A 144,179-nucleotide genomic window follows, 5' to 3' on the forward strand; every position below is an offset into this window, starting at 1 on the left:
CTCAGATTGATGATTTAATGAACCTGGTTTTTCCTGACAGTCTGGAAATGCCAAGAGCTTCCTGTGCAATTGCTCCTTCATTGAGATCTACAACGAGCAGGTTTATGATCTGCTGGACAGCGCTTCAGCCAACCTGTTCCTCAGAGAGAACATCAAGAAGCGGGTGTTTGTGGAAGGGGCTGTAGAACATTTTGTCACTTCAGCTGCTGAAGCTTACCAGGTACTAAATAATTTCAATGACTTGCTTTTGTCATAACGTAAATTATACTCGCTTAATTTATTGTGTAGGATTGATTTGACTGTCGTTGAACTGTTGGCGTTGAATTTGTTTCTCCTGCTTCCCTCTCAGGTGCTATCAATAGGCTGGTGTAATAGGCGTGTGGCTTCTATCTCCATGAACAGGGAGTCATCGCGGTCCTATGCAGGCTTCACCATGACTCTGCAGTCCAAGGAGGCTGCTGGAGGTGGTGAACATCCGCACATCCCAGCTGAACTTGGTGGACCTGGCTGGGTTGGAGAGGCAGAGAGAGAGACACACGCATGCACGCGCACACACACACACACACACACACACACACACACACACACACACACACACACACACACACACACACACACACACACACACACACACACACACACACACACACACACACACACACACACACACACACACACACACACACACACAGTTATGCAGGTGAGTGAGGACCCAAAAGCGACTTAACAGAAACTGAGTTTATTAAAGTCCAAACAGAGAAAACATAATCCTCAATCCTTTACAGGAAATGTCCAAACAGGGAAAACATAAATCCTCTTAGTTGTTGAGGAGAATTGCAGGATAAGTGGCAACAGACTGCAGGTCCCTTCGGGTAGGCGCGGGCCGTAGCGGACAGAGACACCTGCTCACACGCAGCATCTGATGAAAAGGCAAAACACGACAGGACGGAACAAGGACACAGCAAACAGCAAACGAGAATCCGACAAGGACAGAGGCAGAAACCGAGAGAGAAATAGGGACCTAATCAGAGGGCAAAATAGGGGACAGGTGTGAGAGAGTAAACGAGGTCGTTAGGAGAATGAGGAACAGCTGGGAGCAGGAACGGAACGATAGAGAGAGAGAGGATAGAAACCTAATACGACAGCAGGGGGAAACGAAGAGAAGAGAAAGCACAGGGACAAGACATGACAATACATGACAATACATGACACACACACACACACACACACACACACACACACACACACACACACACACACACACACACACACACACACACACACACACACACACACACACACACACACACACACACACACACACACACACACACACACACACACACACAGAGGGTTCCAGACTCAAGGTGATGCAGGAGTACTGTCCGCTGACTGAACATTCACAGCATACAATAAACCCTTTAGAAGGCTAAATTCCACTGTGAATCTGTTATTGTGTACACTCATTTGTTATATTTTTATCACTCCTCTGAGATCAACCCCCTCTTTTCTCCTCTTTCAGGAGGCAAGCAGCATCAACCACTCCCTCGTGATCATGGCACTGGTGGATGAGTCCAATGGGAAGAGCAGGCATATCTGCTACAGGGACTTCAAACTCCCCTTCTTGCTTTGGGTAAATTGATTCTAAAAAGCTCTTGCTTTCTTGGCGTTCCTGTTGTGTGCTAACATAACAACTATTTTCCTGCAGGACTCTCTTGGATGTAATGCTAAGACCTAGATTATAGCCAATGTGCACCCAAGTGCTTTGGGGAAACTGAAATCAAAACAAGGTTAGTATGCAAAGTTGGGTTTATCGCAATAGTTATTAAATATGCTACTAAAACTTTTCTCCATACAGGAGGGGAAAGGGGAAACCTAGTCAGTTGCACAACTGAATGAATTCAACCAAAATGTGTCTTCTGCATATTTAACCCAACCCCTCTGAATCTTAGAGATGCAGGGGGCTGCCTTAATCTACGTAATTGGCACCCATAAGCAGTCATTGTTGGGGGTTAATTGTATTGCTCAAGGGTTAGAAAGACAGATTTCTCCACCTTGCCGTCTCTGGGATTTGAACCAGTGTCCTTTCAGTTACTGTCCCAATGTTCTTAACCACTAGGCTATCTGCCGCCATGATACTGTGATACTGATTGTAATAGATACTGTATCTGTGGTTGTTTAGTGAGCATCTCCTCATGTGATTCATTGTGCTTTATCAGGCCCTGATCAACGGAGACATGCATGGGAACGTGAGGCAGCTACAGGCTGAGGTGAAAAAGCTGAAGGAGCAGCTAGCTCTACCCAGACACAATTTTACTTTCACCATAATAGTTTACAGACTCATCTCACCCCCTCACATTTTCTCTCTCGCTCTCCTTTAGGTGGAAGTGGGAGCAGCCCCTGGAGCTGCAGCGTTCCCTGCAGGATGCCTTTGACCAGATCCATGCCGAGGCCAAGTTTGAGGCAGACCAGTCCAGGCAGCAGCTAGAGGACAACCAGCAGGACATCATAGCTCAGCAGGCCCAAATCACTGTCAGTCAGCTCCTTTTTAAACCAACCAAGCCCGCTTCTCTGTTAAGGGCATTCAGAGCCTACCTGTCTCATTTGTATGACATAACAGTTTAACCCCTATGGAGGATTGAGTGTGATTAGTTTTTATTGATGAATATGTTGGTTGAATTGTAGGAATTGACAAAAGCTCTTCAGTCTGAAAGAACACACAAACCAATATGACCCCCCATTTGAGAGAGGCTAGAGAGAGCACTTTAGAGTGAGCTGTTCCAGACGATGGTGTGACCATGCTCTCCTTAGCCGATGTGAGCAAGACTTTTAAACAGGTGAACATTCACAAGGCCACGGGGCCAGACCAGGACGTGTACTCAGAGCATACGCGGACCACCTGGCAAGTATCTTCACTGACATTTTCAACCTCAACCCCAAGTCATAGACTGGTCTCTCTGCTACCGCATGGCAAGCGGTACCGCGGCGCCAAGTATAGGTCCAAGAGGCTCCTAAACACCTTCTACCCCCAAGCCATAAGACTGCTGAACAATTAATCAAATGGCCACCCAGACTTTTTGTATGACTGAATTCCACCATTATGACAACGTCTGGATGGATGTTTTGTCCTCAGGTGGAGGTGTTACAGGAGGAGTTGGTCTATGCCACTAAGGAGGTGGAGCGACTCACCAAGGTGTTAGATGAGCAGGCAGGTCTTCTCCAAGCTTACATTTACATTTACATTTAAGTCATTTAGCAGACGCTCTTATCCAGAGCGACTTACAAATTGGTGCATTCACCTTATGACATCCAGTGGAACAACCACTTTACAATAGTGCATCTAAATATTTTAAGGGGGGGGGGGGTGAGAAGGATTACTTTACACTATCCTAGGTATTCCTTAAAGAGGTGGGGTTTCAGGTGTCTCCGGAAGGTGGTGATTGACTCCGCTGTCCTGGCGTCATGAGGGAGTTTGTTCCACCATTGGGGAGCCAGAGCAGCGAACAGTTTTGACTGAGCTGAGCGGGAACTGTACTTCCTCAGTGGTAGGGAGGCGAGCAGGCCAGAGGTGGATGAACGCAGTGCCCTTATTTGGGTGTAGGGCCTGATCAGAGCCTGGAGGTACTGAGGTGCCGTTCCCCTCACAGCTCCGTAGGCAAGCACCATGGTCTTGTAGCGGATGCGAGCTTCAACTGGAAGCCAGTGGAGAGAGCGGAGGAGCGGGGTGACGTGAGAGAACTTGGGAAGGTTGAACACTAGACGGGCTGCGGCGTTCTGGATGAGTTGTAGGGGTTTAATGGCACAGGCAGGGAGCCCAGCCAACAGCGAGTTGCAGTAATCCAGACGGGAGATGACAAGTGCCTGGATTAGGACCTGCGCCGCTTCCTGTGTGAGGCAGGGTCGTACTCTGCGGATGTTGTAGAGCATGAACCTACAGGAACGGGCCACCGCCTTGATGTTAGTTGAGAACGACAGTTTGTTGTCCAGGATCACGCCAAGGTTCTTAGCGCTCTGGGAGGAGGACACAATGGAGTTGTCAACCGTGATGGCGAGATCATGGAACGGGCAGTCCTTCCCCGGGAGGAAGAGCAGCTCCGTCTTGCCGAAGTTCAGCTTGAGGTGGTGATCCGTCATCCACACTGATATGTCTGCCAGACATGCAGAGATGCGATTCGCCACCTGGTCATCAGAAGGGGGAAAGGAGAAGATTAATTGTGTGTCGTCTGCATAGCAATGATAGGAGAGACCATGTGAGGTTATGACAGAGCCAAGTGACTTGGTGTATAGCGAGAATAGGAGAGGGCCTAGAACAGAGCCCTGGGGGACACCAGTGGTGAGAGCGCGTGGTGAGGAGACAGATTCTCGCCACGCCACCTGGTAGGAGCGACCTGTCAGGTAGGACGCAATCCAAGCGTGGGCCGCGCCGGAGATGCCCAACTCGGAGAGGGTGGAGAGGAGGATCTGATGGTTCACAGTATCGAAGGCAGCCGATAGGTCTAGAAGGATGAGAGCAGAGGAGAGAGAGTTAGCTTTAGCGGTGCGGAGCGCCTCCGTGATACAGAGAAGAGCAGTCTCAGTTGAATGACTAGTCTTGAAACCTGACTGATTTGGATCAAGAAGGTCATTCTGAGAGAGATAGCGGGAGAGCTGACCAAGGACGGCACGTTCAAGAGTTTTGGAGAGAAAAGAAAGAAGGGATACTGGTCTGTAGTTGTTGACATCGGAGGGATCGAGTGTAGGTTTTTTCAGAAGGGGTGCAACTCTCGCTCTCTTGAAGACGGAAGGGACGTAGCCAGCGGTCAGGGATAAGTTGATGAGCGAGGTGAGGTAAGGGAGAAGGTCTCCGGAAATGGTCTGGAGAAGAGAGGAGGGGATAGGGTCGAGCGGGCAGGTTGTTGGGCGGCCGGCCGTCACAAGACGCAAGATTTCATCTGGAGAGAGAGGGGAGAAAGAGGTCAGAGCACAGGGTAGGGCAGTGTGAGCAGAACCAGCGGTGTTGTTTGACTTAGCAAACGAGGATCGGATGTCGTCGATCTTCTTTTCAAAATGGTTGACGAAGTCATCTGCAGAGAGGGAGGAGGGGGGGGGGGGGGAGGAGGATTCAGGAGGGAGGAGAATGTGGCAAAGAGCTTCCTAGGGTTAGAGGCAGATGCTTGGAATTTAGAGTGGTAGAAAGTGGCTTTAGCAGCAGAGACAGAGGAGGAAAATGTAGAGAGGAGGGAGTGAAAGGATGCCAGGTCCGCAGGGAGGCGAGTTTTCCTCCATTTCCGCTCGGCCTTCCGGAGCCCTGTTCTGTGAGCTCGCATTGAGTCGTCAAGCCACGGAGCGGGAGGGGAGGACCGAGCCGGCCTGGAAGATAGGGGACATAGAGAGTCAAAGGATGCAGAAAGGGAGGAGAGGAGGGTTGAGGAGGCAGAATCAGGAGATAGGTTGGAGAAGGTTTGAGCAGAGGGAAGAGATGATAGGATGGAAGAGGAGAGAGTAGCGGGGGAGAGAGAGCGAAGGTTGGGACGGCGCGATACCATCCGAGTAGGGGCAGTGTGGGAAGTGTTGGATGAGAGCGAGAGGGAAAAGGATACAAGGTAGTGGTCGGAGACTTGGAGGGGAGTTGCAATGAGGTTAGTGGAAGAACAGCATCTAGTAAAGATGAGGTCGAGCGTATTGCCTGCCTTGTGAGTAGGGGGGAAGGTGAGAGGGTGAGGTCAAAAGAGGAGAGGAGTGGAAAGAAGGAGGCAGAGAGGAATGAGTCAAAGGTAGACGTGGGGAGGTTAAAGTCGCCCAGAACTGTGAGAGGTGAGCCGTCCTCAGGAAAGGAGCTTATCAAGGCATCAAGCTCATTGATGAACTCTCCGAGGGGACCTGGAGGGCGATAAATGATAAGGATGTTAAGCTTGAAAGGGCTGGTAACTGTGACAGCATGAAATTCAAAGGAGGCGATAGACAGATGGGTAAGGGGAGAAAGAGAGAATGACCACATGGGAGAGATAAGGATCCCTATGCCACCACCCCGCTGACCAGAAGCTCTCGGGGTGTGCGAGAACACGTGGGCGGACGAAGAGAGAGCAGTAGGAGTAGCAGTGTTATCTGTGGTGATCCATGTTTCTGTCAGTGCCAAGAAGTCGAGGGACTGGAGGGAGGCATAGGCTGAGATGAACTCTGCCTTGTTGGCTGCAGATCGGCAGTTCCAGAGGCTACCGGAGACCTGGAACTCCACGTGGGTCGTGCGCGCTGGGACCACCAGATTAGGGTGGCAGCGGCCACGCGGTGTGGAGCGTTTGTATGGTCTGTGCAGAGAGGAGAGAACAGGGATAGACAGACACATAGTTGACAGGCTACAGAAGAGGCTACGCTAATGCAAGGAGATTGGGATGACAATCACAGTATCAGACTGCCCAGAAGGAAGCTACCACTCTCCAGGGGAAGGTACCAAGCCATTTTTTTCCTATGCACATACAAGAGCCACTGAAAACAAATCAAGGGCTACAGTAGCATGGAAAATGATTTTAGACCAAACAAAATAGATTGTACAATTATCTCTGTTTATGTGATTTCCCTACCTGCTTTTCACCAGTTAAAACAACAGCAAGAGGCAGTTGAGAGGACTGTCAGAGGTTAGAGTGCCAATCATGTTCCACAGTCATCCGTCATCCCTAAAGTGCTTCCACAGTTTATCGAGCTGGAGAGCCGACGATCGTCCATGATGACTATGGAGGTGCCCCTCACTGAGCTTAACTATGAAAGGGCTGCCAAGAATGAGGAGATCCAGAAGCTCAAGGTGTGGTTTGTTTACTGCATGTCATGATGAATGCTAAACATCCAATCTTGAGACACTTAATTAACACATTGATATAACACATATGGTTTTTTAACTAGTCTGTGAAGATTTCCCACAGGGTCAGCTGAATGAGAAGGAAATGGTGCGAATGGAGATTCAAGCTGTTTTTGACGAGCTCTACGCCAAGCAGAACCAACTGGCTCAGAATGGGAACACAAATGGGTTAGTCCATTCAAATCTAATTTTTACCGATGGATTTTTGCAACCCAAGTGTTATCAGGCTGTTGATTTGTGAAGGGTCTGATGTATATATTTTAATTGACAGGGATGTTTTAAATGAGGCCATTCATCAGAACGTCTTGAGAGAGCTGCAGGAGGAGAGGAGTGCAATGGTCTGTGTATCCATCACTCAACTCCCCTGTTCACCTGAAAATGTAGTTTTAGTCATTTGAAAATACCATTATTTGTAATAGGTGCTTTTTCAGATTTCTTCATTTCCTTTAATTTGTAGAGAATAGTCATACAGAGGCTCACTGAGGCTCAGGAATATTTTGCAAATAACACTTTGTTCTCTTATCACACAGATTCTATGTGGAATATACTTGTGTAGTGTGTATGCAAATTCATTTTTTCCCCAGTATTTTTTTGTTTGTTGGTGATAATTAGACTGAAGAGTCAGGAATTGCTGTTGGCCCAGTCTCAGACCAGTGTCCAGGAGCTGAGGAACTGCTGCCTAGAGGTGAGCCGGAAGGAGCGAGACCAGGAGTGACTGCTTCAGGTGAGAAGGGCATCAGGATCTGCTGGGGTTATTGTAATTGTATGTAGTTTTTAATAAATTAAATTATCAAATGGAATGCAGAAAATTGCATCTTGCTCTAGTTGACAGGCTGAATAATTTTATGGGAGGCATCAATCTCCATGCTGCTCCATACGTGGCAATGATATCAGGCGCTGTCTTAGTCCATGATTTGTTTTAAGAGGGTCACTTTGTAGTGAATCTAGATAATGTATGGTGATTTTAGTGAGATGTCTGAATGTCGGCAAACCTGTCCCCTACCTGTCTGAGGAGAACTGCTAGCTTGTGGACCATAAGAACCATAAGCAGAGGATTGAGTACCTGGTCAAGCTCAAAGAACACCAAACTTTAAGTGGTAATAATCATATTTAACATTTCATCACCTGGCTGCATGTTTACTTTTTGTAAGTGTTATAGTTACCATCAAGAGACTTGGCCTCAGTAGTGAAATACTGAGGGGGCATTTCACTGCATTTATAGACTTTTAGTAACAAACACAATTTTTCAAGGTAAATAAAATCCTCAGATCTGAAATGAGTATCTGAGAAAATATTTGGAGAGATTCTATTTGGCTGCGCAACATTTCTTGTTGACTGTGAACATGTCCCCCAAACAGAAAGCCTTTTCACCCTTTTTTAACTTGACCAATAACAGTGTTATTGTATCACATAATAGGATAAACTGGTCAGTACAGTACATTACCTGTTTCAAATACTGTGAATCTCTAAGGAAAATGTCTTTATGTTTTTTCAGATTTCTGTATGAATATATTTCAACTTGGGCTGCGAATCCATTGTGTATATTGTGATATGTCTAACTGTGATATGCATATCATTGGATTTGAGTATTTCACTACCTCTCTGCAGCAACTGTAGCCTCCCTGGGTCATATTCAAAGGGAGGCTGTGCCACAGGCTCAGCTGCGTCTTCATATCAGATGTTCATTTCAGCAATAAGGCCCGAGGTGGTGTGGTATATGGCCAATATACCATGGCTAAACCCCTGAGGTGCCTTATTGCTATTATACATTTTGGTTGCCAACATAATTGAGTAAAAATACATGTTTTGTCATACCTGTGGTTTATGGTCTGATATACCTCAGCCAATCAGCATTCAGGGCTCGAACCACCCAGTTAATAATTATGGTTACATCATCATCCTTCATATTGTATTATATGAATTTTGGTGGTCCATATATCGCCCAGCCCTAGTATTTACCACAGGGGCTATCAATCACAGATACCATATGTAGGGTAGATTGTGACATGATTGAACAACTGTTATGCTGGATGAAATATATTTTATAACTGTAAATTGACTGTGTATACATTTAATCAGATCATCATTCATAGGCAAAGGCAAATTCTGGATGTTTTCCTTGTTGATTCTGCCCTAGCAACAGATCTATTTTGTTTTTGTTAACATCTGTATCTTGTCTATTTGTATAGTTGTGTGACCAATAAAATGTGATTTTAGTTTTAATGTTAATATTTAGTCTCACCTTTGTTCTCTAAATTCGGAGAATAGTATGGGTGGAGATAATTCCCTGTTATTGGGTCTACTACTTTTGTATGGGTTCTGTCTACTCTTCATTACTCTGTCTTGGTAATATGGTTTATGTTAATTATATAATCGAATAAATGAATATATTTTAGTTTCTTGTTTACATTAGGAGTATGAAAGGTCAGTAACCCTAGCTACCAGATGGGATGTTTGATTCATACATGGAGTCAGCAGGTGTACTACTGTCACGTGTCTTTGAACCGATGACAAACTAATTTAGAATTCTACAGCAACATCCACCCTTGAAAACGTATCAGCGGTTTCTGGAGTGAACAACATATGAAACATGAAGAAAGCAATAACTGCAGAACAGATAACAGAATGGTTTACATTAGGGACCCATTTTGCTAACATTCTAATCACGGATGAAGTTCCAAAAGAAGTAAAGTTAGAGGAGTCATCAATACAGAGGTGAGTTCAGTTGGCTAGCTAGCTAACGTTAGCTAGCAAAATGTAGATGGAATTGCTAGCTAACGTTAGCTAGTTTACACATGTTCCCTTGCACCATAGACCGTAAAGTCTGCCTGCCTTTAACCAGGTTTCCCTCCAACCATTTCTATGCTATTAAAGTAGGCCAGATTTAAAAAATGCATTGACAGGCCAGATGGAACAAACATTTTCCGGAAACTTCAAATCTGCTAGACAATGTGGGATATTTTTGTCTGTAACTTGAATTATGATAGAAATGTAGATGGAAACATGTTCTTTTAGCAAATATTTATAACCATATCGAAGTAAATGTGGAGTCACGTGATGACGCGTGGTCCTCTCACTAGATGTATCGGGAAAAGCGTGCCGTTTCAGGCTACATATTAAATACATTTAATTTTACAGGGTGATGAGTTTAATACACATTTTAAAAAATATCGAGGGTCTTGTTCAGGTTGACATGATCATCGATGATTGGCTGCCGCGCTTGTCATAAATGTAGGCTATACATGCGCTCTCGGAGCGTTATCTACTGCTGTTGTATAGAGCACACGTGTTAATACCAGAGTGGGCACACAAGCTACATAACCCAGATTTGTTTGAGAACCATCAGTAGAGTTCAATGCGATGCAAACACATTTCACTTGTATTTTTTATTCGGTACTTGGGAATTGAACCACACAATGTATTTGTATGTGCACTACGTCATTACACACAGGCTTTTGGCGGCAACAATACAATTTACAACTCATAGCTGTCAAAGATTGTGTGACACCTTCATATTATGGTATTCCAGTAAAAGAAGAACTTACATATTTAGGCATAACCATAACAAAGGATCAGAAGTCTAGAGGCTTACTAAATTGTAACCCTCTTATTAAAAACCCCCAGAATAAACTAAATCAATGGCTACAGAGGGACTTATCTTTAAAAGGTAGAGTCCTAATAACCAAGGCTGAAGGTATCTCTAGACTAACATATGGTGCTCTATCTTTATATCTTGACAGTAAAATAAGCAAGGAGATAGACCAGATGCTTTTCAACTTTCTTTGGAGAAACCGTACCCATTACATTTGGAAAACTGTTGTAATGAACACTTATGAGAATGGTGGACTGAATTTTCTGGACTTTACTAAAATTAAATAATACGTTTAAGATCAATTGTATAAAATAATTCCTAAGAAGACCCACTTCTATCTGGAATTTTATTCCTCATCATGTCTTCTCTACTTTTGGTGGCCTTAACCTCATGTTGTTTTGCAATTATAATATTGACAAAGTTCCAGTGAAACGTTCTGCTTTTCATCGGCAGGTTGTCTTGTCATGGTCCTTAATTTATAAACACAAATTTTCTCCACACAGATATTATATATGGAATAATCGGGATATATTGTATAAAAATACCTCTCTGTTTTTAGAATATTGGTTCTGAAATAATATCCTATTGGTGAGCCAACTGGTAAATGCAGAGGGTCTTTTACTCAGTTATAAATTCTTATCACTTTACAAGGTCCCTGTAACACCTAAAGATTTTGCAATTGTTTTAGATGCCATTCCCTCAGGTGTTGCTATGTTATTCAGGAACATGTCAAGACCTGACCCTCAGAGCCTACCTTCTATTGACCCTGTTGACTCATCAGTAGGAAAGATTTGTTTCTCTTTTGGTCCATTCAACAACAGAGCGATACAATCCTTGTTTCAGCAGGATGTTGTATCTATACCTTATGTCATGCCTTATTGGAATGGATTTATCTGGATAATATCTGTTGGGAAAAATGGATGTTGCCACACACATACCTACTTGTTAACAAAATTAAGGAAGTTTCCTTTATAATTATTCATAAATATTATCCTGCCAACCACTATATGAAGAAGTTTAAGGAAAACATCAACTCAAATTGCTCCTTTTGTAATGACCACCCAGAAACAGTTTTGCATCTTTTTTGGCATTGTATGCATGTAAGAAAACTGTGGCAAGACATCAGTATGCTTATAATTGAACACATATATGAAGATTTTACACTATTGTGGAGAGATGTACTGTTTTGATTCTTTACATACAATAGAAATAAGCGGAAACATTTTTATGTAATTAATTTCATTATTCTTTTGGCCAAATTTCATATACACAAATGTAAATTTACAAACAGAAAACCACATTTTCGTACCCTACAAAAAGAAATTGAACTGTATTTTAAGACTGTTAAATGCTCTACAAACAAAAAAGCTGTTAGAATTGTAAGTATATGCATGTCCCTTAAGGTCCTTGTGTAATTGTAATGTGATATTGTACCCCCTAGCTCGATTGTCTATTGTTTGTAATCTATGTATGCTTGTGTTCCCTCATGTGCTTTATGTATTGATTTGTTGTTTACAAATAATAATAATAATAATAATAATAAAAATAAAAAAATAAAAAAACAATACAATTTGGTAGAAAAATCTGGTGGGAATCTTTTGCCAATTGGATGTAACCTAGAAACTTTCACACATGTTCACATTTGTTGGCTGGCTAGCTAACATATGAAAGGAACGTTGCTTTAGTTAGGTACATAGCTAGCTACATACTTTTCAGTAAATATGAGCATTATTTAGCGACTACAGTAATACTAACACAGTAAAGTAGCTAACTAGCCAGGTGCCAAAATTCCTAGGCACGGGTTGATTTATTAAACCAGTGCAATTCAGTAGCTTTCTAAGTTACAGTAAGTAGCTAGAGTAACCGAGTAGTCTATTGAGATGCACCCCCAGTCCAGTTAGCTAGCAGTATCTATTTTTTAAAATTTATTTTACCTTTATTTTACTAGGCAAGTCAGTTAAGAACAAATTCTTATTTTCAATGACGGAGAATGACAGATTTGTTTACCTTATCAGCTCGGGGATTCGAACTTGCAACCTTTCGGTTACTAGTCCAACGCTCTAACCACTAGGCTACCCTGCCGCATGTATGAATCTGCCCCCATGCAAGTGCTGGTCCAGGGCAAGATTTTGTTGCAGTCCCATTAATTAAAATGAATCTGTAACATGTTTTTTTAAGATGACAACTCTTTCAGTCATGACCTAACAAGGATAGAAGCTAGTAAGGTCATGAGTTGGGTACTACTTTACCACCCCACCCGCTCTCACAGTGGGGTGCTGTAGGCTTCTGTGGAGTTGTGTGGCACTGGGTAGTAGTAGGGAAGGTCCCAGACCCTATGGGCAGTGAAAGGATAAGAGCCTCTCATGGTACGGTCCACATAGCCAGAGATGGTTGGGATCTCTTCTCTCTGGGGCTCACCACAGTTGGGCACAGTAGGTGTGACAAATCCCTGCTTCATTTGGTATCTGTTGGTCCAGGCCTCCATTGGCCCAAGCAGTTCTGGCTCCGGCATGTGATCCTCCTCTTCTTCCCCTTCCTCTTTATTGAGGAAGTCTCTCAGCACCTGCTTGAAGACGTACACAAGCTCCCAGGGCAGGATCTTGTTGCTGGCCAGCACGTCACGGAACCTGAGAATGAGATAGTGGGTTAATAAACTATTTAACCCAAACTGCATTATCCATAATAATGAAACTGTTTGGGCTTTCAATTATCCATTAGGTCTAGCTGACCAAATGATGCTGAAACTATTTCATCAAAGTATCATGTATTGTGTGAGGTGATAAGGCTGAGGTCGTGTTAATGCGCCCACTCCAATCTCTAATTTTCAGGAGGACATTTTGCAAAGAAGACAAAATAAATGCAGTAAAAGAGTCACACCAAAAATATTCCCGGAATAATCGGACGATCTTGTTACATTCCACAGGCCACAATCATCAGCCTGATCAACTCTATGTGAAGAAGACGTGTCGCGCTGCATGAGGCGAATGGTGGTCACAACAGATACTGACTGGTTTTCTGATCCACGCCCCCTACCTTTAAAAACAAAGTTATCTGTGAAATCCATAGAGTAGGGCCTAATTAATATATTTCAATTGACTGATTTCCTTATGAACTGTACCCCAGTAAAATCTTTGAAATTGTTGCATGTTGCATTTAACATTTTTGTTCAATATAATTTACATTCATTTTTACTAGACCCATGGTGGGGTTAAAGGTTATTTAAATTATGATTCCTCTGTTAGCCCCTCAGAAATACCAAATTCAAATGTTGGGGTTTGTGTTTTTATTTTAATAGGGATATGATACTGCTAATGGAAAGCTCTTTCCCTGGGGGTTGTTTTTGCTGTGCTCAGCCCCATAGGGTCCCCTTCACCTTTGCATGATCACACCCCATGTAACCTACTTCTGTGACAATAACACAAAGTGGCTTCCCTGGCAGCTTTGCTCTACCCCCCTCTCTTTGAGACTCTTGTCTCTTTTGCCTTTTGTCATCCTGGTGTGGGGGCAGTGGCTATTTTGGACACATTTTGCTAATATGAAAAGGGTACTGAATGAAGAGTGGTGTACGATGTACCTGGAGAGCACTGTAGCGGTGTGCATAGGGTGGATCTGGGCACACAAGAGCTCCAGCTGGCGGCGCTCCGATGCGGGGATTAGTGTGCGTAAACTGGGGTAGCTGTGGAGCCAGTGGGGGTATCCTGTGGTGTTGTGGGTCAGCTTGTGTTCCTGCTCCACCTCCCGCGCCATGCACTCCCTCTCCTCCACGTGCCACAGCAGCTCCCTGATCAGTGTGCAGCTGGGTGATAACCCTGTGGACGCCCCTTCATCCTGCGCCTTTTCTCGTGCACGCAACCATTTCATCCAGCTGAACAGGGGCATGGCGGAGGAGTGCTGTGGCTACTGCAATGAGAAGAGAAAAAAGTGTTTTTACATCTGAAGCAAAAGTATTGTACACTGCTGCCACGAGTGTCTAGGAATACCCCCCGTTCTCCCAAAATCTGTTTTAACAGAACAATTCAAAGGATTGCAATTGTACTATTGACTGATCTGCACTCGTTGAAGACTCAACTTTTTTGAAAGTGAGAAATGGAACACCTCCACACAAGCTGATCCCTGACACTCTGTCATCATCAGTGCTTGATTTGCCTTCAGTGGCATTCTCACTCAGGTGAGGATGCCCAGGTGTGGTTGTGTAGTAATCTCCTCAGACTGATTGTTCTCTCTGTACCTCACAGCTGAGCTACACACAGATTTGACAGCCTGGGGTCACAGGTCATGCTACGTGAACAGAGCATGCAGTGCTGTATACTTGGCAGCAATGTCTTAAAGCACAAGAAAAATAGTTTGTTTTTGTTATTAAACCTGCCTCTCCTAGCTAATTTCTTCAAATAATGCAATTGAGATTCCTGATTCGTGCCTATTGTCTAGATGAGTGCTTTTTTTTATTGTTGGAACTTTCTGATCATTGCAAATAGCCTATGTAGTGAGAAAAGAAAAGAGAAAAAAAGCCATTGCATGGTTGGTACTTACTGTTGAATGCTGCAATGATGAGCCAGATGTAGACAGAGTGATCTAGAGAGATGAAGGCAGGCGTCTCACAGAGTACCATCTCCAGGACTCTGTCTCCATGGGTCTGTCCGTGAGGTCTCCATTCTCTGGTTCTGGCTGGACTCTGCTATCCGTCTGTAAGCAATCAAATGGTCCTCTTTCTCTCCTCTCTATACTGCGTAATTGTCCTCTTCACTTGTTCCTGTTCTCCTGTCCTCTGGATTGTTTCCAGCAGAGTTACTCACTGTTCTCCTCTGACTCAGTGCTGTCTCCTCTCCTTTCACCTCACTCTCCTTTGTGCTGCTTTGTTGTAAGGTCAGCTGCTTTGTGGTTAGATGCTGAAGTGCGTGTGTAAGTCAGTCAATGCGTGTGCATATAAATGTGTGTGTGAGCTGCTCCCAGCTCTGACAGTGTGTCTGCCTGTTGTGTAGATAAAGTCTTCATCTTGCCCAGAGAGAAGCTGAGATGACTGGGACTGCTCTCCCTGCCACATTGCCCCAGGCCTGACTGGCCCAGCCACGGAATGAGAGGAGTGGGAGAGATGAAGGGGAGGGCGAGTAAGAGACAGAGGAATGTTAGAAACCGAGCAAGTAGTGAAAGGGGGATTTCAGTGCAGAGGATGGAGAGGGAGGGTGATGTGCGAAAGTAGTTCAAAAAGAGCAAGGGGGAGAACTATTTGACTTGACGAAGGCTCATTAGCATTACTCACATAACGTTACTTATTCACAGTGACAAAGCCACATTATCACCACTCACTACTAGTGTGCTTGCTGAGGCAAAACACGCACGTTTTTCCCAAGCCATTTTCAGACTGGATTCTTCACATGTCTGTTGCCCTGGAGATGGCTTTGGTTTGTGTATTTGAACATGAAGAGCCTGTTGCTGTTTAATAGTAGATCTGTGGGGGGGCGCTTTGTTTGACCTACCTTTTTTCCCTTTGATGCTTAATTGCTTGTGTGTGTGTTTACACTGAAATGTCAGACTTTTGATTTGACACACATGTTTCTTTATAGCCCTGCAAAAGCTTCCCAACAGCAGGGCAGTCCAAAGAGGTATGACTCGGATGGAGGACTGAGGAACAAGACAGGAAAGCCTGACTTTTTGGCGAGTGAGTTACACATTTATATTTATACAATTAATTTGGCTTCCAATTAGATGTCTTTTGTTCCTCAACGATGAAGAAAGGCATTGAGCAAACCTTTCTGTGTTACCTTATCTCTCCAACTCTAGGTTCACCTCCACCTCCATTGACCACTTATGAGTACCCCAGCTTGCCCATCACAAAGAATAGACAGGAGGTAAAATAGTTTAGTAGCCTCACACACGCATGCTTTTGTTCCTCCTGCCATGTCAGGACTTTTTCAGGTCATAGACTTGGTCATCAGCAACAGTTCCTCAGGTCATAACACCACTCAAGGTTTTACAGTCTGCTTCAGATGAGCTCTGATTCTATCTGATGGAGCCATGAGTGCAACAAGAGGGGGAATTGCCCACTGAATGTCTTCACATGCACACAAGTAGGGCCATTAGTTGGCCATTGGTGAAGAGATGTGTTTTTCAGACTTTCATTTCATACTCAGATTCACGTGTATTGTCCTACAAGAGCAAAAGAGCAAAATTATTGTGAACATAAGAAACAGATTAGAATAATGTATTATATACTATAGTTTAGATTGTTGAATCATATATTGTGTTCATCTTTAAATGGCTGCAATATGTTCTTTCATTCCTTCTACTGAGTTTGATGTGCAGTTCTGTGTTTGTGTATTTCCAGATCATCTCTCTGATTGAAAACAACTCAGTGGTGATCATCCGTGGAGCCACAGGCAGTGGGAAGACTACCCTGCTGCCCCAGTTCATCCTGGACTACTACAGCGAGAAGAATGCCCCTTGTAACCTCGTGGTCACCCAGCCTCGCAAAATAGGCGCCAGCAGCATTGCCCGATGGGTTGCCAGAGAGCGCAAGTGCACCCTGGGTAGTCTGGTGGGATACCAGGTTAGTGACTCAGACACCTTGTTGATGATACCATTTTTATATATATATATATATATATATATATATATATATACTGCTCAAAAAAATAAAGGGAACACTTAAACAACACAATGTAACTCTAAGTCAATCACACTTCTGTGAAATCAAACTGTCCACTTAGGAAGCAACACTGATTGACAATAAATTTCACATGCTGTTGTGCAAATGGAATAGACAACAGGTGGAAATTATAGGCAATCAGCAAGACACCCCCAATAAACGAGTGGTTCTGCAGGTGGGGACCACAGACCACTTCTCAGTTCCTATGCTTCCTGGCTGATGTTTTGGTCACTTTTGAATGCTGGTGGTGCTTTCACTCTAGTGGTAGCATGAGACGGAGTGGAGTCTACAACCCACACAAGTGGCTCAGGTAGTGCAGCTCATCCAGGATGGAACATCAATGCGAGCTGTGGCAAGAAGGTTTGCTGTGTCTGTCAGCGTAGTGTCCAGAGCATGGAGGCGCTACCAGGAGACAGGCCAGTACATCAGGAGACGTGGAGGAGGGTAACAACCCAGCAGCAGGACCGCTACCTCTGCCTTTGCAAGGCGGAGCACTGCCAGAGCCCTGCAAAATGACCTCCAGCAGGCCACAAATGTGCATGTGTTTGCTCAAACGGTCAGAAACAGACTCCATGAGGGCCTGACGTCCACAGGTGGGGGTTGTGCTTACAGCCCAACACCGTGCAGGACGTTTGGCATTTGCCAGAGAACACCAAGATTGGCAAATCCGCCACTGGCGCCCTGTGCTCTTCACAGATGAAAGCAAGTTCACACTGAGCACATGTGACAGATTCTGGAGACACCGTGGAGAACGTTCTGCTGCCTGCAACATCCTCCAGCATGACCGGTTTGGCGGTGGGTCAGTCATGGTGTGGGGTGGCTTTTCTTTGGGGGGGCCGCACAGCTCTCCATGTTCTCGCCAGAGGTAGCCTGACTGCCATAAGGTACCGAGATGAGATCCCCATACCCCTTGTGAGACGATATGCTGGTGCGGTTGGCCTTGGGTTCCTCCTAATGCAAGACAATGCTAGACCTCATGTGGCTGGAGTGTGTCAACAGTTCCTGCAAGAGGAAGGCATTGATGCTATGGACTGGCCCGCCCGATCCCCAGACCTGAATCCAATTGAGCACATCTGGGACATCATGTCTCGCTCCATCCACCAACATCCACCAACTGTGTGTTGCACCACAAACTGTCCAGGAGTTGGCGGATGCTTTAGTTCAGGTCTGGGAGGAGATCCCTCAGGAGACCATCCGCCACCTCATCAGGAGCATGCCCAGGCGTTGTAGGGAGGTCATACAGGCACGTGGAGGCCACACACACTACTGAGCCTAATTTTTGACTTGTTTTAAGGACATTACATCAAAGTTGGATCGGCTTGTAGTGTGGTTTTCCACTTTTATTTTGAGTGTGACTCCAAATCCAGACCTCCATGGGTTGATAATTTGATTTCCATTGATAATTTTTGTGTGATTTTGTTGTCAGCACATTCAACTATGTAAAGAAAAAGTATTTAATAAGAATATTTAATTCATTCAGATCTAGGATGTGTTATTTTAGTGTTCCCTTTATTTTTTTGAGCAGTGTATATATTATATATATCTATCCCAAAAAACACATGACCATGCGTAGTATGTTACAAAGTCTGATTTGCGTACACATCCCTTCGTGGAAAGAAGATGGAGAAAAAGGTGCAAGAAACCAGAATTGTGTGTTCATGTTTCATAACAAGGGGCAGTGTACTGAGTCTTGCATCTCCAGCGATATTATTACCCCTTGATGAATCTCTGTACAAAAAGCCCATTTGAAGTTTCTCTTGCAGAGGGAGGAGTGGGGTGGACACTTCCATGCCGGACTGTTTCCAGGATGCCAAGTTGCTCTGTTTCCAGCTCTGAAACAGGAGACATAGTCTAGTTATAACTCCCTGCTCCTCCTCTGTCTGCTCTGCTGCGGTTTGCAGAAGTGGTGATGTCACTGATAGGCAGACAGTGAGTGAGACAGTGATGGGCTGACCTGATGAACACCTAAGTGCTTGAATCCGGGCCTTGAGGATGTATGGAGAGTAACAGAGCATTATCCACTTTCACAGTGACCTTCCCATGACACTCCTGCCATGAGGGAGGGCTGTTTTTGTACACTCCTCTGAGCATCAGCTTTGTCTGACTGTCCTAAGGGTAGTGTGATGGATGTTTACAGTGCTTTCTATCTCAGTCTTTTGTTTCTTACTGAGAGTTTTGTGAAAGTCTTGCCTGAGTTTGTACTTGGATTTGAGTAGCAGGACATGAGAGCCACTCCTCAGGGAGACGAAATGTTAGGATGGGCAATTTGTCTGATCTCTGAGAGTCATGTTGTGTGCTGAATTTGTTGTGAAGGTGAGTTGTTCAACAGAATGTTTGACACCACATAGCTGGATGGATAGATAAATACCTATAGCTACAGTATATTTTGAATCCTCACGTCTGCCTTTAGGCTTTAATGGTCTGTGTATTTTTGTGTTTATGTGCTTGTGTGTGAAAATGTGTTTCTCTGTTTGTTTCAGGTGGGCCTGGAGAAGATGGTCACTGAACACACAAGACTCATCTACATGACCACTGGGGTGCTGCTGCAGAAACTGGTCGGAGCAAAGAGCCTGACTGAGTACTCCCACATCTTCATAGATGAGGTAACTGACACTGACTGGTCATCATTTCAAAGTAGTCATTTTGACTTTGATACCAGGTTTAGTATCACGATACTAAAATGGTTAAAAAAAAGAAGAAAAAAAAGGTATATTAGCTAAAGTCACAAAATGGGACTCGATCCAGACAGATAAACTAATCTACTGCTCTGTTCAATCATTGGGCATCTTTTGAGTTCAATTTCATCTAAAACAATTGACATTTTTCAGAGATGACCATGTATATGCATTAATTAAACAATCATACAATCAATTTGACTTTGTTTTTACCAATCTAACTACTTAACAACTTAATGGTAATCAGTTATTTCAATGGTAAATCAAGATGTATCCTAGGCCTATTCACAATACAGGTGAATGCATATTCAATAGGACTGTGTGCATGCATTGAGTTTTTGAGCTAGTTTTGGCTGATTTCATGGGAGTGCAGATGACAATTTGTTTCACTTCCATTTGGGACTCATTTTATTGTACTGATCAACAACAAGAACCGTCAGAGCCCTATTCACACACGCTTAGGCAGTAGATCATCTTTGGCTGATGGAGAGATGTGACGGAGAGACCAATTTAAGTGAATTAATATACGTTTTTGGTGGCAATCAGCTTTGAAATCAGCATATTTAGCTTCATGGTTTGCATATTATAAACAAAGTACAAGGGTAATGAATTGATGTTAGCTTCAGCTGTAAGCTAGCAATGAAAGTCTTACCATAGATTTTTAAGACAATTTAAGTAAAAACTGTAACTAGGCCACTTAGGAACATTCAATGTTGTCTTGGTAAACAACTTGGTAAGCAATATATATTTGGCCTTGTTTTAGGCAATTGTCCTGCTGGAATGTGAATTTGTTTCCCAGTGTCTGTTGGAAAGCAGGCTGAACCAAGTTTTCCTCTGGGATTTGCCTGTGCTTAGCTCTATTCCATTTCCTTTTATCCCCCCACAAAACTTCCTTGACGATGACAAGCATACCCATAACATGATGCAGCCACCGTCATGCTTGAAAAAAAGGAAGAGTAATGTGTTGTGTTGGATTTGCCCCAAACATAACGCTTTGTATTCAGGACAAAATGTTGTATTTTCCAAATGTTTTGCAGTATTCCTTCAGTGCCTTATTGTAAACCGGATACAGGTTTTGCAATATTTTTTATTCTGTACTGGCTTCCTTCTTTTCACTCTGTCATTTAGGTTAGTATTGTGAAGTAAGTAAAATGTTGTTGATCCATCCTCAGTTTTCTCCTATCACAGCCTTTCAACTCTAATACTTTTAAAGTCACCATTGGCCTGATGGTGAAACCCTGATCGGTTTCCTTCCTCGCTGGGCAACGGAGTTAGGAATAGCACCTGTATCTTTGTAGAGACTGGGTGTATTGATACGCCATCCAAAGTGTAACTAATAACTTCATCATGCTCAAAGGGATATTCAATGTCTGCTGTTTTGTTTTTACCAATCTACCAATAGGTGCCCTTCTTTGCGAGGCATTGGAAAAGCTCCCTGGTCTTTGTGGTTGAATCCGTGCTTGAAATTCACTCCTCGACTGAGGGACCTTACAGTTATCTGTTATGTGTGGGGTAGTAATTTAAAAATCATGTTAAACACTATTATTGCACACAAGAGTCCATGCAACTTATGTGACTTGTTAAGCATATTTTTACTCTTTCATTTATTTAGGCTTGCCATAAGAGAGGGGTTGAATACGTATTGACTCAACACATTTCAGCTTTTCATCTTTTATTAATATGTAAAATTGTAAAAAATATATAATTCCACTTAGACATTATGGGATATTGTGTGGAGGCCAGTGGCAAACAATCTAAATGTAATCCATTTAAAATTCAGGCTGTAACACAACAAAATGTGGAAAAAGTCAAGGGGTGTGCATATTATCGGCACTGTATAAAGAGAAGAGGAGCTACCGGTATCTTACTGCATTGTAAAGTGTTCTGTGCAGCATGAGTGGGGAGCTAACATGAGGCAAACCCCGACTCCCAGTGCAGGCTACTAGTAATGAGTAAGTGGAGCAGGTATGGTGCACTCCTCTGCTAAAGGGGGATCGGCTGCGCTGATAGACAGAGTTTGTGAGACACATTTGACAGAAGTACCGAAAGTAACAACCATTCTAGACACTATTTCAAAGTATTCTAGAGATATGACTTGACTGGTAATGATGATGTCCTATCTGGCGTACATTGTGTCTCTTAGTAGCCAGTAACATATTTTTACCATGGCAAGGATGAGCCAGTCAGTAAGCAGGGTGGTTCTGTATGTTTCAGGTCCATGAGCGGACAGAGGAGCTGGACTTCCTTCTATTGGTTGTGAGGAAGCTCCTCCATTCCAACTCTCGTTACATCAAGGTGAGCCCACGCTTCTCATCTCAGCATTCACCACCATGTGATCCTAAACAGTACTGACTGAACAGACACACACCGCCTCCCTTCCCCCTTTATGCAGGTCATCCTCATGTCAGCCACCATCAACTGCAGGGAGTTTGCGGAGTACTTTGGCACCCCCATCCGCAGCCAGATGAACCCAGCCTATGTGTTTGAGGTGGAGGGGGCTCCCTACGCCATCGAGGAGTTCTACCTGGAGGACCTCTGCAGCCTGATTCCCTACAGGGTGAGAGGGGGAGCGCCAAGCCGAGTCTGTGGATGTAGCTGGTACTCATGGTTTAGACTAACCTAACACTGTGTCTATTAACTATCAGGTGGATACCCGTCGTCCAGATGACCCTTACATCACTGTGGAGATGTACAACGTGGCTGTCAGCCTTATCCAGAGCTTTGACGAGCTAGAGGCCAAAGATCAGAGGTGAGGGGTCAACAGCTTTACTCTTCATCTTCGCTCGCTTGATAAATAAACCATACTATTTGTTAATTATTTAGATGATTGACTTAGATGTCTTATAGTTGTCCTGGTGTGTTTGTGTATTTCAGCAGTAGGACTGCGAGGGAGGGAGGCCTGTCTCTGCCAGACCGGGGCAGTGTGCTGGTGTTCCTCCCTGGTCTGGGTGAGATCCACTACATGCAGGAGGCTTTGTCCAAGCTGGTGCGCAAGAGGTGGGTGCTGTGTGTGTACATGTGCACTTTCAGTGGTGGCGTCTCTGGAGCATGACTGGTAGTGTCCGGTGCATAGTAGAAACTTGATGGGGCTGTTATGGTGTATGTTTCAGACTGCAGGTGTACCCACTCCACTCCTCTGTCACTCTGGAGGAGCAGAATGGGGTGTTTCTGGTGCCTGTCCCAGGATACAGGAAGGTAACTATCACACCACAACCCAGTCTACTGAATAGGACTTCTATAATGCAAAGGGTTTTTGATGTTTTGTTTCTGTCTCAACAGATCATCCTCTCCACCAACATTGCAGAGAGCTCTGTTACGGTCCCAGATGTCAAATATGGTGTGTTTTCATTTTCACAATGTTTATAGACCTTCCTTGCTATATGTACTGCCGTACTGTATTTACTCCACATGTCTGAGTTTGTGACGTATTCCTGTTGACAGTGATTGATTTCTGTCTGGCACGACACATGGTCTGTGACAAAGAGACCCATTACCAGTCCCTCCGCCTCACCTGGGCCTCCAAGACCAACTGCAACCAGCGTAGAGGTACAGCACAGCAGGGTTTCTGGGCCCCCCCCCTGGGTGCACATTTTGTGTTTTTTGCCCTAGCACTACACAGCTGATTCAAATAATCAAAGCTTGATGATTAATTGGTTATTTGAATCAGCTGTGTAGTGCTAGGGCAAAACCAAAATGTGCACCCAGGGGGAGAATTAGAATGGCCACTGAGGATTTGTGACTCACGTCTCCTCTGTCCCTCTTAGGCAGGGCTGGGCGAGTGTCTATGGGCTACTGTTACCGGCTGGTGACCAAGGAGTTCTGGAGGAATGAGATCCCAGACTATGTGGTTCCTGAGATGGTGGTAAGAGAGTCGAACATTAGGTCAGCCCTGATGGCAAAGAACCAAGCTCATAACTATGATCGACAGCATGATGTTTAACAACTGCAAAGTTGATGGATGTATTTGTTGATGGATTGATGCACTGTGTGTGATTACTGAAAGACAAGACATGCTACTCTACTAGACCTACATTGAGTGTACAAAACATTAGGAACACCTGCTTTTTCCATGACTGACCAGGTGAAAGTTATGATTCCTTATTAATGTCACTTGTTAAATCCACTTCAATCAGTGTAGATGAAGGGGAAGAGACACTTGAGACATGGATTGTGTATATGTGCCATTCAGAGGGTGAATGGGCAAAACAAAATATAAGTGCCTTTGAATGGGGTATGGTAGTAGTTTGTGTCAAGAACTACAATGCTGTTGGGTGTTTCATGCTCAACAGTTTCCAATGTGTGTATCAAGAATTGTCCAACACCCAAAGCACATCCAGCCAACTTGACACAACTGTGGGAAGCATTGGAGTCAACATGGGTCAGCAGCCCTGTGGAACGCTTTCGACACCTTGTAGCGTCCATGCCCTGACAAATTGAGGCTATTCTGAGGGCAAAATGGGGTGCAACTCAATATTAAGGTGTTCCTAAAGTTTTGTACGCTCAGTGTATAAAACTTCTATTTCATTCTGACTATTCCCAGCGTGCCCCCCTGGCTAACATCATGCTGAAGGTGAAGCTTCTCGACATGGGGGACCCCCGCTCCCTCCTCTCCACTGCTCTCTCACCCCCCCAACTCAATGACATTGAGAGGACCATACTCCAGCTCAAAGAGGTACCTCACTGTGGACCTTATCACAAACAACCATTGAAGTCATTGGATTCCTGTATTTGTGGAGAGGTTTCCAATAAGAATCTTAGATACACCGTTGCTGAACACCCAAATCTGTCACTGTGTGTTTGTGATGTTACAGTGGTTTCCTAACATTGGTTCTGCTGTGTCAGGACCTCTGCGTCAGCTAGCATTAGCTCTCTCAGTGGTGTTTGTGTGTGTGTTTGTCAGCTGTGACATAGCGGAGCGTAAAGTGTTTTGATTAAGTCTGTGTATGTGCTGTGGATGGGCTCTTTAGCTGGAAGGATTGATGGACAGAGCCATTTTTGTATTTTTTATTACTATTTTTGACTGTGTGTGTGATGCTTAAGTATTCTTGCAGTTAATTGTTATTATTGAGGTAATGATAATTGTCATGACGTGTGTGTGAGGTGTAGATGGGTGCACTGTCTGTGGGGAACGATGGTCAAGGCCAGAAGCGTTTTGATGGAGAGCTGACGTTTCTGGGTCGGATCCTGGCTCACCTGCCTGTGGACCTGCACCTTGGGAAGATGATTGTGCTCGGCCACGTCTTTGGCTGTCTGGAGGAGTGCCTCATCATAGGTCAGTGGGGTCTGTGGTTTCTGCTTTGTCTGTAGGTGTGTGTTCAGGCCACGACTCCTCAACCTGTCTCTCTCCCTTAGCCGCCTCTCTGTCTCTGAAGAGCTTCTTTGCCATGCCCTCCCTGCAGCAGCTGGCAGGATACAGGTGAGTCAGCACTTGAAAAGGTATTTCCTATCATACAGCAAAAAATATATAATTACACTTCTACCATATCTACGTCGTCACTGCCATTTGAGTTATTGTCTGCTGTAAGATTGTCGTCCCTGTCCCTGTCCCTGTTTGAATATTCAGGAGCAAGCTGTCGTTCGCACACGGTGTGCAGAGTGATTCGATTGCTTTTGTCAACGCATTCAAGGCTTGGCACACGTCCAGAAGCAAAGGAGAGTTCAGGCATCCAAAGGTGAGAGCATTTACAGTTGAAGTCTGAAGTTTACATACACTTAGGTTGGAGTCATTAAAACTCGTTTTTCAACCATTCCCCAAATTTCTTGTTAACAAACTATAGTTTTGGCAAGTCGGTTAGGACATCTACTTTGTGCATGACTTAAGTAATTTTTCTAACAATTGTTTACAGAGATTATTTAACTTATAATTCACTGTATCACAATTCCAGTGGGTTAGAAGTTTACATACATTAAGTTAACTGTGCCTTTAAACAGCTTGGAAAATTCCAGAAAATGATGTCATGGCTTCAGAAGCTTCTGATAGGCTACTTGACATAATTTGAGTCAATTGGAGGATTACATGTGGATGTTTTTCAAGGCCTACCTTGAACTCAGTGACTCTTTGCTTGACATCATGGGAAAATCAAAAGAAATCAGACCCAAAAATGTGTAGACCTCCACAAGTCTGGTTCATCATTGGGAGCAATTTTCAAATGCCTGAAGGTACCATGTTCATCTGTACAAACAATAGTACGCAAGCATAAACATCATGGGACCACACAGCTGTCATACCGCTCAGGAAGGAGATGCGTTCTACCTCTTAGAGATGAATGTACTTTGGTGCGAAAAGTGCAAATCAATAGCAAAGAACCTTGTGAAGATGCTAGAGGAAACGGGTACAAAATTATCTATAGCCACAGTAAAACGAGTCCTATATCAACATAACCTGAAAGGCCGCTCAGCAAGGAAGAAGCCACTGCTCCAAACCCGCCATAGAAAAACCACACTACGGTTTGCAACTGCACATGGGGACAAAGATTGTACTTTTGGAGAAATGTCCTCTGGTCTGATGAAACAAAAATAGAACTGTTTGGCCATAATGACCATCATTATGTTTGGAGGAAAAAGGGGGATGCGTGCAAGCCGAAGAACACCATCCCAACCGTGAAGCACGGGGGTGGCAGCATCATGTTGTGGGGGTGCTTTGCTGCAGGAGAGACTGGTGCACTTCACAAAATAGATGGCATCATGAGGAGGACAATTATGTGGATATATTGAAGCAACATCTCAAGACATCAGTTAAAGCTTGGTCGCAAATGGGTCTTCCAAATGGACAATGACCCCAAGCATATTTCCAAAGTTGTTGCAAAATGGCTTAAGGACAACAAAGTCAAGGTATTGGAGTGGCCATCACAAAGACCTGACCTCAATCCCATAGAAAACGTGTGAGCAGAACTGAAAAGGCGTGTGTGAGCAAGGAGGCCTACAAACCTGACTCAGTTACACCACCTCTGTCAGGAGGAATGGGCCAAAATTCACCCAACTTATTGTGGGAAGCTTGTGGAAGCTTGTGGAAGGCTACCCTAATTGAGTGTGTGTACATTTCTGACCCACTGGGAATGTGATGAAAGAAATAATAGCTAAAATTAATAATTCTCTCTACTATTATTCTGACATTTCACATTCTTAAAATAAAGTGGTGATCCTAACTGACCTAAGACACGGAATTTTTACTAGGATTAAATGTCAAGAATTGTGATAAACCGAGTTTAAATATATTTGGCTAAGGTGTATGTAAAACTTCCGACTTCAACTGTAGATCATTAGGTGACATCAATTAACTTTAAACATGGATAATACATAGACGTGTATGTAATAAAGGAGGTTCCTAAAGACATTAGACAAAGGTCCAGTATCTTGTTGAGATGGTTGCAGTAAGGTTGTGTGTATGTGTGTGTGCGTTCTTCCTCCCAGTCCGAGCTGGAGTGGGGCAAGGAGAACTGCATCCAGATCAAGAGGATCAGAGAGGTATAGAGACCAGCATCTCACGAAACACACACCAGGTGACCCCAAACCCTGACCTGACCCTGCCTCTCTGTGACCCCCAGGTGGCCGAGCTCTATGAGGACCTGAAGGAGAGAACGTCCCAGTTCAACATGCACGTGATTGAGAACCCAGTGCCAATGGACTACGCCAGCCTTCACAAGCAGAGGTTCATCCTGCAGGTGAGACTGAGGCACATGCCAGTATTCTGGAGCTCTACAGCTTACTTCCAACGTAAAGCTATATGGTTATTATTATGACACTATAATATTATCTGTTGTACCTACCCTGCTAATCAGAATATCATTCGGCAGTGCTAACACTGTAGCCAGCCCCTGTCTATTTGATAGAATCTCCTCTTCTCTTTATACAGTGCCTTCAGAAAGTATTTATACTCCTTGACTTATTCCACATTTTGTTGTGTTACAGCCTGAATTGGAAATTGATTAAATGTATATATTTTTTCAGCCATCTACACTTCAATACCCATAATGATAAAATGCTAACATGGTTTTTAGAAATGTTAGCTGATTTATTGAAAATGAAATACAGAAATGTCTCATGTAGGAAAGTATTCACACCCCTTTGCTATGACACTCCAAATTGAGCTCCGGTGCATCCAATTTCCTTTGATCATCCTTGAGATGTCACTACTTGATTTGAGTCCACAGGTGGCCAATTCAATTGTTTGGACATCATTTAGAAAGAAACACATCTGTCTATATGAGGTCCCAAAGTTGACAGTGCATATCAGAGCAGAAACTATACCGTGAAGTCTAAGGAACGGTCTGTAGATCGCTGAGATAGAATTGTGGTAAGGAATACCCTGGGGAAGGGAATAACATTTCTAGAGTGTTGAAAGTTTCCAAGAGCACAGTGTTCTCCATTATCTGCCAAGAGCTGGCCATCAGACCAAACTGGGCAATCGAGCAAGAAAAACCTTGATCAGGGAAGTGACCAAGAATCCAAAGACCACTCTGACAGAACTACAGAGTTCCTTGGCTGAGATGGGAGAACCTGACAGAAGGTCAGCACTTCACCAATCTGAGCTTTATGGGAGAGTGGCCAGACGGAATCCACTCCTGAGAAAAGGCACATGACAGCACACCTGGAGTTTGCAAAACGGCATGTGAAAGACTCTGAAAGCATAAGGCGAAAGATTATGGTCTGATGAAACAAAAATGTAACTCTTTGTCCTGAATGCAAAGCGCTATGTCTGGAGAAAACCAGGCACAGCTCATCACCCGCATAACACCATCTCTACCGTGAAGCATGGTGGTGGCAGCATCATGCTATGGGGATACTTTTCAGGGGCAGGGACTGGGAGATTGGTAAGGATAGAGGGAACAATGAATGGAGCCAAATACAGGCAAATTGTTGATGAGAACCTGCTTCAGAGTGCAAACGACCTTAAACTGGTGCGAAGATTTATGTTCCAACAGGACAATGACCTTAAGCACACAGCCAAAACAACTCTGGAATTGCTTCAGAACAAAAATGTGAAAGTCCTTAAGTGGCCCAGCCGAAGCCCAGACTTGAATCCCATTGAAAAGCTGTGGAAAGACTTGAAGATTGCTGTTCATCCCACTGCTCCCCATCTAACCTAACAGAGCTTGAGAAAATCTGCAGGGGAAAATCACAAAATCCAGATGTGCAAAGCTGATATAGACATACCCAAGACCACTCAAAGCTGATACACATACCCAAGACCACTCAAAGCTGATATACACATACCCAAGACCACTCAAAGCTGATACACATACCCAAGACCACTCAAAGCTGATACACATACCCAAGACCACTCAAAGCTGATACACATACCCAAGACCACTCAAAGCTGATACACATACCCAAGACCACTCAAAGCTGATATACACATACCCAAGACCACTCAAAGCTGATATACACATACCCAAGACCACTCAAAGCTGATATACACATACCCAAGACCACTCAAAGCTGATATACACATACCCAAGACCACTCAAAGCTGATATACACATACCCAAGACCACTCAAAGCTGATATAGACATACCCAAGACCACTCAGAGCTGATATAGACATACCCAAGACCACTCAAAGCTGATACACATACCCAAGACCACTCAAAGCTGATACACATACCCAAGACCACTCAAAGCTGAAATAGACATACCCAAGACCACTCAAAGCTGAAATAGACATACCCAAGACCACTCAAAGCTGAAATAGACATACCCAAGACTACTCAAAGCTGATATACACATACCCAAGACCACTCAAAGCTGATATACACATACCCAAGACCACTCAAAGCTGATATACACATACCCAAGACCACTCAAAGCTGATATACACATACCCAAGACTACTCAAAGCTGATATACACATACCCAAGACTACTCAAAGCTGATATACACATACCCAAGACCACTCAAAGCTGATATACACATACCCAAGACCACTCAAAGCTGATATACACATACCCAAGACCACTCAAAGCTGATATACACATACCCAAGACCACTCAAAGCTGATATACACATACCCAAGACCACTCAAAGCTGATATACACATACCCAAGACCACTCAAAGCTGATACAGACATACCCAAGACCACTCAAAGCTGATACAGACATACCCAAGACCACTCAAAGCTGATACAGACATACCCAAGACCACTCAAAGCTGATACAGACATACCCAAGACCACTCAAAGCTGATACAGACATACCCAAGACCACTCAAAGCTGTAATCACCACCAAAGGTGCCTCTAAAAAGTATTGACTCGGGTGTGAATATTTATTTGAATATGTTATTTAATTTTAAATACATTTGCAAAAATGTAAATACAAAAATAAAATAAAAAAACGTGTTTTCATTTTGTCATTATGGGCTATTGTTTGTAGATTGGGGAAAACGTATATTTGAATCAATTTTGAATTCAGGCTGTAACACAACATAATGTAGAATAAGTTGAGCGGTATGAATACTTTCTGAAGGCACTCCATCTTTCAGGTGGTTATCGCTGGTGCCTACTACCCTAACTACTTCTCTCAAGGGGAAATGGATGAAGAGCTGGCCTCCAAAGACCTGTCAGGCCATGATCCCAAAACAACAGTGCTGGTATGATGCCATTACCCCCTATCCCTGATTCCCTGATTTCAGATTCCTATACATTCATGAACAGTGTTTGTATGTTGTGAATTCTAGACCACTGCCATGCTCTTTGATTTTCTCGTCTCAGGTGAGAAACCTGCCTCCCTACAGTTTCCTGTACTACAAGCAACTGCAGTCCCTGTTCCGCCAGTGTGGCCAGGTCAAGTCCATAGCCTTCGATGGAGCCAGGTAACAAACGGATCAAACCTCCACTGGACTTAGAATAACTCATTATGTTACCTGTTTCATAGATAGATACTTCATAGATGTTTTGACCTAAATGGTCTTACATAGCTTATAGAATGCCCATAGTCCATTGGTAAGACAGATAAACATTTGTTGTGTGTTCCTTCAGAGGGCATGTAGAGTTCTACCGGACGACTACTCGAGGGTCGGGGGTGCTCCCTGAGGTGTCACTGGCCCTCCTCTTGGCCCACCAGAGGCATCCTCTGGACATTTTTGTGCATCCCAGTGACGAGGTGGAGACCTTTGCGGGAAGCAGGACCATCTGCCACATGAGATACGCTCGGTAGGGAGCCTATACATCCTTCTCACACTACTAATCCACTCAGCTGGGTTTTTAATCCTCGTTTCCTACAAAATACAGTTTGCTGCATGGGTGTAACATCGTCTAACCCCAACTTCTCAAGAGGAATGCATTTAGCGGAGTGAAAGTCAGTCAAGACAGTTGATGTATAGGTAATGCCAGCTCTGGCTCAGGGCCAAATACCTCTTCAGGAAGGTGGAGGTGTCCTGTTAGTGGGGGGGTTTGGGGGGAGTGGGCTTTGCCCGTAACCCTGCAGGCCTGCACCCCTCCACACTGGGCCTTGATGTAACCTGACATGCTTGCACTCTGGCTGACCCTCTACAGCCATCACACAGCCTCTGAGAGGGTAGATTTAGGCCGAGTCAGACTCTCTCCCTCCTCCTCACACACATTTACAGACAGTGCTGTCATGAGTGAGTTACAGTCAGTTAGGTCAGTCCCATAGACTCCCTAATACAATGATGCAGCTCAGTGACTTTGACTGTTACACTAGCACTGTGTTCCCCCTTTGAGGGATCCTCCAGGCTTTTTAAGCATAATTCATTCTGTCCTGTGGTTTTCAGTGTGAATGTGGACTTCCAGAACAACTCGGTCTACCCAGTGGGGTTGCTGAGCAGCACCATCGACCCAGACAAGCTGCCCTCTAATCCCATCTTCGTGGTCAACATCACAGATGTTAGTCAGGCTGAGACTCCTCTTTCAGTCAAATTTCTGGGACTTGTTTTTGTGTAAATAAGTAATCTGGTGACGATTCTATCTAGAGGAACTGAATTTAGGTGATCACATACCCTCCATTTTGGCTATGCACAGTCTGTAGTGGATGTGGTGGCCAAACATGCCTCCTTCATCTTGGCTCCCTAGGTGGTGGAGGTGGGCCACTTCTGGGGCTTCCAGGCGGATGATGCCAGCATGGAGAAGCAGCGCCATCTGACAGCGGAGATTAATTCTCATGAGCTGTGTCCAGTTCCTGTCTCCCTCTACCCAAACCTGCTGTGCCTGGCACCTTTCTCTGAGGGCGACGAGCAGGGCCTCTACTACCGTGCCAAGATCCTGCATGTCTGCGGCAGCTCTGTGGAGGTACAAGCACATGCTCACTGAGCTCACTAGTACACACAATCACTCCCAGGTTGATTGCAGTTTTAGTGGATGAACCATGTGTTCTGAATGTTCAAGGTTTTCTTTCTGGACTTTGGAAACACCAGTCTGGTGTCGTGTAGCTGCCTGAGGAAGCTACCTGCTGATATCATGGCCCACCCATTCCAGGTACAGCTACAGCGTTTTATTTAGCCAAAATGGTAAACATCTTTGGGCCACATCCTAATCAAGAGAGTTGATCTAGTATCCCTATATTCTGCTATGACTTTGTCCTGTATTCTGTTAGGATTGTGTTCTGCCCTGTCTCCTCAGGCCCAGGAGTTCCAGATCTCTGGGATGCGTCCATCGGCCCAGTCCATGATCCTGGGGGACCAGTGGAGCAGCCGTGCCCGCAACCGCTTTATCACGTTGGTGAATGGCCACCCACTCATAGTCTCCCTGTTCTCCATCCTGCACGGCATCATGCGTGTGGAGCTGCTCATCAACACTGACACGGTCACCTCCAGCGTGGCTGACATCATGATGCAGGAGGGACACGCCATCAAGGCCGAGGAGAGCTTTGAGTCCAAGGTACCTCAAACACAAGCCAGCTTCTAGGATGTTGTGCTCATGGGGAATTGTTCAGTTATAGTTTTCCTGTTAGGCTTTGCTATAAACATAAATCATTTAGTGTTTCCTTGCTGTCCAGCAGTAGAAACAAAGGCTGTGACCCTGACAGTGCTGTGTGGTTGTGTGTCTTGCAGCAGATCCACGACGTGCTGGTGTCTCTGTACAAAGACCTGCAGGACGGCACGTTCACTCCCAACGCTACCAGCAGCTCCTGGAAGACTAGCAAGGAGGAAGAGAAGCAGCTAATTGACAGCCTGCTCCAGTCCTTTGCCAAGACCAGCCAGTCCTCTCTGAAGAGCAAGGCGAGAACACTGGCCAAATGGCTGACTCACATTTCATAGACTGCTACTGTGTTCAATAGACTGCCTGTTTGGTTCAACCAGGAAGTGTTGTTAGTTGTTCACCACAAGAGGGTGTCATTGTCTTTCTGCCTTTTGCCTGCCTCCTGTCCAGAGGGTGGAGACATTTTGGTAGTACGTGAGCTGGTGTACATTTTGTTCTACGGTGTATTAGTGGCTGTGGGCCAGGGCCACACATTCCTCTCAGGAATTCGTGGAACACAATTTGTTTCTGGGGGATGTTTTTACTGTTAACATGTATTGAATAATTGTGGATGAATGTTAGTGGCTACAGGATGCCCATTGTGTCTTAATGCTCACTGTAAGTAAAGTGTTGCTGATGCTGTTTGCCACAGGTTCGTGTGCATGGCCCATCCAGTCCTCATAAAGTCAACTTCCACAGCTTTAGCAATGTCACCAACTACAGGTTAGTCAGTGTCACCTAGATCAGGTTAGAGTTTGGCCCAGTGCTGGTGACACTATATACCAGTGCTAATGAATGTGTTAACTCCTTACAGGTCGGTGCTCATAGAGAAGGACAGCATCAACTCCGTTGCGTTGAATGACAGTCCTCAGGACAGCCATCAGCGGATGCTGGTGGCTGGCTCCGTGTCTGTCAGTGCGACAGGTACAGTACTGGGAATTGGGATATGATCTGGGACATAATAAGCACATTAGAATAAGGGTTAGACCATGGGTGTCCAACTCATTTTGCCCTACGGACTGCATTCAGTCTTCACCGAGGTCTGGAGGGCCGCACTCACCTTCAACATTTTCAAAAAATAGTCCTCTATCCAGCACTTTTGGAATTTTCAATGCTCCCGGACTGTCTAGGTTTCGATAACTGTTGGCAAGCTGGACAGAGTGAAATACACTTGAGTATAGAAAACATTAGGAACACCTTCCTAATATTGAGTTGCAGATCCCCCCCCTTTGCCCTACGAACAGGATCAATTCGTCAGGGCATGGACTCTACAAGGTGTTGAAAGCATTCCACAGGGATGCTGGCCCATGTTGACTTCAACGCTTCCCACAGTTGTCAAGTTGTCTGGATGTCCTTTTGGTGGTGGATAAGTCTTGCCACACAGGGAGACTGTTGAGTGTGAAAAACCCAGCAGCGTTGCAGTTCTTGACAAACCGGTGCACCTGGCACCTACTACCGTACCCCATTCAAAGGCACCCTCTTAATGGTACACATACACAATCCATGTCTCAATCGAGGCTTAAAAATAAATATTTAACCTGTCTCCTCCCCTTCATCTATACCAGTATTTAACCTGTCTCCTCCCCTTCATCTATTCCCAAACAACACCAGCAATACCCCCAGGGGTACACCAAATATATGTGATTCACATGTAAAAAAATATTTTTATTTAACTTATTTTACTAACTTTTTCACATTTTCAAACAGTCCATTTATATTTTCCAACAGGGCTATACATTTTAGGCTCTTTTTCTCACCTGAGTAGCCTGTTTGTGAAAAAAATGTTTTAACCATCTAGTGTTCAGCAAAATAACACAATGTCAAATACAGGTAGCCTAGACAAATAATTAACATCCAATCATATTAACCGTTACTCTCTTGCGGGAATTCCACAAGTAGCCAAACGTAGCTGCTGCTCATGTTGGTATCTGTACTGATGGCGCAGAAGCCATAGTGGCATAGACATAGTGGAGTGGTAACGTGCATGCAAGCAATTGCTCCCAATGACACTTGGTACACTGCAGCATCCACCGAGAGGCTCTTTCTGCTAAGGGAATGCCTGTCAGCTTGAAAGACATTTTGGACACTACAGTGAAAATGGTTCGCTTTGTTAAAGCAAGGCTCCTGAACTCTTGTGTATTTTCTGCACTATGCAATGATATGTGCAGTGACCATGTAACACTTTTACAACATACAGGAGTGCGCTGGTTATCAAGGGACACTTTTTTTGAGAGAATGGGACACTTTTATTGAGAGATGAGAGATGAGCTTAACGTTTTCTTTACTCACCATTTTCACTTCTCTGACCGCTTGCATGATGATGAGTTTCTCACACGACTGGCCTATTTGGGTGATGTTTTTTCTGGCCTGAATGATATGAATCTAGGATTACAGGGACTCTCCGCAACTATATTCAATGTGCTGGACAAAATTGAGGCTATGATTTAAGAAGTTGGAGCTCTTCTCTGTCTGCATTAACAAGGACAAATCACAGGTCTTTCCATCATTGTATGATTTTTTTTCGTGTGCAAATTAACTCAAGCTTACGGACAATGTCAAATGTGATATAGCGAAGCACGTGTATGAGTTGGGTGCGCAATTATGCAGGTACTTAACGAAATGGACGACACAAACAACTGGATTCGTTATCTCTTTCATTCCCTGCTTCCAGTCCACTTACTGATATCTGAACAAGAGAGCCTCATCGAAATTGCAACAAACAGTTCTGTGAAAATTGAATTTAATCAGTAGCCACTTCCAGATTTCTGGATTGGGCTACGCTCAGAGTATCCTGCCTTGGCAAATAATGATGCCCTTTGCAACCACGTAACTATGTGAGAGTGGATTCTTGGTCCTCGCTAACATGAAAACTAAATACAGGCACAGACTGTGTGTGAAAAATGATTTAAGATTGAGACTCTCCAATACAACCCAAAACTGCAGAGTTATGTGCATCCTTTCAAGCACACCCTTCTCATTAACCTGTGGTGAGTTATTCACAATCTAATGAACAAATAAGGTTTTATATGTATATGGTTAAATAAAGAGCTAAATTATTATTTGTGCCCTGGTTCAATAAGAGCTCTGTCACTTCCCACTCACATTTATTAAATATATCGTACAGTGTGTGTGTGGCAGCTGGGGGTTGAATGTTTTGAAGGGGCACGAGACTATAAAAAGTTTGGGAACCACTGATCTACACTGATTGAAGTGGATTTAAAAAGTGACATCAATAAGGGATCTAGGGCTGTCCCCAACGGATAAACAATCTTAGTCGACAAAGTTGTCTGTTCTTTTGACCAATCATTTGCTCAACATTTTTAAACGTGTATTTTACCATAAATAGACACACTGTTTTAATAAAACCAACTATATGCAATGACCTTGTCTGATGCTTTAAGCTTACGGTTTGATGCCTCAAGATGTCGCCAGAGATTGAGATAACCAGAAGGGGAAAAAAATGTAACCTGATCTAGCTATTCTCCTCCCGCTCCTGCTGGCTTTAACAGATTCTACCATCATGCTCCTGAAGTTTCCGGTAATAGGCTACATGAGGAGTGGGCAACCTTTCTCATGTGCAATGCCAATTTATCTAACCTTTTCTACCGATCTGCGTGCCAGTTATGGTTTTCATATGCACATTTTCGTGAGACCGTTTCATTTTATAATAACGTCTATCTCAAAATCATTGTAATTTGGTAAATCAAATGCCTATCCAAAATCAAAAAAAATACTAACCTAAAAAGTAACTTTATTGCCAACAAATAAAAACATTGCAGCCTGCATGTAATATCCTAATTAAAAAATATATATATCCAAATGACCGGCCATGACTGGGAGTCCAGTAGGGCGGGACACAATAGGCCCAGCGTAGTACGTGTTAGGGAAGGGTTTGGCCAGGGTGGCTTTATTTGGCTCATCGCACTCTAGCAACTCATTGTGGCGGGCCAGGCACCTGCAGGCTGACATCGGTCGTCAGTTTCCTCAGAAACATTGGTGCAGCTGGCTTCCGGGTTAAGAAGCTCTGTTTGGCGGGTCATGTTTCGGAGGACACATGACTCAACCTTCGCCTCTCTCAAGCCCATTGGGGAGTTGCAGCGATGAGACAAGATCGTAATCACAAAATTGGGGTGAAAATTTGGGTACAAATTAAAATACAATTACAAAAAAACTTTGCTCGGTACTTTGTTGAAGCACCTTAGGCAGCGATTATAGCCTAAAGTCTTCAAGCTTCGCACACCTGTATTTGGGGAGCTTCTCCCATTCTTTCCTGCAGATCCAATCAAGCTCTGTCAGGTTGGATGGGTAGCGTTGCTGTACAGCTATTTTCAGGTCTCTCCAGAGATGTTCTGATTCAAGTCCGGGCTCTGGCTCGTCCACTCACGGTCCCGATGCCACTCCTGCGTTGTCCTGTTGGAAGGTGAACCGTCGCCCCAGTCGGAGGTCCTGAGCGCTCTGGAAAAGATTTTCATAGAGGATCTCTGTACTTTGCTCCGTTCATCTTTGCTTCGATCCTGACTAGTCACCCAGTCTCCGTCGCTGAAAAACATCCCCACAGCATGATGCTTCCACCACGATGCTTCACCGAACGGATGGTGCCAGGTTTCCTCCGGATGTGACGCTTGGCATTCAGTCCAAAGAGTTCAATCTTGGTTTCATCAGACTAGATAATCTTGTTTCTCATCTGGTCTGGAAGTCTTTAGGTGCCTTTTGGCAAACTCCAAGCGGGCTGTCATGTGCCTTTTACTGAGTGGCTTCCATCTGGCAACTCTACCAGAGTTGGTTGTCCTTCTGGAAGGTTCTCCCATCTCCAAAGAGGAGCTTTGTCAGAGTGAACCTGACCAAGGGCCCTTCTCCCCCGATTGCTCAGTTTGGCCAGGCGGCCAGCTCTAGGAAGAGTCTTGTTGGTACCAAACTTCTCCCATTTAAGATTGATGGAGGCCACTGTGTTCTTGGACATTCAATGCTGCAGAAATGTTTTGGTACCCTTCCCCAGATCTGTGCCTCGACATAATCCTGTCTCGTAGCTCTACGAACAATTCCTTTGACCTCATGGCTTGATTTTTGCTCTGGCATGCACTGTCAACTGTGGGACCTTTTTATATAGTCAGGTGTGTGCCTTTCCAAATCATGTCCAATCAATTGAATTTACCACAGGTAGACTCTAATCAAGTTGTAGAAACATTTCAAGGATAATCAATGGAAACAGGATGCACCTGAGCTCAATTTCGAGTCTCATAGTAAAGGGTCTGAATACTTATGGAAATAAGATATTTCTGTTTTTTTTAGTTTAATACATTTGCAAAAATGTCTTAACCTGTCATTATGGGGTATTATGTGTAGATTGCTGAGAAATGTGTTTTATATAATCCATTATAGAGTAAGGCTGTAATGTTACAAAATGAGGAGAAAGTCAAGGGGTCTGAATACTCTCTGAAGGCACTGTATATGTATATATCAGTGGCGGCTCCTCAGGGGAGGACCAACCTCAGTGAATTTCATTAAAAATAGAATAATACAAAAGTTGTCGTTTTGAGATAAAAACTAAATATATTCACGTCACCAAATTGATTAAAACACACTGTTTTGCAATGGTCTATAGTATCCTCAACAGCACTCCGTAGGGTAGCACCATAGCGTAGCTGAAGGACAGCTGGCTTCCGTCCTCATTGACTTCAATGCAATACTTAGGAGGCTCTTCCATAGACTTACACAGTAATTATGACAACTTCAGAGGACGTCCTCCATCCTATCAGAGCTCTTGCAGCATGAACTGACATGTTGTTCACCCAATCGAAGGATCAAAGAATGAATCTAGTACTGAAAGCATAAGCTACACCTAGCTAGCACTGTAGTGCATAAAATGTGGTGAGATGTTGACTCATGCCAAGACTCATGCAAAGCTGCCATCAAGGCAAAGGGTTGCTACTTTGAAGAATCTCAAATATAACATATATTTAGATTTGTTTGACACTTTTTTGGTTACTACATGATTCCATATGTTATTTCATTTTTGATGTCTTCACTATTATTCTACAATGTAGAAAATTAGTAAAAATAAAGAAAAACCCTTGAATGAGTAGGTGTGTCCAAACTTTTCACTAGTTGTCTAGTTGTGTATGTGTTAGTCGAGCAATAACACAATCTCGGTCAACCAACAGCCTAACGACCAAACAATCGACCAGTCGACTAATTGGGGTCAGGCCTAAAGGGATCATAGCTGTCACCTGGATTCACCTGGTCACTCTGTCATGGAAAGAGCAGGTGTTAATGTTTTGCTCTGGATAAGAGCGTCTGCTAAATGACTTAAATGTAAATGTAAATATAATTTCTACACTTTCGATTTTGAGTAATTTCCATGTTCGATTGCGATTGTTTTCCCATCAAAAGTCTTTAAATTTTTTTTTAAATGACTCAAACCACCAATGGGCTTGCTGTTAGTTTAGACCCTACCAGAAATGTACATTTGTCTTTGTCGTAACAGTAAGATGTGTATATGTGTGTGCTGATATAGGCACACAGATTCTACTGAAGGAGACCACACTGATGCCTCACATCCACGGCCTGCCTGCACTCATCACCATGCTCTTCACCCCTGCCACAGAGCTACGGTAGGTCTGCTTGGAGATGGTATACTCATCACATGTAATCAAATTACCTACCGTACCTTTTATAGGGAATGTGAGATCTTATAGGGAATGTACAATTATGGGCAGGTTTTTATTAAATGTTAACATAAATAATTTGTCATATTCGCGTCAAATCATGCATTTAGTCATAAAGGTCTGTTAATGTAACTTTGCCTGTTCTCTGCAGCACCAACGACGAGAGGACCAGCTACACTGGTGCCCTCTGTGGTCTGGGGTGGAACGTCCAGTCTCAGGCAGCTGCCCTGCCTGAACATGACATGGAGCTCGCCTTTGATGTCAAATTCGATGTAGAGGACATCACTGAGGTAGCTAACATCCATGTAGTTCCTCATAGACCCTTCATATCCATATGTATCGTGTTTTAAAACTTCAACTTTCCACATATAATCAGTGTGTTTTATCAGATCAATGCGTTGCGTGGTGCCATTAACCGTCTGGTGTGTGAGGGGCCCAACGGTCCTCTGCACCTGGGGCCTGACAGGATCAACACCCTGCAGGAGGACTGCCGCGAACGACTCGTCAGTCTGTTTACAAAGTCACCCCCTCGAGAAGACCTTGCTCCTGTGTACCATGAGGAACCAAAGCAATGGAACCAGGTATGGCTTGAATTCATGGTGTAATGTTAGTTTTCCCCATTTCAATCAATTCTGTCCTGAGCTTTTATAGAGCGTAAGGTCCATACTTAATCATATAATTTCTAGTGTTAAAACAATTCATGTTGAGCTTGTCTGGTGTGGCCATGTTGTGTACAGGTGGATCCCAGTCAGAAGATGGAGATTGTCCAAAAGGAAGATGGAAAGAGCAAAGGGGTCCTGTTCCAGCTACACCCGGTCACACTGCTCAACATATGAGCCCATTCTAAAGCAGCAACCAGAAGCACAGCATGCTGTCCTGTTTTCACCCCCACTACTCTTATGTTTTACAAGATTCTTGCTTATGGTAACCCTCAGGAGGGACAATCTCTTTTGATCATTATTTCAACAACAAAAAAATTGTGCAATTGTTATGACTTATTTTACTTAAGGTCCTGCCATGCTTCTCTGTCCTGTGTTATGTTGTTCAGCTTTTCTATTACTGTGCTGGTGTAATTATACTTTCTAAACACCTATACTTTTCTATTTTGATAATTAGTGATATATTTAAAACAATAAATGGCATTACCATTTTTCTTTTTATAAATGAATCTGACTTAGTCTGAAGGTATGGTGCTGGTTTCAGTTCGGTACTGTACTTACACAAATACACATTTGAGTGCTTACAACAGATGAGACTTGTCTGTCACTGTCGGTCTCCATTCAAACTCAGGAATAGTCCGTCAGAGTAACCTAACAGCCAAGTTAAATTTGTCACCTCAGCATACTGATATGCGCATGCAGGCATGAAAGTGTCTTCTGTGCCAGAAGGAATCAACGTGTATTTATAGAATGTAATTTCAAATCCCTTTTGGAGATTTTCCAAGTGTTGTATGCACCGTGTACCCTACGAAACATGAACACCTCATATGTCCTCTTATTTATAACACAGGACTAGACTGCCCTAGTCAAATGAAACAGTTTTGTCTTGGACCCCGTTTTCAGTAAAGCGTCTGAAAAACTATAACATAATACATCAAGGAACATTTATTTTTCTTATTCTGTAATGAAATACATACTGTAAGTGCAAATAGTTAGTCCAGGGTCTAAGAACTACATTGAGTATAGTTGGACAGTTAATTCAAACAAATGAAATATCATCAGATATTCCTTGTCTTCATGGTAGTCAAACAACGGTACCTAAAACACCAGCTTGTGTATAGTTCCTTATAGTTATACAAAAGCAAAAACCCTACAATTACCACATCTAAAACACATTGTCAAATTATTTTGTGCTTGAAAACACCAAAAGGAAATCATTTTATATATATTGTCATATACTGAGAGAAGCCCCACCAGCAAACTCGAACATGAAGCGGTATTTAACATTGGCAGCAGAGCATTTCTGTAGGCATATCTCTTTTTTTGTGCCAAATCTTAGTTTGTTGTAAGCACAGCAAAAAAATGTAGCATGAAAAACTGCACAAAATATATCAAATATTTACTCAAGGCTTGACGTCATGCACTTAATAACAAGCAACACAAAAGAAAAAAAGGCTGGTTCTTTTTGTTGTTCAGAATTGTGTACTTGTCTACCTAGACATAAGATCTTGAACACGAGTGATTTACTTTGTGTTAACAGTTCTAGACAGTTTTGGGGTCAGGGCTTCTTCAGTGGTTGGTTTTAGAGAACACCTAGATGAAATAGTACTACTACCCCACAGATCATGACAAGGCTCTCCAACAATGATCAAGCTGTCTGAGTCTGAGCTGGACCTCGCTGTTAGCTAGACTCGCGTCTACTCTTCCTTTCGCTTGGCCCCGGGGATCTTCGCCTGGATCCTGTTGCGACAAAACACGAGGTCAACTCAGATACAGTACTGATTTATGTCAGTGTAGTCATGAACCTTTTCGAGTTTATATCAAGATGATCATTACAATCTTTCTTAGGTGGATGTTCCAGAAACTACCATGTTCATTCTTGAGTAGAAAAGGTCATAACCACTTACTTCCCCACTACGGAGTTCACTTGGGTCCGTATTAGTCCAACATATTGGTCAATCTGTGCCTGAGACAGAAAACAATTTAGATTCAAGAAAAAAATATTGTGAGTTAATAACAAAAATGTATTTTAGAGAGTGAGGGTAAATTCTTACCTGGTGTTTCTCATAGACAATGGGCATGCTAAACATGGACACCACGGCTGTAGGGGACGAGCGAGGGAGAGACTCATGTTAAAGCAGTTTGACCTCGTCACCCCCTGGGAATATACTCAAATATGCACACATTGTGTCCACAGAGCCCCACTCCAGCTCAGAGACTTATCTACACTAGGTTGATAGAAAAATAACACAAATATGAGATACTTTGTCTTCAGTTGTGAATGAAACCTTTGAACAAAGACCTTCATAAATAACCTTTTGGAATTTCGTCAGATGGATCTTTTTGGGAAGTGAAGCGACTGAACTTTAATCTAAGATTAAAATCAATTGTTTTTGCTGAAAAAGGGCAGAAGGGAATAATCCACTTTGATACAGAACCTAATTGATACAGATTGCAGTAAAACTCTGGTTCCATGAAGAACCATATGTTGTGATCTTGTCAGGAGGTCATGTGCTCCACAGCGTGTTCTCTCTGTGTTGGGTTAATCATTTACTGACAATGGGGTACTGTGATGCGTGCTTATTACAGCCCACTGATTATAGTAAAAACTCATACAGACTGGCTTTGTGATCTTGTAGATTGAGAGGTTCCAATATGATGCATTATATTCCGTTTTGTTATAAAATGATGTTAGAAGAGATCAAATATGAGCTGTATGTCAGGCTCAACATGGTGGGAAGGCAGTAAAGGGGTGCAGAGCTGAGTAGAACAGTAGCTAGTCATTGGAGGATCCTCACCTAGAATAAGCAGAGTCAGGCCATTGAAGAGGGCGCCCACATAGGTCAGCAGCCACATCAGCACAGCAAACTGCAACACAATGTGAAAACACTTGGCACTGCTTCACCAAACAAGCCCACCCCCACAATATATGGTATGTTTATTTGATGATTGACAGAAGGTATAAAATACAAAAATAATTAAGATATTTTAGGTTTTAACATGTCCATTGATGACATTTGACAGAAATAGTAGTGAGATTACAGACATTAAAAAGCGGAGTGTTGGTAAGGTGTTAAGTGTCCATGTCATTCTTGTAAAAGCCGAGAGATGAGACAGAGGCTGACCTTCAGTGAGTCGATGAGGTCCTGGACCAGGAAAAGCCTACGGAGCTCCTTCATACAGGTGTTGGCGTAGAGCAAAGCCTTGTCAGCATAATTACCAATCTGATCCTGGGACAGGGAGATCTCCACTTCCAGATAGGATCTGTTTGGGGGGAAAAGTACAAAGAGACTGTTTGTGTCGAGGCTAAAGTGTCTTTGTAAAACTGATTTGTGAATGTAAATGGCAGATTTTTTAATGTGCTGAGAAAACCTCTTATCATCTTTCACTCACTTGAACGGGTGTCCTTCATCGGTCTTCTGCACAGCCTGAAGCACAGACTTGTAGATCCTGAAGCTGATGCTGGCAGAGAGGGCGGCCAGGGTTAAGTAGGCTCCCACACTGACCACACTGAACTGGGTCAGAGAGAAGAGCAGCAGGAGCACGCTGCCAAACACAGCTCCAGACTGCTTCACGTTCCTCCAGTAGAGCAGGTCAATGGCTGGGGGGAGGACAGAGACAGGAGAGCAGGATTAGGATCCAGAGTTAGGCCCAGTATTACACAGTGACAGTGTGATGACCTAACCGTAAGGTCACCCCGGCATGACACAGTATGACCCAACCATCGGTCACCTCAGCATTACAGTGATAGAATGACTTCACAGTGCTCAATTTACAGTGTTCCTGTCTACGCTGTGATATCACTTACAGTGCCGTAATCCCGTGTGTCCCAGGCATTTAGGTCAAATAACTGGAATCCCATAGCAATCAGAAGTCCTCAGAGACCCCTGACGAGTGGGATTTTGCTCTAACCTATATTTTTATTGCGTTTGATTCAGCTGTGGATTCATAAACGTAGGTGTGAATGTGTCTTAAGTGAAAACTTTTCTATCCGGCTTCTTTTCCCCTATATATAGAGTGACCTTTGCCAACGATAATAGCGAGCTGACTACTACTTGTTGAACAAGTGTCACTCAATTTATGTTGCCACACACCGGTGGTGGCACACTTTCTGCCAGTGACGTGTCATTATCAGTAGTAGTGGTCAGCACTCGGCCTGGTCACACACACAAGCGACCCTGCAGTACCCTAACACAACCTGGTTCCCCAGTAGTACAACTGTACTAGCCATTCACAGAGCTGGGTTAATAATTGGCCTGTGGAGCCAGTGGCATAAATAGATCCAGATAGTGTCCAGAGATAACAGCTTAAAGTGACCTGGTCATTCTACAGCTCTACGGCCAGAGGAATTAGAGCACAGTAACAGATGAGAGGCCCATTTGGGATCATAAGAATGAACAAACTAGGCTACATCATAAGCCACACTAGTAAACACCCAAAGGAGATACAGCCTAGTTAAATGAGGGGATACAGCCTAGTTAAATAAGGGGATACAGCCTAGTTAAATAAGGGGATACAGCCTAGTTAAATAAGGGGATACAGACTAGTTAAATGAGGGGATACAGCCTAGTTAAATAAGGGGATACAGCCTAGTTAAATAAGGGGATACAGCCTAGTTAAATAAGGGGATACAGCCTAGTTAAATAAGGGGATACAGCCTAGTTAAATAAGGGGATACAGACTAGTTAAATGAGGGGATACAGCCTAGTTAAATAAGGGGATACAGCCTACTTAAATAAGGGGATACAGCCTAGTTAAATAAGGGGATACAGCCTAGTTAAATAAGGGGATACAGCCTAGTTAAATAAGGGGATACAGCCTAGTTAAATAAGGGGATACAGCCTAGTTAAACAAGGGGATACAGCCTAGTTAAATAAGGGGATACAGCCTAGTTAAATAAGGGGATACAGCCTAGTTAAATACGGGGATACAGCCTAGTTAAATAAGGGGATACAGCCTAGTTAAATAAGGGGATACAGCCTAGTTAAATAAGGGGATACAGCCTAGTTAAATAAGGGGATACAGCCTAGTTAAATAAGGGGATACAGCCTAGTTAAATAAGGGGATACAGTCTACTTAAATAAGGGGATACAGCCTAGTTAAATGAGGGGATACAGTCTACGTAAATGAGGGGATACAGCCTAGTTAAATGAGGGGATACAGCCTAGTTAAATGAGGGGATACAGTCTACGTAAATGAGGGGATACAGCCTAGTTAAATGAGGGGATACAGCCTAGTTAAATAAGGGGATACAGCCTAGTTAAATAAGGGGATACAGTCTACTTAAATAAGGGGATACAGCCTAGTTAAATAAGGGGATACAGCCTAGTTAAATGAGGGGATACAGCCTACTTAAATAAGGGGATACAGCCTAGTTAAATGAGGGGATACAGCCTAGTTGGTAACCTAAATAAGCTTTCTTTAAATATATACTATTTCATACATCCAATTGAATTATGTCTTAAAAGACTGGTGCCATGTCCTGCGATCTCTGTTTTAGAGCATCCGTTTTCAGCCCCCAACAAAGATGACACAGGTTTATCACCCCTGGATCAGGCCTAGTCAGTGCACCATTCCAGCTCAACTCAGGTGACCCATACAGCCCTCTCCTATGTTGGCTGTTAACACAGGCCTGTTTCCATGAGAACAGTGGCTGGTTCACCCACATCCAGTGACTATGGCTCAGTGTAAATCCAGCAGCCAGCTGTTGATGTGACACCTGCAAGCCCTCTGTTTTACGAGGAGAAAGTCAGTTCCAGAGAGTTTGTGCTCCTGTTCTAGAGAGGAGTAAAACACTGCTGGGTCCCCTGGGTGTCTTCCTCCCTAAGCCCTCCTGCCTACTTGCCCGCATGCACTAATTTTAGCCGTAGAGCTGTGAACACCACAGAAATGACAGCCATCTTTATTTTCTACCATAGGCATCTGTGGATGAAAAAAAGGCGTTCTAAAACAGGGTGCTGAAAGACACTCGTTTTACCTCCTCTCTGTGGGTGACAGGTGCAATGCCAGGCACGTTCTGCCATTTCCCCATAATCATCTGCCCAAGTCAGCAAGTCAGTTGAGCTGCCCTCAATAACCAATACTGACTGACCTCTGTCCTTGTAATCAATAACTCTAATCAATCAGGCTGGATTACCTCTATATATCTGACTGAGTGCCACTCCCTTAAAACCAAGTACCAATATCACTAGTCACTAACCCACTCTCTATGATTTTCCATTTATCTACAGTATTGCTTGTAATGGAGATGCTCAACAACAAAAACACACACACATTCACACACGCACCAAGCAAAGCAGCTGTAAGACAGACAGGCAAGGACAGCAACGCCGGAGATACTTGACAAACAGCAGCAAATGTGCCTCATGTGCCTTGTGATCTGATCTACAGATTGCACAAAGAGAGAAAAGCTTTAGCTAGTGCGGTAGAAGTGTGTGTACTGACCTGCGGCTCCCATGGCTGAACAGGGAAAGAGGCAGCTGCTTTATCCACAGACAAAAGGAGAGCACTGAAGGGGGACTACCCCCCCTCCTCTCAGCCGGGGAGGGGAGGGGCCACAAGCACGCAGGCTAATCATCCTTGGTCTAGGCAGGAGGACTGGAGGGTGGGCGTTAAGGGGAGCGGTTGCCAGAGAGCCGAGCTGCGATCCAGCGCACACACTCTCTCTCTCTCTCTCTCTCTCTCTCTCTCTCTCTCTCTCTCTCTCTCTCTCTCTCTCTCTCTCTCTCTCTCTCTCTCTCTCTCTCTCTCTCTCTCTCTCTCTCTCTCTCTCTCTCTCTCTCTCTCTCTCTCTCTCTCTCTCTCTCTCTCTCTCTCTCTCTCTCTCTCTCTCTCTCTCTCTCTCTCTCTCTCTCTCTGGTTTTAAAGCACAGCCCCTCTCACCCTGGTTTTAAAGCACAGCCCCACTGACAAATGACAAAGACTGCCAAGCAAGGACCAAAATAAGGAGACTGTATCCGATTTAAAATGGTGGATGGGTATCTCCTTCCACCAGGCAAGAAGATGGAGTTCTTTCCGATCAATTACTTATTAGCTTATCAATAGCCCGCAGCATGTGACTTCATTGGCAGTATAGCATCTTGTGAGTGGGCATCGCAGCAGATCTGCAATGTCTGTGAAGGTGTTATAGGACTGTATACTGAGGATGAAAGATGCTACCTGAAATATACTGCTCTATTAAAATGCTTCAGCTCTGTGAGGATCTGGTGAGCCCCTGCCTGATGCAGTTACCATAGCTACGGTGCTCCATTTTCTCCCTCTTCACTCACAGAGAGAGAGAGGTTGGGGGAAGCAAGGAAAGAAAGAGATGGAGAGAAGGCGGGCGGGAGTGAAAGCACTTCCTGGAAAACAGAATCAGATTCACTTTATTTGTCTGAATCTGGGGAATGAGGGACACGAACTTTGTCTTCACCAACACACACCCAGCCACTCCCTTTATAGTTCAACACAAAAGGACAAAGGGCCGTTTAAACATGGAGTCAGGCATTAGTCAAAACAACAGACTGTACGTCATGGTGTGAATGGGTTTCTAAACGTAGCTGATAGAATATGGCAAGGTTTAAATCCCACTATAAAAAGGGTAAATGGAGTCTGATGGCTGAATTAGGTTTAAAAATGTCAGATCACGACTCAATTTAGGAATCATGCAAAAAGTCTGGAACAAGCGACAATGTGGGTTTTTTACTCACTGAAAAAATACCTCCATCCGAGAAATGATCTGCTTATCAACATTTATTTTTAAACAAAACCTAACGTACCGAGACCCCTTCAAATCATTTGTTAAATACCCTTTTATTAACCCATTCATGTCCATAGCGGAGCATTTCCTTTAGTAAATACAATCTCTGAGCTTACTAATGGACAAATCTGAAAAACATAATAATAAATCGGCCAAAGTGTTTGTCTACAATGTGAGTTTTTGATATTGTACTACATTGTCTTAGGACACATGGGGTGAGTGTTTTTACGCATTTCATGAACCAAGTCCAGTGAATACGTGTTAAAGTGATCAGATCAGAATAATATACATATATAATCCACACACACCACTAGAGTACATGCAGTGTAAGCAAATCCAACGCAAGTCAATGGAGACTGAAGAGGGAGTCATTTTACAGTATGTTCCCTATTTCTCAGATCTTTAAACATGTTCAGATCTTAATGTTTGGTATATAGATAGTCAGGACCAATATATAAATACATCCACACACACACACACACACACACACACACACACACACACACACACACACACACACACACACACACTCACTCCTAGAGTATATTATACAGCATAAGCAAATTGAATGCAAGTCAATGGCAAGTGAGGCCTGCTACAGCATTCTCCCTCTTTCTCTCCCTCTCTCACAAGCACACCCGTGTACCCACATACCACAGACATCAATGCATCAATGCAGATATTGTTTTTATATACACTGAGTGTACAAAACATTATGAATACGTGCTCTTTCCATGACAGACTGACCAGGTGAATCCAGGTGAAAGCTATGATCCCTTATTGATGTCGCCTGTTAAATCCACTTCAAATCAGGGTAGATGATTGGGAGGAGACGGGTTAAAGAAGGATTTTTAAGCCTTGAAACATGGATTGTGTATGTGTGCAATTCAGAGGGTGAATGGGCAAGACAAAATATTTAAGTGCCTTTGAACGGGGTATTGTAGTAGGTGACAGGCGCACCGGATGTGTCAAGAACTGCAACGATGCTGGGTTTTTCCACACTTAACAGTATCAAGAATGGTCCACCACCCAAAGCACATCCAGCCAATTTGACACAACTATGGGAAGCATTGGAGTCAACATGGGCCAGCATCCCTGTGGAATGTTTGACACCTTGTAGAGTCCATGGCCCGATGAATTGAGGCTATTCTGAGGGCAAAAGAGGGTGCAACTTAATATTAGGAAGGTGTTCCTAATGTTTTGTACACTTAGCGGTCCAGATGTTTAAGATCTGACAGAGAAACAAACTCTGATAATATGGCTCCATAAACTGCCGATATACTCTGGGGGTGTGTGTGAGAGAGAGGAGGGGAGTGTGTGGATTTTTATATATTGGTTCAGACAATCTATATGCCAAACATTATTAAGATCTGAACATGTTTAAGTTCTGAGGAGAGAAAATGTCAAATGCTTAACGCTCCAGTCTCTATGGATTTGCAAATACTGCATGGACTTTAGGGGTGTATGTGTGAGAGAGAGTGTGGATTTCATTCAATATTGTTTTCATATACCGTACCAGACAAAGGTTTGGACACACCTACTCATTTGTGGGTTTTTCTTTATTTGTACTATTTTCTACAATGTAGAATAATAATGAAGACATCAAAACTATGAAATAACATATGGAATCATGTAGTAACCAAAAAAGTTAGTAGCCAAAGGTTGATGACAACTTTGCACACTCTTGGCATTCACTCAACCAGCTTCTTGAGGTAGTCACCTGGAATGCATTTCAATTAACAGGTGTGCCTTGTTTTTTAAATTGAACCTTTATTTAACTCGGCAAGTCAGTTAAGAACAAATTCTTATTTGACAATGACGGCCTACCCCGGCCAAACCCTCCCCTAACCCGGATCACGGCCGGTTGTGACACAGCCCAGGATCGAACCAGGGTCTGTAGTGATGGCTCTTGTACTGTGATGCAGTGCCTTAGACCGCTGCGCCACTCAGGAGCCCCAACTTTAGTTAAAAGTTCATTTGTGGAATTTCTTTCCTTCTTAATGCGTTTGAGCCAATCAGTTGTGTTGTGACAAGGTAGGGGTGGTATGCAGAAGATAGTCCTATTTGGTAAAAGACCAAGTCCATATTATGGCAAGAACAGCTCAAATAAGCAAAGAGAAACGACAGTCCATCATTATTTCGAGACCTGAAGGTCAGTCAATAGGGAACATTTCAAGAACTTTGAAAGTTTCTTCAATTGCAGTTGCAAAAACTATCAAGCGCTATGATGAAACTGGCTCTCATGAGGACCGCCACAGGAAAGGAAGACCCAAAGTTCTGCTGCAGAGGATAGGTTCATTAGAGTTAACTGCACCTCAGATCAAGTAACAGACACATCTCAACATCAACTGTTCAGAGGAAACTGCGTGAATCAGGTCTTCATGGTCGAATTGCTGCAAAGAAACCACTTACTTGGGCCAAGAAACACGAGCAATAGACATCTGTGCTTCAGACCAAAGACCTCAGTGTCTTTGTGAGACGTAGAGTAGGTGAACGGATGATCTCTGCATGTGTGGTTCCCAACGTGAAGCATGGAGGAGGTGTGATGGTGCTTTTCTGGTGATACTGTCAGTGATTTATTTAGAATTCAAGGCACACTTAACCAGAATGACTACCACAGCATTCTGCAGCGATGCGCCATTCCATCTGCTTTGCGTTTAGTGGAACTATAATTTGTTTTTCAACAGAACAATGACCCAAAACACACCTCAAAGCTGTGTAAGGGCTATTTGACCAAGGAGAGTGATGGAGTGCTGCATCAGATGACCTGGCCTCCACAATCACCCGACCACAACCAAATTGAGATGGTTTGGGATGAGTTGGACCACAGAGTGAAGGAAAATCAGCCAACAACTGCTCAGCATATGTGGGAACTCCTTCAAGACTGTTGGAAAAGCAATCGTCATGAAGGTGGTTGAGAGAATGCCAAGAGGGTGCAAAGCTGTCATCAAGGGAAAAAAAAGGGTGGCTACTTTGAATAATCTCAAATATATTTAGATTTGTTTAACACTTTTTTGGTTACTACATGATTCCATGTGTTATTTCATAGTTGCGATGTCTTCACTATTAGTAAAAATAAAGAAAAACCCTTGAATGAGTAGGTGTGTATATATATCTCAACAAGTATTTACATAACTTGGTTCGTGAAATGTGTAAAAAAAAACAGTAACCCCATGTGTCCAAAGACTAAAATATATAGTATGGTACAGAAACAGCTGTAGTTCACAAACCATATATTTGGCCTTATTTGGGCTTAGAACAGGTCCAATAACAATATTATACGCTTCTAAACAATTTCATTCTGAAATCTTGACACGTATTATGTCATTATCTATCCATCTTAAAACGTCAATGTGGCCTGTCTAGACACTATGTTGACACCAAATCTCATGCATTAACACCAAACATAATGTGTTCAGTGGCGCATTTTGATATAGTACAAGGACGTGAAGGATGTGGATGGTACTCTGCACAGTAAATCATTAGTAATGGTAGTAGGCCTAGGTTATATCTCACTTAGGTACTGACTTGAGTGTACAGTCATGGGTGAGTCTTGCTGCCAAGCTCTTTGGTCTGTAGAGACCCTGGGGATTATTACTGTCCCTCCCAGCCAGCATGAACACCTGAAGTGGAACCAGAACGTACAGGAAGTACCGTGGCACGCAGCCACACACTGATCACTGATACAGGCCTGTATGATTTCTGGTTCTGGTAGTCAAAATCAACAAACTGATGCAATATTTCTTACTCTACGGGTTTGTCAATGATGTTCTAGGCTACATTTTTGGGTAGAACAAGAGTGAACCGGTTTGAGCCTGACCCGAAGTTATCGAAAGTGCCTTAATCCATGCCCCAAGCTAGCATGTGTAAACATGTAGACATGCCTGTATGTACACTACTTTGCTTTAACAGCTTATTCAAACTAAATACCACCCAAATGGTCAATTTCACCCTTGGTTGTGTTGACTGTACCAACTTTTATTGGTAAGAGGGAAAGAAAGTGAATGTTTTAAACAAACCCAGTCAGACAGATGATGACATATGCCTGTTCATAAAACCTTATTTCAGGCCATAGTGAAAGCACAGTGAACACAAGCTATTCTGCTCACAACTCTCAGTAATGGAATAAAAAAATACCTACTTATTGTATCCCCAGGTCTATGTGTGGCTCCTTCTGTGTATTTTATTGAAGATAATGTAGGCTATAGTCTTACATTTTCATTTGGTAGATTCTATTCTATTTTCCATTCTAAATACACGCTTAAAATCACCCACTGTCAGGTAAGGAAAAGGCAGACCAACCAACTCCCTCTCCATCTTACACACAATACAGTATAATAAACATGGCTGCCATAGAAAATTACAGCCAGTTGGAAAGGCAGGGAGGAGGAAGGGAAACCATTCTCTCCTCCCATCTCTCTTCCTAACCCAGAGGTGAGACTCATGCACACCATGATGGAGAAAGAGACAGACGGAGGCTGTGCCTTTCTCTCCCAGTAGCTGCAAAGTGCCTTGGCAGCCGATGGATGAGACTGATGTAATCAGGATGGGTGCGCCTTGGTTGCCATGGAGACAGTATGTCAGTGCTGTCCGGATGCTCCGACAGCCTCGCACACAAAATACTCAGACTCTGAAAACAGCTTCCCCGCAGAGCCCTCAGACCGGGAGAGTGATAACAATGACACACCCTTCACATTAACACACATAGAAAAACACACACAGAACAGAGACACACAACACAGATGGCTCACAGCACGTGTGTGTACATTCATCACTACGTCTCACACCTACCTTTGCCCTTTGTCTCACACGGCAGAGAGAGAGAGAGCGTGATCAGGGTGTGTCTGCTGTCACCCCCCTGGTGAAGGTAAACAGCTCAGCCTGATCACCCAGGCCTCGACTAACACACACCATGGATACCCCCCACAACCATACATGCAACATCCTCCTTTCATACACACACACACACAAACTACAGCTGCACTAGAAGCATAAATACACATGCCCCTCATACATACATCATTTCACCACTCACAGCCTAGATACACACTCCTAACACACAGACAGAGATACACACAATAAACACAGCAAACGCATCAGTACCCTGGCCTTTCCAGCTGCTCCAGGAGCACTCCTTCTTGGTACCGTCTGCAGTGGACTGCATGCTGATGATCAGTTATCTCCCGGATTTCCCTTTCTTTCAGTTCTCTGTTTTCTTCTAGCTCTTCCTCTTCTTGTGCCACTGACTCACTCAGTCATCCCACAATGGCATGAATGGTTGGAAGGATGAGATGAGATGAGGGAGAGATGCGGAGACGAGAGGGAGGGAGGCAAGGTTTTCAAGGTACTGGTTGGCTCGCAGAGCACACAGACTGATGCTGTGGAGCAGTGTTGGCGAGAACAGAAGGAGGAGAGGGAGTGATCGAATTGTAAATACAACACCACAGTTGCTACTGCAGCAAATCATCCATGCAATGATTTAGTGCCTGGGGAGGGGAGGGGAGGGGGGGGGGGTAGTCTTTTTCTTGAAAGGGGAGGCAAGCACTATTTCACAATAAAAGTTCCCGTGCTGATCCTGATTCTCAAAGCAGACTAGGGCGTTGGGCATGGGGAATTGGCAGTGAAAGAGTTAACCAACATGCCCTTTGATGAAGCTCAGTCGGAAATAGGCATATATCCTATCCCACCCCCAGGCTAGTTTAATCATGATCCATATTGTATATAAGATCATTTACAGATAAAGTGCCAGGTTGAAATTACAATGTAAAAAAATCTGACGTCATCTTCTACTAGCATTGAGACTAACGACTCTCCGCCATGAAAACAGCTCTCCCACAGAGCCCACAGACTGGGAGAGTGATAACAATGACACACCCTGGTCAACCTCCCGTTCCACATGTAACACACCTATGAAACACACACAGAACCCAGACTCACAACCGACGGCTCACAGCATGTGTGTACATTCATCATTATAAACAGAGTTTCGTGTTAGGAACTGAGGATTCTATAGGCTACTGCTGGGGTATGGACCTAGCGTTGCCAATGAATAATCTGGCAAATAATCAACTCCTCTGCCCTTTGTATGATTGGTACAAAGAATGTTTACGTTTGCAGTCAATATCACGCAAATACTGGAGTTATTTTCAATACGTCTCACTACATTTACATTTACATTTAAGTCATTTAGCAGACGCTCTTATCCAGAGCGACTTACAAATTACTAAATATTGAACAGCCTAAGTGCTGGTATTTTCAATAATTCATAACCATCACACTGTAGCCTACAGTACAGCCCTCAATGTTCTTTTAGGTTTACTGCATTCAGGCTGTGGTTCAGCTTGTGCTTTAGGTTTTTCCACCAGGATGCATTATCAGGGCAAATAGCCTGACAAACAGCTATGGACTCACAGTGATGCATGGAGGCATGTAACGAGCTGTGTGCAACGGACAGTATCATGTCTAAACAGTGTCTGTGGGCTTGGATAGAGAATAAACATATCCTCATGATTTATAATGTTATAAACATTGACCCCCTCTATTTCAGTGACATTGGTACAGTCAGTCTGTGTCCAGACAGCCCTGTCGACGTCCCTGTTACACCTTCTGCTCACTGCAACCGTAAAAAATATATGAGCCTGTGCTGTGTGCTCCCCCTTAGGAAGGTGTTGCCACGGCAACTGCTGTGGAGCTGCACAGGCTGTGGTACATGATGTCTGCTCTGCTTGTCTTCTCTCCAGCATACACACGGACCTCTGTTATAGTCTATGGTGCCCTGCACCACCTAGTGGTGGAGGAATATAAACCGCATCAAATGGGTTGACCTGCTTTTAGGAATTCGAGAACCTTCTGTGTGTGTCTGTTTGTAAACACCAGGAGAGGAGGGGAGCTTGGGGCTTTTAACTCAAGCACATCCTCAGTTACATACCACAGGTGGATGTTGTGCCGCGACAGCGACAGAACCATAGAACAACTGAAATGTGATATTTCCATCACTGCATCTAGCCATACATGAAGGGAATCCTCCTAAGCTTAAGTCGACGCTTGTGTTCCAGATTTGACACCGCAGGGTTACAAAAACCCACCGTTTACAAGAAGGATGAAGAAAGAAGCAAACAGAAGAAAGACAAAATAATAAGAGCCAAAAACAAAATGTCCGGCTTAACACACACAAAGAACTCTGGCTCGATGTGGTGCAAATTGGCTGGCGTGATCTCTGGCGTGATCTGTGATGATACGTCTGTCTGAGTTACTTCCTGACATGATGATGGTACTGGGTGTTGGGAGACAGATGGCCTGTTCGCGATTTGGAAGAGAGAGTCAAGGCTGTGTCTTAAAATCCTATATGAGAGTGAGGGATTAGTTATGATACCTTCAATGACGTAGAATGGAGAGAGAGGCTCATCCTTTGTTGATTATCATCGTAAAAAAGGCTGTTCTCAGACCTGTTTTGTAACTGAAGCCAACCACCAGAGGGAAGCAGATCTTGAAATCATGCAGCAGCTCATGATCCACGATGCTCACACCCACCACGGAATCAGCCGTCTCACAGCAACACTTTCATTTCCTGACCTTGTCAACAAAGGCACCATAACAACACACCATGACCCTCCATGTTATCTCTTCTGGTGCGTCACACACTCAGGGCAGTAAAAACAGTACGTGAACAACCTGCTTGCTGTATGAGAGGGATTCCATAGTCATACCAACAGCCTGGTTAAAAAACGTGCAGTTACTGGTGTTAAAACACGGCAACCGAACAGCCACTGGATCCCCCACTGACAAACAAATGCACCAACAGATACCATACTACCTGTTCCATAAGCTGCTTGAGCAATTTCTGTAGTGTTGTGATGATATAATGCAGATGCAACACAACTGCAACAAGGAAAGATAAGTTATGAAGACAACATGGCTTCAAGGAGGGATAATAGTGTGACTACAGTAGGTAGGTTTATCACTACAGATTGTATGTTGAAATGCAGGGTTCATCATGGGCAGCACGATTCCAGAAATAACATACAAATTATGAATCAACAGACAAGTGGATTAATGAATTACAGGGCTTACTTTTCTGTTTGTCAAAGCCCTCCATAAAGACAGGCGCAGCAGGTGTAGCCAGGTCTCCTTTCCCCTCAGTGACGTGCTTGTCGTCCAGGAGGGGCTTTTCGGACCTCACCTCCGGGGGCACGGTGGCCATGGGGGGCTTGGGCTTAGTTGGGCGATCCTCCTCCATCTTCATGGGGCTCTTGCTCTTTTCATTGGATGATTTAATGGTGGAGCTCGTCACAGGCTCTGCTGGGACCAGTTCTGGGGCAGAGCGGGCGGGGGACGCGGCGGTGAGGATCAGAGGTGAAGGGGTGTTGACCCCCTGTTTGGGGCCGGACCCCTCTCTCTTGGGGCTCTCCTCATTGGCAGACTCAATGAAGAGCTCACTGTCCAGCTCAGCCTCCCTCTCCTCCCTCAGGATGCTGTAGGATGTGGGTCCCTTGGCACTGGGGGGGTTGTCGAAGGGGTTGCCAGCCTGGCTGAAACCTCCCTTGCTGCTGGGAGACTGCTCAAAAGGGTTGTTACTGGACTTGGTGCTGAGGGGGCTCCGCAGGGGGGGCTCCTCAGAGACCAGCTCTATCTCAGAGTCCCCAGACTCTGCACTGCTGACGTCCTGCTCACTGGCCTTGGTGGACCCCGGGGTCGGCTTGCTGCTGGGGACAGACGTAAACAGGTCTTGGGAAGGGGATTCTTTTTCTGCAGAGATAGAGAGAAAAACAAAAGAGAGCCGAATTATAGTACTAATATGAGACATTGAATGCATCATGAACATGTTTTTATGTCCTTTTATGATTAAACAAAGCCTGTGTGTTTATATACGCTGATGATTCAACCTTATACATGTTAGCAACCACAGCTAGTGAAATCACTGCAACCCTAAACACAGCTTGCATTCCGTTTTGGAATGTTTGTATAGTCAAAAACTAAAAGCATTGTATTTGGTACAAACCATTCCCTAAGTTCAAGATCTCAGCTGAATCTGGTAATGAATGATGTGGCTCTTGAGCAAGTTGAGGAGACTAAACTTCTTGGTGTCACCTTAGACTGTAAATTGTCAAGGCATGTTGATTAAATTGTTGTAAAGATGAGAGGGCTGTCTGTGATAAAGAGATTCTCAGCATTTTTAACACCACCGTTGACCAAATAAGTCCTGCAGGCTTTAGTTTGATCTAATCTTGACTATTGCAATGTGGGGGCTGCAAAGAAGGACCTAGAAAAGCTGCAACTGGCCCAGAACACAGTAGCACATTTTTCCCTTCAATATACACAGAGGTTTAATCTCAAGAGTCTTGGCTCAAAGTAGAGGAGATACTGACTGCATCAATTCTTGTTTTTGTGAGAAATATTAGTGTTAAAATTTCTAAATTGTCTGTATAATCAACTTACATATAACTCTGACAGACATGCCACCAGGGGTCTCTTCACAGTCCCCAAATACAGAATGAATTCAAGGCAATGCAGAGTATTAATAAAGCCATGATCTCAAATGACTCAATCAAACAGCAAAAGTTGCTTAAAAACATAAATAAAAACATAACGTCTCTTCCCTATCTCACCTAAATAACTCGAACATGTTGCCAAACCGGCACTGCCTATGCATCTCCGTGTGCCATCGTTTAAGTGTTGCTTTTGTCTGTCCCCACCAGACACACTCATGATGCGCAGGTTAAAATATCAAAACCAACTGTGAACCAACTATATTCATTTGTGGACAGGTCGAAACACACATGAAACATTCATGGACATTTAGCTAGCTTACTGTTGCTAGCTAATTTGTCCAGGAAAATAAACATTGGTGCGTAACACACATGGGTACAGTTGAAGTCAGAAGTTTACATACACCTTAGCCAAATATATTTTCACAATTCCTGACATTTTCTCAGAGTAAATATTCCCTGTCTTAGGTCAGTTAGGATCACCACTTTATTTTAAGAATGTGAAATGTCAGAATAATAGTGCAGCAAAGCACCCCCACAACATGATGCTGCCACCCCTGTGCTTCACGGTTGGGATGGTGTTCTTCGGCATACAAGCCTCCCCCTTTTCCTTCAAACATAACAATAGTCATTATGGCCAAACAGTTCTATTTTTGTTACATCAGACCAGAGGACATTTCTCCAAAAAGTATGATATTTGTCTTCATGTGCACTTGCAAACCGTAGTCTGTCTTTTTTTATGACGGGTTTGGAGCAGTGGCTTCTTCCTTGCTGAGCGGCCTTTCAGGTTATGTTGATATAGGACTCATTTTACTGTGGATATAGATACTTTTGTAGCTGTTTTCTCCAGCATTTTCACCAGGTCCTTTGCTGTTGTTCTGGGATTGATTTGCACTTTTCGCAACAAAGTACGTTCATCTTTAGGAGACAGAACACGTCTCCTTCGTGAGTGGTATGACGGCTGCGTGGTCCCATCGTGTTTATGCTTGCGTACTATAGTTTGTACAGATGAATGTGGTACCTTCAGGAGTTTGGAAATTGCTCCCAGGGATGAACCAGACCTTTTCTTCTGAGGTCTTGGCTGATTTATTTTGATTTTCCCATGATGTCAAGCAAAGAGGCACTGAGTTTGAAGGTAGGTCTTGAAATACATCGAAGGGTACACCTCCAATTGACTCAAATGATGTCAATTAGCCTATCAGAAGCTTCTAGAGCCATGACATCATTTTCTGAAAATTTCCAGGCTGTTTAAAGGCACAGTCAACTTAGTGTATGTAAACCTCTGACCCACTGGAATTGTGATACAGTGAATTATAAGTGAAATAATCTGTCTGTAAACAATTGTTGGAAAAATGACTTGTGTCATGCACAAAGTAGATGTCCTAACCGACTTGCCAAAACTAAAGTTTGTTAACAAGACATTTGTGGAGTGTTTGAAAAACGAGTTTTAATGACTCCCTTTACTGCCTATGTAAACTTCCGACTTCAACTGTATATGCTCCTAAAAAAACAACGAGGAGATGGGAGAGGCTGGACTTGCAGTGCGTCGAGCATACAAAATAAAACCAAGTTATATTTCAGCCCCTGCCAACGAAGACACTCATTGACCTGCGCGAGCAGTTTAGATGAGATGATTGAATAACATGCACATGTACATTTACTATGCAACGCAAACGGTGTTGTCAGCATGTTTGGCATATGTATATGTACTGATGTGTTGGTAGCTGTCAGCAATGTGTGCAGCTGTCAATCTAACTTTTTGGGGTTCTTATTTTAAACGTATGTAGTTTAGTCCTTCAGCTGTTCTTGTCTATTGATGTTCTGTATTATGTCATGTTTTATGTGGACACCAGGAAGAGTAGCTGCTGCTTCAGAAAGAGCTAATGGGGATCTGAATACTCTAAATGTGTTTTTTTTACCAACTTGAAATACTGTACATAAATTGTCATTAAACCATAGTCCAAGACCACAGACCATGGTTATGGTGAACTCTAACTTACAAGGACACAGTGGGAGTGCGTGGGCGATAGGTACCTGTTGGGGATGCATTGGGGGATGAGTCGGGGCTGTCGTCCTCTGGCTCAGAGAGCGTAACCGTGGGGACGCCCTGCAAGCCCAGGCTGAGGATGTTGTCAGACACGTTTGCCTGTGGGAGGATAGGTTTGGGGGCAGCAGGTGGGTGGGACTCGGTCAGGATGATCTTCACAGGGCTAGCGGTCTGAGGGGTGCCCAGGTTGCGGTAGGAGCGGTAGTCAGACAGCTCCTCATCCTCAGAAGGCTCCTCAACGTAAGGGAAGGAGTGGGAGTCCAGCGCCGGTCCCAGGTTCTCCTCCTCTTCCTCCTCGTGTCCTGCAGGGCTCTTATCCATGTAGTCTCCCAGGGAGTCCAGGCCAGACAGCCCGGTGTCCACCAGACTATGCAGGGGTGCTGGTTGTGGACAGCTCAGGTTGTGGACGTCATCACCATGACTGATATCCATGTAGTTGTAGGCCTCCGTCTTCAACTCAGAGCCCCCCAGCAGGGACTTGGGCATCACATCAACCAGGTCAGTGGTCGTCTTGGTGTGGGGGGAACCAAAGATGCCGTAGGAGTCGAAGGTGTCCTGGGAGGAGTGGTCAGAGGAACGCTTCAGGTCATCAGACAGGTAAGAGGCATCCTGGCCTGAGGGGTAGCTCTGATTGGACAGGAGTGAGGTGTACAGTTCACCATCATCACTCATGGGCTTCCTGAAAAGGTCAGACATGGCATCACCTAGAAGCAGAAAAAGAGAAGATGGACATTGGATTTAAATCACAGACCTTAGAGACAATTGGATTAGGCAAACTTAAAAGTATAGAAAAGTGGATAGATGAAATAGGCAGAAGATAGCATCACAGGCAACATAACATGTCATTGATAATTCTGTCAACAGTGAACTGGTGCAAATATGCTGCTGCTGTGTCAGAGGTGAAATTATTAAAAACAAGTTCTACAATCAACTGTTGAACAGTTCCAATAAACTGTTAAATTGGCAATAACAATATTGTTACATTTGTGTACGCCAGGCCTGATAGTGGAGACGTGTGGGATTGTGGGGAGAGTATGGGAATCAGTTGGGAGATGGTGGTGCAGATCAGTGATGCAGAACTAACAGAGGGCACTTGTGCCCTGAGCAGGACAAAGGCGGATTGTTCAAACCCCAAAACTCATCCTGCCAGCTCTTAATCCTCAGACAGTGAGGTGCGGGGGAAGGGCTCTGTATTCATTCACATCTCTCGTTTGTTTTCGTAAATCTCCTCTGACAAGATGGCCGATTGTGTCACTGAGGCGCACGCACGCACGCACACACACACACACACACACACACACACACACACACACACACACACACACACACACACACACACACACACACACACACACACACACACACACACACACACACACTACTGTACCCTGTCCTTTTCTGTGTGACTTGCCACCTAGAGTAAAGCATGTCCAGTACGGCATGTAATGTAGGCTACCAGAGCATGAGAGCATTGCAAAGGTATCCCAACAATACGGTGCAATTTCACATTAATTGAATTTACGCTGACTCAGTTTTTTCACTTTAAAATGTATGCCAAACAAAAAACATTGATTTCAAGTTTAACAAACCATACAATTATGCACAATGACGACTTAACAATTTCCACTGAAAAATTTACAAAAACTAATTTAGTGGAAGAACTGTACAGATGCCAATTTTGGTAACGGAATTAAGGTAAAATCTCCCTCAGGTTTTTATGCAACCACATTTCCCAAAAACTCTTAAATATCTGCTCCGTTTTAAGATTCAAAGATGTGCGCAGAAAGACTGGGGTGTAAAGCTATGACATGGCACCTTGAGTTTGTAAAAATAAATATACTGGTTATTGAACTACAGTTAGTGAAGTGGATTTACACCTGGTAACGGCATTATGGTAACGGAATTACATCATGGGTCCTTGATCTGAACAACACAGAAATGAATAATTATGGATATGAATGTCATTCTCATCATGTTTCACAAGTTTGGACGTCACAGTGTAGCAGAGCACAGTGCAGTGCAATACACTACAGCGCAGCACAGCTGAGCAGAGTAGAGTTCAGAACAGTACAATATACAGTTGAAGTCAGACGTTTACATACACCGTAGCCAAATACATTTCATAATTCCTGAAAATTTAAAGTAAAAGTAAAAATTAAAAGTAAAAGTTCCCTGTCTTAGGTCAGAGTTAGGATCACCACTTTATTTTAAGAATGTGAAATGTCAGAATAATAGCAGAACAATTTATTTCAGATTTTATTTCTTTCATCACATTCCCAGTGGGTCAGAAGTTTACATACACTCAATTAGTATTTGGTAGCATTGGCTTTGAATTGAGTAACTTGGGTCAAACGTTTAGTGTAGCCTTCCACAAGCTTCCCACAATAAGTTGGGTGAATTTTGGCCCATTCCTCCTGACAGAGCTGGTGTAACCTAGTCAGGTTTGTAGGCCTCCTTGCTCGCACACGCTTTTTCAGTTCTGCTCACAAATTTTCTATGGGGTTGAGGTCAGGTCTTCGTGATGGCCACTCCAATACCTTGACTTTGCTGTCCTTAAGCCATTCTGCAACAACTTTGGAAGTATGCTTGGGGTTATTGTCCATTTGGAAGACCCATTTGTGACCAAGCTTTAACTTCCTGACTGATGTCTTGAGATGTTGCTTCAATATATCCACATAATTTTTCCCCCTTCTGATGACCAGGTGGCGAATCGCATCTCTGCATGTCTGGCAGACATATCAGTGTGGATGACGGATCACCACCTCAAGCTGAACCTCGGCAAGACGGAGCTGCTCTTCCTCCCGGGGAAGGACTGCCCGTTCCATGATCTCGCCATCACGGTTGACAACTCCATTGTGTCCTCCTCCCAGAGCGCTAAGAACCTTGGCGTGATCCTGGACAACACCCTGTCGTTCTCAACTAACATCAAGGCGGTGGCCCGTTCCTGTAGGTTCATGCTCTACAACATCCGCAGAGTACGACCCTGCCTCACACAGGAAGCGGCGCAGGTCCTAATCCAGGCACTTGTCATCTCTCGTCTGGATTACTGCAACTCGCTGTTGGCTGGGCTCCCTGCCTGTGCCATTAAACCCCTACAACTCATCCAGAACGCCGCAGCCCGTCTAGTGTTCAACCTTCCCAAGTTCTCTCACGTCACCCCGCTCCTGCGTTCTCTCCACTGGCTTCCAGTTGAAGCTCGCATCCGCTACAAGACCATGGTGCTTGCCTACGGAGCTGTGAGGGGAACGGCACCTCAGTACCTCCAGGCTCTGATCAGGCCCTACACCCAAATAAGGGCACTGCGTTCATCCACCTCTGGCCTGCTCGCCTCCCTACCACTGAGGAAGTACAGTTCCCGCTCAGCCCAGTCAAAACTGTTCGCTGCTCTGGCTCCCCAATGGTGGAACAAACTCCCTCACGACGCCAGGACAGCGGAGTCAATCACCACCTTCCGGAGACACCTGAAACCCCACCTCTTTAAGGAATACCTAGGATAGGATAAAGTAATCCTTCTCACCCCCCCCCCTTAAAATATTTAGATGCACTATTGTAAAGTGGTTGTTCCACTGGATGTCATAAGGTGAATGCACCAATTTGTAAGTCGCTCTGGATAAGAGCGTCTGCTAAATGACTTAAATGTAAATGTAATGTAAATGTAATAATTTTCCTCCTCATGATGCCATCTATTTTGTGAAGTGCACAAGTCCCTCCTGCAGTAAAGCACCGACCACAACATGATGCTGCCACCCCCGTGCTTCACAGTTGGTATGGTGTTCTTTGGCTTGCAAGCCTCCCCCCTTCTTCGTCCAAACATAACGATGGTAATTTTTTATTTCATCTTTATTTAACTAGGCAAGTCAGTTAAGAACAAATTCTTATTTTCAATGACGGCCTAGGAACAGTGGATTAACTGCCTTGTTCAGGGGCAGAACGACAGATTTGAACCTTGTCAGCTCGGGGATTCAAACTTGCAACCTTTCGGTTACTAGTCCAACGCTCTAACCACTAGGCTACCTGCCGCCCAATTATGGCCAAACAGTTCTATTTTTGTTTCATCAGACCAGAGGACATTTCTCAAAAAAGTACGATGTTTGTCTCCATGTGCAGTTGCAAACCGTAGTCTGGCTTTTTTATGGTGGTTTTGGAGCAGTGGCTTCTTTCTTGCTGAGCGGCCTTTCAGGTTACGTTGACATAGGACTCGTTTTACAGTACTGTAGATATAGATACTTCTGTACCTGATGGGTGGAGTGCTACAGAGATGGTTGTCCTTCTGGAAGGTTCTCCCATCTCCACAGAGGAACTCTGGAGCTCTGTCAGAGTGACCATTGGGTTCTTGGTCACCTCCCTGACCAAGGGCCCTTCTCCCCCCCGATTGCTGTTTCGCCGGGCGGCCAGCTCTAGGAAGAGTCTTGGTAGTTCCAAACTTCTTCCATTTAAGAATGATGGAGGCCACTGTGTTCTTGGGGACCTTCAATGCTGCAGGCATTTTTTGGTACCCTTCCCCAGATTTGTGCCTCAACATAATCCTGTCTTTGAGAATTCCTTCGCCCTTATGGCTAAGTTTTTCCTCTGACATGCACTGTCAACTGTGGGACCAGACAGGTGTGTGCCTTTTCAAATCATGTCCAACCAATCCAATCAAGTTGTAGAAACATCTCAAGGATGATCAATGGAAACAAGATGCATCTGAATTTGAACGCATTTGAATGCATCTGAACAGGATGCATCTGAATCATCTCAATTTCGAGTCATAGCAAAGGGGCTGAATACTTATGTAAATAAGGTATTTCTGTGTTTTATTTGTAATAAATTTGCAAACATGTTTTAATTTTTTATTCTGAATGCACTGTATATGATAGGTTCAGATTTGGTCCAGTCTGGTCAATCTGTGGAGGTTAACAGGCATGGGTGGACTGACCAAATGTAAACTTTTCAACGTCCATGGACATCCGCTGTTGGTCGGTTGGTCAGCGGGCGAGGATGCTGGATACAGTAAATGGAAAGAGAGGGGGCTCATGGGAGAGGTGTCAGTAAGAACTGGGAGAAGTGACATTAACTGGTGAGTGAGTTTGCCCAGACAGACTATTTTAACACTCTTGGTTTGACCCCTAGACAACAGAAAGACAAAGGAAACAGTTATGAGCAGAACATAACAGAATGCAGGTGGAAGGGAGGACAGTAGCAGGTGAAAGGGAGGACAGTAGCAGGTGAAAGGGAGGACAGTAGCAGGTGGAAGGGAGGACAGTAGCAGGTGGAAGGGAGGACAGTAGCAGGTGGAAGGGAGGACAGTAGCAGGTGGAAGGGAGGACAGTAGCAGGTGGAAGGGAGGACAGTAGCAGGTGGAAGGGAGGACAGTAGCAGGTGGAAGGGAGGACAGTAGCAGGTGGAAGGGAGGACAGTAGCAGGTGGAAGGGAGGACAGTAGCAGGTGGAAGGGAGGACAGTAGCAGGTGGAAGGGAGGACAGTAAGCAGGTGGAAGGGAGGACAGTAGCAGGTGGAAGGGAGGACAGTAGCAGGTGGAAGGAAGGACAGTAGCAGGTGGAAGGGAGGACAGTAGCAGGTGGAAGGGAGGACAGTAAACAGGTGGCCCAACTAGTTTGGTACTATTAAGATTTCCCATTATAGCCAATTCATTTGCAGTAATAACGTTACTGATTTTTGGGTAATTCCGTTACCAATCACTTCATAATTGATAAACAACATTGATATCAGTTAAATCACTATAACTAAATTGGTAGATTTACAATTACTTTATACGTCTGTGAACTTTCAGTATACTCCCTCCTCATGAGGGAGAGAAATGAGAAAATATCTTAAAGACATCTGGGTTTTTGGTAAAGGAATTACAAAGCACAAGGCAATATTTCCTAAACTTACAGAAGGTAAACAATTTCTCCAAAACGAAATATACGTGTTGATATTAGTTGGCAGGGGTCTTAAAACGCCAACATTATTATGTTTAAATGTATTTCTGATACCTTTTAAAACTTTCTGGTAGATGTTTTCTAAGACCACTTTTCTATCTGTTTATCAAGAAATCAGATGGAAAATAGTTTAAAAAAAAGTTTTATCAATACCTTCATTTCAGATTTCACTTGACATCCAATTAGATATGCTCCTATGACTTCATATGTTGGTGCTCATGGGTCTTTTTCGATGGAAATGACTGTAATCTTTTGTTAACATCCATGTGTCGTCTACTGCCAAAAATACTAAGCTTAACTTGAAAATAAATATTTGGTTTCTGTGAACTTGATAGATCAGACTTACAGTGCAGCAAGCCAACATTTTTCTGCAAAGTGATTGGACACAAGTTGCACAAACAGTGAGGCCCATGGCTAGAATGTGTGCCATGTTGCACAGCTGAGTGCAAAGCGTAGTTTACTCCCCCACTAACTGTGCTGGGAGCGCCTCCCCTCTCTCCCCAGAGCTGCTCTACAGTCTTCAACTCTCACTGGGCAGCTGTGCCTCTATAAATAGGCAGAGTCCAGCTGCTGGGGTGGGTGAGGATGAGGGGGTGGGATAAGGATAAGGGATTTAAATAGGAACTTTCAGGCTCTCACAGAGAATGTAGACCGAGTACCCTACCGTTCAGAACGTCCCTTCCTACCCCCCCCCCCCCCCCCGTTCTGTTCTCCCTGCAGGTCCTGCTCCCTTTCCTCATGGTATTGTACAACGTCTACAATGTCCCTGTCAATAAATCATACAAAACACAATGTCCTAAACACTAGGCTACACCCACGATAACATGGTGAGATCCTAAGCAGAGCAACATGGCAGCAGGCTATTCTCTGTTAGGTAGAATGTAGTCAGGGCAGCATATGAAATGTCTGAGCATCATCAGGCTGTTCCTAAAGCAGATGGGAACAGCTGTGGCTGTGGTGTCTGGAGTTCAGTGGGGTTCATGAAGCCATAGATCTACTGACAGCCAGCCTACTACTGTATAATCCTCTTATGGCTCTCCTTTCTCCATATTCTGCCATCCCCCTGACAATACCAGAAGCATAATCTACCATTGACTGAGTCACATTAACTACACAGAAGAGGGCGTGACTCTGGACTCATAAATACAACATACTGTGAAGAGAGGTGACCTCTGGAACTGGTTGCAGTTGATTCCTGGCAGTGGGTCACACGCACCCCCCATATTCTCTCTCCACACCGCTGGCTGCTTTAGAGAATGACAGTGACGTAGCGCTGAGCGGTTGCTTGCTAACTACTCCTGGAGGCATCGAAGCAGCAGAATGATGGGAATAGACAGGATAAGTGTTCAGCAGACAGACAACAGGGCAGCAGTGGCTGTAAGGGGCTGCGCAGACAGACAGGAGAGCTGTCTACTGATCCACATCAACATACAGCAGCGGCCATTGTGGCGCAGCAGCTGTACCTAGACAGTCAGACACTGGGAAAAAAAACACACAAGGCCAAGCAAGCGCTTCAGCTCATTCAGACAGGATCCGACGTGACAGCACAGAAACTATTGTTTCAGAATTTGCCACAACGTAATCATGCTTCTGAGTGGATAACACAGTTAAATAAATCATTTCTGGTGGATGTGTTGTGAAGGGGCAGTCACATTGTTAATCCTACACACAAGCAACACAGCCATTAACCTAATGCACCCTGACAATTGTTGCTACGCTAAGCCCAGGCATCTCTAAATATATGGCTGGAGACAAAAACGTGATAACAGATGACATCAAAAGTATTGGCTATTATGTAAAGGCCTGGAAGCAGAGGTTCAATGAACTGCATGTCGGCGGCTGCGGCCTGATGCATTCACTCCACAAGACTATGCCATTGAATTCATGACAATGACAGTAATCTTCAATGTCAACAATCTTTTTCTCTATTGTGTTTGGCTGCTCGCTAATTTGATATTTATATAAAATTAAAGGCAAACCTGAACAACAATCAAGTTGATTTTAAATCCAAGAGGGTCATGTAGTATTGGTTTGTTTTCCTAATGCCTTGCAGATGCATACAAAACTGTCAGTACTCCTCTAGCTTTCGAGAGCCCCACTCCCTCAACCTCTCCACTCCCTCAACCTCTCCACTCCCTCAACCTCTCCACTCCCTCAACCTCTACACTCCCTCAACCTCTACACTCCCTCAACCTCTACACTCCCTCAACCTCTACACTCCCTCAACCTCTACACTCCCTCAACCTCTACACTCCCTCAACCTCTACACTCCCTCAACCTCTACACTCCCTCAACCTCTACACTCCCTCAACCTCTACACTCCCTCAACCTCTACACTCCCTCAACCTCTACACTCCCTCAACCTCTACACTCCCTCAACCTCTACACTCCCTCAACCTCTACACTCCCTCAACCTCTACACTCCCTCAACCTCTACACTCCCTCAACCTCTACACTCCCTCAACCTCTACACTCCCTAAACCTCTACACTCCCTAAACCTCTACACTCCCTAAACCTCTACACTCCCTAAACCTCTACACTCCCACCTCCATGCAGCCTTCTGGCCCTGAGGGGGACATAGGAGATGCCGTGCTGTATCAGCAGAGCTCTGGAGCACGAAAGCCTTTAATAAACCTCCACTACTTCCAATCTAGCCTCTTCCGATGAGAAGAGAGACAGCCTATAGGGAGGTCTGTGACCTGGCAGTGTGTTACCAGGACAACAACCTCTCCCTCAACATCAGCAAGACAAAGGAGCTGATCGTGGACTACAGGAAGCTGAGGGCCGAGCACACCGACATCGATGGGGCTGTAGTGGAGCGGGTTGAGAGATTCAAGTTTCTCTGTGTCCACATCACTAAGAAATTAACATGGTCCACACACACACACCACCACACCACGATAACAATTATTCTCCCTCAGGAGACTGAAAAGATTCAGCATGGGCCCTTAGATTCTCAAAATGTTCTACAGCTGCACCACTGAGAGCATCCTGACTGGCTGCATCACCGCTTGGTATCAGACCACTTGGCATCAGACTGCAAGGGGCTACAGAGGGTAGTGCGTACGGGCCAGTACATCACTGGGGCCAAGCTCCCTGCCATCCAGGACCTCTATACCTGGCGGTGTCAGGGGAAGGCCCTAAAGATTGTCAGAAAATCCTGCCACCCAACTCATGGACTGTTCTCTCTGCTACCGCACAGCAAGCACTACCGATGCACCAAGTTGGGAATCAACAGGGCCCTGAACAGCTTCCACCCCCAAGCCATAAGACTGCCAAATAGTTCATAAAATAGCTGCCTGGACTATCTGCATTAGGGCTGTCCCAGACTAAAAAAAAAAATTATTGGTTGACCAAAAGTAGTCTGTTCTTTCGACCAATTGATAGCTAGAAAATTTTAAACGTGTATTCTTCCATCTACAGACATGGTTTTTATTTCTTATTTAACACATACTTTTATATAAATCAATGACATAACAATAATACATTACCAAACATAAACTCTTTAATCCAACCCCTCAGCCCATCACAGCACCCTGCATACCACTGCTGGCTTGCTTCTGAAGCTAAGCAGGGTTGGTCCTGGTCAGTTCCTGGATGGGAGACCAGATGCTGCTGGAAGTGGTGTTGGAGGGCACCTCAGTACCTCCAGGCTCTGATCAGGCCCTACACCCAAACAAGGGCACTGCGTTCATCCACCTCAGGCCTGCTCGCCTCCCTACCACTGAGGAAGTACAGTTCCCGCTCAGCCCAGTCAAAACTGTTCGCTGCTCTGACCCCCCAATGGTGGAACAAACTCCCTCACGACGCCAGGACAGCGGAGTCAATCACCACCTTCCGGAGACACCTGAAACCCCACCTCTTTAAGGAATACCTAGGATAGGATCAAGTATCCTTCTCACCCCCCCTTAAAAGATTTAGTTGCAAAGTGGCTGTTCCACTGGATGTCATAAGGTGAATCCACCAATTTGTAAGTTGCTCTGGATAAGAGCGTCTGCTAAATGACTTAAATGTAAATGTAATGTAAATGGAGGGCCAGTAGGAGGCACTCTTTCCTCTGGTCTAAAAAAATATCCCAATACCCCAGGGCAGTGATTGGGGACACTGCCCTGTGTAGGGTGCTTTCTATCGGATGGGACGTTAAACAGTTGTCCTGACTCTCTGAGGTCATTAAAGATCCCATGGCACTTATTGTAAGAGTAGGTGTGTTAACCCTGGTGTCCTGGCTAAATTCCCAATCTGGCCCTCAAACCATCACGGTCACCTAATAATCCCCAGTTTTCAATTGGCTCATTCATCCTGTAACTATTCACCAGGTTGTTGCTGCAAATGAGAATGTGTTCTCAGTCAACTTACCTGGTAAAATAATGGATTAAAATCACAATATACCACCCTTGTTTGGTTTCCATGTGCCATATATTTTAATTGCGCTGTGATGTTTTACATAAATGTTGAACCCTTCTCATCGTATACTATCCACAGATTGTGAGCTAAAGTTGAAAACCTTTCCTAGGTATGATTATATTATTTATTGACTGACTATGGTTTTCCAAATCGCCCAACACTGCTATTTGTTTATTTAAGTGAATGTTGTGATTTTTATACATTCCTGAACCTGTGACCAGAAACAAGCTACCAGAATAAGGGTCCTAGTGATTCTGTCTCTTCGCTGCTGAGATTGTCAAAATTGTCGTATTCCCCATATATATAGCATTTTATTGGTGGCAAGAACTTTATATAATAAATTAAATTGAATTGAAGCGCTAAATCAAGTGTTGTTTTTTTGTTCCAGTTCATAAACCATGTGCCATGTGTTTTAATAAAATCAACTATATCCATTGAGCTTGTCTGATGCTTTAAGCTTACGGTTTGATGCATGAAGATGGGCCAGAGATCTAGATAACCAGAAGGAGAAAAATAAATGTAACCTGACCCAACTATTCTCCTCCCGCTCCTGCTGGCTTTTGCAGATTCTAACATCACTCTCCTGAAGTTGCCCATAATAACTACACGAGGAGCCAGCAACCTTTCTCACGTGGAATACCAAATTGTCTTACCTTTTCTATTGATCTGCGTGCCTGTTTTGGTTTTCATATGCACATTTTCGTGAAACAGTTTAATTTAATTTACAATAACGTCTTCATATGTCAAAATCATTGTCATGTGGTTAATCAACATTCTATCCAAATCTAAATGAAAAGTGACACAAACCTAAAAAGTAACTTCTATTGCCAACTATGTAAAAATAGCCTACATAAAGCCAACAAATGAAAACATTGCAACCTGCAGGTAGAAAATATCCTGATAAAAATAAATATCCTATAAAAATCACATTGGCTACACATGGCCTGTCTGCAACTAACTTGAAACATTGTATCAACTATTAACTTGGGTCTCCCCCCTGACAGAATCCCCCCCCCCCTTCTGGTTCTTCATTGCTGCGATTTGCTTGCTCGTCTCTGCTCTTCACTCTTCACCCTTCAATCCCCCCCCTCGCGGGCGCCTCGTGTCGCCCCCGGCAAGATGCAGCCCTGGGCGGCTGCCCATGTTACCCGTACCTAAATCCGCTACTGATTTGTATTGGTCTATAAATAAATCTCTTTTCCAAAATTCGTCATCTCTCCTATGTCTTATTCGACTAATATTTTGTAAAGTGTAAGGATAATAATTAAGCCATAGTTGTTCTGAAATGTTTATTGCTTGCCAACATTTTACTCCCTCCTCTATGTTTAATATAAAACACATACATTCATTTCGCTTGACTATCCTGACATTCATTTTGATCTATAGAAAGAATTTGCCTCTGATGTATGCCACATAAAGTATTTGCCTCTGATGTATGCCACATAAAGTATTTGCCTCTGATGTATGCCACATAAAGTATTTGCCTCTGATGTATGCCACATAAAGTATTTGCCTCTGATGTATGCCACATAAAGTATTTGCCTCTGATGTATGCCACATAAAGTATTTGCCTCTGATGTATGCCACATAAAGTATTTGCCTCTGATGTATGCCACATAAAGTATTTGCCTCTGATGTATGCCACATAAAGTATTTGCCTCTGATGTATGCCACATAAAGTATTTGCCTCTGATGTATGCCACATAAAGTATTTGCCTCTGATGTATGCCACATAAAGTATTTGCCTCTGATGTATGCCACATAAAGTATTTGCCTCTGATGTATGCCACATAAAGTATTTGCCTCTGATGTATGCCACATAAAGTATTTGCCTCTGATGTATGCCACATAAAGTATTTGCCTCTGATGTATGCCACATAAAGTATTTGCCTCTGATGTATGCCACATAAAGAATTTGCCTCTGATGTATGCCACATAAAGTATTTGCCTCTGATGTATGCCACATAAAGAATTTGCCTCTGATGTATGCCACATAAAGTATTTGCCTCTGATGTATGCCACATAAAGTATTTGCCTCTGATGTATGCCACATAAAGAATTTGCCTCTGATGTATGCCACATAAAGTATTTGCCTCTGATGTATGCCACTGATGTATAAAGTATTTGCCTCTGATGTATGCCACATAAAGTATTTGCCTCTGATGTATGCCACATAAAGAATTTGCCTCTGATGTATGCCACATAAAGTATTTGCCTCTGATGTATGCCACATAAAGTATTTGCCTCTGATGTATGCCACATAAAGAATTTGCCTCTGATGTATGCCACATAAAGAATTTGCCTCTGATGTATGCCACATAAAGTATTTGCCTCTGATGTATGCCACATAAAAATTTGTGATTTGCCACATAAAGTATTTGCCTCTGATGTATGCCACATAAAGAATTTGCCTCTGATGTATGCCACATAAAGAATTTGCCTCTGATGTATGCCACATAAAGTATTTGCCTCTGATGTATGCCACATAAAGTATTTGCCTCTGATGTATGCCACATAAAGTATTTGCCTCTGATGTATGCCACATAAAGTATTTGCCTCTGATGTATGCCACAAAGTATTTGCCTCTGATGTATGCCACATAAAGTATTTGCCTCTGATGTATGCCACAAAGTATTTGCCTCTGATGTATGCCACATAAAGTATTTGCCTCTGATGTATGCCACATAAAGTATTTGCCTCTGATGTATGCCACATAAAGTGCCACATAAATTTGCCTCTGATGTATGCCACAAAGTATTTGCCTCTGATGTATGCCACATAAAGTATTTGCCTCTGATGTATGCCACATAAAGTATTTGCCTCTGATGTATGCCACATAAAGTATTTGCCTCTGATGTATGCCACATAAAGTATTTGCCTCTGATGTATGCCACATAAAGAATTTGACTCTCGCCACAAAATTAAGGAAATTAGAAGGGGGGAGAATTCTGGCAGGGGGGGAGATTTTCGGCACAACACCGGAACCCATTTCAGTCCAAGTCAAGCACTGACAAGAAGCCTTTATGACATTTCACTGGATCAGAGCATGCCATTTTTCCCTTTCACGCTGAGTGGTTATCGAAAGGAAGAGAGCTGGAAAATATTTTTCAAATACATTGAGAAACTATTGTAATTCTCAATGGATGTAAATACAGACTTCTGTTTGCTTTCTGTTTGAGGTGAAGAAAACATCACTTTGACAAGCTCCACAGGTTGTGTGTTAAGCCAATCAGAAATACTATCAGATCCCAAAATGGGCACATTTATATGCCTACATTTGCTCGCAGGCCAGGTAGCCTATAGTCCTACTTCTATGTGTGCACGTCCTTACTCAACATTGACAGGAGCGCTCCAAACAAAAAACAATGACTAAATTGACAGAACTCATAAATGGAATTAAAGAAACCAAAACATGTTTCTCACAAGTGTAGCATAGGTTGTGCACTCTGCAAACAATGTGTCCACTCAGACAAGGATAACAGGAAGACTGGAATAATTGTAGATTAGAAATGATAGTAATTAACGTTAAATATACTACTGGTGATATATGTAATGGGGAATTGATATACACTAACAATCAAATGCAAACAATTCACACAATGAAGTTATGAAACAATGAATATGCACTAATTGTCGGGAAAAGGCGAGAAAGAAGTGCATTGTGCATCTGGGCGCAGGGTCAATCCGATGTCTGCATTGGCCATGCAGCATTTATGGTGATATGGCCTCAGCAGAAGTCAAGGCATTCATACTTCTTGCTCTTTACGGAGCAGTGCAGCACTGTTGTCAAGGAAGTGAGTTTGTGTTTATACAGGATGTACCACCCCACCTACTGTCGACTAATCATGTCAATTCTGAGCTAAACATAGCCTTCCGCAAATTTGGGAGACGCCTGGCGATGCGGTACAGAGATATTTGTTACAGCTCGACTAAAACAGTCTTGGTCGACCAACAGCCTAACAACCAAACAATTGACTAATTGGGTTCAGCCCTAATCTGCATTGACCCTTTTTGCACTAACTTTTTTAACTCATCACATACACTGCTGCTACTGTTGATGATCTATCCTGTTGCCTAGTCACTTTATCCCTACCTATATGTACATAATGCATCTACCTCCATTACCTCGTACCTCTGCACATCGACTCAGTACTGGTACCCTGTGTACAGTGGCTAGAAAAAGTATTAAAACCCTTTGGAATTACCTGGATTTCTGCATAAATTGGTCATCAAATTTGATCTGATCTTCATCTTCATTCTAATGAAACCAGTGTTGAAATGGCTGTAGTGATGCATCTGCAAAAATCAACAATCATTCTGAGGACTAAGATTTTGCCCCCTTTTTCGTGGTATCCAATTGTTAGTAGTTACTATCTTGTCTCATCGCTACAACTCCCGTACGGGCTCGAGAGAGACGATGGCTGAGAGCCATGCGTCCTCCGAAACACAACCCAACCAAGCCGCACTGCTTCTTAACACAGTGCGCATCCAAGCTTGAAGCCAGCCGCACCAATGTGTCAGAGGAAACACCGTGCACCTGGCGACCTGGTCAGCGTGCACTGCGACCGGCCCACCACAGGAGTCGCTAGTGCCCGATGAGACAAGGATATCCCTACCGGCCAAACCCTCCCTAACCCGGACGACGCTTGGCAAATTGTGCGTTGCCCCATGGGCCTCCCGGTCGCGGTCGGCTGCAACAGAGCCTGGGCTCGAACCACTCGGGAGTTGAGCCGGGTGAAATTCTCAGGTCATTTTTTTTTTTTAAATCTTTAGAAAAACCTAAAACTTATTTGTATAAAAAACAAAATCTGTTGCTGTAGTTTGACCATAAATAATTAAAATGGTATACTAGTTGAAGTTTACTTTAAACTATAATATTTATTAAACATTGTCTGAAACACTTTTTCAAGTTCCTGTAAAAAATCCAAGCAGTTTTAAAAATAAATGTTTTATTCACCCTTGATGCATCATCTCGAGCAGGGGTACTCAACTCTTACGCTATGAGGTCCAGAGCCTGCTGGTTTTCTGTTCTACCTGATAATTAATTGCACACACCTGTTGTCCCAGGTCTAAATCAGTCCCCGAATATGAAGAAATGCAGTGGAACTCGCCTCAAGGTTCAGAGTTGAGTTTGAGGGGTCTAGAGCATTGGTCGCCAACCGGTCGATCATGATTGACTGGTCAATCTTCCAGGCATTCCTAGTCAATCACCAAACACTTCTGTAGAAAAATAAAGGCTTGCGCTCTTTTGTTTTTTATTTGTGTTGCGCTGTTGGCGGTAGGTGCATTTGAGCCTTGGTAAGCAAAGTGGACCTGGAGAGATGTGACTATATCAAGTGCGCCTACTAAACTCGCTAATCGGATAGCTCAAATCACCATGCCTACAGAGATTCCACAACCCCAGCCACAGCAAAGTTTGATACCAGCCTACGTAAGATTGAATAACTTTTAAAACCATAACCACAGAGAGACTGTCATAGAACACAGCATAGAGCTGTTTTTATGAGTGAGTTCATTTTAAAGTTTTTATTCATCACTGTCAGCACTGTTTTTATTAAACACTATTACAAAACATAAAATATGCTTCCCAGTACTTCCACTCGCACTGCAGCTGCAATGGGCTCCCGAGTGGTGCAGCGTTCTGCATTTCAGTGCTAGAGGCATCACTACAAACCCTGGTCCGATTTCAGGCTGTATCACAACTGGCCGTGATTGGGAGTCCCATGGGGGCTGCGCACAATTGGCCCAGCGTCGTCCGGGTTAGGGTTTGGCCACGGTAGGCCGTCATTGTAAATAAGAATTTGTTCTTAACTGACTTGCCTAGTTAAATAACGGTAAAAGAAAATGAGTAGCCAAGTGTACCGATAGCCCTGAGTTTGAATTATTATTAGCAGCTCCTGGTGTCTATTTCAATAGCGAGGAATATTTCACTATCTCTGGTTATAGGAACAACAGGAATGTGTGCATGAGGCAGATGGGGTGTGACTCCAGCTTCCCCATCAGGTAGAAGACTGTGTCCCCTTTCTCTGGTCAGTCTCACCGGAGGAAAGGAAGGAGAAAGGCAGATACTGTGGTGCTCTTCCCCTCCCTCCACTGAGACTAATTCTGTGATCAAAACAACTGGGAACTTGGAAATGTCTGACTTCCGACTTCAGTGCATTCAGGACAACTGAGAACTCTGGGGGGAAAAACGAGAGACCGACTGGGGAAAATAGTTTTGAACGGTCATCCAACTCGGAATTCCAAGAACTCCGATTTCCCGACGTCATGATTTCACAGAGCTATCCCCCCCGAGCACCCAGTTGTCTTGAAAGCACCATGACCATCAGATGCAGGTACCATCAGTTCAGTAAAATTTTAAAAAGCTAATTATTTCAATTTGTTCTACACCAACTGATTAATTTTGTTATCGTAACTGGAGTTTTAAAATATAATATGGTCTGAGAATAACAATATTGGCAGGCCAGGCATATAGCCAATATGCTATGATAATCTATTAGGCCTATGGCCCAAACCTCATTCCAACAGAATCATTTTAACTAGGTTAATGTAAAAAAAATAATGTATGGTTAATGTAAGGTTGGTGACCACTGATCTAGAGGAGTAGTCCTTAGATGGGCACAAGTTAATTTATAGCTCAGGTTGGTAGAGCCAAGGTAGTGGATTGCCTTCAGAATCAGGTTCTTATTCTCAAACACCCCCTTTACCCCACTTGGCCATCTCATTTCCGAAATGGCTAAAGAGCTCAAATTGGGGAAAAGTCTGATTTAATTGAATAACAGTTGTATATTTTCATTTTGAAATATTTTTATTTTCAGTGTTATGTTTTTACTCAGGCTTTTTCATTAGGGGAGCATGCATAAAATATTACAAATATTGATTTGATTTACTTTTTTGGACTTCAAAAACTATTACTGTAATGAACATTGTGAAAATGTTGGTCAAATGCATATCTGATAGGAAAAAAAAGAATAATTATGAAATAGATAAGTACAGATCCTAATATGAGGAATTCAAGAAGAAACTGTGAAAAATGACTCATGAGATTTTTTTTAACAGTTTTGTGAGAATGATTTGCCTCTACACTGTAGTGTATATAGTGTTAATCTATGTTCGACCTGTGTGATGTCTCCTTTCAAGAGTCCTCTCCCATTTCTGCTGCATGCTACAGCAAATCAGCCACACAGAGTGTGAGAGGGCCCTTACAAGAACATAGACCTGGGACAACAGGTGTGTGCTCTCGTTGGCTGGCCCTCGCTTCATACTCGTCGCCAAACCCACTGGCTCCATGTCATCTACAAGACCCTGCTAGGTAAAGTCCCCCCTTATCTCAGCTCGCTGGTCACCATAGCATCTCCCACCTGTAGCACATGCTCCAGCAGGTATATCTCTCTAGTCAGCCCCAAAACCAATTTCTTTCTTTGGCCGCCTCTCCTTCCAGTTCTCTGCTGCCAATGACTGGAACGAACTACAAAAATCTCTGAAATTGGAAACACTTATCTCCCTCACTAGCTTTAAGCACCAACTGTCAGAGCAGCTCACAGATTACTGCACCTGTACATAGCCCACCTATAATTTAGCCCAAACAACTCTTTCCCTATTGTATTTATTTTTATTTATTTTGCTCCTTTGCACCCCATTATTTTTATTTCTACTTTTCACATTCTTCCACTGCAAATCTACCATTCCAGTGTTTTACTTGCTATATTGTATTTACTTTGCCACCATGGCCTTTTTTGCCTTTACCTCCCTTATCTCACCTCATTTGCTCACATCGTATGTAGACTTGTTTATACTGTATGATTGACTGTATGTTTATTTTACTCCATGTGTAACTCTGTGTCGTTGTATGTGTCGGACTGCTTTGCTTTATCTTGGCCAGGTCGCAATTGTAAATGAGAACTTGTTCTCAACTTGCCTACCTGGTTAAATAAAAACATAGGCTACGGTGTTGTTACCTCTTCAAATTGAAACTTAAGAGAAGGGGGTAGGCTTTAGGCAGCAAACTAGGGGTGACAATGAGATGGGGGAAGAAAGAAAACAAAAAGGTGTTGAATTGAGGGAAGTAAGCAAGCGGCTATCACGAACACATAAATATAAGTGTCTCAAAAATGACAACGGGGATATGAATACAGGAGGTGGTCGATAGGTAGGTAGGCAGCTGAGAGGTCAGAGGATACAGTTGCTCATGAGCTATTGTTATCCACCATCATCTTAAACTCCCATGATGGCTGGACATTGTTATTGTCAACTAGGATGAGAAAATGCTATAAAAACAGTCAGCCTACACACAAGCAGTCTTATTGCATTGAAGTTGTGAAGTCAGTGGAAGCTTTGGTTGCCACCTGTCATTTATCGATCCCAGCAAAGTCTTTGCCTGAGTGGAATGGTGAGGATAGATTATCTGAAGATCCAGACTGAGTGTCTACAAGCTGTCAGCTTTGGAGCCCAGCTGTCAATGAACTGTCTCTGTTGTCTTACTTCACTTCCATTGTTAGCTTTAGCCAAGACACACACACGCACTCAAGGACACACATGAGCACACACACAAAGGACACACATGAGCACACACACAAAGGACACACACGAGCACACACACAAAGGACACACACGAGCACACACACAAAGGACACACACAACGGACACGTAGGATAGAATGCCTTTCTTTTGCCTACAGTATTTGGACCAAATGCTGAGGACAGTGGCAACTGACTGCCAACAGCCCTCTGCATCAAACTACCAAGAGATGTGGACAGAGTTTTTAGAGAAGCCTACCTAGCACTATTTAGCAATTCAGCAAGTAAAATTCTAGCCTATCTGCATAGCTTTTTATTTATAAAGCCATTCAAACAAACTGACAGGTGGAAGGTTGGAGAAGCATTAGGCTAGATTCAAAGATGGTGCAGAGTTGTCTGTCGGGGGATTGAAAAAGATTTGGAGAATAATCTATTTAGGCCCACAGTTCACGACAGCTGACATACTGTGTTGTCCCCTGGGGTGGAGCTTTCCTGACCCTGTCCTTCGTTGCTTTATCTGTGTCCTTCCCACAGCATTAGCTAATTGGCTCTGGAAGTTGAAGAAGACGAATGAGATTTGAAGGCAGGCTGGCAAGAAACAAGACAAGCAGAGGGGCCCAAGTAATTATGTGAGGCAGCACAGACAGAGACACTAGCAGCACAGTCTCCATCTTCCTCATCCTTCCTCCTAGCAACAGCCCAGGACTGCTGGGGCAGCAGAGCAGAGATCTCCCAGGTTGATGAACATGTACTGGAACTGTAGACCTAAGTAAGGCAGTGGCGGTCATGAAACTTTGTCCTGCAAAAGACCGCCGGTCTGTATGTTATCTGGCAATGCTTCATGGCAGAGGCTGTAGGCTTGTTTGTTGAGCTGACAATATCTGCTTATCGTCCAACAGCATTATTTTATATGATATGATTTTATAGTAAGAAGAATATAATTTCACTTAGCTGAATAAAATATAAAAGGATATCTTTCCCATTCCTGAGCGAGTGTGCATATGAAGTGGCTATGTTGAGCATAAAAGTGATAATTTGAAACAGGTTGTATATGCTAGATTTAGAGTAATTTGGCAATGTTAGTTGTGAATGATACAGCCCTTAGAATGTCTTAGAAATCCAAACATATACGGGCTGCATGATGCGAGTATAGGCCATTGATGATTTGAGAAAGTATCAAAAAAGATGGCGCTCTGTGCCTTGCCTCAGGCTGCACAGCTGTTCTCTCATCAAGTAATCATATTTTCACCCATCAGACAATTCTCAATTTATTATTGTCATTACTAATATTAAAAAATGGTTTCGATTTAGATTGGCACATTATCAAATGGGCAGGAACTGGGCATTATCAAAAGGGCAGGGTAATAAAAAAATATGTAATCTGTATACACTTGAATAGCAAATGGAGGCCGCGCGATTTCCTGCCGGTCAGTTTTTCAATGATGACAGGGAAGCCACTTTGGTTGTATATCGGAGCATGCTCGTAACATGAGCAGCTGAGAAATAAATATAACACTTATTTCACCCATTAAAACCTCTTGGCACACCGATCCCTTTAGCGGGATCATTTTCGTCAACATCAACTGAATTGCAGAGCGCCAAATTCAAATTAAATTAGTAAAAATATTTAATTTTCATGAAATCACAAGTGCAATATACCAAAACACAGCTTAGCTTGCGTGTCAGATTTCAAAAAGCAGCAGACAAAACAGTACAAACAGCTAGCAGCAAAGTAGATTGCTTTTCTGACTTTCATGACCAATCAAATTAATTGCTTACCTTCGATGATCTTCGGATGTTTGCACTCACGAGACTCCCAGTTCCACAATAAATGTTTGTTTTGTTCAATAAAGATTATTTTTCAATCCAAAAACCTCAATTTGGTTGGCGCGTTTTGTTGAATAATCCACAGGCTCGTGCAGGTCACGACGGGCAGACGAAAATTCCAAATAGTATCCGTAAAATTCGTAGAAACATGTCAAACGTTACGTTTACAATAAATAATTGATAATATTTCAACCGTACGGTAGCTTTAACAATAAGAGAGAGAGAGAAAAGGTCTGCTCCAAGCTGCTCGCGCATGCAAAACTCTGGGGACACACAGCTATCCACTGACGCGATGTGATCATTCTCGCTCATTTTTCAGAATAAAAGCCTGAAACTATGTCTAAAGACTGTTCACACCATGTGGAAGCCATTGGGAAAGGAATCGGATTGATATCTCTTTAAATGGAGGGTAGGCATGCAAAGGAACAGAGAGGTTTCAAAATAACAGCACTTCCTGGTTGGATTTTCCTCAGGTTTTCGCCTGCAATATCAGTTGTTATACTCACTGTTACGTTCCCCAGTTTATGTGTTGTAGTTTGTGTATTTGCATGTGTTTATTTCAGGAAATGGCTTCCTGAAATCCCTCAAGCAGCTGATTGGTTGACTCCATGGCTAATTGCGGAGAGCTGACCCCGCCCACTCGTCAAGACACAGCTGTCTCCGATTACCCATTCCTTCTGAAGCTATATAAAAGCCAGTGTTCTGTTCAGGAGAGAGGTTCATTGCTGGGAGGTCATTGCAGAGAGATTGAATGTGAGGGAGATCATTGCTGAGAGAGAGGAGGCTGATGGCTGTGGATAATTTACTATGTTAGTTGTTGGTAGCAGTTGGTATGTTCTGTGAGTTTGTTGCTCAGATAGAGCTTATTTGATGTCCTTTGTTTCTTAGTTTGTTTGAGAAATTATTTGTTCTCCTGTTTCATTTGTTCCCAGGGGGGGAAGGGGAAGGCACCTAGGGAGTGCTTAGGCAAGAGGCCCGCGGGCATACATATACCCGTAGTATGTTCATTGTCTAGGCACAATAGGTAAGACCTGGGCGGACCACCCCCTGTATTTTGGTTAGGGCACCAGGTTGTGCTCAATTAGGTAAGTATTGGTTAGACAGATAAGATAGGAAAGGGGGCTTTGAGATTTACTTTCTTTGCTTTGGTTCCGTCCAGCCCCTTTTCCCCATATTACTGTGTAAAGGAATAAAGTCCTTGTAAACGGTACCACATTCTGCTTGTCATTCTTACTCACACCTACGGTCCATACCTTTTTCACTTCACGGAGAGTTGAGTTGTAGCAGGGTGTTTGCGTTCCCTCTTCATAGAGGCGTGCGTAACACTCACAGACAATATTTGGACAGTTTTGGTGTTTTCTATCCTAATCTGCCAATTATATGCATATTCTAGTTTCTGGGCCTGAGAAATAGGCAGTTTCATTTGGGCACGTTTTTCATCCCAACATCAAAATACTGCCCCCTAGTCTCAAGAGGTTAACCACTGTTTGAGGAGCATGCTCTTTCTCCGCGACAGGTGATATTCTGCCCAAACTTTGTATGCCATGGGCTCTCCAACCTTGTTCCTGCAGCTACCCGGTGCTTAACCAACATCGATTGTAACATGTTTTCACAACAAAACATATGTAATGTAACTGTTGACAGCCCCTCTGCACGCTCAAGTAAGAAGATGGAAACGCATGGTGGTGAGATATTCTGTATAGCTAAAGATAATGTGTCACCCAATTATTACTAGGCTATTCAAAATCGCCCTGCACAACCAATTAACCAACTGCATCGGCTAGGGCTATTTTTTTATTTATCCGTTATTTTACCAGGTAAGTTGACTGAGAACACGTTCTCATTTACAGCAACGACCTGGGGAATAGTTACAGGGGAGAGGAGGGGGATGAATGAGCCAATTGAAAATTGGGGATTATTAGGTGCCCGTGATGGTTTGAGGGCTAGATTGGAAATTTAGCCAGGACACCGGGGTTAACACCCCTACTCTTAGGATAAGTGCCATGGGATCTTTAATGACCTCAAAGTCAGGACACCCGTTTAACATCCCATCCGAAAGACTGCACCCTACACAGGGCAGTGTCCCCAATCACTGCCCTGGGGCACTGGGATATATTTTAGACCAGAAAAGAGTGCCTCCTACTGGAGGCCCTCCAACACCACTTCCAGCAGCATCTGGTCTCCCATCCAGTGACTAACCCTGCTTAGCTTCAGAAGCAAGCCAGCAGTGGTTTGCAGGGTGGTATGCTGCTGGCAAGTTTACTATACAGTATGTTATTTCCCAGACTAGTGGATATACATTTTAGAGCATACCATAAGGTATCTAGTATGCATAATAATACAGTCCACACTCAAAGGAAATTACTCAAATGTGTTTCATTTTGGAGTATAGGATAGACCAGTTATGTACCATCTTAAATCAGTTGTTTGTTTTTCTACCATATGTAATATCTGCAGAAGGCTATGTATTTTATAATGGCACAATCATACTTTCAATTCTGTTTTTTTGGGGGGGGGGGTGCTTGGGGTCATAAGCCTATGCATAAACTCTAATATTGGTGTGGTTAGAGTGACAATAGAGCCCTGAGTACCAAGCCATTAGGACCATGGTTTTAGTAAATTGGGTACTACCGAAACATGTCCAGAGAGCATAGCCGGAGGTCATCACATGGTCACATGGAATTTTACTGAGGTCATGACTCATGACTGGCGGTAATATGGTCACCTTATGAGCCCTTGGCCTAAGTGCCTCTCTCTCCTAGTTATGGAAAGGTCCCAGACAGTAGACACCCTCTCTCATGCTTTATGCTGAGATGCAGAAGAAGCACAAGTAACCCATTAGTCACTGTGTCAAAATTAGGCTAGTGTGTAAAGATGGTTGTACTTGAGGTGTCTGGATGGGAGATGTATAGAAGGAATGTACTAGTAGCCTAATATTTTATCTTCAGAGAGTAAAATGTGTATTTCACAGACAAATCAGGAGCATTACATAGGAAGGTGGGAACACTACAGAAGCTCTACAACAGGGACTCTTGATGTGAAATATGCACACCGTGAAACAGTCCTATTGCCTTAAATCCATTGGCTCTCGGAATATCAAACATGGACTTCAAAAAATAAAATATTCACAAAAATAGAAGAAATGCCCAAGTTCTCTAACTTTCGGCATGGGGAACCCATTAGATGCACCATCTACTGTGAATATAATGAACAAGTGAAGCGATGTCCTCATGTGCATTTCACAGCGTGGTCAGATCTGGTCAGAACTCTGGATGTCCTGCTCATCATTAACACATTGTTTTGTCATCTTTCTAAGACATCGTTGTGTGCAACATCTTTATGTGCGGAGGATGGGGATGATTGGGCATCACTTAGCCTTAGAAAGAACAGGCATGCTGTATGGCTAAAGATATTTCTCCACTTGTCCTTCTGCTGTAATTGAATATGTGCAGCTGAGACCAGCACTATATATGGCCTGAATGGGAGAGGACTAATGTAGCCTTACTCTGAGGTTCTGTGAGTTACAGGAAATGATGTTGTCCAATAAGTATGCAGTTTAATTTCCTGGAGCATGATATCCACAGGCGAGAGTGAGATTGTGTGAGTACATTGTTGTATGGAGAGGGTCAGGCGCAAGGTCCTAGACAGGACAGAACCGGCTAGGGCTTTTCTGCTCCAAAAACTATCCTAGATCTGGCTGGTCAGTGTCTGGTTAGTTGAAAGCAGTCTAGCTCTGTAAAGATCCACATTGTGCCCACCAAGACCACAAGTGTCACAACAGATTTCTTCTATACTGTAGACAGGGCCCAGCAAACATGGCTAAAAGGCAGTTATGTTTGCCTTTTGATGATTTTCTGAAATGGCTGCTGTGTGTGTGTGTGTGTGTGTGTGTGTGTGTGTGTGTGTGTGTGTGTGTGTGTGTGTGTGTGTGTGTGTGTGTGTGTGTGTTTGGGAACAGGTCAATCCTCGGTCTCGAGCTGTGAAGCCACAGTCAGTAAACTATGAACACGCACCTTTTATCTTGCTGTAAGGGAAATCATCTGGCAGGCTGTCTGAACGGTAGCCATGTTTAGAAGACAACTTCAGTTTCTGAACAACAAAAACACCACAATGTTTTTGTAAACACTGATATTCAATACCACACTTACTAACAGACTGCATTAAAATCATATTACAGGCTTAAAAATAGCCTAGATGCCTCTGTTAATGTAGCAAAAAAACATTCATCTTAAAAGACTGACAGGGCTGAAAGAGCTAAAGAAAAGGCCTGGGTTAAGAAGAGAGCAAGCTAGTCATGGATTTTAAACACCATCTTATGAATATTTCAGAGGGACGGTGAATGAAAATGCAAGTGCAGGACTCCAGTTCCCTCCTCTACAAGCGGATGGTGAGCCCTGTTTTTCCAGGATTAAAAATAGCAGTATGAGCTGAGCTCTGCTGAAGAGGGTGACGGACTTAGAGATGAAGCGTGAATGATGCTCCCACAAAAAGACTGCTTTGAGGTTCTAAAGCACTCTGCTTAATCAGTGCTAGCAAACCTTACTAAATTCATTGGCTTACATGTGAGATTCCATGGCTACAAATAGCCTCAACTTTAAATAAACTCACAACTAAGTTTATGTTTAGGGACTAGGCTAGGGGTCGACCGATTATGATTGTTCAACGCCGATACCGATTATTGGAGGGCCAAAAAAGCCGATACCGATTAATTAATTTTATTTGTAATAATGACAATTACAACAATACTGAATGAACACTTATTTTAATTTAATATAATACAACAATAAAATAATTTAGCCTCAAATAAATAATGAAACATGTTCAATTTGGTTTAAATAATGCAAAAACAAAGTGTTGGAGAAGTAAGTAAATGTACAATATTTGCCATGTAAGAAAGCTAACGTTTAAGTTCCTTGCTCAGAACACGAGAACATATGAAAGCTGGTGCTTCCTTTTAACGTGAGTCTTCAATATTCCCAGGTAAGAAGTTTTAGGTTGTAGTTATTATAGGGCTATTTCTCTCTATACCATTTGTATTTAATTAACCTTTGACTATTGGATGTTCTTATAGGCACTTTAGTATTGCCAGTGTAACAGTATAGCTTCCGACCATCTTCTTGCTCCTCCCTGGGCTCGAACCAGGAACACAACGACAAAACAGCCACCCTCGAAGCAGCGTTACCCATGCAGAGCAAGGGAAACAATCACTCCAAGACTCAGAGCGAGCGAGTGACGTTTGAAACGCTATTAGCGCGTGCTAACTAGCTAGCCATTTCACTTCGGTTAAACCAGCCTCATCTCGGGAGTTGATAGGCTTGAAGTCATAAACAGCGCAATGCTTGACGCACAACGAAGAGCTGCTGGCAAAATGCACGAAAGTGATTTTTGAATGAATGTTTATGCGCCTGCTTCTGCCTACCACCGCTCAGTCAGATACTTAGATACTTGTATACTCAGTCAGATTATATGCAACGCATGACACGCTAGATAATATCAAGGAATATCATCAACCATGTGAAGTTAACTAGTGATTATGATTGATTGATAGTTTTTTTATAACAAATTTAATGCTCGCTAGCAATTTACTCTGGCTTACTGCATTCGCGTAACAGGCAGTCTCCTTGTGGAGTGCACACAGCCGACAAGGTGAAAATCTATCGTTCTGCTCCTGAAAGAGGCAGTTAACCCACCGTTCCTAGGCCGTCATTGTAAATAAGGTGTTCTTAACTGACTTGCCTAGTTTAATAAAGATGAAATAAAAGGTGTAAAAAATCAAATAAAAAATAGGCAACATCGGTGTCCAAAAATATAGATTTCCAATTGTTATGAAAACTTGAAATCGGCCCTAATTAAATCGGCCATTCCGATTCATCGGTCGACCTCTAGACTAGGCCTATGTTATGCAAATGTTAGATTGATCCACAACCCAGATGAGAAAGAGGAAATCGCTTTTCTCATAGAAATCAGCTCTGGCAATCTATCATGCCCAGTATCACTCCGACCTTGCGGGGGCCCAGAGAAACTGCGTTACGCCAGTGACCTAGATGGGAAACTATTAAGAAAGGTAGCAGACTGTATTGCCACCCCTATTTGCTATGTCTTTAATCAAAGCCTAAAGGAATGGAAGGAAGCTAGGAAGCTAAAGTAATTCCTCTGCATAAAAAGAGCCAGCAAAGGGTGCTTGACTATAACAGCTGCCCAATCAGTTTGCTCCATCTTAGTAAAATGATGGAGAAAATTGTGGTTGAACAAATACAATACTATTTTTCGAAGGACAAGTTAACAACTGACGTTCAGCATGCGTATAGGGAAGGGCACTCAACTTGTACTGCACTGACTCAGATGACTGATGATTGACTAAAATAAATGGATAATAAGATGATAGTTGAAGCTGTATTGTTAGATTTCAGTGCAGCCTTTGATGTTATTGATCATCATTTGTAATTGAAAAAAACTCACTTGCTATGGCTTTACACCATCTAACATAACATGGTTGGAGAGTTACTTATCCAATAGAATTTAGAGTATTCTTCAATGGAAGATTCTCTAACAGATATGTAGAGTGCGGTATCCCTCTGGGCAGTTGCCTAGGGCAGTTACTCTTCTCTATTTTTACAAATTATTTGCCACTTGTCTTACAATAAGCTAAAATGACTATGCACACTCTACACATCAGCACCAAAAGCCAGTGAGCTCACTGAGACTCTTAGCCAGGAGTTACAGTCAAAACAAATTATATTGGTCACATACACGTGATTAGCAGATGTTATTGCTTGTGTAGAGAAATTCATGTGCTTCTAGCTCCAACAGTGCAGTAATATCTAACAAATTATACAACATATACCCAATACACACAAATCCAAGTATGAATGAATTAAGACTATGTACATATGGACGAGCGATGTCATACCGGAATGGACTAAGGTATAGAATATAGTATATACATATGACGAGTAATGCAAGATATGTAAACATTATTAAGTGAACGAGATACCGTAGAATAGTATAGAAAACAGTATATACATACAGTGGGGCAAAAAAGTATTTAGTCAGCCACCAATTGTGCAAGTTCAGACAAAATGAGAGAAAAAAATCCAGAAAATCACATTGTAGGATTTTTAATGAATTTATTTCCAAATTATGGTGGAAAATAAGCATTTGGTCAATAACAAAAGTTTATCTCAATACTTTGTTATATACCCTTTGTTGGCAATGACAGAGGTCAAACGTTTTCTGTAAGTCTTCACAAGGTTTTCACACACTGTTGCTGGTATTTTGGCCCATTCCTCCATGCAGATCTCCTCTAGAGTAGTGAGGTTTTGGGGCTGTTGCTGGGCAACACGGACTTTCAACTCCCTCCAAAGATTTTCTATGGGGTTGAGATCTGGAGACTGGCTCGGCCACTCCAGGACCTTGAAATGCTTCTTACGAAGCCAATTCTTCGTTGCCCGGGCAGTCTGTTTGGGATCATTGTCATGCTGAAAGACCCAGCCACGTTTCATCTTCAATGCGCTTGCTGATGAAAGGAGGTTTTCACTCAAAATCTCACAATACATGGCCCCATTCATTCTTTCCTTTACACGGATCAGTCGTCCTGGTCCCTTTGCAGAAAAACAGCCCCAAAGCATGATGTTTCCACCCCCATGCTTCACAGTAGGTATGGTGTTCTTTGGATGCAACTCAGCATTCTTTGTCCTCCAAACACAACAAGTTGAGTTTTTACCAAAAAGTTATATTTTGGTTTCATCTGACCATATGACATTCTCCCAATCTTCTTCTGGATCATCCAAATGCTCTCTAGCAAACTTCAGACAGGCCTGGACATGAACTGGTTTAAGCAGGGGGGAATTTAAGCAGGGGGAACGTCTGGCACTGCAGGATTTGAGTTCCTGGCGGCATAGTGTGTTACTGATGGTAGGCTTTGTTACTTTGGTCCCAGCTCTCTGCAGGTCATTCACTAGGTCCCCCCCCCCCCCCCCCGTGTGGTTCTGGGATTTTTGCTCACTGTTCTTGTGATCATTTTGACCCCACCGGGTGAGATCTTGCGTGGAGCCCCTGATCGAGGGAGATTATCAGTAGTCTTGTATGTCTTCCATTTCCTAATAATTGCTCCCACAGTTGATTTCTTCAAACCAAGCTGCTTACCTATTGCAGATTCAGTCTTCCCAGCCTGGTGCAGGTCTACAATTTTGTTTCTGGTGTCCTTTGACAGCTCTTTGGTCTTGGCCATAGTGGAGTTTGGAGTGTGCCTGTTTGAGGTTGTAGACAGGTGTCTTTTATACTGATAACAAGTTCAAACAGGTGCCATTAATACAGGTAACGAGTGGAGGACAGAGGAGCCTCTTAAAGAAGAAGTTACAGATCTGCGAGAGCCAGAAATCTTGCTTGTTTGTAGGTGACCAAATACTTATTTTCCACCATAATTTGCAAATAAATTCATTAAAAATCCTACAATGTGATTTTCAGGAGAAAAAAAAATCAAATTTTGTCTGTCATAGTTGAAGTGTACCTATGATGAAAATGACAGGCCTCTCGTCTTTTTAAGTGGGAGAACTTGCACAATTGGTGGCTGACTAAATACTTTTTTGCCCCACTGTATGAGATGAGTAATGACAGATATGTAAACATTAAGTGATAATTAACAAACTGGTCTTAATTACATCTAAAAACCAAAAGCATTGCATTTGGTACAAAGCATTATCTTAGACCTAAACATCAACTGGAGTTGTGCATAAAGTGTGTGAACATTGAACAAGTTGAAGGGACCAGCAGCCGTCATACGTACTTTGGTGCGAAAAGTGCAAATCAATCCCAGAACAACAGCAAAGGACCCTGTGAAGATGCTGGAGGAAACGGTTACAAAAGTATCTATATCCACAGTAAAACGAGTCCTATATCGAAATAACCTGAAAGGCCACTCAGCAAGGAAGAAGCCACGGCTCCAAAACCGCCATTAAAAAAGCCAGACAGTTTACAACTGCATATGGGGACAAAGATCATACTTTTTGGAGAAATGTCCTCTGGTCTGATGAAACAAAAATATAACTGTTTGGCCATAATGACCATCATTATGTTTGGAGGAAAAAGGGGGAGGCTTGCACGCCGAAGAGCACCATCCCAACTGTGAAGCACGGGGTGGCAGCATCATGTTGTGGTGGTGCTTTGCTGCAGGAGGGTCTGGTGCACAAAATAGATGGCATCATGAGGGAGGAAAATTATGGGGATATATTGAAGCAACATCTCAAGATATCAGTCAGGAAGTTAAAGCTTGGTCGCAAATGGGTCTTCCAAATGGACAATGACCCCAAGCATACTTCCAAAGTTGTGGCAAAATGGCTTAAGGACAACAAAGTCAATGTATTGGAGTGGCCATCACAAAGCCCTGAACTCAAATCTATAGAACATTTGTGGGCAGAACTGAAAAAGTGTGTGTGAGCAAGGAGGCCTACAAATCTGACTCAGTTACACCAGCTCTGTCAGAAGGAATGGGCCAAAATTCACCCAACTTATTGTGGGAAGCTTGTGGAAGTCTACCCAAAACGTTTGACCAAAGTTAAACTATTTAAAGGCAATGCTACCATATACTAATTGAGTGAATGTATACTTCTGACCCACAGGGAATGTAATGAAAGAAATAAAAGCTGAAATAAATCACTCTCATTCTTAAAATAAAGTGGTGATAACTGACCTAAGACAGGGAATTTTTACTAGGATTAAATGTCAGGAATTGTGAAACGTGAGTTTAAATGTATTTGGCTAAGGTGTATGTAAACTTCCGACTTCAACTGTATATACACAAAAGTATGTGAACACCCCTTCAAATTAGTGGAATCGGCTATTTCAGTCACACCCGTTGCTGACAGGTGTATAAAACTGAGCATGCAATCTCCATAGACAAACACTGGTAGGAGAATGACCTTACTGAAGATCTCAGCGACTTTCAACGTGACACAGTCACAGCCACCTTTCCAACAAGTCATTTCGTCAAATTTCTGCACTGTTGAGCTGCCCCAGTCAATTGTATGTGCTGTTTGCATTTGTATTAATTATGGATCCCCATTAGCTGCTGCCAAGGCAGGACCTGTATTGTAAATCAAATTTTACTGCTTGCATCAGTTACTTGATGTGGAATAGAGTTCCATGTAGTCATGGCTCTATGTTGTACTGTGCGCCAAACAGACAGCTCGGTGCATTCAACATGTCAATACCTCTCATTAATACAAGTAGTGATGAAGTCAATCGCTCCTCCACTTTGAGCCAAGAGAGATTGACATGCATATTATTAATGTTTAGCGCTCTGTGTACATCCAAGGGCCAGCCGTGCTGCCCTGTTCTGAGCCAATTGCAAAAATGTTTTCTCCCCAATTTCATGGTATCCAATTGTTAGTAGCACAGGAGTCACTAGTGTGCGATGAAACAAGGATATCCCTACCGGCCAAACCCTCCCTAACCCAGACGACGCTAGGCCAATTGTGCGTCGCCCCATGGACCTCCCGGTCACGGCCGGCTGCGACAGAGCCTGGGCACGAACCCAGAGTCTCTGGTGGCACAGTGGCCTAAGACCACTGCGCCACCTGGGAGGCCCTGTGGACCTTCCTTTTTGATAGTGCTGTTAAGAAGGTAGAGCAGCGCTTTATTATGGACAGACTTCTTCCCATCTTAGCTACTGTTGTATCAATATGTTTTGAACATGACAGTTAACAATCCAGGGTTTCTCCAAGCAGTTTAGTCACCTCCACTTGCTGAATTCCCACATGATTTATTACAAGATTTAGTTGAAGTTTAGGATTTAGTGAATGATTTGTCCCAAATACAATGCTTTTAGTTTTAGAAATATTTAGGACTAACTTATTCCTTGCTGAAACTAACTGCAGCTCTTTGTTGAGTATTGCAGTCATTTCAGTCGCTGACGTGTATAGTGTTGCGTCATCCGAAAAACATAGATACACTGGCTTTACTCATAGACAGCTTCCCTGGGGAATTCCTGATTCTACCTGGATTATGTTGGAGAGGCTTCCATTAAAGAACACCCTCTGTGTTCTGTTAGACAGGTAACTTTTTATCTACAATATAGCAGGATGTGTAAAGCCATTACACATACGTTTTCCCAGCATCAGACTGTAATCGATAATGTCAAAAGATGCACTGAAGTCTAACAAAACAGCCCCCACAATCTTTTTATCATCAATTTCACTCAGCCACTCAGTCTGTGTAAGTGCTGTGCTTGTCCTTCCTATAAGCGTGCTGAAAGTCTGTTCACTGTAAAATATCATTGTATCTGGTCAAACACACATTTTTTCCCAAAAGTTTACTAAATGCTGTGAAAGGATCCAAGAACCCAAATGATTTGGGTGGCTCCCATCCTCCTTATAAAACATGTTTGTTATTGTGAAGTGGAAACCTCTAAGAGCAACAACGGTCTAAGGCACTGCATCTCAGTGATAGAGGCATCACTACAGTCCCTGGGACTGCCCTATGGGACTCCCAATCTCCCAATCACGGCCGGTTGTGATACAGTCTGGAGTCGAACCAGCGTGTCTGTAGTGACGCCTCTAGCACTGAGATGCAGTGCCTGAGACCACTGCGCCACTCAGGAGCCCCAATGTTCTGTGTTTTTTACAGACAGATCAACTGTACTCGTTGTTCAGGCTCTGATCTTGTTGCATCATAACATAGTCAGGTGCATCAAAGAAAGACCTAGCAAAGTTGCAGCTGGCCCAAAACAAAGCAGCACACCTTGCCCTTAACTGCACACATGGAACTAACAACATGCATGATAGTCTTTCATGGTTGAGAGTTGAGGAGAAATTGACTACTTCTCTTCTAGTCTTTTTAAGAAAATGTGTATGTTAAAAATGCCTAACCACTCGATAATCTATTGGCATAAACATCAAACAGAAATGCATACATAACCCATCAGACACGCCACTATCTTCACGGTACCCACACCAAAACCAGATGTAATACGTTGCTCAGTTATGTATATAGTTATGTCATTGTGGAATGCTCTGTCACCAGAGGTTGCTCTGGCAAAAAGCAAGTTTAGCTTTAAATAGATTTTAAAAAATATTGTATCACAGCACCTCTCCTCTTTCTAAAGATCATCTAATGTAACTGTACTGTATATAACAATATTCATATGAATGGAGTGTAAATTGAATCTTATGTTTTTGTGTATAACTGTTCTGTATTTGTAAAATAAAAAAAAAAAAAATAAAAAATAAGTGTGGACCCCAGGAAGAGTAGCTGCTGCAGGTGTAGTAGCTAATGGGGGATCCTAATAAACTAAACAAGCTTAGGCAGTGATAAGCTTAGGCTGTGAGTGACACATTGTATCCCAGCCAGGCTGCCTTTGTAAACAAACAATTAGGGCTATTTTTGAAATGTAGGCCTATACCAGGACCTGTTTATCTTCAGTGGAGCTAACATTTTCAGTTAAGTCTGTTATGGAGACACCCAAAAGATATTACTGTTAGAATATTCAGAAACTTTCAGTTTAACATTTGTGATATAGCTATGAAACTATTTTTCCCAGTATGTCGTTCCAAGCTTTAAGAATGTAAAACTTAAACTAAAAGGACTGTACCCTGCCAATGTTTGTAGCCTAATAAATAGGCCTGTGTCTAGGCGATAGAGTGCCGGTTGTTTTCTTGGTCTGTTCTGTTTCTCTGAGACTCATTTCAATTTTATGTAGACCTAGATTTCATAGTCGAAAATAAACACAGTTATGAATTTTATTTTAAACAAATCTCTTCTATTTTGTACCCACTAATACGAAGTCGACTCCATTACCAGAGTTGCACTTTCAAGCACATTTCCCAGCCAAACCCATGATTCGATCTCCTAAACTTCGTGAGAAGGTACAGAACGCCTGGCACACTCTGCGATGACGAAGGTTCCATCTCAGACTGCCTCATACTACACCCCAAAAGGCTGCCTGGGTGAGCATGTTCCGCTACGAGATGTGTAAACAGCCAAATGCAAATGACACACTACGTATATCTATATAAATGCAAGTATAGGCTATGAATGATAAGATGACTGTTACTGATAAATGTTATTGATAAACCGTCTTACCTGTAGATGCAGTTTCCATAGCAACGGGAGGCCTTTTCCCATCGTCCTCAAATTTGTGGAATTTTTCATCCACGTCGCTCGTCTCTTCCCTGCTTTTCGATTTTAAATCTTCACGAAGCTCATCAAACAGAGGTGGTGTACTTCCGAATATGCCATTTCTTTCACAATCGTCCCCAAACCATTTCCCTTCCGAACCTAGTTCGTCACCGGGCTTCGAAGACATGCTTTTAGGGAGAGGTTCAGGTTACGCGAGAGATAACAGGCACTGAGGCACAAGCTTTAACGCGGGCTACACAATGGATATTGGGTTGATCTAAGCAATAAACAGGAAATTATGATTTGAAATCTGACTGGATTTACAAATGTATGTTTAAATTGATATTGGAAAATTCTAATAGCTGCGCGGTCCAGTCCGAGAGCACAAGTGAGTGAGGTTGGTTTGTTTTAGTTCAGCACTTCCATGCTGACGTCATGTCTGTGTAGCTTATGGTTGGCACTTATTTGGGGCAGTCAGCGTGACTATAATTAAAGTGTGAATATACCATGGAAGTCAACACAGTATATTTACAAGAGTGCAGCATACATAAAATACACTTTATACCTTGAAGCTTATTTAAGCATATTTATCAAGTTTGCTTAGAGACTTAAATTAACGCAAATTGTACCATTTTTGAACATACAACTGTTGTATTTTTATTTTTGTTAAACGCTTACAAGTTAGCCTATGGATGCAAGTCATTTCACTCATGCGAATACCCAGGGGGACCATTTAATTTGTTCTTCATGCAAGTTTGTTCTCAAATTACTAGCACTGTAGCGCCCTCGTGTGGGGTTTATCAAAAGTACAACGAAAAAGTTAAGATGGCTCCTGAGCAAAGGGGAGGCACTTGCCTTGGATACGGGTTGATGACAAAACCATGCTTGAGCATGCTCCATGTGCATACTGTTAATAATATAAACACACAAATGATAATTTATTTTCATAAATACAATAGCAGCAATAACAGATGTCTGAAACAAGTATGGCTTTTAGTTGTCTGAGCAGACAGTGAACTCTTGTTCAACTTCAATGTAAGTAACTTACATTTGCGTTAGCTAAATGTTACAGTTAGCCAGCTAACATATAGCTAACGTTAACTTACTAAGCAAGCAAATGTTTTGTTTCTATCTGTGAAGTAAATTAGAAAAATAACTAGCTAGTAACATAGCTAATTTGTGAGTCAGACAAATCACATATTGTTGCTCCTTATCTTTGCCTCCTGAGTGGCGAAGCGGTCTAAGGCACTGCATCTCTGTACTTTTCAAATCCAGGCTGTGTCATATCCGGCCGTGATTGAGAGTCCCATAGGGCGGTGCACAATTTGCCCAGCGTCATCTGGGTTTGGCCGGGGTAGACCGTCATTGTAAATAATCATTTGTTTTTAACTGACTTGCCTGGTTAAATATTATTATTTTTAAATCTTATTGGTCTATTAACTAATTTACCTCCTGGTGATGTCACCAGGAAGGCCAAAACTTTTCAAACAGCTCAGAAATGTTCAAACAGCTCTTACGCTAAAAGGGCATTATTATTATTTTCACAGTATTATTTCAACCTCACTGTGTGGAAATATATATAAAACACATGAAATCCACTTTTTTGACAGCACTGTGCCTTAAAAAATTATCAAATAGCTTCAAACTATTTTGCAGTGATGATGGATGTCTCATGGTATGGTGGGGTATGTCAGCTATGGGCACCTTTATCTCTTGAATGTTTTGACATTCAGGTTCAAAAAGTCACTTTCTGAACACTTGTACCATGGGCAAATATGTATTGGCATTTTAGTTCAAATCAAAAGGGGTGTGGTCAAAAAGTGATTGAAATCAAATGGAACAGCCCTGTAATGACTTTTTCCAGATGTTTGTTTACTGATACAGTCAGTGTAGCTTGTACTTTAACCTAATTGAAACCCTCAGACAACACCCCGGGTCCTCCTGAGTTGTGCAGCGGTCTAACAGCCGGCCGCGACTGGGAGAACGATGAGGTGGTGAACAATTGGCCCAGTGTCGTCTGGGTTAGGGGAGGGTTTGGCCGACCGGGATGTCCTGTGGCGGGCCGGACACATGCATGCTGACTTTGGTCACCAGTTGTAGTGTTTCCTCCGACACATCGGTGCTTGGCAAGGTCGCATTTTGGAGGACACATGGCTCTTGACCTTCGCCTCTCCGGAATCCGTAGAGGAGTTGCAGCGATGGGATAAGACTTTAACACAAGACATTGTGACAAAATTACGCAAAATTACAGTTCTTAGATTTTTTTGATATCACAAACAAGGGGTTAAAAAATAAACAAAAAAATCTAAGAACTGTTCGAGTGTAATTTTGTCACAATGTCTTGTGTATAATTTTCAGAGTTTGGCTATCGAAGACACCCTTTTTTTGTAACTCATTGCAAACAGGGCATCTTATGAGAAGATAACCCAGGATGGTAACAGCATCACATCCCTGGAGATGTTCTTCTCAGGTTATCCGTGTATGGCTGAACTCTCCCTTTTCCCCAGGCTGTGCCAGCTGACAATGGTAGGCCAGAATATCAGCCACATCCAGGGAGCTCTGGTTGGTGGAATGGCAACTGACAATAACATCCAGGTTTCTCTTCATTCCTTCATGATGACATCTTGGAAAAGTGTGTGTAGAGTTTAATCTAAAGAGTATCTATATAGAACAGAATTATATTGTCCATCTTTGATTTCTCGATTCAGAATAGACTCCAAAATGTCTGCAAAAAAACTAATCTAGCTATGATTTGCATTATTATCTTTAATACCAACAATTTGGGGGGGTATTTATTTTCATTATTGCATGGCATTTCTGGATTTAAGAATTGCCATCAGCTACAGAAGCGGTACCTCTATGATAATCAGATCAGTGATATTGAGAATGTGGAGTCTCTTGTCAATCTACAGGTGCTGTGGTTTAAGAATAACTTACTGAGAGGAATGGACGCTTTTCCGTGTCATGCGGTGTTTGTAAAGTACCTAATAATCTGTGTAGATTGGTTTTGTTGAAATCACCCATTTTGTTGATATCTCATCCTTTCTTCATAACTGTTTAAAGGGATTGAACACGCTTCAAAAGATGAGAGAGCTGAACCTAGTTGACAGTAACATTGAAAAGATAGGTAGGTTGAAGGGTCATCGCCAATGACTAAACTTTACAGATTACGTCTTTGATATACTTTATAATAATAATTGTTCAATTATCTGTTAACTGTTTCACAGGATCGTAATATCAGGCATGAAAATCCTAAAATCCTGATCCTAATATCAGCCATTGAAAATCTGAATTTATCTGGGAACAAGATTAGCTCAGTGTGGAAATTAAGTTTAGAAGAAAAACATTCACTTATTTTCAATAATGCAAAGTTGTAATTTTGCACTTTCTCAATCTAATATTTGACGACGGCCTTTAAGTATGGTCAATTACAGGCTTGCTTCTCAGTCAAATATATTGATTGCCTAATCTATAGTAGATTTAGTAGATGTGACCGACCGGCTCAAATCAGTCTTATGTAGTTAAATTTGAAATTGTGTTTTTTACATTGGATAAAAGTAGAGACTCAGAGATACAAAATGGTATATCATACACTACAGTTATTGAACAATGAGAAGGTAATTTTGCTTTGAAAGTTGATAAACTTGTAAACTCCCTTTTGAGAAAATGTCCTCTGAATGTTTTGGTACTACTACTGGAGAGCCCTTCTTTGTCTACACCCATTCAATGTCGTTCACACTCACCTGTTAAGCTTTATCCCCCCCCAATCAATCAAATGTATGGATGATCTGAGCGTTCTGTACTAACAGCAATCATGCACCCAAGCTAACTTGCTAGCTATTTCCAGACACAAATGAGAACAGCTCACTGAACATTACTCGCCCTAGCAGAGCTGGTTAGGCTGTTATATTATCCAGAGCGTTGGTGACTGCAAATGTGCTGTCAGTTTGTCCATATAATGAATTTTCATTGAAACCTTTATCCTAGTCGACAATGTAGAAATCAGTAACCCAACAAAGGATTGGCTATTATGTTTGATTGGCTGTCAGTCTGGATAGTTTCCTATTTTCCCAGTCTCGGATTGATTTTAAAAGATCTGTACAGCAATTCCCTGCATTTTGTCTATTGAAGCCGTATTATTAAGGCAGTTCAGAAAAGATCTGCTGATTTTACCTGTTGCACAGTTCATCTGAAGCTTTCCATCTTTGTAATTGTGATGTGGCATTTCTCCTTTAGTAGCCTGAGTTGTAAGTATGGTTAAAAAAAAGAAAAATAAGAAAAGAAAAGAAGTCTTGCCCTTTCAAATAATAGAAACACTTATTTTCATTCACTCAGACACTAATTTCATTGAGCTGCATGAATTGTCTATGTCAAATTTGCATGTTTCCTTTTTACTGTGTAATCAACAAGGTAGGGTTGAAGGAGGGGTTCCACGAAGTGGTGCATGAAATTGTTTGTCAAGTATGGCTTTAGGTGAAAGAATAGTTGGTCCTCTCTCATGAAACCTCAGATAAACCCCCTATCAACAAACAAGTGGGAATCCTATCATCTCATTAATTATGTTAATGTCCATCGCATCCGTCTAGGAGATGCCGTCCTCTCGGATTTACAGTGCATTCGGAACCTATTCAGACCCCTTCACTTTTTCCACATTTTGTTAAGTTACGGCCTTATTCTAAAATGGATTAAATAAAAATGTTTCCTCATCAATCTACACACAATGCACCATAATGACAAAGCAAAAACAGGCTTTTAAAAACAAAAAATGCCTTATTTACATAAGTATTCAGATCCTTTGCTATGAGACTTCAAATTGAGCTCAGGTGCATCCTGTTTCCATTGATCATCCTTCAGATGTTTCTACAACTTGGTTGGAGTCACCTGTGGTAAATTCAATTGATTGTACATGATTTGGAAAGGCACACAACCTGTCTATATAAGGTCCCAATAGTTGACAGTGCATGTCCGAGCAAAAACCAAGCCATGAGGTCGAAGGAATTGTATGTAGAGATCCGAGACAGAATGGTGTTGAGACTCAGATTTAGGGACGGGTACAAACAAATTTCTGCAGCATTGAAGGTCCCCAATAACACACTGGCTTCCATCATTCTTAAATGGAAGAAGTCTGGAACCACCAAGACTCTTGCTAGAGCTGGCCTCCCGGCCGAACTGAGCAATTGGGGGAGAAGGGTCTTGGTCAGGGATGTGACCAAGAACCCAATGGTCACTCTGACAGAGCTCCAGAGTTTTTCAGTGGAGATGGGAGAACCTTCCAGAAGGACAACCATCTCTGCAGCACTCCACTAATCAGGCCTTTATGGTAGAGTGGCCAGATGGAAGTCACTCCTCAGTAAAAGGCACATGACAGCCCACATGGAGATACCAAAAGGCACCAAAAGGACTCAAGATTCTCCGGTCTGATGAAACCAAGATTGAACTATTTGGCCTGAAAGCCAAGCGTCACACCTGGAGAAAACCTGGCACCATCCTTCGGTGAAGCATAGTGGTGACAGCATCATGCTGTGGGGATGTTTTTCAGCTTAAGGGACTGAGAGACTAGTCAGGATTTAGGCAAAGATGAATGGATCAAAGTACAGAGAGATCCTTGATGAAAACCTGCTCCAGAGCGCTCAGGACCTCAGACTGGGGTGAAGGTTTACCTTCACCCCAACGACCCTAAGCACACAGCCAAGACAACACAGGAGTGACCTTGGGACAAGTTTCTGAATGTCCTTGAGTGGCCCAGCCAGAGTTCGGACTTGAACCCGATTTGAACATCTCTGGAGAGACTTGAAAATAGCTGTGCAGTAATGCTCCCCATCCAACCTGACAGGGCTTGAGAGGATACAGAGAAGAATGGGAAAAACTCCCAAAATACAGGTGTGCCAGGCTTGTAGTGTCATACTCAAGAAGACTCAAGGCTGTAATCACTGCCAAAGGTGCTTGAACAAAGTACTGAGTAAAGGGTCTGAATGCAATTAGAATATATGGAAGATAAATACTCAACACAGAGACAGAGGACGAGAGGACTAGAATTAACGACCAATGGAAATAGTGTTTTTTCTGTAATAGGTGATTAATTAGCAATGGGTTAGAGACATGGAATTTGTCTATATATTGAGCCTGAAATAGGATACTTGTTATGTGTCACGCCCTGACCTTAGAGAGCTGTTTTATTTCTCTATTTGGTTAGGTCAGGGTGTGATGTGGAGTGGGCATTGTATTTTTTGTATTTCTTTGTTTTGGCCGGGTTTGGTTCTCAAACAGGGAAGACGTTAGCTGTCTATCGTTGGAGGTTGGAGACCTGAGCCAACTCCCCATGCTTACCGTGGCGAGCGTCGTACTGGTCAGGCACCGTGTTATGCAGTGGAGCGCACAGTGTCTCCAGTGCGCGTTCACAGCCCGGTGCGCTACATCCCAGCTCCCCGCATCTGCCGGGCTAGGGTAAGCATCCAGCCAGGATGGATGGTGCCGGCTCAGTACGCCTGATCTCTAGTGCGTCTCTTCGGCCCAGGATATCCTACGCCGGCTCTGCGCACTGTGTCTCCGTCCTGTGCCAGCTCTCCTCATTTGTAGAGTGAAGATAACCCCCCAGCCAGGACGGGTTGTGCAGGCTCTAAGCTCGAGACCTCCAGTGCGCCTCCACTGCCCAGTGTATCTGGTGCCTCTACCAAGGACAAAGCCTCCTGTATGTCTCCCCAGCCTGGTGAGTCCTGTGCCTGCGCCCAGAACTATGCCTCCTGTATGTCTCCCCAGCCTGGTGAGTCCCGTGCTTGCTCCCAGAGCCAGGCCTCCTGTGTGTCTCTCCGCTCCAGTGATGATCCATGGCAAGAAGCCTCCAGCGACGATCCATGGCACGAAGCCTCCAGTGATGATCCATGGCACGAAGCCTCCAGTGAGGAGTCATGGCATGAAGCCTCCAATGACGGCCTCCAGTCCGGAGCCTCCAACGACGGCCTCCAGTTCTGAGCCTCCAGCGACAGTCTCCAGTCCGGAGCCCCCAGCGAGGGTGCCCAGTCCGGGGTCGGCAGCGAGGGTCCCCACACCAGAGGCACCACCAAAGCGGGGTGAGCCAGAAGTGGAGTGGGGTCTACGTCCCGCACCAGAGCCGCCACCGCGGATAGATGCCCACCCGACCCTCCCCTATAGGTTCAGGTTTTACAGGCTGGAGTCCACACCTTTGGGGGGGGGTACTGTCACACCCTGACCTTAGAGAGCCATTTATTTCTCTATTTGGTTAGGTGTGATGTGGGGTGGGCATTCTATGTTCAATTTTCTATGTTTTCTATGTCTATGTTTTGTATTTCTTTGTTTTGGCCTGGTATGGTTCTCAATCAGGGACAGCTGTCTATCGTTGTCTCTGATTGGGAACCATACTGAGGCAGCCCTTTTTCCCACCGGTCTTTGTGGGTAGTTAACTTAGTTTGTGGTACTATAGCCCTTAAGCTTCACGGTTGTTTTTGTATTGTTTATTGTTTTTGTCAGTGTCATCCTAATATAAAGGAATATGTACGCTCACAACGCTACACTTTAGTCTACTTCATTCGACGGCCGTGACAATTTGGGCCATTGGCCTAGTTTTATTGCAAAGAATTCTAATTGGTCAACCACAGGCTAGGGCTGGGTTATAAACTACATCCTGTCCCTTTATTCTGGAGCGAGAATCACTGGAGAGAATCTCTGAGGACAGGGGAGAATGCCCATATGATTGGTCCTCTTCAAATATACCTATTTTCCTCTCCCTGATTTGCTTTGGGGTCTGTGTTATTAAATGACATCAACTGCTAACAATACTTATGTCAACAAAATATATTTTTACTAAATGTGCAAAAAAACTTTCACAACTTCTGTCACTGTGTGGTTTCCAGCGCTCTGATAGTCTCTGCTCCTGAGAGATAACAGCATTTGTTTAATGAGTTGTCCCTGAACTCTGATGATGGGTGTATTTTTCAGGTGCTGCATTTCTTCTATCTTCTAGTGTAATTACAGTCGAATGAACTAAACATGTATGCTATGAATAAAGGGGTTCCATTGCACACAGTACATACAGTTGAAGTCGGATGTTTACATACACCTTAGCCAAATACATTTAAATCCAGATTTTCACAATTCCTGACATTTAATCCTAGAAACAATTCCAGTCTTAGGTCAGTTAGGATCACCACTTTATTTTAAGAATGAGAAATGTCAGAATAATAGTAGAGAGAATGATTTATTTCAGCTTTTATTTCTTTCGTCACATTCCCAGTGGGTCAGAAGTTTACATACACTCAATTAATATTTGGTAGCGTTGCCTTTAAATTGTTTAACTTGGGTCAAATGTTTAGAGTAGCCTTCCACAAACTTCCCACAATAAGTTGGATGAATTGAGGCCCATTCCTCCTGACAGAGCTGGTGTAACTGAGTCAGTTTTGTAGGCCTCCTTGCTCACACACTCTTTTTCAGTTCTGCCCTCAAATGTTCTATAGGATTGAGGTCAGGGCTTTGTGATGGCCACTCGAATACCTTGACTTTTATGTCCTTAAGCCATTTTGCCACAACTTTGGAAATATGCTTGAGGTCAATGTCCATTTGGAAGACCCAGTTGCGACCACTTTAACTTCCTGACTGATGTCTTGAGATTTTGCTTCAATATATCCATATCATTTTCCTGCCTCATGATGTCATCTATTTTGTGAAGTTCACCAGTCCCTCCTGCAGCAAAGCACCCCCACAACATGATGCTGCCACCCCTGTGCTTCACAGTTGGGATGCTGTTCTTTGGCTTGCAAGCCTCTCCCTTTTTCCTCTGAACATAATGATGGTCATTATGGCCAGACAGTTCTATTTTTGTTTCATCAGACCAGAGGACATTTCTCCAAAAAGTACGATCTTTGTCCCCATGTGCAGTTGCAAACCGTAGTCTGGATTTTTTTATAGCGGTTTTAGAGCAGTGGCTTCTTCCTTACTGAGCGGCCTTTCAGGTTATGTCGATATAGGATTAGTTTTAGGTACCTTCAGGCTTTTGGAAATTGCTCCCAAGGATGAACCAGACTTGTGGAGGTGTACAATTATTTTTTTCTGAGGCCTTGGCTGATTTCTTTTGATTTTCCCATGATTTCATGCAAAGAGGCACTGAGTTTGAAGGTAGGCCTTGAAATACAGCCACAAGTGCAACTCCAATTAACTCAAATGATGTCAATTAGCCTATCAGAACCTTCTAAAACCATTACATAATTTTCTGGAATTTTCCAAGCTGTTTGTATGTAAACTTCTGACCCACTGGAATTGTGATGCAGTGAATTATAAGTGAAATAATTTGTCTATAAACAATTGTTGGAAAAATGACTTGTGTCATGCACAAAGTAGTTGTCCTAACCAACTTGCCAAAACTATAGTTTCTTAAGAAGAAATTTGTGAAGTGGTTGAAAAATGAGTTTTAATGACTCCAACCTAAGTGTATGTAAACTTCTGACTTCAACTGTAGTAACATCTGTTCAGTCCACGGTGATGAAGAGAAAATGATGTACTACAACATGCATGTGAGGACAGGCCAGAGGAACCTGGCAGAGAACTAGGCCAATCTGCTGTAGAATAAGAGGAATCTCTTACAGCTGCCAGAGGACAGGCCAGAGGAACCTGGCAGAGAACCAGGCCAATCTGCTGTAGAACAAGAGGAATCTCTTACAGCTGCCAGAGGACAGCCCAGAGGAACCTGGCAGAGAACCAGGCCAATCTGCTGTAGAACAAGAGGAATCTCTTACAGCTGCCAGAGGACAGCCCAGAGGAACCTGGCAGAGAACCAGGCCAATCTGCTGTAGAACAAGAGGAATCTCTTACAGCTGCCAGAGGAGGAACCTGGCCAATCTGCTGTAGAACAGGAGGAATCTCAATTATGCCCTCAGAAATGTCAGTACAACGGTATGCCTTCAAAAATAGACTTTTGATACGTTTGTCATTCATTTACAGTGGTGCTTAATATGATTGTTGTGTTGGTGTCTTGAGCAGCTGGAGTGTGAGCTGTCTGAGGTGCAGGCCCTGGGCTGGAAGTCAGCCCGTACCTGGGAGAATGGACTGTCCTCGCTGAGTGAGGGCTCTGGACCGCAGTGACACCCCTGCTAATATTACCCACGACCCCGGCCTGGAATCCTCTCCAAGCTAGACGCCCTGTAGTCCATGACCAGACAAATTTAGGCCTTTCTGAGGGCAAAAGGGGGTGCAACTCAATATTAGGAAGTGTTCCTAATGTTTTGTACACTCAGTGTACATGGATAATGGATTAGACCTCCAAGAGAGATCTTTGAGTTTAGAATACAGTCTGATTTTGCATTGTTGTTTACATGTAAGCTTTCTATTGGCACGTAGATAATCAAGTGTAAAAAGTAAAGAGTTATTTTGCCTTCTTTTACAGGTATGAGTCCTGGTACCTGCGGGACTTGACCCAATCCACCAACAGGAACGAGCTGATGATCCACTTTCTGCTGATGGAGCCTGAAACAGTGGGGAATATTTGGTTTGAAGAAGACTACTCTACCGACCCCTGGTACAAATGAACCCCTTTTACATAATTGTGGCATTATGAGTTTACCTCGTTTGTGTAGGTTGTATGTGATTTGCTTGCAGAATTTAGCTACTGAGTCCACTGTTTTCTCTCCCCCAACAGGTTTACTTCCTTCCGGTTCTGTGTGTAGGACTACAAGGCTTATGGCATTACTGGCATCAAGATCAACAGTGTCATCCACATCCATATCTGCTCCCTGCGGCTTCGCTTCGAGGACAAGCTTCATACCCTGTTGGCCAGCGAGGAGTTGACAATGTTCTCGCAGTGAGTGCCCATGATGATACTGGGAAATCTTAAAATGGCACCTTTCTCCTTTACTCTGTGATATTCACCTCAGGTCCTCAGTGTTATGTGTCTGTTTAAAATTAGGACGTGGAACAAAACAAGTAGGCCAAGACGCAAAAATATACTTAATTACTCAAAGTCAAAAGAATATGAAACGTGTTTTAAGCACTTTTTTAAACACTTTGCACTTTCACCTTTTGTATTCTTTCTAGCATGGATTAAATTAAGTATAATTTTGTATCTCGGCCTCCTTGTTTTTTCCATTTAAAGGTTGGAGTCGAGAACCCTTTCTCACGTACCAGCTACCCTTCGATCTAGCCTGAGCGCAGTTCCTCATACTGGCTATCTATCTATCTAAAATTATACAGAAATAGTTGAACAGACGACATAAACTGCAATATTACACCTGTCAGTAGCTCTGTTTGAGACTGATCCTTATGCTTTCTTTACTCCTAATGTTTGTGCAGTAATTACAAACGCTGGCTGGAGTATCTGTTCTATGTGTCTGATCCTGAAAGAACCAGTAAGAAAAAGAGACGTTGCACATTCCAGAGGACGGCTTTAAAACAGCAGATATTTATAAGGTATTATTTAGATTGTACGCTATGCCTGTGATTGGGCCACTGTTTTAGTGCCTGTGATTGGGCATTTGTTTTAGTGCCTGTGATTGGGCCATTGTTTTAGTGCCTGTGATTGGGCCATTGTTTTAGTGCCTGTGATTGGGCCATTGTTTTAGTGCCTGTGATTGGGCCATTGTTTTAGTTCCTGTGATTAGGCCATTGTTTTAGTTCCAGAGATTGTGCCATTGTTTTAGTTCCTGAGATTGGGCTTTTGTTTTAGTTCCTGAGAATGTACCTTGTGTCTGTGTTAGGCCCTGGGCAGAGAGAGGGTTGTACTCTTTTCTAACAGCTGGAGTGTGACGGACAGGCCTAGGAGTACACACAGTGACAGGCCTAGGAGTACACACAGTGACAGGCCTAGGAGTACACACAGTGACAGGCCTAGGAGTACACACAGTGACAGGCCTAGGAGTACACACAGTGACAGGCCTAGGAGTACACACAGTGACAGGCCTAGGAGTACACACAGTGACAGGCCAACGAAGGTACCTCCAAGCAGAGCATAGACCCTCTCCTTTTCAGACACGGTCTGTATGGTCCTATTTCATGTTTCACACAATTCAATGACTTTGTATTGCTAATGAAACCTTGAGGATATAAATCAGGATAAAACTGTAAATGTGTTAACAATATTAATTTGATTTAGAATTTGATGTATCAGAGAAACATAAATAAAATGGCTCTAACTGTCCTCCTGTTTCCAGGTCAGATCATTGTTTCCAATGTGTTCCTGGGCCGCAGCATCACTATCAGAGAAGGGGATTCAGTGGACCCCCTCAACTACCCTAAAGCTCATTCTGTTTATCACAATGTGAGCCCAGAGCAGGGCCATAAGACAAATGGAGATAATGTCGTTTGAAATATTACAGCCATTACTTTTCAGAACAACAATTATTTTTACTGGTGACACTACTATCTTAATGAAAACAACCAGCAAACGTCAACATACTACTGTTCCATCCTCCTGTTGACAAACCTGAGAGGCACAGAAGACCCCCCTCCCAATGATATCAACCTGGATGAGGAAATACTGAACATGGATCCCATGGTCAAACCGTGGCCCAATATGCTGAGCCTGGATGATAAGACTTTACTCAATGTAGCCAGGGCCAACAACGTCCTCAGTCAGGTTACAGTAAGGGTTGAGGAATTACAGTTAATGGTACCATAGACCCACTAGGTTTAGCACTGATATCCCGTCTGTACTGTGACGGTGCCACACTTTCCTCTTTCTTCCCTGGTCAAAGGTGTTGAATCTCCATGGCAACAGTCTGAGTAAGCTGAAGGAGATCTCTCGTCTGACCAACTAGAGGACATCCCCCACACGGTGTGTCTGATGTTTAGGGCGTTTACTGGTCAACCAACCTACATCAAACAATTCTCCATTGAGAGTCCTACATACATACTGTGTTCCTTCAGCCCAACCTGGACTTTGTGGACACCCGTTGCAACCACCTGCTGTCCCGAGAGGGGCTGAAAGGACTAGGGCGGCTCAAGCAGCTGGACCTGCACTGGAACCAGCTGACCCGGACCAGGGAGGAGAAGGCTGTGCTCCGGAAACACGCCCCCGCACAGCTGCGACTCGACTGAGCACCCATTACTATCCCTGGCACAGGGTAAATACTACAGCACACACTAACACCTGCTCTAACATGAGGTTTAGAGTGCCCATGAGTCGCACATTAAGACCAACCAGACACTGTGGTGATGAAAGTGATGTGTTTGTCCCAGCCCGAGGCAGTGAGGATGACACTTCTGGGATGTCTGATGACCCTCACACACCTGGATGACGTGCTTGTGACAGAGGGTTCTTTCCAGGTGCTTCATCTGCAGTACAAGTGCAGCCTTTTTATTTAACAATGACCTCTGCACCCGGAGAAGATCACAGCCCTTAACCTTGACAGCCAGATGCTCTCCAGGCTCATCAACCTGGGCAAACTGGTTGAACTGCGCTGGGACTCCTTCAATGACATCTCTAAAGTGGAGGGTCTGGACAACTGCCAGCATCTAGAGGAGCTGTCTCTCAACGACAGCTTCATCTCTAGGCTAGGCGGTCAGTTATCTCATTGGTCCCCACAAAAATGAGAGCGAAATAATTCACAAAAGAGAAAATGTGTTAATGACAAGGGAATCATGTCCATCATAGATGAATGTGGTTTCCCCTCCCTATCCTTGTCCTGTCAGGTGTGTCCAAACACCTGACAGCTCTGTTAGTTCAGTGTGAATAGGAATAAGCTGTCCTATCTGGATGGCACTGGATGGCACCATCCTGGACTGGCTGTCCAACACACACTTCCTGTGTGTGGAGAACAACTGCATTGGCTCCCTGTATGTGGTACACAGGGCCCGCTCCCTCTTCAAGCTGTACATCGGCAACATCATCATCATAACACGAGACATCTACCACCTGAAAATGAGCAGAGCCTCACACAGCCAAGCATGATATCATTTTTGTATATTCTGGTTCTTTAGTATTTGGAGACCAACATTTATTTATATTTTCTTAGTTTTTTTCTAGGCTTTGGGAAACTTAATCATTCTGGATCTGTACAGGAATCCTTCAGTGGAGAAACTGGAAAACTATGGGAAATATGTGGTGTTCCACTTCCCCTCTCTAAAGGCACTGGGTGGGACTGCAGTGATATGTTTACATCATAATCAAAGCAGTTCTGAATCTGTTTGTTGAATTGAGAGAAACAGAAATGATGATGTCATTGAGATCTATGAAAAATGGCGGCTTGTGAGATTGCCAAGGATGTGTTTGGTGGATGCCTGACCCCTGACATGGTGGCGGAGAAACTGGGACACTAACTATTCTGACATCGCCGATCTCAACCTGCAATCCTGTGCAATCAGGTTACTTACCATACTGTACTGGGTAGTACTACATCACAGTATTTGTCACCTTTAGAAGAGAGATTAAAACAGAGTGTGTGTGTATAAAGTGTTCCCTCTCTCCCCAGGATGGTGGATCTGACCCCAGAAGACCTGTTCTACAACCTGCACAGTGTCAACCTAGAGCACAACAACCTCACCTCCTTCAGTGGCCGTGTCTGCCTGACCAACATCAAGGTGTGCCAACCAGCCAGACTAACCAATGTGGTGTTTTGCTTCCTCCCACAAGCTTGTCTGACTCTTCTATTACATTTACATTTAAGTCATTTAGCAGACGCTCTTATCCAGATATTTGTCAAATATTTTGATTCTCACTTTGTCAGTTGCACAGTTGGGTTAAACAATTAACAATAACATTTTTCTTCCTTTCTTCCATGTAGGCACTGTGTTCAGACAATAACCACAGAGTCCATCCTGCCAAGGCAGAAGGCCCAGGCCCACCTGACTAACAGACAGATTCTCTCCCACAAGGTGCATTCCATTGGTTACGGCTAGCAGGGCTCCTCAAAGGCAGTAGGTACCAGCACTACAGATGAAAGTCTTATTTGAACATAACATTTAAATGTATTACCTTTTAAACACAGTTTGTGATCTGGAAATGAACGATTCATGAAAAGCTTCAACCATTTATGTTTTCTCAGTACAGTGGCAACCCATCATTTAGGGGTTTGCTACAAAAACGAAAAAGATTTAACCTGTTTTGCATGTTATTTTGACATTAATACATGTCACATCAGTTTGCAAACAATGTTTAAAAAAAATCATGAATAAAGCCGCATACAAACTTGGTCTCTTTTTTTGCTTTCTTGAGCAAGGCAGCTCCAAAATGCAGGTGTTTCTGTGCAGTGCAAAATGCAGTGCATTCTGTGGTGGTGGGGCAGCCAGCAGAAAATACAGGGCGTAGGGGTTGGTAATGTTCTCTAGATGTGCCGTGATTGGCTCGGTGTTCTGTCACTCATGGGGACACTACATAGCCGCAAAATCTATGGGTAGAGCTAAAAAATTCAAACCCCTTGGATGCTGCCATAGTTACTTTAAAAGTGTCCATCCAAGAAGATTCAAGGTCATTGGCCACAGATAAAATTATATCAAGTTATTTCTACCGTAGCTTTGATTGGACTGATCATATCAACATATATATATATATATATAAATATATATATCATACTTTCTAAATCTTAGCTCGCAAGCTAGCAGTCATCATTATTTATCAAGTCGACAATCTACTGGCAAATCCTTTTCAATCCTTGTCACATGACGAGAAATAATGAAGAGAAATTATAGATAAACGTATCGGTGGACATCAACATTACACAACAAGTTGGAAATCACAAATTTAACAATGAGTGGTTTGGAAGGAATCAGTGGCTTACTGCAAGCATTGCAAAGCAATCATTAGCCTGCTATTCAGTGAAGTGGGTGTGTGGTCCAAGTCTGGGTTTAAGGGTCTTTTTTCCAAGCTTAAAAGGATAAACATTCAACATTGGCCATGCTGTCAATCCAGCATGACTTCTGCCACACTCAAAACAACTGGAAACTCAGAACTGGGGAATCTGACTTCAGTGAGTTCAAGACAACTGAGAACTCAGAATAAAACAAGCTCCAACTGGGGAAAATACATTTTGAATACTTACCCAACTCGGAATTGCAAGTTGGGAACTAATGCCTCTTTCTAGAGCTCTGACCCGAAGATCACTGATGTCATCATGATTCGACCTTGTTTTTTTCCGTGTTCCCAGTTATCTGAAAGAACCATAAATCCAGAGAATGCCAGACTTTGACGACAAAATCTGCCCACGAAGGACCGCCACGCCATCTTCTTGTTCCTGTGAGCACAGCACAACAAGGTGAGTCCAAAAATGTATTGTATGCAGCTGCGCGAATTATGTAATATGCAAGGGAGATATGTATACTGTATGTTGTGTGGTAAGCTGTTAGTAGCCCATGTTCCCCACCCTAATAATTTGGTCCCTTTTCCCTCATAATTTAGCCTACTGTTCTGACTTGGTGGTGCACATGTAGCCTATAGCCTCTTTTAGAGAAATGTAATCATCGAATATTGTAAAAGCTTTCATTGTCTGCTTGTATGCCCCCTTTATTTATCCTACAGTTCTGACTTGGTGTGCAGGGAGAATACTGTAAGAATGGCCCATGTTCTGAATTCTGTCACTGTACATTTCAAAAGTGCTGAACAAATACTTATATTGACTAGGTCCGTCCTAACTTGCTCATTAATGTCTTAATCAAAATTACGGATTGCCTTTTATAAGGTCATCGTCCCCTGAAGCCATTATCTCAATTGTCAGTAAAAATACATTTGTTTAAGCAAATCAGCCATATCAACTATGTTTTTTAAAGGAAGTAAATGAGGCTGAATGAACTGTCGCTGTCAGACAAGGCTCCATTGATAGCCAGGTGTTGCAGTGGTAAGGTGATGGGACTGCTGTTGGGACAGCTTTATGTAGGCCCTAACAGTTTGTGGGCACAGTTTGTCACCATTATAGTGCAATTAATGTATTGTTTAGTGTTGTGTTGTGGCTTTGCTGGCATACATCTAAAACATTTTTGGAGGAGTTTGGCCGACCCAAGATTTACATGGTAAAATTACCACTGTCTCATGGTTGGTATAGGACTTATTTATTTTCTCTGTTGTTATATAGTATTTTCTACTTTCAGACACTTGGGGGCAGCACTAACCTGTTGCACTGACAAAGCTCATGCTTCTGCTAGCCGTTTTCAGAAAAGCACAAATCTCCCCTTTCACTGGTACTATTGAAAAGGCAAGAGGAGAGTTTACACAAAGTAAACAGCACATAAAAGAGGTTTCAATTGGGAAGGGGGTTGGGGGTTCAGGCTTTTGTGTGTTCTGCCTGTGCTGTGATTGCCTTGAGTTGCTGTGCACCTGTGAGGTCTGGCCTTCTAAATGGGGCAGTGGTGCATTTAGTTAGAGGCAGCTAACTCTGAGTGCCCACTCTGTCCCTCTCTTTCAGGGAAGTGGACCCTGCGGACAGCCTGGAGCCACTGATGGGCAGCCTGGAGGTGCTGCATTTGAGCCACAATGGCAACTCCAATTATTGCCAATCTGCAGCTCAGCAGGCTCACCAATCTCAAAGCACTCTTCCTCCAAGGTACAGTAACAACTTCCTTCAGGTTTTAAAGCCCATGAAATGTACAGCTCAGTCAACGGAGAGGCTTTCTCAGCCCTGTCCAGGTGGGAGATGAGGCAACAAGAATAGAAACTAAATGGGCATGCCGATGGGTCACAGAAACACAGTACCTTTTTCTGTCTGCCATTGTTTGCATTTGATTCTTTTTTTTCTTCAGCTGGGTGACTGTCTGACCCTAATCCCACCCTGGGTTGTTTTATGAACCTGTTGAGACATATTTATACAGACCACACTCACCTTCCAGTTCCACAGACACAGTAACTGAATGGGGTGGCAGGTAGCCTAGTGGTTAGAGCGTTGGACTAGTAACCGAAAGGTTGCAATATCAAATCCCTGAGCTGACAAGGTAAAAATCTGTCTTTCTGCCCCTGAACAAGGCAGTTAACCCACTGTTCCTAGGCCGTCATTGAAAGTAAGAATTTGTTCTTAAAATTTGTTCTTAACTGACTTGCTTAGTTAAATAAAGGTTAAATAAAAAATGTAATTGCAGAGTTTATCAAATTCAGTGTTGTAATTTGCAATGATGCCAGGCAAATCATAAGGGTAAGAGGGGTAGCTGTAGTCATGTAATTACCTACTGATTTCATATCCCACCTTCTCCTTTCAGGTAATGAGATCAGACAGGTGGAGGGCTGGGAGGGGCTGCACTAGTTGCAGGAGCTGTTCTTGGACCCGGATCAAGATCCTTCTTTGGTCAGGCTGTCCTGTTGGAGCTGCACCTGGTAGAGAACCGCCTCCGGGAGTTCAACCACCCGTTACCAAAATAAGGAGTCTGTTCCTGGGCATGAACAAACTACAGGTACCCCTTCTTCAGCAGCCCTTTCTGGCAACAGTGAGCCATTCCTTTGCACTCATACACTGAGTATACCAAACATGAGGAACACCTTCCTAATATTTAGTTGCAGAGGGATCCTGGCCCATGTTGACTCCAATGCTTCCCACAGTTGTGTCTGTGTTTGCTGGATGTCCTTTGGGTGGTGGACCATTCTTGATACACGCAGGAAACTGTTTAGTGTGAAAACCTTAGCAGCGTTGCTGTTCTTGACACAAACCCATGTGCCTGGTATCTACTACCATACCCTGTTTAAAGGCACTTAAATCTTTTGTCTTTCCCATTTACCCTCTGAATGGCACATATACACTATCCATGTCGCAAGGCTTAAAAACAAGTGATATCCATAAGGGATCATAGCTTTCACCTGGATTCACCTGGTCAGTCTATGTCATGGAAAGAGCAGGTGTTCTTAATGTTTTGTATACTTAGTGTATACTGCAATGAGGAATTAATTCACACTGCGTAAATGTCCACTAAGTTCAGTCTGTAGTGCAGTTATTGAATTATGGTGATGCACTCATCATGTGCAAAGTACATTTGGCATCTAAACTGTTTTATTTTGATCTGCAGTGTTTGCAAACTAAGGGGTGAAAATATAGTGCCATAATTATAGATCGTTACCACCCTACTGTGGCGTGTGTGGGGTAGCTAGTATTAAGGAGAATCGACATTGATTGAAGGTCAGAGTTATGAGGAACAATCAAGCCAACGTGTAATCAGGGTCTCAGCCTACATCTCATTTTCACCCCAGGCGGGTGATTTGCACTTTGTCGCTCGTTTTTTTCCACTTCCCTTTTTCTTTCTTAATCTTTTCATGTTTTCAATTAAGACATGAAAATGCAGCAATCAAACCCAACACACCACCCTTCACAATGGGGGTCTGTGTGAGTCACATCAGGGCTCTGTCACGAACCGTGGGGGAGAGAGACGCCCCCGCTCCCCTTTTGCGTGCCCAAACTCTCATGAGATTAATGAGAGATCCTATGTGTAATCTCTCCCATCAGCTGCCTCTCTCATAGCTCCAAAATGATGAGGTTTGGCCCTAATGGATATATCTCCATGGTTATTGCACAACATGCTAACAAAAATGTGGGGGGGGGGAATGTATGCTTCTGATAGGTAGATTCTTCTGGTATGAAGTAAGTAGGGAAGGAAAAATGGAAAAGCATGAAATGTCGTGTACATACAGTATAAAGCTAGACTCCTTCCCTCCCTATTTGAACTGTCAGTTGTAGGGAATCCTTTGAGTTACATTTTGTTACCAATGGTTACAACCTTGTATGTCTACAGTAAGCTACAATTACTACAATCAAGCAATGACTCAGTGAATTGTTTTACCCCCTTGACAGAATGAAAATGGTCAAATGATTCCCCTTATGGGTCTCCTTCACCTGTATTTCAGTATGTGTTCATTTTGACTGGAAAGCCCCTGAGTTCTGTGGGCATTGGAAATCCACGAGACCAAACCTGATCTACAAATATGTGTACTGACACACACACACACACACACACACACACACACACACACACACACACACACACACACACACACACACACACACACACACACACACACACACACACACACACACACACACACACACACACACACACACACACACACACACACACACACACACACACACACACACACACACACACATGACCTCATTTACATCCACACACAAATTCTCACACGCAAGCTCACAGATTCACTTTCACCAAAACACACACTCAATGCAACTCTGTAGTTCTAAATTAAGCGATTACATGATGGGCCGTCTGCTGTGCCTCAAACTGGCCAGCATCAGAGACAAATCCGCTGACCAAATGGTAGAGCCGTTATCAGACACTATTGGCCTGGGTTCAGCACCCATCTGAAGCCCATGGATCAGTGCAGAGGGCTTGCCATCTATGGAGGCCAGCTTGTTTACCCCACAGCCCCCATCCCCCTGTCCCGTCCCTTCCCCCAGGGAGATTAATCCTGCTAGGGTGGAGAGCCAACAGCCGCTCCAGAAACAATACCTCCTGCTGTCAGCAGCATGAGATCACTGCTGCACCCATGTGCCCTGGCAAGACCTCCTCTCCTCTCCTCTCCTTCCCTCAGCCATCCCTCCTGCTGGGACAGACAAGGATCTGACCGGAGAGGATGGCTTTATCCCCTGGCCAAGGGGGAGCAGAGGGTACCATCAGCTGGACCAGGGAGAAGGGGAGGGCGGCTATCAGCTGGAACATTGGAGATGATAGAAGTGTGGTCTCTGAGGGTGGTGAATTCAGAGAACTGTGTTGGACTCACAAACAGCCCCATGCCAGTTTAGTCCTCTCAGGACAGCCTTGCAGCCTTCACTCGAAGTTCCTACATGAGCAAATGTTTTCTGTTGTCCCAGGGGGCAAGGCAAACCCTCCATAGGCCGGTGGTGGTATAACACCTCTCCAGGCTGAAGGTTCTGGATGAAGTGATGGTCACCCTGGAGGAGAGGACCAGGGCTGAGCTACTCTGCACAGAGGACCAGGTGAGAGCGTATTGACTGAGAAATATACAGACAGAGTTATGGTACTGCCTTTGTGTATCACTTGCTTGGTCAGAGCTTTGTCTTATCTGCAGTGGACTGCAGTAGAAGATACAGTTATCTCCATGTCTTTTATGAGACTGACCTAAAAAGCCACAAAGGCCTCATTTCTCTAAAAGGCCAAATAACAGGCCATATCATGTCAACTGCAATGCAACTTGAAATCAAACAGCGGACAGAAAAACAACAACCAGACAACAACTACCAAAAACAAGGATCAAACTCCCAGTCAGTCTCCCTGATTTGATCTGCACATAATGAGAGATTGGGGCAGTAATGCTCCTCCAGCGCCGAATTAAAAGCAGCCTAAGCCATCTCAGTTCATCCTGCTGATTAGATGATGCCACGGCCGATAATGCACCAATGGATTTGCCCCTTATTAGCTGGGTCAACCCGGCCCCCTGTACTCGTTACCAGAGGATGTAGGAACGAGAGAGAGAGAGAGAGAGAGAGAGGGATCCTGGGCTTTCTCATTAAACATAAACAAAACCCTCTCCTCTCTCTTGACCCCCAGCCATCTCGTTTCAGGCTTATTTCTGCTCTCACCCAGCTCTTGCTTTTGTTTTCATTCAACCGCTGTAATTATTATTGAATGATCATTATCATTCTCGTATTATATGCTCAAACACGATGAAAGACAGCAGAAATGTAGTCATCCATTGAGTGAGGCAGGAAGCGCAGGTAGGAGGCAGTGCAGGACTCATTAGGGAGGTCAGAGAGACTTGAAACAGTGTTGCTGAAGTGTCCCCATGTGCACTTAATATGGAAACCCAATAATATCACCTGTAAATTTGTGTATACAGTATCTCCTCTCTTGTGGTATTCACCGTCCGTCCCTCTCTCCCCACAAATTCCCAATCCCATTGCTGTGCTGCCCCACATGTCCTAGGCTGCCACTCGGTGTGGCACCAGTCTGAGTGGAGCACTGCAACATTTCCTGGGTAATGAGATCCTGATACCAATATTCCCTCAAATTTTTTCCGGCACTGAGCAAATTTCAGGTCAGCTGAGCGCAAACTTGAATATTGTGAAACTTCTGTGCAACTTCTGCCACGCGTTTACTCTGAACACTGAGGTTGTACCTGTACCAAGTAGGCTACTGTGGCTATTTGATCAGGATGTAGGCCTACCATCAAAAACAATGGAGAAAAGCCTCCCGAGTGGCGCAGCGGTCTAAGGCGCAGCGGTCTAAGGCACTCCATTGCAGTGCCTGAGGCATCACGACAGACCCAGGTTCGATCCCAGGCTGTGTCACAGCCAGGCCGTGACTGGGAGACCCATGAGGCGACCTTCGCTTCTCCCGAGTCCGTAGGGGAGTTGCTGCGATGGTACAAATTGGGGAGGAAAAAGTGTAAAAGAACCCCAAAAACTATGGAGAAAAATGCATCACATAACATTTTAACATAGAAATAGCTGTTCTGTTATTCAGTCTACAGTAGCAGCAAATGTGTTGTGTTGTGTTCAATGTAGGCCTACATTCAATGAGACTTTTGAAAAAAACCATGCAGAGCTTGACATTAACCCTTTTATCCACTTGTCCAAGGAGGTGACTGAAAGTGTTTTTTGATGCAAGAAACCACTTTACAAAATACAATTTATAAAATACAACAATGCCCCTTTAAGACAGGAAAAAAAGCTCTTTACCTGACTTGTTTTTCAAAGATGGTTTGAAATCCATACGTTTTGTGCTCTTGTAGGAAGCAACCATTCCCCCATTGCTGACTAGAAATGAGCTATTACTGGGCTAATAACTCACTTACTAACAAAGAATATTAACAAATGTACACACCTGGCTACAAGCAGCTCTTGCTTTGATCTCAAAACAAACACATATACTCATAACCACTCATGCTGTAAACACAGTCCAGTTCAGATTGAATGGCACAGATCCAAATATGGCCATGGTCTATTTGCATATAGGGATACTGCAGCTCCGATTGGTTATGGTGTACCGGTCTGTGTAGAGTATGGGCCTGAGTCGTGCCTGTCAATGCAATAGAATCCTACTCCAATGCGCTCTGCCTACAAGAAAATCTATTGCATAGTTAATTTTGTTTCGGTATATTGCATTGAAAATGGCTATTGCGTTGATTCAAAGAGAACCGCACACCCTAGGAGCTCAGATGAAACTTTGGATATTACATTTTTGCGACAGCCAAGCTGTCTTCATCAGGGTATCAGGGTTTCACCTTGGCTGTCGAAACATTGGATATTACATTTTTGCGACAGCCAAGCTGTCTTCATCAGGGTATCAGGGTTTCACCTTGGCTGTCGAAACATTGGATATTACATTTTTGCATCTGAGCTCCTAGTGTGCGGCTCTCTTTTATTTTCAAGTTTTCTACTCTGCTAGCCAGCACCTCGCCTATATAGGTGTGCGTTTATTTTTCTTCTCCATTGCGTTGATTCAACCACAATTCACACAGTAAAGGGAAATGTTGATAGTGTTAGCTAATGGGGAAAACTAGAAAGTTGAGTGAAATTCAACCTCGTGCTTCCCTGAGTGGGCTGATATTTCTTTTGCACAGCAGTCCGGGGGGAGCTGCGCGCCCGCGCACCGCACAGTTTAGAGGGAACATTGCCTGCAACCTGGACTAAGCACTGACCCACGACACGCCCAAACTTTAGTTAGCACTCCTTGTCATCTGTCACGCACAGTACATCTGCACAGTGCATCATGATATCAATACTATTGAAATACCAACATTCTAAAATACAGGTGTCTTGTAATGCGGAACACTGCTGTTTATTCACCTCCATGATGGGCAGAGGTGTGATGTTAACAACTGATTACTTTTATGTAGGTTAGCCAACACAGAGATCATACTTCTCACTCTTCTCTCTTTACTTATACTGTGGGACTCATTAGGCTCGGTTCTCCAGTCATTAGGGTTTGACACTCTCATCCTGTCAGAGGCAACACTTAAATTCACACAACTGTGTTAATTCCCATCTCAGATGAGAAACAAAAGCACAGCATCACTGCCAACCACGCCCGCATTGCCCAGACAGTGAGGACCTTCAGGCAGATCAGAAGAATGGCAAGCACCCTGCCAACCACCGGCCTCCTGCCGAATGTGTACAGGGCCCTTATCATCTACCCCAACCAATAGGACAGTAGGTAGGTAAATAATCTAAACTCAGGCTCTTGTGTTGAGGCACTAACTGTTGCAAAAGCTACTACCTCCCTCTATTGCAGGTTGATCCACTTAATCTTGTGCATGCTGATAGATAGTCATGCTTGCTAATGTGATTACTCTTTGCGATAATGTGATATGATTATATTTTACATGTCAGAGGATACACTACAAAACCTTACCTGTGTGTGTGTGCATGCTATTCTTTGACATATTCCAGAGCGGTGGTGCTCCTAAACCCCCAATCAAAGCCCCCAGTACAGCAATGGGATGCTCCTGATGCTCCTGTGTGTGCAATTGCACTGACAGAGAAGTGGTGAGAATGTTGTTCAACTCAAATCAGCTGAACTTCTGCTCTATAGACTGTATATAACTCAACTACAGATTACGTCCTTTACTTTGTTTGTTTAGAATTTATACATGTGTTTATTTTTGTGACGCAAAATGTGACGCAAACTGCTGTGTGGTTTGTCGAAACATATGTCTATATATATTTTTCAAGTAACGTATTTTTGGGGGGGGGGGACCAATGCATTCAGGACCAATGAACTGATGATACTTGAATATAGCGGAGTACAGTACCCCTATGTTAGGTGAGTCTGGCATGAACAACTGCCTGTTTCTATACACAACTCTTATTCTCCAACCAGTCACCACTGTAATCTACTTAATACTGTGAGGTTTGAAGTCACGTCCATCATACTCATTCCTCGCCTCCAAAACTGGAAAAAATTGGAAAAACACCCACAGATGCAAGGGCGTGTGAGGCTGGCATGTTGTGTTCATCGGGTCAAATGGATCCCCAACAAGTGGATAATCCAGTATTAGCACACCTCTCTGTGGACAATAATCTGCAGTCACTCAGATGGAGCCATAACCTTGAATGAGGTCCAAATGGATTGCAGAGATCTGTCAGTTTCAGCATGTTAGCCTCTTTTTAAAGGCCCAGTCTGGTTTTCCCTCTAATATGCGTCTCTCCTGGACTGTTACTCCAAATAAACCAGTGATCTCTTACAGTTGGCCCTTTGGTTGATGTGCAAACTGATTTACTTGCCATTATTGCCGTATTCATGTTTACCAGAAACAAGACTTGTCCTCTGATAAGTACCGTATTTAAACGAATAGTTCACTCAAATGACAAAATAACATATTGGTTTCCAAACCCTGTATGCAAGGGGTATCACACTCATTCCACGGAGGGCTGAGAGTCTACAGGTACTTGGTTTTTCCTTTCAATTAAGACCTAGACAACCAGTTGAGTCAAGTTCCTTACTTATTAGTGACCTTAATTCAACAATCATGTACAAGGGTGGAGCGAAAACCCGCAGACACTCGGCCCTCCGTGGAATGAGTTTGACACGTGCTGTCAGCAGTCTATGGCAAGGTATGACAGCAATCCATGTTTTGGTTTGGTTTCCCTGACACTGTCTCCACATGCATTTCCACATTTGTGGCACAAATCCCATTCAAGACATAGATGTTACCGATATTAGCATCTTTTGTGCATCGTGTCCAAATCATCCAAACGTATCTCAAATGAGTTGAATCTCAACAAAGTCACTTATCGATGATTTGGACATGATGCACAAAAAATGCTAATATTGGATTTGTGCCATAAATGCTAAAACCAAAGCATGGATTGCTGTCACACCCTGTCATAGACTGCTCACAGGGTTAGGAAACCAATGTCCTTTTGAACTATCCTGTTAAGCACTGAAACTTCCCTGAGGGAAATCAAATGTACTCTGGGTGTAACAAGCACATGTCTGCCCTATTTGTGCCCCCCAGCTAATGATAAACACCACCATGAAGCGAGTGTTAGTTTCCCACACATAGTGACACCATTGTGACCACTAGGTGTCCCTAGTGTTCCATCCTCCCTGCCCTCAGACCACTGTCAGTCAGTCCACTGTAAATTAAATTCCACCGAGTAACACTTTGATTCAAGGCCAGGTTGAGTAAATGTTCAGTAATGCCCTAGGTTATGCTTACAGCTAACGTGACCTGTTCAAAACGTATGGAACAACAACCAGTTCCTGCAAGAGTGAAATGCTCTCTACCCTAAAGAGCTCCTCTAATGCATGTACTTAACTTCACTTAATTTGTGTTAACTCCCAGCATTAAGCAGGGCTAATGACTGAGTGTGTGAGTGCACTGTCATTACCTTGCTTTGCTTGACATCAAATGGCAGCTGATGGGCCCTCACTGAAAAGCACAGTAATGCACAGATTTGGTGCTTGATGCGAGTTGTCTAATGCATTAGATATTCCAATGGATAAGTGCACACGACTCATTTAAGTACAGTATGTGTGGATATGTGATATGTGTAAATGTTTGTATGTACAGTATGTACATAGGTCTAGATACGCACTAAGTAAGTCCTTCCTACAGTATGTTTGTCCCTTGGTTATATCTGTCCGTATTTTTTTGCATGAAAATTACATTCGCATAAAGATTGTGAATAATGCATTAGTCTTGGGTGAGCCCAGATGCACTTGGCCGTCACTCCCCCTCCGATCTCCTCTCTCACTCTGTGCTCCTCTCTCTTCTCCTACCCTCTCTCCCCTCTCTTTCTCTCTCTCTGGAGCACATGGTTCATAGCTGGTTTAATGGGATGGAATGTGACAGGTTATGTTTTCATCTGCCTGATATGGAGCCTGGGAGGGGGGAGTGGTAGGGAAGAATGAGTGTGAGTCTCTGCAACCATAGTATAGCTTCATCAGTAGACATGTTTGCACTTGTCGAGAATTATGCTTTATACCCCGCACAGATGCTACACACACACACACACACACACACACACACACACACACACACACACACACACACACACACACACACACACACACACACACACACACACACACACACACACACACACACACACACACACACACACACACACACACACACACACACACACACACTCTCTCTCTCTACATGGGGCCATTACTGCTGGTCCACTGACTCTCTACATTTTGCTGTCTGTGCATACAGAGTACCATTAGCCAAAGACTCTGTGAATAATTGCTGAATGAACCATATTTTCAGTGCTATCTACTCAGTTTCCAGTGCAGGGGGTTGGGGGTTGTGGGGGAAGTGAAAGGGTTGAGCAGGTTAATGGATGTTTTAAGCCCAATCACCAAATAATACAGACTATACAGCACAATTAACACTAAAATGTGTCCAGGGGTTGAAGAAATACCACTATTTTGGAAAGATATAGCCTAGTTCTATATTCATTATAATGGAAAATATTCTGGGATCAAGTCATGAGGAACAATATATTACACATTCATAACACACTTCGAAACTGTGTGTGATGTAGAGGTTACAATTACGGCAACACAAATCAGTTTCCTTGAATGCTTATTATGAAATTGTATTTCACTATGGCAACCAAGTGTGTTTCCACAATGCAGCAGCATCAACATTTGACTGTATTATTTTTCAAGAGGTACGTTTTATGTTGCCAAGTCAGTTTTACAGCCCCACAAGCAAATACCCAATTCAGAGACCATCTTAACATAATGCCCTCTGTAAAAACCTGTCATTGTGTTTTTGTTGTGGGCGGTCAGTCTCGTTGTAATTCATTTCCTGTCTATCTCCCTGGAACAAAAAAGAATAGACAGTACAGAAGAGAGAGAGAGAGGGGAAATGAGAGAGAAGGGGAGAAATACACCTGATTCTGTGTGGATATACTACTCAGGAAGCATAATCTTATCCTTAGAAAAAAAGCAACATTATTTATTCTTTCAGTTGGTACATTATTCATTGGATTATAAGCTCATACTTGAATGCGCTTTCAGTGACTACAATGACCGAGTATAATTTGCATCAACTGGATGCTTACGGGCATGAGCATCCATGTTAACACTATATCTAGCTCCACAAATTTTCTGGGACCGTTTGCAACTCTACGCTTAACCATCCCCTGACCATAACCAGTCTCAAGCCCAAACATATACATACATTACTGCTCCATTGAGGTATCTGTACTGTATTTCTTTGGGATCTCAGATTGAGATGAATGTAGGCTACAGTCAGAATGCACTGCGTTCAGTGTGCATTATGCTATAGCTTTATCTCAGTGGTCTTTGCAAATTCCCAGCATTTTGTTTAGCATGGATGCTCCTTTCCTGTTTTAATTCATCATTTGTAATCCCACTATCAGCCTATACAGTGCCTTCAGAAAGAATTCACACTCATTGACTTTTCCCAAATTTTGTTGTATTACAAAATTCAAATTGAGTATCCCTTTGAGCATGGTGAAGATATTACTTAAACTTTGGATGGTGTATCAATACACCCAGTCTCTACAAAGATACAGGCGTCCCTCCTAACTCAGTTGCTGGAGAGGAAGGAAACTACTCAGGGATTTCATCAAGAGGCCAATGGTGACTTTAAAACAGTTACAAAGTTTTTAATGGCTGTGATAGGAGAGAACTAAGGATGGATTAACAACATTGTAGTTACTCACCTAAATAACAGAGGGGAAAGAAGGAGGCTTGTACAGAATAAAAGTAAACTCAGGGTACTGAAAAGGGGACATTGCTTTTTTTGCTGTTTTTCAAAGATAATTTGTAAAAATCCAAATAACTTCACAGATCTTCCTTCTGAAGGATTTAAACACTGTTTACCATGCTTGTTCAATGAACCATAAACAGTTAATGAACATGCACCTGTGGAACGGGCTTTAAGACACTAACAGCTTACAGACAGTAGGCAATTAAAGGTCACAGTTATGAAAACTTAGGACACTAAAGAGGCCTTTCTACTGACTCTGAAAAACACCAAAAGAAAGATGCCCAGAGTCCCTGTTCATCTGCGTCAACATGCCTTAGGCATGCTGCAAGGAGGCATGAGGATTGCAGATGTGGCCAGGGCAATAAATTGCAATGTCCATACTGTGACACGCCTAAGACAGCGCTACAGGGAGACAGAACGGACAACTGATCATCCTTGCAGTGGCAGACCACGTGTAACAACACCTGCACAGGATCGATACATCCGAACATCACACCTGCGGGACAGATACAGGATGGCAACAACAACTGCCCGAGTTACACCAGGAACGCACAATCCCTCCATCAGTGCTCAGACTGTCCGCAATAGGCTGAGAGAGGCTGGACTGAGGGCTTATAGGCCTGTTGAAAGGCAGATCCTCACCAGACATCACTGGCAACAACGTCGCCTATGGGCACAAACCCATCGTCGCTGGACCAGACAGGAATGGCAAAAAGTGCTCTCCACTGACGAGTCGTGGTTTTGTCTCACCAGGGGTGATATTGGATTCGCGTTTATCGTCGAAGGAATGAGCATTACACCGAGGCCTGTACTCAGGAGCGGGATTGATTTGGAGGCGAGGGTCCGTCATGGTCTGGGGCGGTGTGTCACAGCTTCATCGGATTGAGCTTGTTGTCATTGCAGGCAATCTCAATGCTGTGCATAACAGGGAAGACATCCTCCTCCCTCATGTGGTACCCTTCCTGCAGGCTCATCCTGACATGACCCTCCAGCATGACATATGCCACCAGCCATAGTGCTCGTTCTGTGCGTGATTTCCTGCAAGACAGGAATGTCAGTGTTCTGCCATGGCCAGCGAAGAGCCAGGATCTCAATCCCATTGACCACGTCTGGGACCTGTTGGATCGAAGGGTGAGGGCTAGGGCCATTCCCCCCAGAAATGTCTGGGAACTTGCAGGTGTTTTGGTGTAAGAGTAGGGTAACATCTCAAAGCAAGAACTATCAACTATGGTGCAGTCCACGAGGAAGAAATGCAATGCAGTACTTAATGCAGCTGGTGGCCACACCAGAGACTGACTGTTACTTTTGATTTTGAAACCCCCTTTGTTCAGGGACACATTATTCAATTTCTGTTAGTCACATGTCTGTGGAACTTGTTCAGTTTATGTCTCAGTTGCTGAATCTTCTGTTCATACAAATATTTACACATATTAAGTTTGTTGAAAATAAACGCAATATGCAGTGAGAGGACATTTCTTTTTTTGCTGAGTTTATAACAAAACATGCATCTTGTTTGCCACAAGGCACAAATGTAATACTGCAACAAATGTGGCAAAGAAATTCATATTTTGTCCTGAATACAAAGTGTTATGTTTGGGACAAATGTAAAATCAACAAATTACTGAGTGCCACTCTCCATATTTTCAAGCATAGTGGTGGCTGCATCATGTTATGGGTGAAAAAGAAACGTAATGAAGGTAATCACAGGCAAAATCCTAGAGGATAACCTGGTTCAGTCTGCTTTCCACCAGACACTGGGAGATGAATTTATCTTTCAGCAGGACAATAACCCTAAACACAAGGACAACTTTTCACTGGAGTAGCTTACCAAGAAGACAATGAATGTTCCTGAGTGGCCAAGTTACAGTTTTGACTTAAATCTACTTTAAAATCTATGGCAAGACCTGACAATGGTTGTCTAGCAATGATCTACAACCAATTTTACAGAATTTGAAGAATTATGAAAAGATTAATGGGCAAATGTTACACTAACCAGGTGTGGAAAGCTCTTAGAGGCATACCCCCAAAGACTCACAGTTGTAATCACTTCCAAAGGTGCTTCTACATAGTATTGACTCAGATATGAATACTTACTATGTAAATGAGATATTTCTGTATTTCATTTTCAATACATTTGCAAACATTTCCAACATGTTTTCACTTTGTCATTATGGGGTATGGTGTGTAGATTGGTGAGAAAAGACAACAATTCAATCCATTTTCAATTCAGGCTGTAACACAATCAAATGTGGAATAAGTCAAGGGGTATGAATACTTTATGAAGGTGCTGTATGTAAAGACAAAACGGGGACGAGGGTTATATTTGAGTTTCACTGTGGCAGGATTACAGGGTGTAATATGGGGTTGTTGAGACTGCTGAGGGGTTTTTCCTTTATTGTGTCTTACATGGTGCATAGATTGCTTTTTTTTCAAGATGACAGAAGAGCATAACCTCCTGTCCAACGCCATCCTCTCAGTCTTAGCCGACAACAATTGTAATCTCCTTTGCTCTAGATGATCTTTCTTTGTGTTTATTATATATATTTTTTTATCTTGATTATTCCATGTGTAACTCTGTGTTGTCTGTTCACACTGCTATGCTTTATCTTGGCCAGGTCGCAGTTGCAAATGAGAACTTGTTCTCAACTATCCTACCTGGTTAAATAAAGGTGAAATAAAAATAAATAAATAAAATTACTCCCCATGATCCTCCTGTTTGGCCTCCTTCCTCTCTTCCCCTGACAGAAAAAAATAACATATGGAGGGGCCAGACAAGTTATATAAACCGCAATCACTTTCATTATACTAAAATAACAAAAGGAGCTGAGGATTTGCTCTTTTTATATTAAACGATGATAACAAGGAGTTAAAACGTAATATTAATATTAGTAATCCTTTGAGTCTTCGGTTACTACATGATTCCATGTGTTATTTCATAGTTTGTATGTCTTCACTAGTATTCTACAATGTTATTGTATTAGTGTAGAAAATAGTAAAAATAAAGAATAACCCTTGAATGAGTAGGTGTGTCCAAACTTTTGACTGGTACTGTATAGTAATAGTCTTGTCCTATTTTGCCTCTAAAAACAAGGGGTCCACTCCCACCATCTCATTATACCTAAAGGACTTGTTGTTTACTGATGACTGTTTTAAACATCAGCTGATCAGTGAAGATTTTCATGAGATGAAGCCATTTCCATCCTGTTTAACCCCAAATGATGTGTTTGAAATAAATGTTGAGGGCAATAACAACACAATCTGCTGTGAGTAGTGCTTTACCGACACTGTATGGAATCACCCCCTTTTACACATCTACAAGTTCCAACATCCTGATCCTTTTTGGCCATATCACAATCCCTGCGTCTCAGAGGTGGCTCTCAAACAACCCTGAACGATGAGTTGATCTTGACCCCAGTGAACTGACTACGGCCCCTGTTTGTATACAGTAATGGGTAATGGAAATCCCTTATCAATTACCACCTATCATAATACTTAGCTATACCTATCCATAACCCAATGAGCACCATATGATGAAAAGACGTATTTCAACCAGTTTTGCTCTCTGGGTGGGAAGGCAAAACAGGAAAAGAGCAGTTCAATGCAAAAATCAAGAATAACCCATGCTATATGACAACCTATTATTCATCCCATGTCTGAATAATTCTGTGTATGTATTCTTGGATCAGGAAGCAGCTAACATTCATATTGTTGTGTCAAATAGACCATTGAACCAGTGGAGGCTGTTGGGGGGACGGCTCATAATAATGTCTGGAAGGGAGCCGATGGAATGGCATCAGACACCCATGTGTTTGATGTAGGTGATACCATGCTATTCCACTCCAGCCATTTCCACGAGCCCGTTCTCCCCAATTAAGGCGCCACCAACCTCCTGTGTGCTGAACAGTTGGCTCGACACAAGAGAATACTACTTATATAATTGATGCCGCCAGATGTTAGGGTTGTTGTTTGTGTTTCGTCATGGTATAGGTGTGTGTCTGGCTGTCGAGTGGGGTGGGAGCAATGAATGGGTGGAGAGGATGGATATAGGTGGAGTTTGTCTTTTTTTCACGCCCACTCAGTACACCAATTGGTCGAAAAGTGCAAACCCCGCCTATCCTAGTTGGAGCACACGCCCTCATCTTGTTGTGGTTATGCTTTGTTAGCCAGCTACCGTTGTTAGCTAGCTAACTATCATTGGTTATCACTGGGAAAGACGCATCTAGCCATCTTTTTTGTGTCTTAACAAATTGCCATACTTACTATTGAAGATGAATAAGACAGCCGTTTGATTCGAAGGATATCCCTTCTCTCAATTCATAGGTAACTTTAAGTAACATAGCTAGCTAACGTTAGCTACTATAAGCACTGCAGTTTGCTAGCAATAATGGTAGTTAAATCTGGACATCTAGCGTTATTCGCCTGCTATCGGTAGCATCTAGCTAGTTAATGTTATTGCGTATTTCAAGTAATATTCACTAACCTTGTGTCTGACATTCGCTAAGTAGCTAGTTAGTTATCCCATCCCATAGATGAATGCAGCTAGCTTATATTATGTTTTATTGGTAACCTTGTTGCGCTAACGTTGCTAGCTAGCCATCATTGTTTACATTTGAGTCAAGGTTACTTCGTTTATACAACATCTACTGTAGCTATGCAATAATATTGGCCTGACTACGAACTTAGTCATATGCCACCACTAATGACACAGCCAGGCAGCCAGCTCCCTTTGTCAGCAGTGGAAAACTTACCTAGCAAACCTGTTGACAACAATGCATAACCATATTTGGTAGGTTGAGGGAGTTTGTTCCATTTAATTCTGTGTTGTTTTTTTACAATACATTAGGTGTTTCATGGTATTTTACATTGTTTATCAATATTTTCATAATATACCTGGCATTGGTGTTTATTCAACTGCTGTCTTTGTATAGAGTAAATTTGATCTCCTGCAGCATTAATTTTTATGGCAGACAAATGACTCAAGCTGCCTCTTAGATCTTGTCCTATAGGATGACACGGAAGTGTACTGCGGCTCCGGGGAGATGACCTGCACCCCCCTAGGGCATGGTCAGGATGGGGCCAGATGTGCCCCTGCTCAATGAATACAAGCAGGAGTTCTTCTGGAAGCGCTTCCCTCAGACGGTGCTGGGGGGTCCGCGCTTCAAGTTGGGCTACTGCGCCCCGCCTTATGTCTATGTCAACCAGGTGGTCTTGTTCTTGACACCATGGCTGTTAGGTGGCATTGGCACACTGCTGTGCCAGCTGCAGCTACTGGAGGAACTCCATGCTGCCATGCTCTCTGGTCTGCTCATGCTTGGGGCAGCAGTGGGTGTGCAGGCCCTGGCACTATATGCTGCCCGCAGGAATGCCATGGTGGAGCGCCTGGGAGTGGCCAACATCCTGGCTGATGAGGAGGAGGTGGAGTTCACCCACTGTGTAGGCCCAGAGACGGTGAGGTTCATCGCCCCGGGGAAGAGGTTTGGGCTGAATGTGGTGCTTCACACCTTGCTGGCAGGGGCCCTCTGTGGCCTGGGGACATGGTATGTGCTCCTGGGCAGGTTGACTGCACTGTATGGCAGTGTGGGTGTAGCCTTGGTGGTATTTGTCCTGAGCTGGGTGACTCTGTGTACAGCGGAGTACTCCCTTATCGTTAACACGGCCACAGAGACGGCCACATTCCAGGCACAGGACACCTATGAGATCACCCCACTCACCCGACCACTCTACATATTAGCTTTCATAGCTGTGGACCTAGCTGATCGGTAAGATAGAAATAACTAAATTGGCCTCAATGATTGTTCTTGAACTTGTTATGGATATATTTTCAGAGATTATTCATGACATTTTGTGACTCTTTGCTTGTTGTTTTTTTCCCATGCTGGTGTCCAGATTTACAGGTCCAGTGCCAGAGCTCCAGCTAACCAGTCAGGTGCTTCATGTGGTCTTCCTGGTCCTGCCCCTGCTGTGGGCGCTGGGTATGTTGTCACCACTGGACGCCCTCCTCCTTTGGGGCATGGAACAGGCTCTGGTGTTCGGTTTGGGCGGCTCTCCCATGTCCAGTAACCTTAGGTATATTTTCCTTGCTACATCAGTTGTTTTTGTCAACATTTACTTTGTCAACATGTAGGTACATCTGATTATACTTGCCACTGATTAGGTTCCCTGAGATCTTTACCATATGCCTGTTTCCTTGGCATGGTTGACTTTGAGCAGCTCTTCTCTGACTCTCTCTGTGCTCTCTGTCCTTCCTACAGATTGCTGGGGATGTTCGCCGTGTCTGTATGTGTTACTGTTTGTACCTTCTTCATCCCGTCCACCTTGGGTGTAGTCCTCTTCTCGATGGCCATGGGGTTTCTGCTTAGTTTGGATCTCAGCCAGTTTGGGACTTATTGTGGAGGAGGGTCCAGGGGAGCCTGTGGTGATAGTGGATGGCATAGGGGGGCATCTCCTGCCCCTCCCAGCTTGTTTGGCTGGCGGCTGGGCTGCAGTGAGCTGCTGCTCTACCTGGGGCTGCTGCTGGGGGCCATGACTGAGGCAGGACTCTTACATCACTTCCTCAGTCCCTCCCAGACCCAGAACTTGGCCAGGGTTTCTCAAGATGCTGTCAGCTACCTCCTCATCACCCTTTTCATCATCTGCTGGGCTCTCCGAGAGATCCAGGGAGCCTATGTTTTTGGAGGAGTGTTCCTCAACCCCCTGTACCCAAGAGGAATGGCCAATGTCCGGGTGTTCAAGCAGCGGAGCAGGGGTCTCCACATGGCTGGGGCTATCAGGAGGGTGCTGCTCAATCTGGGTGAGCTTATATTTTTAATTTAGAGCTTGCCCTGTCATTACTGTAAAACTATACATGCATCTTATTACTTTGTTTTACTTTGCAGTGTCTCCCTTTGCAATGGTTGCTTTCCTGGCTCTGGATGGCTCTATTCAGCAGCTCCACACAGCCTCTCTCAGCGTGGGATTCATCCGGGCCTTCAGAGTGGTACACATGGATTCTCTTATGTAGAACCTAAGCATGTTTATCAATGAGAGATTTGCTTTCCAGTGACCTCATCATGACCATTTAATCCTCAGACTGTTATTAATATGATTTAGGTCATGATGATTGAGTCGTGGGTCTCTGTGTTGTGCAGGTGTGGCAGAGCTCTGAAGATGCGCTGCTCCAGATGGTGGTGGTGGTGTCAGTGAGGCTGGCTGCAGGGGACACCAGACTGCCTGGGTGGGACAGCCTGGGCACAGGGGTCCAGCTCCTTCTAGTAATAACACATTCCATGACTTCTGGCATAGAGCTAGTTAGGCATGACATTTAGTAAGGTCACAGGTTAAACATTGTCATGCTTAAGTCATTGATTCATTGTCTAGTTGTTGTTGTTTTCCCCAGAATGTTTTTCTCCACTGAAAACAAAATCAAAGCAGTACTACTGAGTCATGGTTCAATCACACTCTTTTACGTCCCTCTTTGCCCTACCCAGGTGGGCCTGCTGAGTGATAGGCTGCTCCAGTTCCTGTCCAAGCTGAAGTTTGCCCTGGCCGTGCTGGTGACCTCCTGGACAGAGAAGAAACAGCGGCGCCAGTCGGCCGGGACCCTCCTGGTCCTGAACGCCTCCCTGTGTCCTCTACTGCTCTCTGTGGTGGTCCTGTCAGCCATGCTCTCTGCTCCTCTGCTGCCCCTCTTCACCCTGCCCATCTTTCTGGTGGGCTTCCCCAGGCCTCAGCGCAGTTGGCCTGGGCCTGTGGGCACCGCCTGCCCCTGTCCAGACTCCATCTACTACCAGCAGATGAGTGGGAGCCTGGCCTGTGCTCTGAGGAGCGCCTTTGCCAGAGGATCACTTGGTTAGTGGGTCTCACTCTTTTAGTTTTCTCCCTCTTACTTTCTCTCTCTTTTTCTTCTTGAAGGTTCTTCCCAATCATTGGTGCAGTTAAAGTGTTTTGATATAACTGTTTAATCATTTCTAGACATGGCTTCGTGTGTGAAAATAATGTAACTGATACAAGATTTAATATATGCCATTGTACAAAAAAAGAAAAAAAATGGACATACGTTGGTGTTCTGTTCTTACTGCTAGTGGTTGGAAAATCCTTTTCCCAACAGTAGGGTAAAAGAGTAAACTGAAAAAAACCTAATGCAGTATCTCAATGAAATGATCTAGGCTCTATTGTGAAATGTATACTATTTTCCAAGTTACTGATAGTATACATTTCACAGTACAGAGCCTAGATCATTTAATTGATATACATTATGTGTTGAGCATATGTTCTCACGGTGTTAGTAGTGCTCAATCACGGTGACACTGAACTTTTAGATCAGCTGAGCAGGGACTGTATGCAGATGAAATAGCTGGGTGGGGGAGCCTCTATTGGTTTCATATTAAGAGGAATGTTGTGAGTCGCTCAGTAGAGCCGCCCGGTATATAATGCAAGCTTGCAGGATCCAGTTGTGCTTCCTGTGAAGTGATCCGAACAAAATCACTCTTATCTGTGATAATTACGTCAATGTTTCCACACCGTTAACCTCGTAATACTCTTAACCTAACTGGAGCCACTTACTGGAGCCACTTTCAAACACGTTGTTCGGGGCTCTATTTTCTGTCAGGAAGGGGGCAAGGAAAAAACAGCAAGTACAAGCTTCATTATTTATGGGTTGACGACTCAAAAGAGACAAACTGCTACAGGGATGTCTTCACTCCATCTTATTGTTTTCTTGGCTAGCTGGGGGTGCCTGAGCTGTGATGTATAATTTAGGCTAAGCGCTTGTTGGGTCTTGATACACACAGTAGAAAGAGGAGGGTTTGGAGTGTAGCGTTCTCTTTTTTCCTTTACCCCCTCTGTGACATTGTGGGCTGCGCATCAGTGAGCGGGAGTGGAAAACGCACAGCGTGTCACTTCCCATCATGAGGCGGCGTCTGACTATTCCAAGACGTCGCTATGGGATATGACATTATCCTTGAGCCATGAGAACACTAGTCAAACTTGAAACAAAGCAACTGTCGCTCTGCCACTGCCATTTCACAAAAAACATCTGTCCTTTCTCCCCTCTGTTAACCAAAAATGAAAGGCCCCCACGTACAAAGTCTACACCCATAAGAAGAATGAATATTTAGAGACTATTGGAACATCCAGGGCAGAGAAGAAATTCAATATTTAGATCTCTGTGCAGTCAGGCGGTTTCAACTGTATCATGACCTTCCTGTACAACTGAAATGATAAGCATCAACCTGCAGCTCATCCGGCAGCCAAGTTATCCACAGAGTCAGCCGAGAGACTCACTACTGATGCTAAATGAAAGGGCTGTGTGACCAGGAGGCACTCGTCTATGTTGTATGTCTATGATGTATGGACTCCAAGCTTTATCATCTCCAGACCACAGAGGACATCATCTCTCTGACTGCATGACCTATAATAATAAATTACCACTGGGATGACTGGGACCAAATCTAACACCACTCAAAGGCTGCGATGAGAATATGCTATGAATAGAGTCAGCCTTGTCAAAAAGCTTGGCTGGGGGTAAGTGTATGAAGAAGCTGATAGGCCTAAGCTTGTTTTCTTTCCTCCCCTCGTAAGGTGCTCTGACTCCTGGCTCCCACTTCCTGGGTCGCTTCCAGGACCGTGTGGTTTGGATCATGATTTTAGAGAGAGGATATGGCTACTGTACTGTCAACATCAAGGTAGTGGTTCTTTAAATAGCTGTTATTTGTTTGAATCACTAATTTGGGGTAAACATGCAGTGTAGACGACAGATTTGACGGTTGTTTTGTTTTAGGGTCTGGAGCTGCAGGAGACCTCGTGCCACACGGTGGAGGCTCGGAGGGTGGATGAGGTGTTTGAGGGGGCCTTTGAGCGCCCTGAGCGGCTTGGCCTCAACCAGGGGATAAACCTGCACTGGGGAAACGCCCTCACCCCATGTGCTGCCCTGCCTGTGCGCGTCTACTCCGACGCCCGCAATGTACTTTCGGGCATCATTGACTCGCATGACAACCTGAGGAAGCTCCAGGATGACTTCCTGAAGGCCCTGGTGTGGCTGCTGCTGAGGAATTGTGTCCAGAGACTAAAGGCATTTCCCTGGGGCACTGAGGATGGGACAGGGGGCGGGGGCACGAAGTCTCAGTCCTCCCAGCTTGGCCAATCGACTGTCACCCAGCCTGCAGAGGCTATCATGGTGGAGTCCAACATCTCCTCTCTCAAGTTTAGACGGGACAGCTCCAGTTTGACCTCCTTTGGTGACTGGTCAGATGAGGATGACCTGTTTGGGCCTCAGCCAGCCAGGCGGACAGTGGCGTTGGTAAGTACGGAGGCCCAGCTGGGGGAGACAGTGCTCCAGACAGGCCCCTCGCTGCCAGGCTCTGTGGAGATGGACAGTCTGTTTGAGAACATGGCCCTCTCTGCCCTTCAGCCCTTGCAACCTCTGGGTTTGGGTCTGGGTCTGCCAGCTGTGGACAAAGGCAGGAACCCTGAAGTCCCCCACACAAAGTCCTCCGGCACCTTGGCCCATGAAAACTTCAGTTGCCCCCACTCTGAGTTGTTCAGCCTGCCCCCTGGGTGGAGGACAGCCCCCTTGTTACCATTCCGGTTACAGCAGCTCAGGCCTTTGTTCCCTGAGGAGTGGTTTCGGTTCACTTTGGGAAGGTTGGCGCTGGCCGTTCAGGACGAGGCTTCGGAGGATGTGGCCAAATCCCTGAAGGAGGATGGGGGACTGAAGGACCTCCATGCCCAGGTGGCCCTGTCATGCCTCATCTCCCTGGGGGCAGAGTCTGCCTTCACCAGCCCCAGCTATGTGTACAGGGTGTACAGTGGGGACGTGCCTTGGACAGAGGGGCTAAAGTGGCTTTCTGAAAACAAAGAACTTTACCAGCTTGCACTTAAGGCTTTCAGGTAAAGAGGGCAGGGGTGAAACATGGGTGTAGTTTGTGCCCAACTTAGAGAATCTAAAACTTGCAAACTGGATGTGTGTTATACATATTCAATGTTTCTATCCAAAGCTTGTCCCTGTAACTCCGGATCTATTTGCTTTCAGGTACAGTTTCAAGCTTCTGTTTGATCAGGCGAGTTTGGGGCCCATGGAGAGTCTTGATGAGCTGTTCAGCACCCTGGAGGAGTATGAGAGGGACTGGTACATTGGCCTGGTGGCTGAGAAAGGCTGGCAGGACAGTGTCCTACAGGAGAAACCTTTCCTCTTCTCACTGGGCCATGACCTCACCATGGTAACCTTACTGACCACACTGTTTTTCTTGTTACTAAGTAACCCACTATGGTAACCTAACAAACACCTGTTCTTTGGGTTAGCCATAAACTTGGTCTTTGTTGGTAGCATGTATTAAGTGGTCCTGTCTTTGCCAGTGGTCAGTACAGTAAGTGACCCCTACCTGCTTGTCTCCTCTCTCCACAGGGAACTTACACAGGGCGGGTTCTGTCCCTGCAGGAGCAGCTGGTTCAGGTAGGCCATCTGAACGGGGAGGGGGTGCGTGGCCAGTGGGCTAACCTGTCCTGGGAGCTGCTCTACGCCACCAATGACGACGAGGAGCGCTACAGCATCCAGGCCCACCCCATCATGCTGAGAAACCTCACTGTCCAGGCAGCCGACCCCCCTCTGGGGTACCCCATCTACTCCTCTGTCCCCCTGCACCTCCCCTGCTTCTAACACCCAAACCTTGTCCTCTCCCTGGGACCTTCAGACTCCTCTGCTGGCCTCCTATAAACACCCCGTCTCTGGTTAGCCCAGCTTTATCACTGGGTAGGCCCTATGTTGTGGCCTGTATGTGTAACCCGTCTATTTCACTAGGGTATCCTAGGAGGGCACCTATAAGGCAGATCCAAACAAATGGTTTCATTCATGCAGGAGCGACAGCACAATACTTATGTTCAAAATATTTACGTAACTTTTACCAAATGTGTGGTACTAGTTCAAACAAATGAAATGTGAGTGTTCTGGGAAAAATCTATATATACAAGGGATACGTTTGTTCAAAGTTTTTTTATCATTCATATACTCTTGAACAAAGAGTTATCACTTGTCAATGAAATGTTTTCTTTTTGTACTGTAACGTTAGTTGCAAATGTTTTTGTGGAGTTTGTTTTTATCCAACTTATCCGTTGTACTTAAAGTGATCAGATACAACCACCTTCCACAGAAGAAGACCGCCAACACAGTGCTCCCAATTACATGATGAACTTATCTTACAAATGTTTTCCCTCAAATACTGCTCCCAAAGGCAAAAAGGGACAATGATTTTGCTTTTTCGAGGATGTGCCTTGGGTTGGACTTTGCAGTCTTTGTAATGTGGTTAGTAATTTTTGATGCCATCCTTTTGTTTACAGTTCACTTGTTTACAGTTGAAGACAGTTGTATTTGTCATGTTCTCCTGTACATACTGTTTTCGTATACTGTGATTTGTGTATGATGTGTAATTGTACATACATAAAATAGATTTTTTCCCCCCAAATTAACCTGATAGTCTATTTACTGGAGATGTATCAGTGCTATAGACATTCATTACCGATTTGTGGTTGGGCATTACTTAATTATACTCCACCTTCCAAAAAAATCTATCTATGACTAATTAGAATTAAGTTAATTTTTCTGTCATCCCTATTCTTCTGCTTTGTAAATAGCGCTGCCAGCCTTTTAAAGCTTCCTAAAAAATGTTCCCTTTCACCTAAATAGAAGAGGAAATTAACCCATTTCCATGTGGAGCTTAAGCATTAGGAATGCAACAACATCATTGAAGTCTACTTCAGGAAGTCTTGGGGTTTGATTCCTGCTCCCAAGCAAAAATGAAAGCAGGAAGCACCAGACCCCAAGGTCTATTAAAAAAAATGGTCCGATGAAGCAGATGCTAAACTACAGGACTGTTTTACTTTCACAGACTGGAACATGTTCCGGGATTCTTTTGATGACATTGAGGAATACACCACATCAGTCACTGGCTTTATCAATAAGTGCATTGAGGACGTCGTCCCACACAGTGACTGTACGTACATACCCCAACCAGAAGCCATGGATTACAGGCAACATTCGCACTGACCTAAAGTGTAGAGCAGCCACTTTCAAGGTGCTTTCTAACCCGGAAGCTTACAAGAAATCCCGCTATGCCCTGCGACGAACCATCAAACAGGCAAAGCGTCAATACAGGGCTAAGATTGAATCATACTACACCGGCTACAACGCTCGTCGGATGTGGCAGGACTTGCAAATGATTACAGACTACAAAGGGAAGCAAAGCCGCGAGCTGCCCAGTGACACGAGCATACCAGACAAGCTAAATCGCTTCGAGGCAATCAACACCGAGGCATGCATGAGAGCATCAGCTCTTCCGGGCGACTGTGATTACGCTCTCTGTAGCCGATTTGAGTAAGATCTTTAAACAGGTCAACATTCACAAAGCTGCGGGGCCAGATGGATTACCAGGACGTGTACTCCGGGCATGTGCTGACCAACTGGCAGGTGTCTTCACTGACATTTTCAACATGTCCCTGATTGAGTCTGTAATACCAACATGCTTCAAGCAGACCACCATAGTCCCTGTGCCCAAGAACACCAAGGCAACCTTCCTAAATGACTACAGATCCGTAGCACTCACGTCCATAGCCATTAAGTGCTTTGAAAGGCTGGTCATGGCTCCCATTAACACCGTTATCCCAGAAACCCTAGACCCTCACCAATTTGCATTACCGCCCAAACAGACCACAGATGATGCAATTTCTATTGCACTCCACACTGCCCTTTCCCACCTGGACAAAAGGAAAACATATTTGAGAATGCTATTTATTGACTACAGCTCAGTGTTCAACACCATAGTACCCTCAAAGCTCATCACTAAGCTAAGGAACCTGGGACTAAACACCTCCCTCTGCAACTGGATCCTGGACTTTCTGACGGGCCGCTCCCAGGTGGTGAGTGTAGGTAGCAACAAATCTGACACGCTGATCCTCAACACTGGAGCTCCCCAGGGGTGCGTGCTCAGTCCCCTCCTGTACTCTCTGTTCACCCACGACTGCATGGCCAGGCACGATCATTAAGTTTGCTGACGACACAACAGTGGTAGGCCTGATCACCGACAACAACGAGACAGCCTATAGGGAGGAGGTCAGAGACCTGGCCGAGTGGTGCCAGAATAACAACCTATCCCTCAACGTAACCAAGACTAAGGAGATGATTGTGGACTACAGGAAAAGGAGCACAGAGCACGTCCCCATTCTCATTTACGGGGCTGGAGTGGAGCAGGTTGAGAACTTCAAATTATTTGGTGTCCACATCATCAACCAACTAGAATGGTCCAAACACACCAAGACAGTCGTGAAGAGGGCACGACAATGCCTATTCCCCCTCAGGTAACTAAAATGATTTGGCATGGGTCCTGAGATCCTCAAAAGGTTCTACAGCTACAACATTGAGAGCATTCTGACCGGTTGCATCACTGCCTAGTACGGCAATTGCTCAGCCTCCGACCGCAAGGCTCTTCAGAGGGTAGTGCGTACGGCCCAGTACATCACTGGGGCAAAGCTGCCAGCCATGCAGGACCTCTACACCAGGCGGTGTCAGAGGAAGGCCCTGAAAATTGTCAAAGACCCCAGCCACCCCAGTCATAGACTGTTCTCTCTACTACCGCATGGCAAGCGGTACCGGAGTGCCAAGTCTAGGACAAAAAGGCTTCTCAACAGTTTTTACCCCCAAGCCATAAGACTCCTGAACAGGTGACCAAATGGTTACCCGGACTATTTGTATTGTGTGTCCCCCCCAAGCCCTCTTTTACGCTGCTACTACTCTCTGTTTATCTTGTATGCATAGTCACTTTAACTATACATTCATGTACATACTACCTCAATTAGCCCGACCAACCAGTGCTCCCGCACAGTGGCTAACCGGGCTATCTGCATTGTGTCCCACCACCCGCCAACTCCTCTTTTACGCTACTGCTACTCTCTGTTCATCATATATATCACTTTAACCATAACCACATGTACATACTACCTCAATAAGTCTGACTAACCGGTGGCGGTATATAGCCTTGCTACTGTTATTTTCAAATGTCTTTTTACTGTTGTTTTATTTCTTTACTTACACACACACACCTTTTTCTTTCACACTATTGGTTAGAGCCTGTAAGTAAGCATTTCACGTGACAAATAAACTTTGATTTGAATTGTAAAGTAAGAGAACGCTTCATTTTTAAAAAATTAATCAGATTTTTAAATGCAGATAGCCACAGCGTTTTATGTTCTGGGAAGAAACTTCACTGTCAATCAAGAAACAAGTTGAGGCTTTTGATAAAATATTAAATGGCATCTGCACACTAAACTTGCTAATTAAGTTGCCTTTGTGGAATGTTTAATGACACGTTTGACAGTGTGCATTTTCTTTCCATCTTATCTTTGCTTTATCTTGGCCAGGTCGCAGTTGTAAATGAGAACTTGTTCTCAACTGGCCTACCTGGTTAAATAAAGGTTAAATATTTTTTTTTAATAATTCTTAGACATACCCGTCTTGAGCATTCCTACAACACAACTGAACCAAAGGGTGACATTGTCCATCCAAACCCTGACACTAAAATGTCTGGTCAGTCAGAACATGACCTTTCTGCATGGCCCTCAGCTGTCACTGTCTGGCAGAGGCCACCAGACATAGTGGTCAGTAAGTCAGTTACTGCCGCTGGGAAGCAGTCATACTCACTGCTATACCCTGGGTAGTGCCCACCCCCTTCTCTTTATCACACTGAAGCAAGGTCAGTAACAGCTGAGCCCCCCAGCTGCTAAGAGACAGCTCTAAATAGTGTCTGCCACACTCTGCTTTCCTCAAGTATTTTCAGACTGTTCACACAGAGTCCCCCTATCCATGGCCTGGAGAGGCAAGGTACACCTTAGGAAATGTGACAGCAAGCCCATGCATGAACAATGCCGAGTGTGATTCACCCATTCTGTCAGAGTGCTGGTCCTCTGTATAATACACTGCGCTCTGAGTTATAGTCATTCTATAAGCAAGACAAAAAATGTATAGTTTGCGGCTCAAAAAACACATTTTCTAATCGACATCATGTTGAGAGACCTACAATAAACCAATACAAACCGGGCCAACCTTGAAGTTCTGCACCCTCTTCCTGCCCAGGACATCAGTGATGAACCAGGCCCAGATGAGAGCATACTGCCACACATAGTTGAACAGCAGAATAGTCTGCCAGGCGAGCCACATCTCCTTGGCGCCATTGGTTATACCCACCAGGATGAGACACATACAAGGACTAGTAGACATCTTGTGTTGTTGGTCCCCAGCAGTGAGAATAGCCTTAGATAGGAAAGGGATGAGAATTAAATTAATGTTAATTAAATTAACACTTTTACAAAAATGCATGGTCACTTGAATGACAATTATTTGAAAGACCATTGGCTTTCCAATGAGTGTGTGTCTGTGACATCTTGACAAGAACAACAATTGTGATGCAATTGTAATGTGTCCAATGTCAATCAAACATTCAGCATGAATTCAGCAAAAATGTAACATGAGTTAAACCTTTAAATGAATTCTCACAAATTTGCAGTGAAACCCATCTTTCACACTTCCTCTGTGAAAGTGATCTGGACTGTGACAGTACAGGCCCTGGACATACTGTGCTGATGAGCATCCTTGGGAAGTCAGCTCTGAGCAAAGATAATTGAAGAAGCCCTGTGGACAGAAGATATTGTTATCTCATGTCTCACTCAATGTATGTGTCTAGATGGTGTACATCTACAAACGGGCAGAGGGCAGCCCATGATTGATCTCACTCGAAGAGCATGTTAACTGGCAGAGTATCACTGTTGCCAGGGGTGCTGCTTACAGTCACTACACTGCATGAGCCTCGCTGCATCATGTGGGGCAACACCTGCTTGGTGAATGACACTGTGCCCAGGAAGTTGTGTTCCATCAGGACCTGGTACACATCTACACTGGTCTCCAGGGACAGAGAATGTTGGCTGCGGCCACCATTGTTAATCAGGATGTCGATCTGAATGGGCATCGAGAGTGAGATAGGAACAAAGCAAGCCAGTGTAGACAGATGGGATGAGTCATGACTCATATCACCAATTTTTTTTTTTTTTTTTTTAAGGAATTAAATGTATTCATTATACCCAGGTAGGATATTCAAATTCTGTCATGGGTATAACACAAAAAACACACCCAGAATAAGAGAATAAGAAAACACCGTTTATTTTTCGGCTAGTGCTAAGGAGCCGCAAGTGTCAAGCGCACATTAGTTTGCAAATTTGTCATGTAAAAACTGGCGCACTAGCATTTTCCACCCCTTACGCCAGGTTCAGCACTTTACCCGTCTAACATCAGCTTGCTTACTTTGTGGTGGGAGGGATGGAAATATTTGAGGTGCATCCTTAAAAACATGCACCAATATGCCAATTTCAGTCAGAGCAACTGAAATATTGAGAATTTATTTGACCAAGAAAGATGCCTAAATCTCAGTTAAATCATCCAGGGGAGCGAAACAGCGCCTCTCTTTCTCAGTATGTGTACACCATGTATCTGATGCTGTCAGGACCAAAAGATTATGGCATGTCATAGTATTTCTGGCCAGACAGCATCAGATACACGGGCAGCATATAGGCCGTGTCTAGACTTGACAGTTCTGATCACGGAATTCTGAACGTGTCATTCGTCTACACTTACATTTAATTGTGTCTACCGTGTCCACAGTGTGTCCGGATCCCCTTTTCCTCGGCTATATTAAACTCCCAGTATGCATTCTACAAGTGGTGGAATAGGCTAAATATGATAGTTTAGTTTATTAATTCGACCATTTAACAAAAACAAGCACACATAAAATACATACATACACATGAGTAAAATCATAGAGGATAACACACAATAAAGTCTGGGACTTATTCCATTGTGGTCCACTGAGGCTCCAGTATACAATAAAAGTACCTTTCCCCGCATTACTCCTGAACCTATATAAGCACATATCAGCAACATCTGATCTGGTGCAGTGATTGTGTGTATCCCTAACATGGGGAAAGTAATCAGTTAAATATCTGGGTGCAGAACCAGAAATACTCCTGTAAACCAAACCCAGTCTAATCTGGGACACCCTAGCCTCAACAGGCAACCAGTTGAGTTCCTGAAAGCAGCTCCTGCCTATGTGAGTACGTGGACTCACCTTCAATACTACCCTGATCAGCTTATTCTGGGCTATCTGGAGCTTCCCCTTCATAAGCGTAGATAAGCCCCCAAACCAGGAAGTACTAGCGCAGTCAAAATGGCATTGCATGAGGGCAGTGGCTAGCACTTTCATGGAGTCATTATTAAGCAGCTTGGACTTTAGTCCTGGCATTAACCTTCCCTAGCACTTTAGTGGCCATGCTTCAACATCCCAAGCTTCCATCAATCCCAGGTAGCCAGTGTTGGGGAGGAACGGATTACATGCAATCCGTTACATGTAACAGATTACAAAAAACATGTAACTAATTTGAAACATTACCAGCAAAAATATTGTAATTGGATTACAGATACTTTTGAAAAACTTGATGATTACTTCTGCGATTACTTTTGAATTATTTTAAGCTACCTATCGTTGTTTTTGCGACCTGTGGACAGCTAGTGAAAAATGGGCCTATGAAATAAAGTTTGAGGGAGTTCCTCCCTTCTAAACTCCTCGGTGGTATTGTCCTCCATATGGTCAAAAACAAGTTACATTTGAGAACAACACGAGTGGGGCTTCTCTTGCTCAATCTCATTTGTTCTGATAAAAACTTTAAAATCCACAGGTCTAACGGACACATGCTCAAACTCGCACACTTTTGCTAGACTTAAAAAGCTTATTGAGATATCAGTGTCACCAGCAAAAATGTAAACAATAGGCCTATAGTAAATGCAGCATATGGCATTCATTTTTCACATATAGAACTTTTCGGTACACTCTTAGGGGAAAAAAAGTGCTATCTAGAACCTAAAAGCTGTTCCCATATGAGAACCCTTTGAAGAACCCTTTTTGGTTCAATGTTAAACAATTTCCACAGATGGTTCTATATGGAACCAAAAAAGGGTTCTACCTGGAACCAAAAGGGTTCTCCTATGGGGACAGCCGAAGAACCCTTTTGGAACCTTTTTTCCTAAGAGTGTAGTGCCCAAGCATGCCATTCCATGAGAGCAGCATAAACAACAGTGTAGGCTAATAGGTCCTTTGTTTTGGGGTTATGCTCAGGTAAAACAATTTGGCTGATCTATATTTCCACATTTCCAAGTCCTATTGTTGAAGATCAAGGGGTATTAAATTCATTGGAATGACTGGAAATCTGACAGACTTGAGGGATGCCAAAGTCATTCAAATACAATGCTATTTATCTATAAACAAATGAACAACAGACTTTTAGCATGCTTATAGAGAAGGGCACTCAAATATGTAATACACTAACATATTTAACTGATGATTGGTTGAAATAAATGTATAATAAGAAGATTGTGGGAGCTGTACTGTTAGATTTCAGCCTGTGAGTCTATGTATGCTGATGATTCAACCTTATACACGTCAGCAACCACAGCTAGTGAAATCACTAAACCAAGAATTGCAGTCAGATTTAGAATGTTCAGGACCAGTTTAGTACTGGCCACCCATTCTAAAACTAAGACCATTGTATTTAGTACAAATCATTCTCTAAGTTCTAGACCTCAGCTGAATCTGGTAATGAATGGTGTGGCTGTTGAACAAGTTGAGGAGACTAAATTACATGGTGTTACCTTAAATTCTAAACTGTCATGGTCCAAAAAATATTGAATGGTTGTAAGTCTGTCCGTGATAAAGAGATGCTCTGCTTTTTTGAGACCACACTCCACAAAGCAAGTCCTGCAGGTTCTAGTTTTATCTTATCTTGACTATTGTCCAGTCATATGGTCAAGTGCTGCAAAGGACCTAGTTAAGCTGCAGCTGGCCCAGAACAGAGTGGCAGGTTTTGCTCTTCATTGTAGTCAGAAGGCTAATATCAATACCATGCATGACAGTCTCTCTTGGCTAAGAGTTGAGGAAAGACTGACTGCATTGCGTCTTGTTTTTATAAGAAACATGAATGTGTTGGAAATTCCAAATTGTTTGCATAGTCAACTTACATACAGTACACACACACTTACCCCACCAGACATGCCACCAGGGGTATTTTCACAGCACAACGCTTCTCCCCTATATGACCTACTTGTTATGTGTATGTACTGATGTGTGTAACTGATAGATGCACACACACATTATTATCTGTAGTAGAAAGCAATGGGTTAGAAGAAAGCTACATAACCAACCCATAAAGTAACATGCAACATCCATTTATGGGCAGCTATGTAAACTCTAATATGTATTTATGTCTTCTTCTAATATCTTAAGGGGAAAGTAATCTAAAAGTAATTAGATTATGTTACTGAGTTCGGGGAATCCAAAAGTTACATTACTGATTACAATTTTGGACAGGTAACTAGTAACTGTAATGGATTACAATTAGAAAGTAACCTACCCAATCCTGCAGATAGAGGTTTTAGTAGTCAGCACCTCACCCCTTAACTCCACTTTGATTTCAGATGACCTACTCAATTTAGGTCTGGACCAAAAGCTAATTGCCTCAGTTTTACCTAAGTGCAGAAATAGCTTATTATCGCCAAGCCATATTCTAATGTTAGTAAGCTTTGTGCTAAGTATGGTCTCCAACATAGTTTTACTTTTGTGAGACACCAGTGGTTTAGAGTCAGTAATCAGCATAAAACAAAAGATGGCAAGAACAAGCATCTTTCATATTGTTAATATACAGTAAAAACAGTAGAGGCCCAAGCACACTCCCCTGCGGAATGCCACAACTCATTGGTTTTACCTGTGACCATTAACCTCTACTACTTGCTCCCTACCTGATAAATAGGACTTTACCCGGCCTAGAGGGACACTAACAACACAACAACAACTGATGGCAGTAGCTAACTACTGTAGCTAACTAGCCAGTTAACCTCTGTAGATAGCCAGCAAGCTAGCAAGCAACGCTAAAGGGATTGCAAATGGGTTAGCATAACTCTATTTGTTTTTCGAAATATTAGCTAGCATTTATGAGTCCAGCAAACACATTCCTCGTATGCTAGGAACGTATTTCCTCCAACATTATAATAAAAATGTTACCTCTCTGTCCCAAAACAAAACTTTTCTGGAGACTTGTGCTGATGATGTCGCCCATTGTAGTTATGCACTTTCGGTAGCCTGATTGCGTCCAGACGGAGGAGAAATCTGCACACAATGCATCCCTGACCACTTCTTGAAGCGGCTAGACCCATATTTTCAATGCTATCTTTGTATTCTGATATCAGAAGTCGCATGTAAGTGTCAAGTGTAGACACAATCATAGAGGGGAGCTGTTTTGCTCGCTTGGATGCTTTCTCCTGTGATTTAGTTTCAGCAGAGAGGAAGACGTGAAGCGAAAGCGAGCTCACTCTAGCCAAACTCTGTCCATTGTAAGCCCAATGTGTTTCTATGGGAATAATATGCAGACCTAAACTTGTCGCCTGTCTTGCCGCCTTTGGGACAAAGACTCCCAATGTTTAAGCAGAGACATGAGCATCTCGTCATTATATACAGTCCTCTGGTTTCAACCTCTTGCGAATTGGAAAGGAAAGTTGGCAGGTGCACAGTGCACTGTTATGATGCTGGACTGCCCTAAATTAAATTGATGTTTTGCCAAAATTATATAATTACTTCTGTTTAAAATCATTCAAAATGCTAAACCAGGGAGCATGACGTAGCCACGGAGGTTCATTAGCATCTTTATATTTTTTGGGGTGTGGATTGTTTCAAATCCCAAGTGTGTAGGCCTCATCCTATTTGGGAAGCCCGCAATTTGGGTAGTGCACGTGGTAATAGGTCTAGCTGATTGAGTTGCAGCTGTCAGTGAAAAGCACCTACAATGTGTGAAGATACTGTGTCTTGAGTATAATTTAAAATGTTGCATCAAGAAGAAGGGGAAGGGTGTGTGGCGAAGATATGTTGTATCTCTCTCCAGAATGCATACATACAGTGCATTCAGAAAGTATTCAGACCCCATTACTTTTTCCACATTTTCTTACAATACAGCCTTATTCTAAAATGGATTTAATTGTGTTTTTTCCCCTCATCAATCTACACACAATACCCCATAAAGACAAAGCAAAAACAGGTTTTTAGATATTTTTGCAAACGTATAAAACATTTAAATAGCTCTGTCAGGTTGGATGATGAGCATTGCTGCACAGATATTTTCAGGTCTCTCCAGAGATGTTTGATTGGGTTCAAGTCTGGGCTCTGGCTGGACCAATCAAGGTCATTCAGAGACCTGCCCTGAAGCCACGACTACGTTGTCTTGGCTGTGTGCTTAGGGTCATTGTCCTTTTGGAAAGTGAACCTTCGCCCCAGTTTGAGGTCCTGAGCACTCTGGAGCAGGATTTAATGAAGGATCTCTCTGTACTTTGCTCCGTTCACCTTTCCCTCGATTCTGACTAGTTTCCCAGTCCCTGACACTTAAAAAGTTCCCCACAGCATGATGCTGGTTTCCTCCAGATGCTGGTTTCCCCACAGCATGATGCTGGTTGATCCAGGTTTCCTCCAGA

The 144,179-nt window shown here is 43.6% G+C and overlaps 4 protein-coding genes and 1 pseudogene across 8 annotated transcripts; 3 read left to right on the forward strand and 2 right to left on the reverse strand.

Moving 5' to 3' along the window:
- The first annotated feature begins 9,317 nt into the window (after positions 1-9,317).
- LOC124001127 (ATP-dependent RNA helicase TDRD9-like) lies at positions 9,318-40,466 on the forward strand. Of its 2 annotated transcripts, XM_046307701.1 has the most exons (33): positions 9,318-9,544; positions 15,983-16,077; positions 16,200-16,267; positions 16,744-16,965; positions 19,545-19,667; positions 21,954-22,034; positions 22,132-22,296; positions 22,385-22,488; positions 22,614-22,736; positions 22,850-22,934; positions 23,019-23,076; positions 23,181-23,285; positions 23,504-23,601; positions 24,280-24,411; positions 24,846-25,011; positions 25,092-25,155; positions 25,303-25,411; positions 27,150-27,203; positions 27,284-27,400; positions 30,218-30,325; positions 30,447-30,547; positions 30,714-30,887; positions 31,469-31,580; positions 31,767-31,982; positions 32,079-32,168; positions 32,313-32,570; positions 32,744-32,911; positions 33,304-33,374; positions 33,466-33,575; positions 39,166-39,262; positions 39,468-39,606; positions 39,706-39,897; positions 40,054-40,466. In XM_046307701.1, exons 1-33 carry the CDS (start codon positions 9,420-9,422, stop codon positions 40,150-40,152), a joined length of 4,029 nt encoding a protein of 1,342 aa, XP_046163657.1. In that variant the 5' UTR covers positions 9,318-9,419; the 3' UTR covers positions 40,153-40,466. The 2 variants fall into 2 exon arrangements, with proteins under 2 accessions (XP_046163657.1, XP_046163659.1); XM_046307703.1 differs by lacking the exon at positions 27,150-27,203.
- On the reverse strand, positions 11,871-15,372 carry LOC124001129 (protein RD3-like). Its single transcript, XM_046307707.1, has 3 exons — positions 14,952-15,372; positions 13,996-14,321; positions 11,871-13,048 (listed from the first exon to the last, which is right to left on the reverse strand). The coding sequence occupies exons 2-3, from the start codon at positions 14,298-14,300 to the stop codon at positions 12,685-12,687; spliced, it is 669 nt and encodes a 222-aa protein (XP_046163663.1). The 5' UTR covers positions 14,301-14,321; positions 14,952-15,372; the 3' UTR covers positions 11,871-12,684.
- A 436-nt stretch (positions 40,467-40,902) lies between the features above and the next one.
- On the reverse strand, positions 40,903-93,449 carry LOC124001128 (reticulon-1-A-like). Of its 3 annotated transcripts, XM_046307704.1 has the most exons (9): positions 92,995-93,449; positions 59,233-59,949; positions 55,784-56,458; positions 43,369-43,576; positions 43,101-43,239; positions 42,774-42,843; positions 42,030-42,076; positions 41,883-41,941; positions 40,903-41,715 (listed from the first exon to the last, which is right to left on the reverse strand). In XM_046307704.1, the coding sequence occupies exons 1-9, from the start codon at positions 93,215-93,217 to the stop codon at positions 41,673-41,675; spliced, it is 2,181 nt and encodes a 726-aa protein (XP_046163660.1). In that variant the 5' UTR covers positions 93,218-93,449; the 3' UTR covers positions 40,903-41,672. The 3 variants fall into 3 exon arrangements, with proteins under 3 accessions (XP_046163660.1, XP_046163661.1, XP_046163662.1); XM_046307705.1 differs by lacking the exons at positions 55,784-56,458; positions 59,233-59,949; positions 92,995-93,449 and adding an exon at positions 52,817-53,112; XM_046307706.1 differs by lacking the exons at positions 55,784-56,458; positions 59,233-59,949; positions 92,995-93,449 and adding an exon at positions 46,420-46,575.
- Positions 93,450-99,491: 6,042 nt separating this feature from the next.
- On the forward strand, positions 99,492-111,304 carry LOC124001390 (annotated as a pseudogene).
- A 14,433-nt stretch (positions 111,305-125,737) lies between these two features.
- LOC124001703 (pecanex-like protein 4) lies at positions 125,738-134,040 on the forward strand. 2 transcript variants are annotated; one of them, XM_046308703.1, is made up of 11 exons: positions 125,738-126,392; positions 126,599-127,365; positions 127,493-127,672; positions 127,858-128,396; positions 128,482-128,582; positions 128,734-128,856; positions 129,073-129,433; positions 131,165-131,268; positions 131,364-132,472; positions 132,615-132,801; positions 132,987-134,040. In XM_046308703.1, the coding sequence occupies exons 2-11, from the start codon at positions 126,668-126,670 to the stop codon at positions 133,236-133,238; spliced, it is 3,654 nt and encodes a 1,217-aa protein (XP_046164659.1). In that variant the 5' UTR covers positions 125,738-126,392; positions 126,599-126,667; the 3' UTR covers positions 133,239-134,040. The 2 variants fall into 2 exon arrangements, with proteins under 2 accessions (XP_046164659.1, XP_046164658.1); XM_046308702.1 differs by having other exon boundaries at positions 125,738-125,926.
- The last annotated feature ends 10,139 nt before the right edge of the window (positions 134,041-144,179 follow it).

Source organism: Oncorhynchus gorbuscha, linkage group LG17 (assembly GCF_021184085.1).
Source record: "Oncorhynchus gorbuscha isolate QuinsamMale2020 ecotype Even-year linkage group LG17, OgorEven_v1.0, whole genome shotgun sequence".
In the NCBI taxonomy this organism is placed as follows: Eukaryota; Metazoa; Chordata; class Actinopteri; order Salmoniformes; family Salmonidae; genus Oncorhynchus; species Oncorhynchus gorbuscha.

Excerpts from the sequence above, each read along its gene's own strand:
- LOC124001129 (XM_046307707.1), bottom strand. The coding sequence starts at position 14,300 with ATGCCCCTGTTCAGCTGGATGAAATGGTTGCGTGCACGAGAAAAGGCG. Across the intron at positions 13,049-13,995 it reads ACCGCTACAGTGCTCTCCAG|GTTCCGTGACGTGCTGGCCA; the intron begins GTACATCGTACA and ends TCTCATTCTCAG.
- LOC124001127 (XM_046307701.1), top strand. The coding sequence starts at position 9,420 with ATGAAGAAAGCAATAACTGCAGAACAGATAACAGAATGGTTTACATTA. Across the intron at positions 25,012-25,091 it reads GGAGGAGTGCCTCATCATAG|CCGCCTCTCTGTCTCTGAAG; the intron begins GTCAGTGGGGTC and ends TCTCTCCCTTAG. Across the intron at positions 25,412-27,149 it reads GAGAGTTCAGGCATCCAAAG|TCCGAGCTGGAGTGGGGCAA; the intron begins GTGAGAGCATTT and ends TCTTCCTCCCAG.
- LOC124001128 (XM_046307704.1), bottom strand. The coding sequence starts at position 93,217 with ATGTCTTCGAAGCCCGGTGACGAACTAGGTTCGGAAGGGAAATGGTTT. Across the intron at positions 42,844-43,100 it reads ACCTCATCGACTCACTGAAG|TTTGCTGTGCTGATGTGGCT; the intron begins GTCAGCCTCTGT and ends ATTGTGTTGCAG. Across the intron at positions 42,077-42,773 it reads CCTGACTCTGCTTATTCTAG|CCGTGGTGTCCATGTTTAGC; the intron begins GTGAGGATCCTC and ends CGTCCCCTACAG.
- LOC124001703 (XM_046308703.1), top strand. The coding sequence starts at position 126,668 with ATGGTCAGGATGGGGCCAGATGTGCCCCTGCTCAATGAATACAAGCAG. Across the intron at positions 127,366-127,492 it reads GCTGTGGACCTAGCTGATCG|ATTTACAGGTCCAGTGCCAG; the intron begins GTAAGATAGAAA and ends GCTGGTGTCCAG. Across the intron at positions 127,673-127,857 it reads CCCATGTCCAGTAACCTTAG|ATTGCTGGGGATGTTCGCCG; the intron begins GTATATTTTCCT and ends TCCTTCCTACAG.